Genomic DNA, 143,494 nt, shown 5'->3' with positions numbered 1-143,494 from the left:
AGGCCAAGACTTTAACAGGATTCAAAAAAGAACTGGATAAATTCATGGAGGATAGGTCCATCAATGGCTATTAGCCAGGATGGGCAGGGATGGTGTCCCTAGCCTCTGTTTGCCAGAAGCTAGGAATGAGCGACAGGAGATGGATCACTTGATGATCACCTGTTCTGTTCATTCCCTCTGGGGCACCAGCATTGGGCACTGTTGGAAGACAGGATACTGGACTAGATGGGTCTTTGGTCTGACCCAGTCTGGCCATTCTTATGTTCTTCTGCAACCCCAACATAATAAAACCACCTTGACAAGAGGTGTAGCACTTAGGGTGACCTAGTTAGAATGATGCAGTTGTCAGTGTAGACCAGGAGTGAGCAAACTATGGCCTGCAGGCTGCATCTGGCCTGTCAGACCTTTTATTCTGTCCGTTGAGCTCCATTGCCCTGCTCCGTGTGCCTGGCATTTCCACGTATTCAGGACATACATGATGGGTGTGAGGGCATGCATCTTAATCTAGCTGTACAACCCAAATGCGCTTCATGCACAGAGCCTGGAATGTGCAAGCCCACGTGCCTGCTACTTGTTCACTTAGGTGACTCTGATGTTTTAGTAATGTTAATTTTCCATTGTTGAGGATAAAACAAAGGGTAGATGGCCAGGGAGTGCTCAGTGGCAGTTTTCAAAGTTGTGGGCTGTTGGGACCTACATGGAAGGAGATTTCTGAGAGCAGGGGGTCTGATGAATCTCAATGAATTCCAATAACTGGAGCTGATGTCTGGAAAGGTGCTGATACCAGAGATGCTGGGGGTGTGGCAGGAACCCCTGACTTGAAGTGGCTTTCATCATAGAGAGGGTTTACAGTTTGGTTCAATGTCTCTCAGCACCCCCATTATACATTTTGTTCCATCATCTCTGCTTGCCCCTGCCATGCATTGAAAGGACACCAAAATGGGTGATGCCCTAATAGTGGAGAGGGGAATGACGATCGCTGTGTGGAAGCTGGCAACTCCAGGCTGCTACCAATCAGTCGCAAATCAGTTTGGAATTGGGAAGTCTACTGTGGAGGTTGCAATGATTCAATTTAATCACCTCCTGCTTGTCTGCTTGTTAATCACCTCCCCCAAACTTTAATCACAAAGGACTGTGACTCTGGGTAATTTACATGAAATAGTAGATGGTTTTGCAGCAATGGGATTCCCTGATTATGATGGGAGATAGACTGAACACATATTCCCATTTTGGCCCCAGAACACCTTGCGATGGAGTACATCAACACAAAAGGGTACTTCTCTATGGTATTGCAAGCACTGATGGATTACCAGGGTTGTTTTGTGACAGATTTTTGTTACCAATTTGCCTGAGGCATTAAGTGATTAGGCTGAAGCCACAGGATTCTTTGGGGAGCAGATGACAAAACACAGTAAGTGTTTAAATTTTAAAGTTTTACTGATAAAATAATAAAGTAATAGCGGAGAGTGATGGGTGCTTTTTACGTCACTTAGAGGAAGGAAGAAAGTGTTAGTGCCCCGAGCCCTAACCCACTTTTATATTTATACATTTATTACCTGAGGCTGGCCAGGCCTGGTTGTAACGTAAGAAAAAGAGGGGGAAGGATGGATGGGAGTTTTGTTTTGTGCATCTAGGTTGTTTAGGATTTGCTGCCAAGTGTTGCCCTTTGCAATTTATATGTGCTGATAGTTAGAAGATGTAGTTAGCACATACCGCTTAGCCATGTTATTGGGAGGCGGGAGAGAGCCACTTTTTACACATTGTGATGGACCACCCACTTTTAGATAATACGTGATGCCACATTTTTAGGATTCTAAACTACAATTCCCCTCCCCACCCCCGGCCAAATGGATAATTGAACTTTTTTTTTTTTTTTTTTTACTGTGGCCAATTTTGAATAGTGGTAAAATTAACAAAGGAGGACAAAAGTGTTGGACACCCGAGGATTTTGGTAGATATGTGCCACCATAAATACATTGTATTACATCAACAAATTTTGCAGGCCTGAAGCAGCAAGAGTGGTTTTGCCAATTTTGCTTAGGGTGTTTGGGGGCTTTTGCTATTACTGCCTTGTTTTGTTAACAAAGCAAGAGGGGCCACTCACCAGGTAATTTGCTGTGGCACTACTGTGTTTATTTGGACTATGCACTGTTTTTAAGGCACCCCCCTTTAGCCTTCCACCACATTGTGGCTTGGACCCCTTTGGCCACTGGAGCTAGCAAGAGACTTTGGAGGCCTTTTTTTTTTAATATGATTATTTAGATAATTTTATGGACAGCTGGAAACTCGGATGGTCCAGGAAGATGGCTGGTTTACAACTGAGGCCCCCGACGCTGTGACCAAAGACCTAGGGAGAAGCATATTGTGACAAAGTTCCTCCTCTACCTTGGTGAGTCGTGCACTTATTGGCGGATTTGCTCACCTCACAGATTTACCCTGTGGGTCGGGAAACAGCCCAAAGACCTTCCCCTCTGGTAGAAGCCACAGTCCAGGTCAATTTCTCCTGTGTTTGATCAGGAGTTGGGAGGTTTGGGGGGAACCCGGGCCTGCCCTCTACTCTGGGTTCCAGCCCAGGGCCCTCGGGATTGCAGCTGTCTAGAGTGCCTCCTGGTACAGTTGCGCGACAGCTACAACTCCCTGGGCTACTTCCCCATGGCCTCCTCCAAACACCTTCTTTGTCCTCCCCACTGGACCTTCTCCCTGATGTCTGATAACGCTTGTACTCCTTAGTCCTCCAGCACTATGCCTACTCACAGCTTCTTGTTCTCAGCTCCTCACACACACTTCCTCTCCTCTGGCTCCCCTTTGGCCTGACTGGAGTGAGCCCTTTTATAGTATCAGACAGGCCTTAATTAGAGTCAGATGCTTAACAGCCTCACCTGACTCTTAGCAGGTTAATTGGAGTCAGGTGTTCTTGTTAGGCTGGAGCAGCCCCTGCTCTAGTCACTCAGGGAACAGAAAACTGCTTATCCAGTGGCCAGTAGATCTCTCTTCGACTACTCTGCTGTTCCCAACTGGCCTGGGTCTATCACAATATGTTTTGAGCCGATTGGCGTGTGCCCATTTGAAGCTGGTACACTACCAGGGAGATGCAGTTTACGATGGAGTATGGACCCACCCACTTAGCGTTTAGAGTGTGCGTTACCTTCCCCCGCTTTTGCAACATTACTGTGTTTTTAATTTGCCATTTTTGGATGTTTTTAACGACAAATTTTTTAAGCTTGGCCTTTTTTAAATTTAAAGCGGCCTTTATGGCTTTGTGGGTTTTTACATAGCTCCTCCCTCCACTGGGCAAAGCTGAGACTTTTTGGTTGTGGCAAACAGTAAATGTGATTATTGGTAAACACAGTACTTATATCACATTTAAATTTATTTACTAGAGGGTTGCTAACACTTTTCTTTAAAAAATAATTTTTTTTTAGGAATTAACACATACACATTGACCATTATACCCTACTTTGGTTTTATTATTTAATTTATTTTACACATAGGATTTTAGTGAAATGTTTTTATTACAGGGCTTTGGCTTGCTTTTGGATTTAAAGCCGTTAGCAGTTAGACACTCTGTTTTACAAGGGACACAATCAACTTTCACCAGAGTTTTGATTACTGTTTACTTTTAACTTTTGCTTACATTTTTGTATACATTTGGGGCAGTTCTGTTTTAATAGAACCCCCTTATATTTTTTTTAGCAAATTTGACTACATTGTTTATAGTTAAATGATTTTAATTAGATAGTCTCTTTGCTTGGATTATTTACAGACATTTTTTTTTGAAAAAGGCCCTTTTTTTTTTTTAGAATGGCTGTAAAGAAACCAAGACATTTTTATAACACTTTTCCTTTTTAACACTGTTACCACCAGCTTAATTCCCTCCAGCCTCTGCAGAGTTAATTTTTTAATTTTTAAAAAAATTACTTGCTCATTTTTTAAAATTACACCTTTATTAACTTAGATTTTACCATTTCAAGTACTATTTCAGGGATCTGAATTTCTCATGCCTGTACTTACTGCTTTCTTTACTTTTGCCACTATGCCCTTAAGGCTTTCAACCCGTTTTTCAATATTTTATCTGCTGCCTGCCTGCTTGTCTGGGCCCGATTTTTTTTGCTGCACCGTCCCTTTCCATGGGCACAGGCTTTGTTTTACTACCAATTTAGCAAGGAAGGTGGGCTCCTTAATTAGCCCCCATCCCTCCTGGTCCCTTTCCTCTTCATAATCACCCCCACCGGGTGCTCTTCTTGTAGTTGGGGGTGCCATACGTACGACCTTCTCCCCCCTCACCCGCTGGGCCTCTCCTCGGTCTTAATGAGTGCTGCTATAGGGATGCAACAGGGTTCCACCCAAAACTGAGGATCCTTACAAAGGGAGAAATTAAATCCCTAACACGGGTTACCCAAATCATCCCCAGTAAGGCTTGCCACCTGAACCGAATGCACAGTCAACTGACGTTTTAACTGCTTAATTTTCTTTTTATGGCAAGCACACTGCCGTTGTGGCGTATGCTGAGCATGGAAGGTCAAGTTTTTAACAAGTTCCTGAAGGACTGGTACTTGCTTAGCCAGTGCTTTCAGGCAGGTGCGTTTTGCTTTTTCCACCTGAAAGTCCTGTCTTAAGGCCTGCAACTTGTCCTGGGCGTAGGCCTGGGTTGCTGCCTGGTTAGTATTTTGTGCTTTTAGTTACTCAATTTCCACTAACTGTCAGGTACACACCTTGTCCCTTCTCCCCAACTTCTCTTTTTGTTCTGACAACATTTGATACCACATGGCCACTACAGTTCAAACTAATCCCACAGCTGCCCCTAGGTTTTTGCCCTTTTGCTTTTCATACTCGGCATACAGGTCTAACAAATCCTGCCAAGTCTGCACTTTTTTCTGAATCTCTGCCACCGAACCCCAGGGATTGTATCCCACCTTGGTGAGAACCCTCTCCAGCTGGGAGAGGTTCTCACCCACCTTTGAAAGAAGCAGCAGGGTCCCGTCCCTCTTTGCTGCCTCTCCCATGGCTCGGGCATCAAGTCCACCTGCCTCCCGTGACGCCAGCTGACTAGGCAGCCGGACCATCGTGTTTGCACTCTCTAATGCCCATATGTCCGGCCTTGAACCCCTCGTTGATGCCATCGCCCATGACTGCAGGAGTCCCATGTCTGCAGCTGTACCCTTCTGTTTTTTGAACATGTTGTTACAATCCCTTAGTACAACTCTTAAGATTTTTTAATTACTTGAGTTTTTATGTAGCCCATATCGGCACCAATGTTCACCTCCCTGGGCCAGAGGGAGAAACGCTAAGCCTCCCTCCATATTACTTGGTCCAATGCCGCCAAGGATCCATACACCAAAACCTTTCCTGGGCAGAGCAAAACACCCTATGTTCTTTTCTTCAACTCAGCCATACTACAACTGAGGGAGTGTGCACCAAGGATTATATGGCTGGAGCGAGATTCCCTGAGTCCTCCTGCTACTACTCCAGACTTCTACAACCGGGAGTATACCCACCTGCACCCTATCCCTGCCAGAGGAAACAACTTTTAGATAATGTTTTCACCTCTTAGCTCATAGAGCCGAGAAGCGGAAAAACAAAACAAAACAAAAACCTCTCTCTTGTTCTCAGACCTACCTGGGCACACCTTTAACCATAAAATCCTTAACATGCAATACCAAAAGTGCTGGACAGAGCAAACATGAAATACCAAGGGCAAAGCAGTTGGTGCACTCTGCAGGGCTTCCCCCTTCCGCAGTTCTCCACCAAAACTGTGACAGATTTTTGTTACTAATTTGCCTGAGGCATTAGGTGATCAGGCTGAAGCAGCAGGATTGTTTGGGGAGGAGACATACCAAGTGTTTAAATTTTAAATCTTACTTTATTATTTTATCAATAAACAGCGGAGAGTGATAGGTGCTTTTTACATCACTCAGAGGAAGGAAGAAAGCATTAGTGCCCTGAGCCCTAATCCACTTTCATACTCACACACTCACTACCTGAGGCTGGCAGGCCTGGATGTAACATAAGAAAAAGATGGGGAAGGGTGGATGGGAGTTTTGTTCTGTGCGCACAGGTCGTTCAGGGTTCGCTGTGATCTCCAAAATTACTCCAGCTCTCAGGAGGGTTTTAAGTTGTGGGGTCTCTTGGGGGTGTCTTCTTTGAGACCTTTGTTCCCCTTGCTCTGTGTACCAGTTTAAACCAGCCTTTTGTGGCGTTTTCAGCTTTCCCCAAAACAAACCAGTTTCAGGGCCATGAGACAGTCGTGTTTTTCCCTTGCTGGCCTTCTCTGTTTTGCTTTTTTTGGCGTCCCCTGCATTTTGTTCAACAATTCTCCTTTCTCACGGCTGGTCAGCGGCATGACTTGGCAGGTAGCAAAGTGTATGCAATGGCCTTGGGCTGGAGTCAGCTCCTTATCTTCAGGCTGAGCTTGCTAGCTGCAGTGTTGAGTTACCCCGTTTTCTGCTCTCTTCCTCCTTCCCCTTTGGCCTCTTGCAGCCTACAAAGAAACTTTCCACTTCACACGCACATCTTTGACTCTTCCCAAAATGCCCTGCAATGCTTGCAACAGAGTTAGCAATATACAATATATAATGCATATACAATGCTGATCTGCCTCCCCCAGGAGGCCCCCTGAGGAAGGGGGCCCTTGAGGTGTGACAGTTTCACCAACATCAGTGCAGGCTGATCTAGGAAGGTGCATGAAACATGCATCTTCAGGAACACTGGCCAGTCCAGAAAGCTGCAAACAGGGACTTTCTTTCCAAACCAGAAGATTTCCATTGGCGATATGGAAATGCCAATAGTGAACCTTGGAGACCCAGCCTACTCCTGCTCCTGTGGCTCATGAAGCCTTACACTGGCAACTTTGAAGTCTGCAGCAATGAGTGCTTCAACAACAGGCACAGCAGGTGCAGAATGACTTTGAATGTGTCTTTGGTCGCTTAAAGAGGCACTGACGCTGCCTTTTTGGCAGGTTAGACTTCAGTGAGAAAAATATTCCCATTGTCATAGCACCTGTGTGCTCTACATAACATTTATGATACTAAGAGGGAGAAGTTTCCTTCTGTGCTCCTGCCTGTTTCCTATCTTGACTATCCATTCACAGTTTTTCATTGACAGCTTCTCCCCATGCTTTCTGCTTACAATCCTAAGCACCTGAGAATTGCAGCACCTCCTGGAACATCATTTCCTTACTTTTCTTGTTTTGTATCCTTATCAGATGGAGCTGCTCAGCTGGTGAGCAGGAGGAGACCTCAAGGACACATGTACATATGCTAAAGAAACAAGACACAGAGGCATTATTGTGAGTGAATTCTCACCCTTGATCCAAATGAGCTAAGAACACAATTTTATCACTTTCCCTTGGCTGGCACACGGCACGGTGGGAGCCCCAGGCATGAGGAGTTTGGACCTAGGAGGACGGGTAAGATAACAGAAAGGGGGGGAGTTCAGAGAGTTATCACTACAAGACACTGTTCTGAATACTGGCACTGTTTTCCAGTAGCTTGTTTCACTCATGAGAGTAACTGAGGATGCAAGGGTGACGCTCCTCTGTGCGTGCAGCTGCAGGCCGGATCCATATGCTGCTTGCCTATGTGCTGCTATGATGCCTGCAGAGGTAAGTTTCCTATCATGGGGGAAGAAACAGAGCAGCCCTCCCAAGAAACCTTTGGCAGAGGGAAAAAGAACAGGAGTACTCCTGTGCCACAAGTACTCCTGTTCTTTTTGCAGATACAGACTAACACGGCTTCTACTCTGAAACCTGTCTTTGGCAGAGGATTGCCAAGTACCTTCTTACTAGTCTTCCTATCTTTCCTTTGTTTTGGGATAGTTTGACTGGGTTCAGTTGCCCTAGCCTGCAATAACACAGCCCTTCACCATAAATGGTCAGTGACTCAGCACAGTTAATCAGTGGAGCTTAGTCTACCAAGGGAACTGATGTCCACCATCATAACTAGTGCTAGTGCAGGTGCTTTCTGGAAGTCTCAGCAGACAGGCCAGGCATCCCCTGGACATGGAGTGTGAGAGAACTCTCACCCCCAGAGGCTCTGCCAGACCAGCAATGCCTCAGACTGTGCAGTTGCATGAAGGGACAATGGCCTGGGGCTTGGACAATCTGTTGTATTTTGGTTGCACAAGAAAACTCATCAATTACCCCAAGTATCTAGCTGAGAGTCCATGCAGCGCCTGGCTCTGCCATACCCCTCACAATCAGGAAAATGTTAGGCTTTCTTTCCCTCACCCTCAGGAGATGGAAACCTTGGAGGACAGAGGTTTTACATACAATTTGCTTTTTATGTTACTGATTCTCAGAGAGCAGGAAGAAACAGGCCAGAGCTGAGTGTCACCTGCCAAAGTGAGTGAGTCGGCTCCAAATCTGTCACTCACTGGCACTGCTGGGGATGTTTCTTTAAGAGGACTTTGATCCTTGTACTTTACTCAGCATGTGACAAGGATTCCTGTTATGATAACTTCCCAGCTACTGAGTTACTTTCATTTCTGTAGCTGGTGGGAGCAGCAGAAACGGGCAGCGATTCCATTCAGTTACAAATGCAGCAAATTAATGAACAGGACAGAGTGAAACTCCCTGGCTGTGACTCCTGTGCTGAATGGGTGAAACCACCTCAGCAAAGGGAGGTTTCACAGGAAGCACGAACTCATGGATGCTAGAAAAACTGAGAGCTTTGCAGGACCCTGAAGCTGATTGGAGGAAGTGTCCCTGCAGGACTCAGCAGGTAAGGGATCTTCCAGCACTGGAACTACAGACTAGCTTGATATTTCCTCATCCACACACACACTCAGATGAGCTGTCAGTGCCACAGGGCCCCTCTCCCAGGTTTGTCAGGGGTAAACTGCTGCTCCCATACTTCAAGTGTAAATTTGGCTGCAGAAACACACACACATGATCAGTAAGTGTTTGGTTTTGGTAACACCACAGTGTGTTTAGTCCATTCCAGTCACACAATGAGGCAGAGTCTCTGCCCCACAGAGCTTCTAGCCTGAAGACTGAAAGAAGGTTTTTCCCTTTGCTCGTTCATTGGGCTTTAGCAGAGCCTGGGGCCCTGCAGTAGAGCTCATTTGCTCTTGCTGTTTTGCTGCCTGATGGGAGCTGTAGTTAGTGAATCGCTTCCTTATGTGATGTTATTGGCTGTGTGTGGCTCCTCTTCCTTACCACTGGATGGATTCATAAGAGAACTTAGGTTCCTGTCACTTTAGGTACTGTGGCAAGTCACCTTCTTGGTCTTCCCAGCCTCCGCTGCTTTTAGCCCTGGTGAGACAGGCTTGGGTAATGTGGCCCCCTTGGGACACAGGGGAAGTCTGCTCCTTTTATCCACCAGTCCTTTTTTAGAGCGTTCTTCTCCCTTGTGGGAGAGAGCACTGTCTCTCCTCCTGGTGAGGCTCACTGTCTTGCTGCTTCTAACCTCCGGGCAGCCGGGCTCCTTCTCTCCCATTCCCCCCGGGGAGGATTTAAAAAGGTCTCAGGCAGCCCTTAGTTGGGATCAGCTGATCCTAATTAACCTCAGGTAGCTTCCCTCACAGCTAATTCTAATTGATACCTTGGTAACCCCTTCTCAGCTGAACCTGATTGACCCATAGTTACCCCCCAGTTGATAGGGAGGAGGGGCCTTTTAACCCTCTGAGACTGATTTCTATCCTTCCCTTGCAGCTGTCTGTCCTGAGTTTATCACAGTACCTACAAAAAAATCCAAGAATCGGGACACACTGGGATTCACAAAACCCTGCTCGTCTGCGGACAAACCCTGCAGTGCCTATAATCACTTGGTGCCTAAATGTTTGCAGTAACAGTTTCCAGGTGCTTATTTTTCTGCCTATGAGCATTTTCCCTACTCCAATCCTCCCAAATACTCAGAGGGTCACTCCCTACCCCAACTAAGGGGTAAAGACACCCCCAAGGCTGTGGCCAAGCCGGCTGACATATGTAGGAAGATGGGTTCACGGCCCTCCTCACTCCCTGAAGATGAGTGGGAGAGGGTAGTGGCAGGTTCCCATCTCGGTTTCAACCCTCAGGTATTGGGGTGGCAGGAGGCCCATGAAAATTCCCATGTGCACCCTCATAGCATCATCCAAAAGATAAGACGCAAGGGAGAGTGTGAAACTGCTCTGAACTGTGTTTTGAAAACAGTCTGTTTGGGTATGTCTACACTACCAGATTAGTTCAATTTAAGTTAATTCGAATTTTTGAAATCGATCTTACAAAGTCGAATTTGTGTGTCCACACTAAGGACACTAATTCGACTTTGTGAGTCCACACTAACGAGGCAAGCGTCGACATTGGAAGCGGTGCACTGTGGGAAGCTATCGCACAGTTCCCGCACTCCCCGCTGCCCATTTGAATTCTGGGATTTCCCCCCAATGCATGCTGGGGGGAAAACTGTGTCGACGGTGGTCTTGGGTAACTGTCAGAATTCAATTGTCCCTCCCGCCGACGGGAAATCAGTACGCGCACTTTTTCTGGTCAGTGACAGCGCGGTCGCCACAGCACTCCACTGCGACCATGGAGCCCGCTGCGATCATCGCTGCACTTATGGCCGTTGTCAACTCCTCGCACGTTATCATCCACCTCTTCCACAGTCAGATGCTGAGAAATCAGGCGAGGAGGCTCCGGCAGCACAGTGAGGACATGAAGTCAGAGAGTGGCTCAGACCTCTCACAAAGCACAGTACGCCGCGCCGTGGAGATCATGGTGGCAATGGGTCATGTTCATGCTGTGGAACGGCGATTCTGGGCCCAGGAAACAAGCATGGACTGGTGGGACCGCATAGTGCTGCAGGTCTGGGAGACCGTCGAATCGTGGAAATCAACGAATGGCTACGCAGATGGTGTTGGAGAGAAGGGTTTGGATTCTTTGACCATGGGATGGTCTTCCAAGAAGAAGGATTGCTAGGCAGAGACGGGCTCCTCCTCACGAAGAGAGGGAAGAGCATCTTTGGAAGCAGGCTGGCTAACCTAGTGAGGAGGGCTTTAAACTAAGTTCACCGGGGGAAGGAGACCAAAGCCCGGAGGTAAGTGGGGAAGTGGGATATCGGGAGAAAGCACAAGTAGGTGAGTGCAAGAGGGGAGGGCTCCTGCCCCATACTGGGACAGCAGGACGATCAGTGAGTTATCTTACATGCCTATACACAAATGCAAGAAGCCTGGGGAACAAGCAGGGAGAACTAGAAGTCCTGGCACAGTCAAGGAATTATGATGTAATTGGAATAACAGAGACTTGGTGGGATAACTCACATGACTGGAGTACTGTCATGGATGGATATAAACTGTTCAGGAAGGATAGGCAAGGCAGAAAAGGTGGGGGAGTTGCGTTGTATGTAAGAGAGCAGTATGACTGCTCAGAGCTCCGGTATGAAACTGCAGAAAAACCTGAGAGTCTCTGGATTAAATTTAGAAGTATGAACAACAAGGGTAATGTCGTGGTGGGAGTCTGCTACAGACCACCGGACCAGGAGGATGAGGTGGACGAGGCTTTCTTCCAGCAACTAAGAGAAGTTGCTAGATCACAGGCCCTGGTTCTCATGGGAGACTTTAATCACCATGATATCTGCTGGGAGAGCAATACAGCAGTGCACAGACAATCCAGGAAGTTTCTGGAAAGTGCAGGGGACAATTTCCTGGTGCAAGTGCTGGAGGAACCAGCTAGGGGAAAAGCTCTTCTTGACCTGCTGCTCACAAACAGGGAAGAAATAGTAGAGGAAGCAATAGTGGATGGGAACCTGGGAGGCAGTGACCATGAGATGGTCGAGTTCAGGATCCTGACACAAGGAAGAAAGGAGAGCAGTAGAACAGAGACTCTGGACTTCAGAAAAGCAGACTTCGACTCCCTCAGGAAACTGATGGGCAAGGTCCCCTGGGAGAATAACATGAGGGGGAAAGGAGTCGAGGAAAGCTGGCTGTATTTTAAAGAATCCTTATTGAGGTTGCAAGAACAAACCATCCCGATGTGTAGGAAGAAAAGTAAATATGGCAGGCGACCAGCTTGGCTCAACAGTGAAATCCTTGCTCATCTTAAACACAAAAAAACAGCTTACAAGAAGTGGAAGATTGGACAAATAACCAGGGAGGAATATAAAAGTGTTGCTCAGGCATGCAGGAGTGAAATTAGGAAGGCCAAATCACACTTGGAGTTGCAGCTAGCCGGAGATGTTAGGAATAACAAGAAGGGTTTCTTCAGGTATGTTAGCAACAAGAAGAAAGTCAAGGAAAGTGTGGGCCCCTTGCTGAATGAGGGAGGCAACCTAGTGACAGAGGATGTGGAGAAAGCTAGTGTACTCAATGCTTTTTTTGCCTCTGTCTTCACAGACAAGGTCAACTCCCAGAGAGCTGCACTCTGCAGCACGGTAAGGGGAGGAGGTGACAAGCTCTCAGTGGAGAAAGAAGTAGTTCGGGACTATTTAGAAAAGCTGGACGAGCACAAACCCATGGGGCCGGATGCGCTGCATCCAAGGGTGCTAAAGGAGTTGGCCGATGAGATTGCAGAGCCATTGGCCATTATCTTTGAAAAATCATGGCGATCGGGGGAGGTCCCGGATGACTGGATAAAAGCAAATGTAGTGCCCATCTTTAAAAAAGGGAAGAAGGAAGATCCAGGGAACTACAGGCCAGTCAGTCTCACCTCAGTCCCTGGAAAAATCATGGAGCAGGTCCTCAAGGAATCAATTTTGAACCACTTAAAGGAGGGGAAAGTGATCAGGAACAGTCAGCATGGATTCACCAAGGGCAAGTCATGCCTGACTAACCTAATTGCCTTCTATGATGAGATAACCAGCTCTGTGGATGAGGGAAAAGCAGTGGATGTGCTATTTCTGGACTTTAGCAAAGCTTTTGATACAGTCTCCCACAGTATTCTTGCCAGCAAGTTAAAGAAGTATGGGCTAGATGAATGGACAGTAAGGTGGATAGAAAACTGGCTAGATGGTCGGGCTCAACGGGTAGTGATCAATGGTTCCATGTCTAGTTGGCAGCCGGTATCAAGTGGAGTGCCCCAAGGGTCGGTGCTGGGGCCGGTTTTGTTCAATATCTTCATTAACGATCTGGAGGATGGTGTGGACTGCACCCTCAGCAAGTTTGCAGATGACACTAAACTGGGAGGAGTGGTTGATACGCTGGAGGGTAGGGATAGGATACAGAGGGACCTAGACAAATTAGAGGATTGGGCCAAAAGAAATACGATGAGGTTCAACAAGGACAAGTGCAGAGTCCTGCACTTAGGACGGAAGAATCCCATGCACTGCTACAGACTAGGGACCGAATGGCTGGGCAGCAGTTCTGCAGAAAAGGACCTAGGGGTTATGGTGGATGAAAAGCTGAATATGAGTCAGCAGTGTGCCCTTGTTGCCAAGAAGGCTAATGGTATTTTGAGTTGTATAAGTAGGGGCATTTCCAGCAGATCGAGGGATGTGATCATTCCCCTCTACTCAGCACTGGTGAGGACTCATTTGGAGTACTGTGTCCAGTTTTGGGCCCCACACTACAAGAAGGATGTGGATAAATTGGAGAGAGTCCAGCGGAGGGCAACAAAAATGATTAGGGGGTTGGAGCACATGACTTATGAGGAGAGGCTGAGGGAACTGGGATTGTTTAGCCTGCAGAAGAGAAGAATGAGGGGGGATTTGATAACTGCTTTCAACTACCTGAAAGGGGGTTCCAAGGAGGCTGGATCTAGACTGTTCTCAGTGGTAGAAGATGACAGAACAAGGAGTAATGGTCTCAAGTTGCAGAGGGGGAGGTTTAGGATGGACATTAGGAAAAACTTTTTCACTAGTAGGGTGGTGAGGAACTGGAATGCGTTACCTAGGGAGGTGGTGGAATCTCCTTCCTTTGAGGTCTTTAAGGTCAGGCTTGACAAAGCCCTGGATGGGATGATTTAGTTGGGGTTGGTCCTGCTTTGAGCAGGGGGTTGGACTAGATGACCTCCTGAGGTCCCTTCCAACCCTGAGATTCTATGATTCTATGAATCACAGTGGCTGCGAAACTTCCGCATGCGTAAGGGCACTTTCCTTGAACTGTGTGACTTGCTGTTCCCTGCCCTGAAGCGCAAGGACACCATGATGCGAGCAGCCCTGACTGTGCAGAAGCGAGTGGCCATAGCCCTCTGGAAACTTGCAACGCCAGACAGCTATCGGTCAGTAGCGAACCACTTTGGCGTGGGCAAATCTACCATGTTGGTTGCTGTGATGCAAGTTGCCAACGCAATCGTGGAGCTCCTGCCCTCAAAGGTAGTGACCCTGGGAAACGTCCAGGTCGTCATAGATGGCTTCGCCGCGATGGGATTCCCAAACTGCGGTGGGGCTATAGATGGGACTCACATCCCTATCCTGGGACCGGCCCACCAGGCCAGCCAGTATATAAACCGAAAGGGCTACTTTTCAATGGTGCTGCAAGCACTCGTGGACCATAGGGGACGCTTTACCAACATCAACTTCGGGTATCCGGGCAAGGTTCATGACGCGCGTGTGTTCAGGAACTCTGGTCTGTTTAGACACCTGCAGGAAGGTAGTTTCTTCCCGGACTACAAAATAAATGTTGGGGATGTGCAGATGCCTACAGTGATCCTCGGGGACCCAGCCTACCCGCTAATGCCCTGGCTCATGAAGCCCTATACTGGCGCCTTGGACAGTGACAAGGAGCTCTTCAACTACCGGCTGAGCAAGTGCAGAATGGTGGTGGAGTGTGCTTTTGGACATCTGAAGGGGAGATGGAGGAGCTTACTGACTCGCTCGGATCTCAGCGAAACCAATATCCCCATTGTTATTGCAGCTTGCTGTGTGCTCCACAATCTCTGTGAAAGCAAGGGGGAGACCTTTATGGCGGGATGGGAGGTTGAGGCAAATCGCCTGGCTGCTGATTATGCTCACCCGTACAATTAGAAGAGCCCAGCGGGAAGCGGTGTGCATCCGGGAGCCTTTGAAAGCTAGGTTCTTCAGGTTGCAGGGTAACCTGTGACTGTTCTGTTTGTTTACAGAGAAGCTGAACCTGCCCCTGTTTCACTTACTGTTGACTTTTTTCTATGGTTACATACCCCGTTCACCACGTTTCCCCGCTTCCAACACCCGTGTAAAAATAAAGGTAATGGAGCATTGTTAATTAACAACCTTGTCTTTACTAATGACTTCGCGTTAAAGGGTTGAAACAGGGACGCAGACTGTGGTGGGTAGGGTGTGCAGTGATGTAGAGACCGCTTCTAGACTCCAGGAATGATAGGCTACTGCTCCTACAGCGGTCTCTGGGGGGAAGGACGGTTATAGGTGGATGTGCAGGAAGGGGTGAGGGGTGCAGGGTTTGGGACGGAGTTTGGGTGCAGGCTCTGGGCTGGGGGTGGGGGCGTAGTAAGGGGTGAGGGGTGTGTGGGAAGGGGGAGGAGGTGTAGAGGGATGAGGGCTCTGGCTGGGGCTGAGGGTTTGGGGCATTGTAGAGGCTCAGGGCTACGGTAGAAGGGCAGGGTAAGGGCAGCCTGCCTTGCCATTTGTGGATGGCAGGCGCTAGGACCCTGGGGCAGCAGACAGAGACCCACCTCCAAATATACCTTGAGCAGGGCACCTGCTGCCTATGAACAGAACATTAAAAACACCTCACAGACTGACCAGGGTGCCTAGTGACTGCACTCTGTGTGTGACCTGCTGTTGATCCTGCCCCCATGTCTGTACCCTGGTAATGGTGAATGTCCTATGCAATTACAAATCCCCCCCCCCCCTTCACACAAAGTCTTCTGCAAAGAAACATGATGGAAACAGTAATTAACAGCAAACTACTTTTAATACTCAACAACACAGTTGGGGGATGATACTGGGATTTGGGCTTGGGTGAGCCAGAAAGGGAAGGACTTTTCAAAATTTATGGACTGAGAGCTTTTGGGTAATTGAGCACTCTGCTGGGGTGCAGTGACAGTTTTCACAGCCCCTGGCCCCCTCCTTCTTGTTATTTTGGGTGAGGGGGGTATTGGACTTTGTGGCGGGGGAGGGCGGTTGCAAATACAGTGCAGGGGGGCTCTGTTCTCCTGCCTGCGGTCCTGCAGAACATCGACAAGGTGCCTGAGCATGTCCGTTTGCTCCCTCATTAGTCCAAGCAGCGTTTGAGTCGCCTGCTGGTCCTCCTGACGCCATCTGTCCTCCCGTTCGCTGTGTGAGCGCTGCTGCTGAGTGAGGTTCTCCCTCCACTGGCTCTGCTGGTCCGCCTCGGCTCGGGAGCAGCCCATAAGTTCAGCAAACATCTCGTCCCGTGTCCTTTTCTTGCACCGCCTAATCTGCGCCAGCCTCTGTGAGGGGCATGCTGGAGCAGGTCGGGATACAGTTGCAGCTGTGTGATGGGAAAAAGGGAGTGAATTCCTTACAAAGATACATTTTTTCAAAAAAGAAACATAGTCTACTCAGTGTCTGTGAACAAGACCATGCACAGCACCTATCTCATGCGAACTCACTCAGGGAAAGTTTGATTTTTCTGAATTCGCTTTCATTGCCTGGGGTATTGCACTGCAGATCAGACAAGCGGGGCAGGATAGCAGAATCCATGAAGCAGCCAGGCATGGTAAGCCAAAGACTTTTGGCTGCTTAAAAGTGAATGTATAGCTCTGTCCTCTTGCTGCAGGCAATCCTGAAAGCATAAACTCTGCCCCTGTTCCACCCCCTCGCGGCTGTTCCCTGGGAAAGATCCCTGTATGCTGCCACTCTGCAGCCTCCACCACGTGGCTGTAAAGTGACGCTTCTTGTTATGCAAAGGAACAGTGAAGCACTACCAATACGAATAGTACACAAATTACTCTACTTAAATGCAGGAGTCTGCACGCGAGATCACCCTGAGGAGGGTCACTGAGGCAGACAGAGAGCGCATGCTGCATGAAAGCCAGCACAAACCAGGGGCCTATGCTGCCATGCTCGTGAAGGCAATGGTCCCGGAGTACCAGATGATAGCCTGGCACGGAAAAGTGTGCTACCACGGAGCACCCAATAAGCCAGCTCTCCCCAGGAACCTCCTGTGGAGGCTTTTCGATTACCTCCAAGACAGCTTCCTGGAGATCTCCGAAGAAGATTCCTGTTCCGTCCCCCTATATATAGACCTTCTTTTCACCTAGTTTATATTCCTGTTTTGTTAAAAAATAAATGTTAACATGTTTAAATCACTTACCGACTGATCCTTCTCCTGATTCAGAGTCCGGGTTAACGGCTGGGGAGGGTTGGTAGGGGATCTAAGTGAGGGTGATGAAGAGATCCTGGCTGTCGGCAAAATCAGCGTTGTAAGCGCTGTCGCCTGCCTCGTCCTCCTCAAACCCTTCCTCATCTTCCCCGTCCGCGAACATCGCCGAGGAACTGGCCGTCGACACTATCCCATCGTCAGAGTCCACGGACACTGGTGGGGCAGTTGTGGCAGACCCACTGAGAATGGCATGCAGTGCCTCATAGAAGCAGCATGTCTGGGGCTGGGCTCCGGAGCGTCCGTTTGCCGCTTTGATTTTTTGGTAGCCTTGTCTCAGCTCCTTGACTTTCACGCAGCACTGCATTGCATCCCGGCTGTATCCTCTGAGTGCCATGGCTTTGGAGACCTTCTCGTAGGTCTTTGCATTCCGTTTGTTGGAGTGCAGCTCCAAAAGCACAGACTCATCGCCCCACACAGCAATCAGATCCAAGACTTCCTGGTCAGTCCATGCTGGGGCCCTCTTTCTACTCTGAGATTCCCTGGACTCCTCTGCTGGAGAGCTCTGCATCATTGCCAGTGCTGCTGAGCTCGCCACAACGTCCACACAGGAAATAAGATTCAAAGTGGCCAGATAGGAAAAGGAATTCAAATTTTCCCAGGGCATTTCCTGTGTGGCTGGTCAGAGCATCCGAGCTCGGACTGCTGTCCAGAGCGTCAACAGAGTGGTGCACTGTGGGATAGCTCCTGGAGCTACTAAGGTCGATTTCCGTCCACACATAGCCTAATTCGACATAGCAATGTCGAATTTAGCGCTACTCCCCTCGTCGGGGAGGAGTACAGAATTCGAACTAAAGAGCCCTCTATGTCGAATTAAATGGCTTCCTGGTGTGGACGGGTGCACGGTTAATTCGAATTAATGCTGCTAAATTCGAATTAAAGTCCTAGTGTAGACCAGGCCTTTGAGTAATGAAAGTCTGTGCTCTAAGAATCTTGAAATTGCCTGGTAGAAAAGCTACCAAGTGGATGGGAATTTGGTTTTGTCCTGTATGAAAAACATCTGTGATTTCACCTGATCTTGGAAGGCATCTGAGTCCCAAGGTAGCAGGAGACATGAACACTCCCAGGTCACTGGTTGAAGAGATCTCACTCAGTTTGATGTCAAAGGGGAAAGAGATGTGACAAAGTGGGAATTGTATGTAATATTTTTATGAACTGTCTGTACGACTCTGTACCTATCACCTTGGCGGCACTATCCATTGGGGGAAAGAATTGCTTTTCTCCCTGGGACATGGGAGATGAAGGCATGTATCTCAGACATAGAGCTGCTTGGACTTTCTGGACTAGAATCAACACACTGGAATGGCATAACCTATAGAGACAATGAAAACCACAATGACTAAATGTTAACACCTCGCTGCAGGGGCAGCGGAACATGGGAGCACAACTTGGCTGTGTCTGGAGAGCAAAGAGGAGCGGTGTCAGGGTTAGGTTAGGAAGAGCAGGGTACTCAGACACAGAGCGCTGCTGGAATGGAGAAACAAAGAAGACAGGACAGGCGAGGATGGGCCTGGTGACAGCCTGGCTTCCAACCAGAGGAACTAGCGCCCCCAACTAGCCCCACCAGTGCCCTTGGGGAAGACCCGATTCCCCCTGCCCCATCATCGCCACCAGCACCCCTGGGGGAGACCCAGTTCCCCCTGACCCATCCCCCCCACCAGTGCCCCTGGAGGAGACCGAGTTCCCCTCCCCCATCACGCCCATCAGCACCCCTGGTGGAAGACCCAGTTCCCCCTCCCCCATCATAGAATCATAGAATATCAGGGTTGGAAGGGACCTCAGTAGGTCATCTAGTCCAACCCCCTGCTCAAAGCAGGACCAATTCCCAACTAAATCATCCCAGCCAGGGCTTTGTTAAGCCTGACCTTAAAAACCTCTAAGGAAGGAGATTCCACAACCTCCCTAGGTAACCCATTCCAGTGCTTCACCACTCTCCGAGTGAAAAAGGTTTTCCTATCATCCAACCTAAACCTCCCCCACTGCAACTTGAGACCATTACTCCTTGTTCTGCCATCTGCTAGCACTGAGAACAGTCTAGATCCATCCTCTTTGGGACCCCCTTTCAGGTAATTGAAAGCAGCTATCAAATCCTCCCTCATTCTTCTCTTCTGCAGACTAAACAATCCCAGTCCCCTCAGCCTCTCCTCATAAGTCATGTGCTCCAGACCCCTAATCATTTTTGTTGCCCTCCACTGGACTCTTTCCAATTTTTCACATCCTTCTTGTAGTGTGGGGCCCAAAATTGGACACAGTACTCCAGATGAGGCCTCACCAATGTCGAATAGAGGGGAATGATCATGTCCCTCAATCTGCTGGCAATGCCCTACTTATAGAGCCCAAAATGCCATTAGCCTTCTTGGCAACAAGGGCACACTGTTGACTCATATCCAGCTTCTCGTCCACTGTAACCCCTGTGTCCTTTTCTGCAGAACTGCTGCCTAGCCATTCAGTCCCTAGTCTGTAACAATGAATGGGATTCTTCCATCCTAAGTGCAGGACTCTGCACTTGTCTTTGTTGAACCTCATCAGATTTCTTTTGGCCCAATCCTCTAATATGTCTAGGTCCCTCCCTCCCTCTCTCACCCCCACCAGTGCCCCTGGAGGAGACCCAGTTCCCCCTGAACCATCCTCCAGTTCCCCCTGCACCATCACCACCACCAGCACCCCTGGGAGAGACTCCGTTCCCCCACCGCCATCACCCCCATCAGCACCCCTGGGGGAGACCCAGTTCCCCCTGACCCAGCCCCCCTAGCACCACCCATCCCTCCCAGCACCACTCCCTACCCCATCCTCCCCTGACCAGCACCCATGGGGGAGACTGGACCTTCCCTAGTTCACCCTGCCCCATTCCCCCCACCAGCACCCCTGGTCTAGGAAGGGTCAGGTCCAGCTTGGTCTGGGGAGGGATGTGGGTTGGGTCCAGTTTGGAGTTTTGGCCTGGTCTTTTGGGGGCACAGCTGGTCCTGATCCTAATTTTAAATTTGCCCCAGTTTCATGCAAAAATGTAAATCAAGCCCTGTTAGTTCCTATGAGAAATGTGATGGATGAGATAATGGCTTGGTTCCCTCTTAGAGGGGGCAGCACATGACTGGTGTGTTGGCCAGCTTTGTTAGCTGGTTTTACACACACACACACAGACACACACAGGGGGAGGCTCCAAGCACCCAGCCACTCCACTCCAGAGGATGGCCCAAACAACAGAAGGTGGCATTCAAACAGTTTGATTTTTAGTGTTGCTACAATAAGCAATGTGGCCTTGTCCTTCCCTCCTCCCCCACCCAACCCAGACTACCTTGTCCATTATCTCTTTTTTTTAATTAATAAAGAAAGAATGCATGGTTTCAAAACAATAGTTATTTTATTTTGAAGGGGGGAGGGTGGTTGGCTTACAGGGAATTAAAATCAACAAAGGGGGCGGGTTTGCATCAAGGAGAAACACACACAACTGTCACACTGAAGCCTGGCCAGTCATGAAACTGGTTTTCAAAGCTTCTCTGATGCACAGTGTGCCTTGCTGTGCTCTTCTAATCGCCCTGGTGTCTGGCTGCTCAAAATCGGATGCCAGGCAATTTGCCTCAACCTCCCACCCCGCCATAAACGTCTCCCCCTTACTCTCACAGATATTATGGAACACATCAAGTAGCAATAACAATGGGACTGTTGGTTGCATTGAGGTCTGACCTATTCAGCAAACAGCACCAGGAACCTTTTAAATGTTCAAATGCACATTCTGCCACCATTATGCACTTGCTCAGCCTATAGTTGAACTGCTCCTTACTACTGTCCAGGCTTCATGAGCCATGGAGCAAGGGGTAGGCTGGGATAGGTGCAACCGTACGGTGCTGCCGACTGGGAGAGCAGCCTGAGGCAGAAGCCTCCAGCTGGCATGATATTCCAGGCAGGACTGAATCTCCATGAGACAAAATTTAATGAAGAGAATGACCTGGAGTCTCTGGCTTCCATTCGATGCTCAAAGAGGAGAATAGCCATGTCTGTCCAGGTGCTCCTGATTGACCTCACCGAGGTCTGCCAGGAGCACCCAGGAGATGTATGATGGCTATCAGTCCTACTGCACCATCTGCAACAAAGGCAAGGAGCTGCTACTGTTTAGCAATGCAGTACTGCATCTGCCAGCAGCACCCAGGAGACATATGATGACGGTGAGCTGAGTGGGCTCCAGGCTTGCGATGATATGGCATCTGCACGGGTAACCCAGGAAAAAAGGCATGAAACGATTGTCTGCCGTTGCTTGCACGGGGGGTGATGGGGTGATGACATGTACCCAAAACCACCCGTGACAATGTTTTTGCCCCATCAGGCATTGGGAGCTTAACCTAGAATTCCAATGGGCAGAGGAGACTGCAGGAGACTGCAGGAACTGTGGGATAGCTTCCCACAGTGCACCGCTCTGTAAGTCAATGGTAGCCACGGTACTGAGGATGCACTCTGCCGACTTAATGACTTAGTGTGGACATATGCAATGGACTGTATAAAATCAATTTCTAAAAATTGACTTCTATAAAATTGACCTAATTTTGTAGTGTAGACAATGGGATAGCTCCTGGAGGCCAGTACCATCGATTTGCGTCCGCACTACCCCAAATTTGACCCAACAAGGTCAATTTTAGCGCTACTCCCCTTGTCGGGGAAAAATACAGAAGTCAATTTCAAGAGCCCTTTAGGTCGATGGAACGGGGTTGGTTGTGTGAACGCAGTCCATGCTGCTCCCACAGGGAATGAACAGTCAAAAGTTCCCCAGGGCTTTTCCTACTTGCCTGGCTGAAGAGCACTGGAGTTCAAAGTGCTCACTGGAGTGCTCTGGATCATCACCTGGAGGCCAGTAACTCCAAATTACAATACACAATGTTTACACTCCCCTTATTTAGAGGCATGAATATTGCCTATGGCTTTACTCCACTCATTCAGGTGGAGTACAGGAGTCGTAGGTCAACGGGAGGGACTCGGCACTGTAAACACACTCATTATAAATTTGACCTAATGCTGAATACTTCGACCTAAGCTTGTAGTGTAGACCATCCCTAAGAGTCTTTTTCCTTTTAAAAACTCTCTCCAGCTAAAGTGAAAGGAAACCAGGGATGTTGTTAAATGAAAGACTAATTTAATATTTTATATTTCAAATGTTTTAACTGTTTTTCCTTCTTTTTTGATATTATTAGCAAAAGATTGAAAACATTTATTATGGTGCATTTGCCATGGTGCTAATCAGGCTGAGGTCTCTGTGTACCAAATCCAAGCCCATTTTAACTGTTTAATGTTGAATAGTGACTGGGTCATGTTAACACCTTTGACTCTTTGGGCCCCTATGGGTACGTCCACACAGCAATAAAAGACTCGCAGCAGTAAGTCTCAGAGTCTGGGTCAACAGAAAGTGTAGACACACCCTATATTGCAGCTAAATTTATACAACACTCTTATTCCAGAAGACAATTGCATTGTTCCTGTTTACCCAGTGCACTGCAGAAGTGGGCTAACACACAAACAGGGCATTCTTGCTCTGAAATTAGAGTGTCCACATATGGATTTATTCTGGAATAACCATTAACCTTAGCACAGGTGCAGGTCCAGGGAGCAAGCGCTAGTGCAGACGGGCTGCCAGCTACTGCTGGCATTTTAACCTCCATGATGTTTGACCCTGCTTGGAGCTAGTGCAAACTAGAGCTATGGGGAGAATCCCTTCCCAACTCCAGGCATTGCACACCAGGGTGGGCTAACCCTTGTACCAGTCACTGCACGTCTGATTTTGTTTGTTTCTTCTGTTCCCAGACCCAGCTACGATGACGGGGAAGGTTCCCTCGTTCTCTCCCAGCTCCACATTGAGCTCCGCTCTGCCCGGCTACATCGCTCTCTGCCTCACTCTACAGGTTCACAGGCTGGTGTCAGGTAGGAGCTCCGGCCTCCTTGCTGGGTTTGCTGCCTGTTCTCTCACAGATCTCTGCTGCCCTGCAGCTCCTCACACATACAGAGAGAAGTGACCATGTCACCCGTTCCAGGGTCACCCCCACTGGATACCCCCCATAGCTCAGGGCACACCCAGAATATCTCTCCTCCTAACGCTGCCCGGTGGATTCCTGCCAGCCTGGGTGAAAACTCCCATTGACTTCAGTGGGGCCTGGATTTCTTCCTGGATTTGGTGTTTCCACTTCCCTTATGGTCCTTGCTTTAATCTAGCACCAGCCTCTGCTCTGCCCCTTCTTGCTAGTGTGAGAGTGTCCCCCTCCCCGTCTCTTCCTGCCACCTGGCACATTCACTGACAAAAACCTTCATTGACACAGAGTGAGGGTGAAGGGGCTGTTAAAGGGGATGAAGGGCTTGTAAAATGTGACAAGTGTGGGGCTATTTCAGTGCAGAAGAGGGTCAGTAGCTCCTGTTCAGAGCAGCTCCCCTAAAAACAAGTTTCCCCTTAGCAAGGAGAAGGCATTTGACTCTGTGCTACAGTTGTCATGTGCCCTGATCCCTGAGTAATGTGCTTTATCTGTGCAGGCAGAGTGCGAGTCTGTATAAGGTGTGTGTACTGGATCATCTCCCAGAGAGGGCAGAGTTAAGGTTGCTTTGGCTTGTACCTTAACTTTGCATTTGCTGCTGTTCAGAGCCCTGAGTTTTGCTGAACAGTTTTCTGGAATGACCTCAGATACGGGGAACCTTAACTCTGCATAGGCAAAGATTTTTGTCAGTGTCTTTCCGAGTTTCTTGAACAGAAAGAGGACTCCTTGTAGTAGACATTCAGGGTCATTTAGGCAGTTGTAGTCCTCACTTAGATTTGCAGTTGGTACATGACTGTGGCTAGATAATAACACAAAGCCCTAGCTTTTCTATAGTGCTTTTCATCAGTAGAGCTCAATTAATTTTATTCATTATCCCCATTTTACAGATGGGGAAACTGAGACACAGAGCAGTGAAGAGACTTGCTCAAGATCACTGAACAGGCCAGTGGCAGAGCCAGGAATAGTCACAGTCCAGTGGTCTCTCCACTAGGCCACACAGTTGCTGTGTCATTCCTCAGCACTCCTCGCTCTGCCTGTACATTTTGTTACAGTGCAATGGAGATAATGGGGTTGTGCTTTGAAAGGTTTACAGTGTGTAGTTGTTAACAGAGAAATCTGAGACATGGCCCATGTCCCAGCATCTCGAGAGTTCCCTGGTGCTTACAGTGACTGTAAGTGTGAGAGAAAACTGCTGAGTCTGACTCCTTCATCCTCTGCCCGACCATCCCTCACAACGGGTAGCCCCCCCTTCCTCTCCAACATTCCAGTTCTCCCTCCCTTTCCCTCACCATGAAGCCATTAGTTAGCACTGTGGAACCCTTTAATATGTAAGATGTTGTTCCTTGCTGTCTCCAGATGGGGTGGATGTACCTGCGCTAGCTCTGATCAAGCTGTCCTGCTATAAATGGCAGAGTTGCCACAGTGGCATGAGCAGCCTCCCTGAATATGTACCTAGGGTCCTGGGCAGGATCATACCTGGAGAGCTAGCGCCCCACCCCCCCGCTCACACCACCACAGCTACACTTTCTCATGCTAGCTCAATCAAAGCTAATGGGTGCATGTCTCCGCGGACTGGAAATTACACCTCCAGCTCAAAATGTAGATGTCCCCTCAGTGTTACCAGCTCACAGAACTTTATCACGAGTCTCATGCTATTTGATGGGTTTCTTAAAATCACAGCTCCTGGAGGCCTGTGATTAGCTGAGAATCTCAGCTTTCATTTTGTTTTAAAGTATGTTTCTGTCCATCTTGGTGCAGATAAATACTTGGAAATGTGACCCAAGTCATCTTTAAAGGTTCAGAAATTAGAAAGCAGAGACCAATTTTATGATTTTTAAAAAATCTCTTTATTTTTAAGACAATCTCATAATTTGGGCAGGGGGGACTTTCTCCTGATTGTTGAACAGTTCAAAGTTGGCAATATGCCACTTACATTCCTGTCTGTCTTGGTTCCTCTTCAATTTAATTTTAGTTTTCCCCTGACTCATTTCACAGCACAGTTCACAGTGACTGGACCTGACCGTCCAGTCACCGTGTCCCTAGGTGGAGAGGCCGTCCTACCCTGCCACCTCTCCCCCAGGATGAGCGCTGAGAACATGGAGGTAGGATGGTTACGATCCCAGGACTCTGCAGTGGTGCACGTGTACCGTGATGGGAAGGATCAGTATGGAGAGCAGATGCCAGAATATCAAGGCAGAACTGAGCTCTTGAAAGATGACATCACTGATGGGAAAGTTTCTCTGAGAATACACAATGTCCAACCCTCTGATGATGGGCATTACATGTGTTATTTTCATTCCAGTGTCTCTTATGAAGCTTTATTGGAACTGCAGGTGGCAGGTCAGTGACTTATGGTACTTTGATGTCTTCAACGGGGTAATAAGTGGAGTCAGAGGGGTCATTATGAGATACCACCTGATGTGTCTCATTATAGTGGGGCAGGAGCTCTGGTCTGGTTAAGGTTTATGCTAGCTCACTGTTTAACAGCTGTTTTTTCTAAGGGCTCTAAAATCCAGAAACATACTCTGATTGTCTTGAAATTTGCTGTGACACATTGGAGTCTGGGACAGGGTTAGTGAGCTAAGATTGAGGTCATTAGAGCAAGGAATTAATGAGATACACAAACACCCCTAAAAAGTCAGGAAATATCGGCATGTTGTGGTTATTACAACTTCTTTGTGCACATCTGGGACCAAAGAATAGCTGATCCTCCCCAGGCTGATATCACCAGTTGGGATTGATCTCGGCTTGTGTCTGGTGCCCACTGGGTAACAGTGGTTGATACACAGAGTCCTGTAGCTCAGAACATGGTATAAATGTAACCCTTCTGCCAGGCCAAATTGATAGCAGCAAGGGCTGGGTTCAGTACATCGGGGTCCCTTCCCTATAATGTAATGCAAAACCAGCTCGAGCCCCCACCTAGTGATCTGGGAAAATCTTACACACACCCCTGGGCACCTTGAAGAGGCAATACTTCCCCTCTCGCAAGCACAGAGTCTCGGTGTAGCAGAAAAGGTTTAGTAACATGAAACAACATCAGCATTAAATTGGGAAAACACCTCAACTAGAGTTCATAGACCAAACCATGAGCAAAGACCCACCCCAGGAAATTGGGCCGTGTCCTTTTCCCTGGGCTCTTGAGTCCAGCAACCCCCAAATCACCCCAAGACTCCAAAGTCCAATACCCCAAATGTCCCTAGAGTCCAGCAACCCAAAGATCACCCACAGTCCCAAAAGTCCCACAATCCAAAAGTCTCTGTCCCGGGTCAGTGCAGCCCCAGAGTTCAAGAGTCTATCTGCAGGGTTTCTCTCCTTCCCCCCCTCCCCTGCCTGGGTAGAAAGGGGCACCTTACATCGTCCAGGGCTGACTGCCCTGCCTCTCCATGGGATTCTGCTTCCGCCTTCCCCACAAACTGCTCAGCTCCGCTCCGCTCTGCTTTGCCAGCTGCTCTGCTCCACCAGCCATCCCATGATCCACTCCAGCCATCCCTGCAAACTGCTCAGCTTCACTCACTCCATGGGCACTACAACTGTCCCCACAAACTGCTCCGCTCCACAATATAGCTTCAGGCTCCCCCACTAGTTAGCACAGCACTCAGTGCTCTCAGCTCAGTAATGTTAGCTCTTTAGTGGTTTCAGCTCATAGTAGGGGAGCCCCAGTGCTAGTGCACCATTAGCCCAAAGTGAGTTCAGCTCAGTAACCTGCAACTAGATTCTTAAGAGAAGCTAAAATCAGCTCTGATACTCAACAGAGGTGGTGCAACAGGCTAACATAAGTGCTCCACCTCACCAGATACAAATACATTCCTCCAACCTCCCTCAATTCACTGGCTTTTGGAACCCATATCCCTTGTCTAGCAAGTGCTACTTAGTTGATGGTGACACTCTCTGTCATAGCTTCATAGCTCCTCATTTACATAATCAGGGTGACAACACTTTATTCCTCCTGCCCCAATAACAAAGAAATTGGGGATCCCACAGCTGTGAAAGTAACCATTTTACGCTTCCATGGGCTATGCTAGGTGGGGTGGGTGTGCCTATGCAAACACAATCAGCCTCTGAAATTCTTTTCTACTCTCACCATAATTCACCACCAGATGTCAGGGTAGAGCTCATCCTGACTCTGCTTACATAAGAATGGGAGAATTGAGGAATTCTCCATGCTCCCCAGGACAAGTAAAGGCAGAAGGCCTGACCCCTGAAGATGCCAGATAGACCAGCAAGGGCACATATGTAGCTAGTTCTGTAACCAGGACATGAGGTTTAGGTCAGGTGCAGCAAACACCAGGCTGCTGACAATCCCCATGGCAAGAAGACACCTCTGTGCACAGGGGCAGCTCCAGACCCCAGCATGCCAAGCACGTGCTTGGGGCAGCATGCCGCGGGAGGCACTCTGCTGGTCACTGGGAGGGCGGCAGGCAGCTCCGGTGAACCTCCCGCAGGTGTGCCTGCGGAGGGTCTGCTGGTCCTGCGGCTTCGGTGGAGGATCCGCAGGCGTGCCTGTGGGAGGTCCACTGGAGCCGCGGGACTGGCGACCAGCAGAGCGCCCCCTGCAGCGTGCCACCGTGCTTGGGGCGGCGAAATTGCTAGAGCCGCCCCTGTCTGTGCACTTCTACTGACACAGCCTACAGACCTCAGCACTGAAATGAGACACATACGTAATCCCTCAAGTTACATGTCCCTCCCTCATATTGCAGTGACAGCTCTGCCAGCCTGCTCGAATTAATCCCTCCACAACTCACTACAGCGACTTCGAACACAGTCTCCATCATGCCTGTGTATTATGGAACCACCCTCACTGAACCGTTCCCAGAGCTTATTGCCAGCCCCAGGAGGCAGAGTCCAGGTGGCAGGGCTGGGGCGCTGTGTGCTGTTACTTTTATCTCTTGGGTTTCAGGAGTTTAAGTTTAGCCGCTCTCTGCATTTTGGAAAGGCACCAGGCCCAGTTTGTCCTTCACAGGGGAGTCCTACCTGGCACAGTGCTCCTCCTGGCTCCCATCCTGTGACGTCTCCAGTCTGCTGCTCTATCCTTCCTGGACTTTAGGCAAGTGTTCGGCTACTGTCATTGTGTGAGGGCCTCTCGCTGTAGCCCTTTTGTCCAGATCTACAGACATACGCACCCTGTCCCTCCCTCTCTCCACTCTCCTTCCCCGGAACACCCAGCACTTCCTCTGCCCCAGGACAGGTTTGAAGGGGACGTGCTCTCTAAACCCCAAGGGGGGGGGGTCACAAATATGTTTCTAATTAGCTTTGTAAGTGAAAGTAGTGGAAGAGTTTGGCCTCCCTGCCCATCAGTTGAGCAGTGCTCAGCTCCTTCAAATGGCTTTTCTGATTCAACCCTTTGTCCCTGCTGCACAGTGTGTGGTGAGAGGCGTTGTCTGTGTTCATAAAAGGGAGAACCAGCCCCTTGTCCCTGCTCAGGAACTTCAGCAGCTCCCCACAATTGGTAGAGAATATGAAGAACATGCACATATGCTAGAGCAGTAATAAATGAGAGGCAGAGTTGCCTGGTGGATAGCTCAGTGGACTGAGTGTCAAGGGACGGGGTTCTAGTCCCACCTTAGCTACTGAGCTGTGCGTGAATTTTGGCAAGTCTCTGTGTCTCACACACACTCCATCCCCAGCACTCCCCTCCCCTGCTTCAGCGCAGCTCCCTCCAGTGTCATGAGGCTGGGGAGGCTGGGGCCTCGGGGCTGTGCACCGCCCACCCTCCCCATGCTCCGGGGTCAGGGAGGCTGTGGCTGCCTGTCCTTTCCATACTCTGGAGAGTCTGGGGCCGCATGCCACTCACACGGGGGGTCTGGGGGCCTGCCCCTTCGGTGTGGGGGGCTTGGCTGCCGTGGGGCCTCCGGCGGAAGGGGCAGGGTTAACCCACTGCCCATGTGTACAGCACCCAACACACCTGGGCCCCAGTCTCAGCTGGGGCCCCTAAATCACTATTGTAAGACAAATAATCATAGCCAGTAACTCTGATAAACTTTTACTTAAAACCCTTCCAGCCACTCACTCCATCCACAGCACAATAACTGTTAAAAGTGGGTAACCTGAGCTGCCACAACTGGGTATTACACAGAGTTCATTTTATAACCACAACAAGGTCATTCCCTTGTGTAATGTACACGTAACCCAGCAAACTTTGGTTACAGGAGAGTGAGAGGGTTCAGTCTGGTCTGACAGCAGAACTCCCACCAGTGGATAACAACACACGAGATAAATATGCACATTTGGACAGGAATGGATGCTCCTATCCTGAGTTGCCCCAGTTTGGAATAAAGACACCACAATGGAGTAAAGCTGCCCCAAATTGAAACAATTGTTAGGTTCATAAGGGGACTCCTCACAAATCTAGACACAATCTTATCATTACATCCATACAGCAAACACTTTACAAACAGAACCAACAAAATTAGCATAAACATACAGATTTCTTCAGTACCAAATGGTTCATAGGCCACAAATCCTGCATTTAAAACTTACACTGCTGATTTGGCATTAATGTCACCACACCACCATGAGCTGAAGCAGCAGCAAGCGCCCAGTTCTTCAAATAGGCTGGTATCTGTCTCATTGTGGTTATCTTCTCACTGCAATCAGTAAAAGCAGACCTGTGAGTATCAACACTTAGGGCAGAAATCTTCACCTCCCGTCTGGTGTGGCTGTCGCTCTCTGGGTCCGGCTGAACTAACTGAAGACTTTGGTACCTTTTTTCTTTATATTGGGAGTGGAATTGGCCCCCCACCCTTGGAGATGCCCCTACTAAGCATACTGCAGGGGTTCATAAACTTTTTCCTTTGTTCACCTGTGTTACCTGCACACTCTAGGACACCCCACCCGTACCCAATTCCTAGTGCTCAGGGGGACTCTTCTGTGGGTTTGTGGGGTCTTTTAGCAGTGAAAAAGCCTTACACAGTAATATCCTCACCCTCTATTTATTAACAATTACGGAGCAGAATACGCATACACATGCTAAGCATACAATGCTATGCTCACCAATCCTGATCAGGCAGGCGGACTTTCCCAGTTGGCCAGGCAAGGTCAGTCTTGTCTGGAATCTGGTTGCTGCCCATCACAGTCATGCAGAGGATTTGTAGCAGCTCTGATCTTGGGGTGTGTCTTACAGGCGAGTTCTTTCTTCTTCTTCCAGGTCTTTTCTTATTCTTATTCTGTTCCTTCTGCTGTTCCTTCTTGGACCCCAGGTTACATAGTGAAACTTGAGTCCTGCTTAGCTGTACCTTAACTAATCATTTTACTAAAATATTACAAACTAATTCTTTGACCAGTCTTAACATACTGTGAAACAATTCTTTAACCAATCATACCCCACCACCTTAGTTGATTTAAATCTTGCAAAATTAGTTATGCAACAGACAGAAACAATCAAAGAACTAGACAGAAACCAGACAGATAAACAACAGAGAAGTGGGGACAATAAAGGCAAAACAATAACGAAGTAGAGGTTTCACACCCACAACTATTGATAAGTGATTCCTTGCCAGACAGGAGGCCATCAGGCAAAGTTTTCTTTAAACATCTTAAGAGATTCCTTGCTTATCTGGTGATGGTGGGCACTATTAGGACAGGATCTCCTTCTTAACAGCCCGATATTACATTGTTTTGATGTAATTTAGATGGATTGTGAGGATGGGACTTTCTGCTTCTTGGCTCATGGCTGCTGCTCTCCTAATGTGGCTGCAGGAAAAGTCCCCAGACCTTACACTTGCTAGTCCCCGAGTAGCTGGAAGCAGTGAACTGTTTAAAAGGAACAGACACTGAAGCACGGGGGTTGGGATGGGTACATATAATTTCCACCATAGGCCCTTTAACCTCAGTTCTTGTCTGTGGCTCTTGGGCATTTCCCATGAGTCTGTTGGACCAAAGCCTTGTGAGTCACACTCCTGCTGGGAGAAGACACAGTAGCCTGTGCTCTTCTGGGCAAGAGTCCCATGGGGAAGGCTCCGGACATCCGTCCTTTCTCTGTTTCTCCTGGGAGGTTGTTTTTCTCTCTAGGCTGGTCTGTGTGAAATTTCCCAACTCCCTGAGGGCCTCTCTGCATACACACTGACACTGCTATAGTGAAATCAGTTTGAATTCAGACCTGGTTAAGGTACAAGACTCTTGTTTCGGATTAAGATAATTTTATTTCAGTTTATCTTGTCAATACTAAAAAAGTCCAAGTGTGATCTGGTGTGCGAGGCATGACTTTAACCCAGCATTTCCTTCAGACTGCTGTCCTGGGCAACACAGTATGGTGAGGAGGTGAGCAGCCCTCAGTGGTGAAAAAACAGGTTAAGGGCTATTGACAAAAGCTGGACATGCACAAGTCCAAGAGTCCAGATCTAATGCATCCAAGGGTGCTGAGGTAGTTGGCTGATGTGATTGCAGAGCCATTGGTTATTATATTTGAAAACACATGGTGATTGGGGAAGGTACCGGACAATTGGAAAAAGGCAAATATAGTGCCCATCTTTAAAAAAGGGAAGAAAGAGAACCCAGGGAACTACAGACTAGTCAAACTCACTTCAGTCCCTGGCAAAATCATGGAGCAGGTCCTCAAGGAATCCATTTTGAAGCACTTGGAGGGGAGGAAGGTGATCAGGAACAGTCAACATGGATTCACCGAGGACATATCATAGAATCACAGAATATCAGGGTTGGAAGGGACCTCAAGAGGTCATTTAGTCCAACCCACTCCTCAAAGTAGGACCAATCCCCAACTAAATCACCCCAGCCAGGGCTTTGTCAAGCCTGACCTTAAAAACCTCTAAGGAAGGAGATTCCACCACCTCCCTAGGTAACCCATTTCAGTGCTTCACCATGCTCCTAGTGAAAAAGTTTTTCCTAATATCCAATCTAAACCTCCCCCACTGCAACTTGAGACCATTACCATTATCAACTAGTACCACTGAGAACAGCCTAGCTCCATCCTCTTTGGAACCAAGAATGCTAGAACCTCACTGCTAGCACATACGGGATAGTCTTCTTGTATCAGAGCCCCTAGCCCAAAGTAGATCTAATGCTTAGACCTAGGTATCAGTTATTTCAGCTCTGCAGCATATAACTAAACTCTTAATTAAGTCTAAATTAGCTCTGTTACACACTGGCAAGAGAACAAGGGCCCCCAAGCTACAACTGCCCCCACCCTCTCTTAACTCATTGGGCTTTGGAATCGATGTCCCTTGTCTAGGAAATGCTGTTTAGTTAAGGGTGAGTCCCTCAGTCAAAAAATGCCAAGTACAGTTCTGCTGTCTTTGATTCACTCAACCAGAATAACAACCCTTTATTACTCCTGCCCCAATAACAAAGAGACTGGGGATCCCACAACAGCCAAAGTGACCATTTGGGCAAGCATCATGCTAGGCAGGGTGGGTGTGCCCATGCAAATGAGATCAGTTTAACTAAACTGGAGCAAATTTGTGCAAAGAAAAGCCCTGATGTTAATATTAATTTTACTGTGTATCAAATATGAATCTGGCCAGATTAACTGACCAACCACACTCATGGACTCACACTCAATTATTAGTTTAACAGGAAATGGCTTTTGATAATGGTGTAATAAAACTTTTGGCTCATTACTGGGCACTGTCAGATTACCACAAGTTCATTTATTTTTCTGTAGATTTGGGCTTTGCTCCTGTCATCTCTGTGGTGGGACATCAGGATGGAGGGATCCGAGTGGTGTGTCGATCAGCCGGATGGTTCCCACAGCCCGAGGTGGTGTGGAGAGATCTCCAGGGGCAGCTCTTGCCATCAGCCTCTGAAGAAATATCCCCAGAGGTCAATGGCCTGTTTCAAACAGAGATTGCCATTGTTCTAACAGAAGAGTCCAACCAGAAAGTGTCCTGCTTTGTCAGGAACCCCCGACTCAACCAGGAGAGAGAGTCAGTGATTTACATAGCAGGTCAGTGCCCATCCGTGCCACACATGGATAGACCGAGATGCTGCAGACATGAGTGGAGATTATTTATCATTGTGTCTCCTATTTATTGGCCTGAACCTTCAAGGTGCTGAGCACATCTTGGAAAGTCCTGAACAACCTCAGTTCTCTTTGGCTATGTCTACATTGAAATTAGACACCTGCTGGTGCCCTGTGCCAGTTGACTCAGGCTAACGGGCTAGGGCTAAGGGGCTGTTAAATGACAGTGTAGACATTCAGGCTTGGGCTAGACACCGGGTTCTAGGACCCTGTGAGGTGGGAGGTTCCCAGAGCTCAGGCTTCAGTATGAGTCTGAAGGTCTACACTGCAATTAAACAGCCCCTTTGCCCAAGCCTCCTGAGCCAGAGCCAATTGGCATGGGCCAGCTGTGGGTGCTAATTGCAGTGTAGACGTACCCTTTGACTCCAGCAGGAGCTGAGGGTGTTTAGCACCTTAAAGGCTGGGGCACCATTGGCCAGATTTTCATAACAGCTCAGTACCCAGCAATCATCCTTCTTCTCAGTGTGGGACGGGGAGGGAATTCTCCTTTGTTTTTGTGCTGTACTGAGAACTGTGTTGCAAGCTGTCACTTTAGGAGTTGGGGGTTTCCAGGTCCTGTTAGCAGGCCAGAAGGCTCTGTAGCAAAGCATGTGAGCAGAATCAGGGCTTGTCTACAGGAACAGTTAGTTTGTGGCAAACTGGGGTGTAAATCTGCCTCACACTAGCCTGCCACACACTAACTTCCATGTGGACCCTGCTACATGCACTAACGACTCCATAGTGAACTTTGATCTGCCCCACTTTGAAACAAGAACAGATCAAGGTCCACCAGGGAACTTTTAGTGCAGTGCAGCAGGGTGCACAGAGCCAGTTAGGGCACAGCAGGCTAGTGCAAGGTGGATTTACACCCCAGTCTGCCGTGCACTATCTGTGCCTATAGATGAGCTGACATAAGCAAGGTGGGGTGAGTTGTGCCCCCTGCCTTAGGGAGCAGCCCCTGTTGTTTGGTTGTTGTGGTAATAGAACCTTGTTGTTGCTATGGCAACTGAGTTAGATTACTAGGGGATAGCCCAACCAGTTTTGGCTGGTTTTTGGTTAGTTCAGTGTATGGCAATAAATGGCTGCTCCAAGGTTTACAGCTCTCTGTGTCTCCAGTGATTTCTTCCTAAAACTGTTGTCCCCAAGGATACAACAATGTGGTGATGAGAATGGAATATCTGTGCTGCCCCAGCAACAGAAGGAAGTAGAAGTCAAGGTACAAAAAAAACCCTTTTTGCTGCTGGAAGGGGGTGAGAACTGGCTTGTTTGCACTGACTGTGCAACCTGAAACTAAAACCATGGCTACACTTACGGGGCCACTGGAACCTTCTGAGGAGACTATAGAGCAATGGCACGTATATACTGAGTTTTTTGTTATTGCAAATCACATTACAGAAAAGAAGGTGCTAATGTTCTTAAGTGTTGTAGGGGCTAAAACCTACTCCCTGCTACACAGCTTACTACACCCTGTTAAGCCAGTGATTAAATCTTACAGTGACATTGTGGAAATCCTGGGGTCCCATTTTTCTCCAAAACCACTGGTAATTGCTGAAAGATATAGGTTCCACAAAAGAGACCAAAAAGAAGACGAAACAGTTGTACAATTTGTAGCAACTTTGAAAAAGCTAGCAGAACACTGTGAATATAAGGAGATATTAAAAGATGCCCTATGTGACAGGTTAGTGTGTGGCCTGCACAGTGAACCTATACAGAAGCGCCTATTGACAGAGGCTCAGCTTGCCTTACAGAAGGCTGTTGATGTTGTGGTCTCCATGGAACTGGCAACAAAGGAGGTGCAATACATTTGTGCATCCCCTTGGGTGCATAAGGTGTCACAAGAACCAACCCACAAAACTGCGGAGTCAGGAATGTTACCGCTGTGGTAAGCCAAGTCACCATGAATCAGAATGCTGGTGTAAGGACCTGGTGTGTTGACACTGTGGCAAAAAGGGACACATTCACTGAGTGTGCCTGTAAACAAAAGAAAAAGAGGCCTGCGATCTGGCCGACCAAAAAGGGAAATCTGCATACCCTAGAGCAGACCCAGGATGACCAAGGAGACACCTCATCACAAGAAGAAGAGCCACTCCACATTTTGTCTTTGGCAGTGGGCTTATATGAATACTGGGTAACCCCACTGTTGGATGGCAAACCTATACTCATGGAGCTGGACACCGGTGCAGCCGTCTCGCTGGTCTCCGAGACTGTGTATAAAGAAAAGCTACAGCATCTTCCGCTTAAGGCAACAAAAATTGTTCTGAAGATGTATACGGGAGAAGCTGTGCCCATGTTGGGCACTACTGATGTTAAGGTGGAGCTCAATGGACAGGCTGCTAAATTGCCACTTAATGGGTAGGTCTTGGCTTAGGAAGATCCAGCTGAACTGGCCAGAAGTGCACTGAATGACTAAAGAAGACAACGATCTGACCCCTATACTAAGGAAACATGCTGCTGTTTTTGGAGAGGATCTGGGAAGTATGAAGGGAATCACTGTGACATTGAACATTAAACCTGACAGTCAACCAAAATATCTGAAAGCCAGAACTGTGCCATATGCCATCAGGCCAAAAGTTGAAGCGGACCTAGAGCACCTGGTCAAAAATGGAGTCCTAATACCAGTTACCCATAGCTCATGAGCAACTCCTATCCTTCCAATAGTGAAGAAGGCTCCCTCTGGATTTGTGGTGATTTTAAAGTCACTGTCAACCCAGTGTTGTGTGTGTTAGGGGGCTTATTCCTTCACCCTCTCACTTCCCTGGTCTTTCTCGCATGAACAGAGAGCAACAATACCCGAAGTCCAAAGGCGCAAACAATTTGATGTTTATTGGGGTGAACTTCCAGCAAGCATGATTCCAGTTTCCTTCCTTAGTGTCCCCCTTCCCAGCTCTGACACCACAGAGCCTTGCCTGTGTCCCTGTTCCTGTTCCCATCCCCTGTTCCCATTTTCCCCTTTTAGCAAGACATGATTTTAATTCCCCCATCCCCAGTTCCTGTTCCCATTTACCCCCACCCCCTTCCTGATTGACTGCAGACTATATAGCAAAACCTGAGTTTTGCTTAGCTATACCTTAACCAATCATTTTACTGAAATTTAACTAACCAATCCTAACATATTGTAACATGGTCATTTAACCAATTATATCCCACTGCCTTCATTGGTTTACACCCAACAAAATTAATTATACAGCAGACAGAAACAATTACAGAACCAGACAGAGACCATACAAATAAACTTACAAAACACTACAGAAGTGAGGATTTTACAACTACATCTATACAGACATAAGGGTTTTCCAGCTGTGTCTACTGATAAGTGAGTTCTTGCCAGACAGGATGCTATCTTCTAGGCTCTTCTGTTTCTCTGGAGGTGATAGGAATACAATACAATAGCACCTTATTTCAATGTGACTAGTTTGGAATGTGAGGATGTGACCATACACTTCCCAGCTTATGGCTGCCTAACTACATCTTAGCTGAAGGGCTTAGCCTGTCACAGTAAGAGAAGGCCATTACAGACAGTGATTTTGATTCTTTCTTTTATACCTCTATAACTAGCTAGGTGATAAGAATACACCTAAATTCTTAAAGTATAGGCCTTTGCAGACAGGCCTGAATATCTATATCCTAACTGTGTGCAGAGCAATACCCGCAACAATGACCTCTTCGCAGGCCTGGCTGGGGTACAAAAGTTTAGTATGATTGATCTGAGTCAAGCATATTTACAGATGCACGTCAATGAAAAGTCCCAAGAGCTGTTGACTATTGTGACACATAAGGGGCTTTATCGATACTGTCACCTACCCTTCGGAATAATGTCTGCTCTCTCCCTGTTCCAGAGGGCTATGGACCAGATCTTGTGTGGTTTGCCAGGAGTCCAGTGCTAGCTGGACAACATCTTGTCCACTGGAAGGAATGAGGAGGATCACCTAAAGAATTTAGAGGCTACCCTACAAAGACTGGAAGAGTATGGCCTACGAGTTTGCAAAGAATTATTCAAGCCCTCTGTTGAATATTTGGGACACATCATTGATGCTACGGGTCTTCGTAAGGCCCCTGTAAAAAAGTTAACGCTATTGTGGAGGCTCCCCCTCCTCAAAATGTTAGAATCATAAAATATCAGGGTTGGAAGGGACCTCAGGAGGTCATCTAGTCCAACCCCCTGCTCAAAGCAGGACCAATTCCCAACTAAATCATCCCAGCCAGGGCTTTGCAAAGCCTGACCTTAAAAACCTCTAAGGAAGGGAATTCCACCACTTCCCTAGGTAACCCATTCCAGTAATTCACCATTCTCTGAGTGAAAAAGTTTTTCCTAATATCCAACCTAAACCTCCCCCACTGCAACTTGAGACCATTACTCCTTGTTCTGCCATCAGGTACCACTGAGAACAGTCTAGATCCATACTCTTTGGAACCCCCCTTCAGGTAGTTGAAAGCAGCTATCAAATCCCCCCTCATTCTTCTCTTCTGCAGACTAAACAATCCCAGTTCCCTCAGCATCTCCTCATAAGTCATGTGCTCCAACCCCCTAATCATTTTTGTTGCCCTATGCCAGACTCTTTCCAATTTTTCCACATCCTTCTTGTAGTGTGGGGCCCAAAACTGGACACAGTACTCCAGATGAGGCCTCACCAATGTTGAATAGAGGGGAATGATCATGTTCCTCGATCTGCTGGCAATGCCCCTACTTATAGAGCCCAAAATGCCGTTAGCCTTCTTGGCAACAAGGGCACACTGTTGACTCATATCCAGCTTCTCATCCACTGTAACCCCTAGGTCCTTTTCTGCAGAACTGCTTCCTAGCCATTCAGTCCCTAGTCTGTAACAGTGAATGGGATTCTTCCGTCTTAAGTGCAGGACTCTGCACTTTTCCTTGTTGAACCTCATCAGGTTTCTTTTGGCCCAGTACTCTAATATGTCTAGGTCCCTCTGTATCCTATCCCTACCCTCCAGCGTATCTACCACTCCTCCCAGTTTAGTGTCATCTGCAAACTTGCTGAGAGTGCAGTCCACGCCATCCTTCAGATCATTAATGAAGATATTGAACAAAACCGGTCGCAGGACCAATCCTTGGGGTACTCCACTTGGAACCGGCTGCTGACTAGACATGGAGCCGTTGATCACTACCCGTTGAGCCCGACAATCTAGCCAGCTTTCTATCCACCTTATAGTCCAATCATCCAGCCCATACTTCTTTAACTTGCTGGCAAGAATACTATGCGAGACCGTATCAAAAGCTTTGCTAAAGTCAAGGAATAACACATCCACTGCTTTCCCCTCATACACAGACCCAATTATCTCCTCATAGAAGGCAATTAGGTTAGTCAGGCATGACTTGTCCTTGGTGAATCCATGCTGACTGTTTCTGATCACTTTCCTCTCCTCTAAGTGGTTCAGAATTGATTCCTTGAGGACCTGCTCCATGATTTTTCCAGGGACTGAGGTGAGGCTGACTGGCCTGTAGTTCTCTGGATCCTCCTTCTTCCCTTTTTAAAAGATGGGCACTACAGTAGCCTTTTTCCAGTCATCTGGGACTTCCCGTGTTCGCCATGAGTTTTCAAAGATAATGGCCAATGACTCTGCAATCACATCTTCCAACTCCTTTAGCACCCTCAGATGTAGCGCATCTGGCCCCATGGACTTGTGCTTATCCAGTTTTTCTAAATAGTCTTGAACCATTTCTTTCTCCGCAGAGGGCTGGTCACCTTCTCCCCACACTGTGTTGCCCAGTGCAGCAGTCTGGGAGCTGACCTTGTTTTTGCCTCTGTCTTCACAAACATCATTGAGTACATTAGCTTTTTCCACATCCTCTGTCACTAGGTTGCCTCCCTCATTCAGTAAGGGGCCCACACTTTCCTTGACTTTCTTCTTGTTGCTAACATACCTGAAGAAACTCTTCTTGTTACTCTTAACATCTCTAGCTAGCTGCAACTCCAAGTGTGATTTGGCCTTCCTGATTTCGCTCCTGCATGCCTGAGCAATATTTTTATACTCCTTTCTGGTCATTTGTCCAATCTTCCACTTCTTGTAAGCTTCTTTTTTGCATTTAAGATCAGTAAGGATTTCACTGTTAAGCCAAGCTGGTCACCTGCCACATTTACTATTATTTCTACACATCGGGATGGTTTTTTCCTGCAACCTCAATAAGGATTCTTTAAAATACAGCCAGCTCTTCTGGACTCCTTTCCCCGTCATGTTATTTTCCCAGGGGATCCTGCCTATCAGCTCCCTGAGGGAGTCAAAGTCTGCTTTTCTGAAATCCAGGGTCCGTATTCTGCTGCTCTCCTTTTTTCCTTGTGTCAGGATCCTGAACTCGACCATGTCATTGTCACTGCCTCCCAGGTTCCCATCCACTTTTGCTTCCCCTACTAACTCTTCTCTGTTTGAGAGCAGCAGGTCAAGAAGAGCTCTGCCCCAGGTGGTACCTCCAGCACTTGGCCAGCTTCGCACGTTTCTAGGATTATTGAACTATTATGGAAAGTTCATCTTACAGTTAGCCACTCTGCTAAAACCACTTCATGAACTCCTTGGGCAGAACAAGGCCTGGAAGTGGACTGAAGCCTGTGATGTTGCATTTAACAAAGCTAAGAATGCATTGCTAAATTCTGAAGTTCTGACGCACTTTGATCCATCCTTACCCATACAGTTCGCCTGTGATGCATCCCCTTATGGTGTGGGAGCAGTTGTGTCACACATTTTGTCTTTGGGAGAAGAGAGACCTATTGCTTTTGCTTCACGCACTCTAAGCAAAGCAGAAACTAACTGCCCAAATTGAACGTGAGGCATTGGGAATCATTTTCAGAATTCGGAAGTTTCCTCAGTACCTGTTCAGATGGAAGTTTACTCCTCTCACAGACCATCGACCTCTGACTTCAATTTTTGGACCCCACACAGGCATTCCCCCATTAGCTGCCAGTCATATGCAAAGTTGGGCATGGTTGCTTTCCGCACACACATATGAAATCAAATATCGGAAATCCACTCTGCATGGCAATGCAGATGGTCTCTCAAGACTGCCTTTGCCAGTCAAACATCAAGATATTGCCCAGAAGGAAATATTTTACTTTGAACGGGTAGAGAATACACCCATCACTGCTCCTCAGGTAAAGAAGGCAACTTGAGTTGACCCAGTATTGTCCCAAGTTATGGACCTGGTGATGCATGGAACATCCCGATGAACCTCTCCAGTCTCACCCGACTTTGTTACCTACATGTCCAGGAGGACAGAGTTATCGATCCAATCTGGTTGTTTGTTGTGGAGGAGACGTGTCATTATCCCACCACCGAGATCACAGATGTTAGAACAGCTACATTCCAGTCACTGTGGAATAATGCGCATGAAGAACATTGCACAAAGCTATTTTTGGTGGCCTGGATTGAACAGTGCTATTGAAGAGAAGGCAAGAGCTTGTATTTCATGTCAGGGTGTGAGGAATGCACCCCAGTGGGCACCCCTACACCCATGGGACTAGCCTGAAAACCCATGGAAACTTATTCACATTGACATCGCTGGCCCACTTGAAGGAAGCATGTTCTTGGTGGTGGTAGATGCCCATTCTAAATGGCCAGAAGTCTCTGTAATTCAGTCCACTACTGCAGAGAGTATTATCCAAAAACTACGTGGACTCTTTAGTCGTTTCGGTCTGCCAGAACAACTTGTGAGTGACAACGTGTTAGCCAAATGGGCTCGTTTCCCCCTGGAGCTTAGCCAATCACCCAAAGGAGGCACGGAAGACAAGAAGACGGATACCAGATCCTTTATTGTCAGTCAGCTGAGCGGGTGCTCCCCTCGACTCATGCCAGAGGGAGAGACACATCTTACAAGCACAGAACAGGTCCTTTTATACCCAGTAACAAAACTTAGCATGCTTAAATTCTGCTAGCCTATGCATTGTCTAAATTCCTTTCTAGGGGTAATCAGGATGCATCGGTTCGACTCCCCTTCCTCTAAATTCCTTTCTAGAGGTCAGGATGCATCTGTCCGACTCACTTCCCCTCCCCTAGATATCCTGTATACGTGTATGCGAAAAGCAGCTACGTGCATGGGGAGCAGCTGGGATGATAAGCAAATGGTTAAGCTAAGCAAATATTTGACCTTTGGTCCAACAGGATTCTCCCCCCTTAAAAGCATTTTGAGAGCCCTATGGCCCCCAATCTTCAGTTTTCACCGGCTGGTATAGCGCCGTCATTTGTTGGTATACAACTTGATTAGCCATTCGTCGGATTAATGCAACTAAACAGGGAGCAAAGCAAGCTAGGGTTAATAGGGTTGTAATAAAGAGTACAAAGAAAAGGAAGCCTTCTCGGAGCCATCCCAATTGCGGTAACCAGGACGTAAGCCAGTCCATATTCCACCCTCCCCACGTTTGAACTGGGACATGGGCTAACTTTCTCGTTTCCTTTGTCAGCTGTCTCACCACTTTTCCATTATCATCAATTTGTAAACAGCAATTAGACTCATTCAACTTCCCACAGATGACTCCTTCTTCTGCTAGTAAATAATCAAGGACTATATGGTGCTGATAGATCGCACTTCTCATTTGGGTGGACTGATCGGCCAAAAGATCGAGAGCCATGGCTGTTTGGTTGGTTAATATTTCCAAGACAGCCTGTAGTCTAATTATCCGATTTAGGTTATAAATGGGTTCCCTGGCCCCTGATATTAATTCATTTGGATTCCAAGTGGCCGGTCCATAATGTTGTATAATTCTTTCAGGGGGCCATTCTTGAGCCCCCCATGTTTGGGAGCTTCCAGCGGCCAATGTGGAGTCCATGGACCGCCTCTCCCTAATTAAATCATCATATACTTTAATTCCCAACTTATTTCCCTGTATTTGGGGTAATAGAAAGAACAAGGGCCTTATATATCCAACGTAGCATACTCCTGACCAAATTGGAGGCAATCTTCGATAAGCATATTGCCCACAAATCCAGAAATGGCCTTCCAGGGCCCAAGTTCCCTTTGCAAAGGGGCCATCCCAGGTTTCGGAGCCCAACGGTTGTTCATAATATAAGTAATTACCTGGCCCTAGAGGACCCCCCATAATTGCGGACGGTGAACTGTCAGAATCGCAGTAATCACATTTCCATGCCCCAGCTCCTGCCTTCCAAACACAATTACAGCCCTGTTCCGGCCTATCGGTACTAGACCAAAACTCTCTAAAGAGGGTATGAGTTCCATTAAGGTGTTGCCATACCCATCGGTAGATCTGTGTCGGGTGGTCCCCGAACAACTGTACGCGAGGCAGTGGGGTAAACCCTGGAGACAGAGTCCATTCACATTTACTTTCTCCTACCTGCACTCCCTCCCGTCTCGTCCGATTAAGGCAAAAAATACCCATTCCAGAAGAATAGAGTAGCCAGGGACTACCCTCCTCAGTCCAAACTTTTGTCCCATTATGGACTATACTTAAATTACTAACCCACCATTTGGGGTGCCCAGGGCCACTCATTCAAATCCTCTGGACCTCCACACACCCAACAGTTACTGAGATTAAAGGAATTTGCTACTTTCTCTCCCAGTTGTAAAAACCTATTTTCCCAACCATAATAGTGATGGGAGTACATAAGCAGGAATATCAACAACAGTTTCATCATCTCTTTTTAAACAGTCCCTTTAGTCCATCCAGCTGCTGATATTCCCAAGTGGAGTCTTCACCTGTGCCACCCCGGGCTTCCGGAGCCAGGGCGGACAGAGGGCTGGTGTCTTCCTCCGTTGACTCGATCTCCAGGTTAGGGTTCAGGAACCGTTTTACCCGCGTGTGGTGCGTCCACTTGTCGCTCCCGAGAATTTTAACTGCAGCTTGGCTAATGAGCAAAACAGTGTGTGGGCCGTCCCACCTTGGTGTAAGGGGGTCGCGCTTCCACTTCTTGACAAGGACTTGGTCACCGATCCGGAACAGATGCATGGGCTGGTCCAAGGGAAGGGCCTGAAAAGGCGCCACGTATCGATGCAACTGTAACAGAACAGATTGCAGCCCGGAAACCTGTTTCCATAGAGAGTCATTTCCCATCTCCCAGTTTACATCCTCCCGGAACCCCGGGATAAGTATTCGGGGAGGAAACCCAAAGGGTACGTCTACACTACGGGACTATTCCGAATTTGCATAAACCGGTTTTGTAAAACAGATTTTATAAAATCGAGTGCGCGCGGCCACACTAAGCACATTAATTCGGTGGTGTGCATCCGCGGTCCGAGGCTAGCGTCGATTTCTGGAGCGTTGCACCGTGGGTAGCTATTCCCTAGCTATCCCATAGTTCCCGCAGCCTCCCCCGCCCCTTGCAATTTCCGGGTTGAGATCCCAGTGCCTGATGGGGCAAAAATCATTGTCGCGGGTGGTTCTGGGTAAATGTCGTCAGTCACTCCTTCCTCCGGGAAAGCAACGGCAGATAAGCATTTCGCGGCTTTTTTCCCTGGATTGCCCTGGCAGATGCCATAGCATGGCAATCATGGAGCCTGTTTTGCCTTTTGTGACTGTCACCGTATGTGTGCTAGATGCCGCTGACAGAGGCGATTCAGCAGCGCTACACAGTAGCATGCTTTTGCTTTTGCATGACAGCAGAGATGGTTACCAACCATACTGTACCATCTACCAATCCATAAATTGGTAAAAAGATGATCATGGTTACCAGTCCTTTTGCACTGTGCCATTTGTTGCTGTCATAAGTGCCCCTGGCTGCTCTTAGCCAGGGGCGCAAAAGCCAAAATTGGGAATGACTCCCTGAGTCAATCTCTCCTTTATGGTATCAAAAAACAGAATCAGTCCTGCCTAGAATATGGGCAAGTGTACTAGAGAACCACTGTATCATAGAACCAGAGAGCACAGCTGCTCTGTGTCAGATCCTGCATAAATTATGAGCTGTATGCTATTCACAGGGGGTGCTCCTGCAACAACCCCACCTGTTGATTCCGTTCTTCCCACAGCCTTCCTGGGCTACCATAGCAGTGTCCCCCCACTTGTGTGATGAAGTAATAAAGAATGCAGGAATAAGACACAGTGACTTGTTAGTGATAAATGAGTGGAAGGCAGCCTCCAGCTGCTATGATAGTCCAGACAGGACATTAAGGAGTGTGGAGGAGAGGAGCCCAGCATCCCTCTGCTAGTCCAGGGGCAACTGAATCTTTTCTTTACACATGAAGGGTGGGGGCTGATGAAGCTCAGCCCCCTGTTGCTATGATGAAGACGGTTATCAACCATACTGCACCATCTACCATGAAAAATTAGGTGCACATGACATTGGGGGACCTGACAGATGCTAGTCGGCATGGTTACCAGTCCTTTTGCACTGCACCACGTGCCCAAAATCTCATGATGATGAGGACGGATACCAGTCATATTGCACCATCAGCCACCCATAGCAGGGGAGGTGGGAGCAAGGATGTTGGTGTTGACTGCTGCAGCATTGCGTCCATCTGCAGCATTCAGTAAAGATAGGGTGACATGTTAAATAGTCACGAGAGGATTTTTTCCCTTTTACTTCTGGGGTGGGTGGGGGGGGTGTACATTGCCGAGCTATGCCCTGAACCACCATGGACACTGTTTGTTTGACCCTAGAGGCACTTGGAGCTCAGCCAAGAATGCAAATGCTTTTCGGAGACTGCAGGAACTGTGGGATAGCTTGAGTCCTCCAGTCCATGAGCATCCATTTGATTCTTTGGCTTTCCGTTACGCTTGTCACGCTGCAGTGCGCTGAGTCCCTGCTATGGCATCTGTCTAGAGAATTTTTAAAAATGATTCTGAATTTCATCTTCTATAACGGAGCGCTGATAGAACGGATTTGCCTGCCCTTACTGCGATCACATCCGCATGGTCCATGCTGGAGCTCTTTTTTTATTTTGATTTCGGACTGCATCGCCACCCATGCTGATCGGAGCTCCACGCTGGGCAAACAGGAAATATTCAAAAGTTCACGGGGCTTTTCCTGTCTACCTGACCACTGCATCCGAGTTCAGATTGCGGTCCAGAGCGGTCAGTGGTGCACTGTGGGATAGCTCCCGGAGGCCAATACCGTCGATTTGTGGCCACACTAACCCTAATCCGATATGGCAATTCCGATACTAGCGCTATTCCTCTCGTTAGGGAGGAGTACAGAAACCGGTTTAAAGAGCCCTTTATATCGATATAAAGGGCCTCTTGGTGTGGACGGGTGCAGCATTAAATCGGTTTTATGCTCCTAAAACCGGTTTAAACGCGTAGTGTAGACCAGGCCAAAGACCAGTTCAAAGGGTGAAAGTTTAAGACCCTTACGCGAGGCCCTTCGAATGCAAGTAAGGGCAAGTGGTAGAGCATCAAGCCACTTTAACTAGATTCTGTACATATTTTAGTAGGAGTATCCTTGAGAGTTCTATTCATCCTTTCTACCTGACCCGAACTTTGCGGTCTCCAGGGTGTATGCAATTTCCATTGTATACCGAGGGCCTGGGACACCTGTTGGACCACTTTTGAGGTAAAGTGGCTTCCCTGATCAGACTCGATTACCTCGGGGAGATGGAAACGAGGAAGTATTTCGTGTAACAGGGCCTTGGTGACAGCCCGGGCCTGACAATGCCGGGTGGAGTAACACTCTATCCATCCAGTAAGCTGGTCAACAAATACGAGTAGGTATTTATAGCCCCTGCAAGGGGGCATTTCGGCAAAGTCAACTTGCCACCTTTGAAAAGGGAAAATGGCCCATGGTCAGCTTCCCATTGGGGCAGGAGGGCCACACCCCTTTTGGTTTGTTCGTTGACAAAAGGAATAATTATTAACAATTCTCTGAGCTTCCATGTGCATACCCAGCCCCTTAAGGGATCGGGTGGCCAAATCAACCATTGCTCCCGACCCCAGATGTCCCTCTTTATGTAAGAGCCGGAGGATTTCCTGGAGCACTGGTCTGGGGACAAAAATCTCTCCCCCAGGCAATCTCCACCATCCAGAGGAAACCTGCCGGGCCCCTGCAGCCTGCGCGTAGCATACTTCCTCAGTTGTGTATTGGGGAGGAGGGGTTTTAACTTTGGCATCTTGAACCGCGAGAAGCCATGAGGCCCCTTCTCGGGCGGCCTCCTTCACAGCCTGATCAGCCAGTTGATTATACCTATGCTGTTCGGCCTCAGGGGCCATTCCGTGGGCACGCACATGTATCACGGTGACCTGGAGAGGAAGCATCAGGGCCTTGAGCAGTGTTTTAATGAGGCTCCCATGTGCAATCCTTTGACCTGAGGCTGTAATGAATCCTCTCTCTCTCTCTCTCCACAGGGTCCCGTGAGCATGTACCACCATGTAGGCATAACAACTGTCAGTATATAGGTTAAGAGTTTTCCCGGTTCCCAACCGGAGAGCCTCAATAAGAGCCACTAACTCCGCTGCTTGAGCGGACAGATTGGGGCTGAGTTTAAATTTGTGTACCCCTTTATCCTTAATCACTACTGCCGCTCCAGTAAACCACTTGCCATCTACCACATAACTAGACCCGTCAACATATCCTTCAACATCGGGATTGGGCCAGGGTAAGTTTGAGAGGTCAGGGCGGGGTTTGGTTTCCTGTTGCAAAACTTCAATACAGTCATGAATGGGGCTGGTCTCATGGGAACCCCGAGGATCAGGCTGTAGGGTAGCTGGGTTGAGGGAACTAACTGTCTTAAAGGTTAGATTGGGGGCTAGCAAGAGCCCCACTTCATATCTAGTATGTCGACTGGGATTTAGATGCTTTTCCCCAGCACCTGTTCCCAGTATTTGAGGCACCCCGTGGGGGACCACAACTTCAGTATCTCCACCCAGGGTTAACTTTTCAGCTTCCTGAACAAGGAGGGCGGTTGCTGCAACGGCCCGTAAACAGGCAGGCCACCCTTTGGCGACAGGGTCCAACACCTTTGAATAGTATCCAATGGGCCGCCAGGTCGGTCCTGACCTTTGGCACAGGACTCCAGCTGCCACCCCTCCTCTCTCATGAACGTACAGGGTTAATGGCCTCCAGGGATTTGGGAGGACTAGAGCAGGAGGCTGAACCAAGGCTCTTTTGAGCTCTTGAAATGCTTTTTCCATTTCTTTGGTCCATATCCAATGGAGCAGACCTTCCTTAGTTAGGGATTTATACAATGGTCTGGCTTTTCCCCCGTAGTCAGGGATCCAAAGTCAACAAAAGCCAGTCAGTCCCAGAAAGGCCCTTAATTCTCGGGGGTTCCGGGGCTGAGGGCTATCAAGTATAACCTGGATTCTTTCTTTACCCAAGCTGCGACTCCCCTGGTAGAGGTGATATCCAAGGAAAGTGACCTGCTGCTTAACCAATTGAGCTTTTTCCTTTGAAACTTTATACCCTTGTGCCCCAAGGTAATTAAGGAGCTCTTTATAGTTTGCTCCTTACAGGCTGCCTCTGTCTCAGTACTTAAGAGCAGATCATCACAATACTGGACTATGTTTCATGCAGGTTGGCTAGCCAGGAATGGGGCGAGGTCCCTTTTTAGCTGGCTGCCAAAAATCTCGGGTGCACAGGTAAGTCCTTGTGGGACAACGGTCCAAAGATATTGGGCCTTGTAGTGGGTATCTGGATCCTCCCATTCAAAGGCAAACAGCTTTTGAGACTCTGAATCAAGGGGAATGGAGAAGAAGGCATCTTTTAAATCTATAACCGAGAACCAACTGTGGTTCTTAGGAACTTGGCCTAGGATAGTATGAGGATTCGGGACAATTGGGTAGGGTGCTTCTATTAACTTGTTAATTTGTCTCAGGTCCTGGACCAATCGATACTGTCCATTAGGCTTAGGCACTCCCATTATCGGAGTATTGTATGGGGATGTGCCTTCCCTGAGCCATCCGTACTGCATAAACTTTTGCATCAGTGGTTTCAACCCGATCCGAGTGGTTAACTTAAGGGGGTATTGTCGAATTCGGACCGGGCTGCTTCCCTCCTTAAGGGAAATATGCACTGGTGTAGCATTCCGAGCTCGGGCGACGCCTCCCTCCTCTGCCCAGACCTCAAGGTTAACCCTCAGCAGCTGGCTTCCATCACTCCCCTTGCATTCCGGGGAGAGATTTCTAGCACTTATAAGGGCCATCTGGTAATTAGAGTTTTGCTGTTTAGGAAGCCTAACTTCCATGTTCCCCTTGTCAAACGAGATTTCCGCCTGCAATTTAGTAAGCATGTCTCGTCCAAGCAGTGCTATGGGGCAGGAGGGGCTGTAAACAAACTTATGGGAGATCTGACGATCCCTGACTTTTACTAGGAGAGGAAGACTTTTTTCTAACGCTGTATTTTGTCCCTCAATTCCTTGGACTATGGCACGTCCCCGAGCTCTACCTCGGGGAGCCTTATTAAGGGGAAGCAAGCTAAGGGTGGCCTCAGTATCAATCAGGGCTTCAGTGGGGCGGCCCTCCACTTTAATTTTTACCGTGGGATCCAGGCTGGCGGCTTGTGCCGCCAGGAGGGGCCGCTGGGTCCCCCGGCCCCCCTATGGAGAAGATCCCTGCCCCGATAGTCCCGTACTGCTGTAGAGGATGGGGAGGGGTGGGGTTCTAGCTTTATGTTCCTTTCCCATGGCCTGTCGCTGGGGGCATTCATTTTTCCAGTGTCCCTCTTCCTTACAGATAGTGCATTGGTTCCGACTCAGGCGAGGGCCCCGTCCCTTCCCCGGTGGCCCTGGCCGTCCCTTAACTTTGCCCCCCCCCTTCTTCATTTCCTTCCCTCAGGGCCATGGCTAAAACACGAGCCCCTTTCTTCCGTTCCTCATCGTCCCTTCGATCATAAACCTTCATGGCAATTTCCAAAAGTTCCTCTATGCCTGATGCCCCCTCCAACTTTTGCAACTTTTTCCTAATATTCTCATAGGACTGCCCAATAAAGAGGGGGATTAGTACCCGTTTCCCATTGGTGTCCTCAGGATCTGTATATCTTTTACAAGTATTACAAAGCCGCTCGTAAAAAGCGGCTGGATTTTCATTCTTTTCCTGTCTTATATTATATAGCTTGGCCCAATTTGGGGTTTTTCTAATACAGCGTTTCATCCCCTGTACTATGGCTGTGGCATATTGGCTATGATGAGCCTGGCCTTCGGCATTATGCGCCCAGTCAGGAGGGCTCTCGGGCAACCACGCAGCCACCTCGCCCGGGTTTACTCCTGTTTCAACTAGCCACTCGCGGGCCCTTGAGAGGACTAAACGCCTTTCTTCCGCGGTTAATAGGGTATTAAGAGCTACCCTCATGTCGCCCCAAGTAGGGTTATGGGCCGTAATTAAGGTTTCAAACACTGCTGTTAGTGGGGCGGGATCTTCCGAAAACAGGGGGTTCTGTTGTTTCCAATTATATAAATCACTAGTAGTAAAGGGGACATATATCATAGTGAGCTCACCACCGGGGGCTACAGTCTCCCTTAAGGGCATTTGGAGTATCGAGTTACCCTTGCCTGAGGGGCTCCTAAAAAGGGTGAACTTTGTATCCCCAGGATTATAGTTAGATGTCATGTTCCACTGCGTTCCGGAGTCCTGAGATGTCGAGGGGCCAGTTTTGCTCCTAGTGCGGTCAGACACCGGGGAGCTCTGAGAGGTCAGAGGGGGCTCCCGCTTGGAGGCGTCCTGGTCACTTGATTCATCCCTTAAATTTTCAGCTGAAGCATTATCCTCAGGGGGAGGGGGGCCGTCAATCGAGGCTGCCAGGACCGGGAGGCCAGGATACAAAGGGGGAGGAGGCATAGGATTAGGAGCAGAAGGAATCACAGCCAGCAGACAAGATTTCTTAACAGGGGGACCGGGCTTTTTAAACAGGGGCACGGGCCATTAGGGTTTTAATAGTTCATGATTTACACTTTTGCAACCATGGGGGAGGGTTGGCCATGAGGTCCTGCCAAATATCTATATAGGAATATTGGTCCCAATGTCCATCCCGGGTTACAATACTACGTACAGCTCGTACAATTTCTGGTTTGAGTGTCCCCCTTTCGGGCCATTCCACCCCGAATGTTGTCCATTCAAGAGTACAGAATTTTACAAGGTTGTCTTTACATAATACAATTCCATAATCAGCCTGGCGTCTAAATGCCTTCCAATTATCCAACATACATCCCAAGGGGGTTCCAGAAAAAGTGCTTTGAGAGGATCCCATTAGGCTTTGACCCACTATATCGAGGGAGGGGAAGAAGAGGAGGAGTATCATTCATTCAGGTATCCACTGGGTCACGAGGTTCGGCTGACCCCCCTTGCAATCAAGATATCCTGGTCATCGGGTTTCCCCTCGCAGGAGTCTTGGGGTGGCTGGAGTCAGCTTAAGTCCCAGACCTGGTCAGCGGCATTCACTACTCACACACACACAGGTTTCCTAATTGCTTGCTTGAGCGATTATAATTTTGGTCTCCAACAAAATATTAATAGGAAGAACAAAATTACTACTAGCAAGAACAGGAGCAATCCCTGGGGTTGTTCCAAGTCCCAGTAATTGTCCAAAACGGCCCACGAGCTAGTGGAGTTAGTCATTGGCCATTAACTGTTTCATTCCTTAACAAAGAACACAATGCATTTGATACAACAACAGGACATACACACAATATATCACAATATACCGTTCCGTGCACGTACCGCCTAGAGGGTTCCCATTGTCCAACCTACACTGCAGGGGCGTACCTGTAAGGTATTATATCTCAAACCCGACAGGTAAACGCACTTACCACCTGGAGTGGCCGCGTCCGGCAGTTGGATTCCCCTCTGATTTGACCGTCCTGCTTCCGTGTCCTTCGGAGTTCTCTGCAGAGAGGGCGCAGCCATCCCGGCTGATTGTGGCGACCCGGAGCCCGAGCAAACCAACAGCCCGAGGTGGCCACTCCCCAGAGTCATCCTCGGCCGCTGGTCAGCGCCCTCTACAGGGAGAGAAGTCCCGGCGGAGTCGCCATTTGTTAGCCAAACGGGCTCATTTCCCCCTGGAGCTTACCCAATCACCCCAAGGAGGCACGGAAGACAAGAAGACGGATACCAGATCCTTTATTGTCAGTCAGCTGAGCGGGTGCTCCCCTCAACTCATGCCAGAGGGAGAGGCACATCTTACAAGCACAGAACAGGTCCTTTTATACCCAGTAACAAACAACTTAGCGTGCTTAAATTCTGCTAGCCTATGCATTGTCTAAATGCCTTTCTAGGGGTAATCAGGATGCATCTGTCCGACTCACTCCCCCTCCCCTAGATATCCTGTATACGTGTATGCGGAAAGCAGCTACGTGCATGGGGAGCAGCTGGGATGATAAGCAAATGGTTAAGCTAAGCAAATATTTGACCTTTGGTCCAACAAACGGACCGCAATTCATCTCTCAGGAGTTTCAAAATTTTATGAAGGCAAATGTGATATATACCATCACTTCAGCACCATATCATCCATCCACCAATGGATTAGTTCAGTGGTCCTCAATGCGGTGCCCGTGGGCGCCATGGCATCTTAATGCTCCCACGTCCTGGCCCTCGGGAGAGCACCCGCCCGCATTTCGGCAGGGATGCCTCTCGCTGACGCCACTTGCCGTTGACAAGTGATGTCAGCGAGAGGCGTTGCCCCCGAATTTCGGCGGGGATGCCTCTCGATGATGACACTTGAGAGGCGTCGCCGCCGAAATACTGCCGAAATTCGGCGGGTGCTCCACTGCCACAGTGGTCCTTCGGCTGGCGCCTGCCAGCCAAAAAGGTTGGGGACCACTGGATTAGCTGAAAGATTTGTGCAGACAATGAAACAAGCTTTGAAATCGGTAGGGGGACAATTATCCATTCAAAAGCATCTGGACACCTTCTTACTATTCTCCAGAAACACATCTCATGCTACAACCAAGGCATCCCTGGCCTTTCTAATGATGGGACGACAGCTGCGCATTTGCTTTGATCTGCTGAAAACTTCTGAACCCCAACAAACTGTGCAACGTCAGCAGTAGGATCAAGTCATCAGGAATGCACCCAGAGAAAAAGACCAAACCTTTAGCCCGGGACAGCCAGTTTTGGCTTGGAATTATACCTCTGGAGCTAAATGGGTCCCTGCCACTGTCATCATCACTCAAACAGGGCTTTTTTCCTACACAGTCCAGACTGCAGAGGATCACACCTGGCAGCAACATGTTGATCAGCTGCTGCCAGGTCATACCAGTCCTCAGGACACATCTTCAGTTGAGTTGCCTGACCTCACCACTTCCGTCGAGACACCGAATCAAGAGTCACCTGTTCCTGACTTTTCTCCCTCCATTACTGCCGGCGGCAGAGATACCCCCCTGTCCAGAATGAACTGATACCACATCCTCACCCATTCACCCTATGAACCCTGAGCCCATTGTCAGGCCTGCGCCCAAGACACTTTCGAGTGCAACAACACCAGAAGTCTGCCATAATCCACGTAGAGACAGAAGGTCTCCTCATTGGCTGGATCTTTAGCTAGGGTGAACTCGCAGTTATGGGGCAAAATAATCCCCAGGGTTTAGCCAGGAATGGAGGCAGTCTACTCTCTTTCTCTAGTTTAGTGTTTGTTTTAGTTAGGGGCTGTTCTCATTAAGGGGGGAGGAATATGTTGTGTATTTGGTTGTGGTAATAGAACCTTGTTGTTGCTATGGCAGTGTGTGGCAATAAATGGCGCTCTTAAGGGTTACAGCTATCTGTGTCTCCAGTGATTTCTTCCTATAACTGTTGCCCCCAAGGATACAACAGCCTCCCTCTCCTGTTTTAAGGTTTCTTGTGTGTTAAGGTTCTGGATTCTAAGACATAAAGTTGTGTTACACTGCAACCTTCCAGCAGGAGTATTTATGTCTGTGTCTAACTGCTCTCTCTCTCTGTGTGACCACAATTCTCAGTGAGGGTGGGGGAGGGAATTCTCCTTTGTTCTCAGTGAGAGCTGCTGGGTGCTGAGTATTTATGAAAGTCTGGCTAATTAAGTCCTTTTTCCTAAACAGCAGAAGAGAGCCCTGGATATGGTCTGAGCATTGCTACATAGAATATATCTGAAAATACCTGCAATAAAAGGTTGAGGCCCAAAATTGGCTGAAACAAATTCTTACCTAGGAGCATCTTAATTTTTAGAATAAAAGGTTGTGATTTTATGTATTATCTACCAAATAACTTGGTTAATACTGAATGAATATTTCACTGTAATAGTAAGAAAGTTGTATCTGTAAAGCACTATTCACCTGAGGTGTCAGTGCTGCACTGATGGTTAGTCTATGATATGCCCAGTATTACCTAATTGTTATGTTCACAGCACACACACACACACACAGTTGAAACCACACACAAACACTCATCCCAAAAGGCTGCAATGTAGCACTGCTTTATTTCTGTAACCCTTCTGCCAGGCCGAAACAATAGCAGCAAGGGCCGGGTTCAATACATATGGGTCCCTTCCCTACAATGTAATGCAAAACCAGCTCGAGCCCCCACCCAGTGACCTGGGAAAATCTTACACACACCCCTGGGCGCCTCAAGGAGGCAATACTTCCCCTCTCGCAAGCACAGACTCTTGGTGAAGCAGAAAAGATTTAATTACATGAGGTAAACAACAAGCATTAAATTGGGAAAATACCTCAGCTAGAGTTCATAGATCAAACCGTGAGCAAAGACCCACCCAAGGAAATTGGGCCGTGTCCTTCTCTCTGGTCTCTTGAGTCCAGCAACCCCCCAAATCACCCACAGTCCCAAAAGTCCCACAATCCAAAAGTCTCTGTCCCGGGTCAGGCAGCCCCAGAGTTCGAGAGTCTACCTGCAGAGGTCCCCCTCCCCAGCCTCAGTAGAAAGGGGCCCCAAACCACGTAAGGTGCCAACTGCCCTGCCTCTTCATGGGGTTCTGCTTCCACTAGTCGTCCCCGCAACTGCTCAGCTCCGCTCACTCCGTGGGCTGCTCCACCCATCACACAGCTGCTCCGCTCTACCAGCTGCTCTGGTCCACCAGCTGTCCTGTGAGCCGCTCCAGCCGTCCTCAGAAACCGCTCGCTCCACTCTGCCAGCTGCTCTGCTTCACAGTATAGCTTCAGGCTCCCCCACTGGTTAGCATAGTACTCAGTGCTCTTAGCTCAGCGATTCCAGCTCTTAGTGATTTCAGCTCACAGTAGGGGAGCCCAGTGCCAGTGCACTACTGGTCCAAAGTGAGTTCAGCTCAGTAACCTGTATCTAGATTCTTAAGGGAATCAAAAATTAACTCTGACATTCCACAGTGGAGAGAGGCATAGGCAAAACTGGGGCCTCTGGCTCACACAAGGAGCCTACACCACCAAGTACAGATACCTGTCCCCAGCCTCTCTCAATTCACTGGGTTTTGGAACCCATGTCCCTTGTATAGCAAGTGCTAATTAGTTGATAATGAAACCCTTTATCATAAGACAGTTTTGTAGTTCCTCATTTACTTAATCAGGGTGACAACATTTTATTTCTCCTGCCCTAACAACAAAGAAATTGGGGATCCCACAGCTGTGAAAATAACCATCCCAGACTGCTGTGTGTTATGCTAAGTGGGGTGGGTGTGCTAATGCAAATACCTGGCATTCTTTCCACACTCCCCACAATTTACCATCAGATGTCAGGGTAGAGCTCATCCTGACTCTGCTTACATTTCTAAGAACCCAGAACTCTAACATGCCACAGCCAAATACAGAGAGAGACAAAGCAGGCTGCTCCCTAAGGCAGCGGGGCCGAACCAAACCCACCCTGCTCTAGGCTGGCTCTTTGCAGACTGAACACAGAGGACCCAGATACATGCTCCAAAAAGAGCCCTTTAGCCTGCAAGCAGGACCAGGAATCCCCTCAGGATTTCAAGTGTCAGCTTGTAATTTTTACACAGTTTTCAATATACACCACTAACCGCTTAGCAAAGGGCCCTCTAGTCAGCCATTTCCCCAAGGCCCAGGGAAGAGGACTCTGGAGGAATTTTTACTCTGAATCTATAGGCTCAAGTTTTGTTTTTATTAAAATCCTCCATTAACATATTTTGGGCCAGACTCTCCCGTGAAGCTGAACCCCAATCTGCAGCCTTGGGATCACTTAGAGCAACCTAGGGACTTCTTGAGCTTATGCCAGTGGGGGATAGGTGTAGCATAATGGAGCTGCACCCTACCTCCTCCCTATCCCTAACACACCCCCTCCCATTAATTAACCATGTTCAGTATCCAGGCTAAAGCTTGGGCTTCCATTGGTTTAATAGTAAAGCACAAAGCAGCCACATCTCCCTGTGTATTTCCCTGTGAGAGTCTTGTAAATAGTCACCACTGTCAGTGTCCTGCCTTCATTCTGCACATGTTTGCTCCCTAGTCAATGGCACTTTCTCTTGCAGAGCTGTTTTTCCCACGAGGCAATCCCTGGACGGTGGCTCTGGGGGTGATCCTGCCTCTCCTGGCTGTTCTCATGGCCCTGGCCAATTACTGCTTCTGGAGGCAGCACAGAGTGAAAGGTGATGTAATGAGAGGGGGTGAGGGGAACATGGTGAGAGACAGACAGATTTAAAAACCAAACCAAAAGTAAAGAGACAGGGATTAAGGGGCTTTGATTCAGTGTTCGGAGCAGTTTCAGGCAGTGGGAGCTGGGCTGAGGGTGAAGAGGGAGCTGAAGAAATTATGATCATGTTTGAACCAAGAATTGTCAAGTGGTTTCAGCCCTTCAGACTCACACATGCAATTGGGATCCTGGAGTGAGATCTGAACTGTTCCCTGAGGATCTGCATGGCTCAGTTTGAAACACCCATATGGGGCTCAGTGAGCTGGGCTGAGAGCACCAACATACGGAACTTGGCTGCTTGGAAGAAAAACAGAACGCAAAGTGGAAAAGAGGGGTTTGTTAGGGCCCAACTCTGGCCCCCCGTCTGTGCTTCTGAGTAGGAGCTGTGGATGGGCAAAGCAGCGGCTGTGCAAATGGAAAGGTTAGAACTTATCTACACTAAGGGTACGTCTAGACTACCCGATGTATCGGCGAGTAGCGATCGATTTCTCGGGGATCGATATATCGCGTCTCATCTAGACGCGATATATCGATCCCCGAAAGTGCTCCCGTCGACTCCGGAACTCCACCAGCATGAATGGCGGTAGCTGTTACTTCAGGACACAGGAGCCACGGACGTCGATCCCATGCCGTGAGGACAAGAGGTAAACCGATCTAAGATACTTCGACTTCGGCTACGCTATTCACATAGCTGAAGTTGAGTATCTTAGATCGATCCCCCCCGCTAGTGTAGACCAGCCCTCAGGCAGAGCAAATCTGAGTGTGCAAACCCCCAAGGCAGCTGTGAAAGTCCCACCCAGAAAGTTTTCTCACCAGAAGGGCTGTGAAAATTATGTAGAAATGTACCAGTGTTGGAAGAATTAGGAAGAGGAAATGTCTGTTACAATGATTTCCCAGTGGGGATGGAAGCGGGTAATTGAGAGAAGCAGAAAGGAGCTTTGTACTTGCAAAAGCTGGAACTGGATGCTGCACCTTTAGAACCATCACCTTCAGCACCCGGTGTGAACTGGTTTAGTTAGTAGCAGGGACGGCTCCAGGCACTAGCACGCCAAGTGCATGCCTGGGGCGGCAAGCCATGAGGGATGCTCTGCCGGTCACCACGAGGGCGGCAGGCAGGTTACCTTCGGCGGCATGCCTGCAGAGGGTCCGCTGGTCCCGCGGGCCTCCCGCAGGCAAGCCGCCGAAGGCAGCCTGCCTGCCGTGCTTGGGGCAGCAAAATACCTAGAGCCACCCCTGGTTAGTGGCTTTAGTTAACAGATACATTATGTGGGTTGAGTACACATTTAGGTGACAGGGATACACTTCTTTGAGTTATATGTAAAAGTCATGTATATGCCCAGAGAGAGAGAGAGAATTCTGCTGGGCTCATTTTGAAGCATTAAACACTCAGAACAATTAACTGTCATTGCCTTGTTCCTGGGGCCTTTCAGAAAATTCTCTGCACTAGCTGCCCTGGTGAGCTGTGGCTAGGATGCTGTAATAACACAAACACACTAAGGATTTGCACAGCTGGTCTGAGATGCTGCTCACACTCAGGGCCGGCTCTAGGTTTTTTGCTGCCCCAAGCAAAAAAAAATGTTGGCTGCCCCCTGTCTCAGCTCTGGGCTCCCCCTCGCACTCCCCTGCTGCCCCAGCCCTGGGCTTTCCCTACCACACACACCCGGCCGCTCCAGGCCTGGGCTCCCCTTCTTCCCCCCGACCAGTGCCCCCCACACACACCTCCTGCTGCCCCAGCCCTGGGCTCTCCCCCCCACACCTGCACCCTCCTTCCGCTGCAGCCCTGGGTCACTGGTAACTCGCTCCCAGGGCAGGTCATCCAGCAGGAATTTTGGATGTGCACAAAACAGATAGGATTGGTTCCCATATGGTTACAGAGCTGCAGTAAAGTGGAACAATTTTCAGATTGTATGATTGGAGGATATCTGGATGCATATTATAAGGCTGTCCTCCATAAATGAAGAAAAGTTGAGGTGCCTTTATTATTCTTTTGTTCCACTCTTTCTTTCTATGGGGAATTTGCCAATGCAATATCACTGTCTTTCCTTTAAACAAACAAACAAAAAAGCCAATGGCTATTGAAAATAGCAATTCCAGCCCTAATTACCACTGGGAAGCATTTCTTGCTCAATTTTATCCTACTTTTTCTACAGCAAGTTACAGTGGATCAGTATATTTGATTTGGGAGAAATGAAGTAACAGCTACCCAAACTGAGCTTGAGTGCTCCTGAATTTTGAGGTGTTCAAATCTGGAAGGCAGGTGCTGGGGGCAGGGGGCAGGGCCTGTGGCTCCGTGGGGGAGCACGGCAGCATGTATGCAGCAGCATGTCTGGCACTGCATGGAGCCAGACATGCTGGTCTGAGTAGCATGGTAAGGGGGCGGGGGGGTTGGAGAAGGGGTAGCAGGTTCCAGGGGGGGCAGTCAAGGGACAGGGATCAGGGGGGGTTGGATGGGGCGGAGGTTCAGGGGAGCAGTCAGGGGACAGGCAGTGGTTGGATAGGTAGGCATGGGAGTCCCAGGGGTTTGTCAAGGGACAGGTAGGGGTGGGGTCCTGGGGAAAGTTGGGGTGGTGTCAGGAGGGGCAGTTGGGGACAAGGAGAAGGAGGCTTAGATAGGGGGTGGGGTCCTGGGGGGCAGTTAGGGGCAGGGGTCCCAGGAGGGGGTGATCAGGGGACAGGGAGCGGGGGGGTGGATTGGTTGGGGTTTCTGTCGAAGGGACTGTATGGTGGCAGGGTGAGGCTACCCTCCCTCCCCATGTCCTGTTTTTTGAATGTTAAAATATGGTATCCCTACCATCCACAGTGCAACTCTCCACTCACAGCACGCTGCCGCATGAGGTCCCCCTCCTTCCTTTCCAGTTGGTAGTGGCCAATGGAATGCTGGGAAATATAGTTCTTTCCCTGCTCCAGGGCTGGCTCTATAGGCAGGGAGCTAACCAAGGAACTATGGCTCCCAGAGCCCCCTGTTGGTTCTCAGCTCCCATACTGGATCCCTGTGGGTTGCCGCCCCTGCAAATGGGCTGCCCCATGCAGGTGCTTGCTTTGCTCCTGCCTAGAGCCGCCCCTGCTCACACTGGGCACAAGATGATCTCGCTCAGGCTGTTCTCAGCAGTGACTGACAGACATGACGCTACCTCCATTTCCAGCAGCGTTGGTACCCCAGGGCTGACACATCAAGGGGACGAGCTCCGAGTAGGAAAGAGCTGATCTTAGAGGTGATGCCTGTAGGGGCCCATCCACACACCCCTCCTTGGCTCATGCTGACCTGAGCACCCAGCTAAAGAAAGGTCTCTCCACCCTGTTCTTAGCTGGGACCCTCCCCATCTACCCAGGCCCAGGGGGAGCTGTTCCCATGTATCACTAGGACCAGGGGACAGGCACCTGCCACAGGGTCAGGATTTGGCCTTGAATGTAGCCAATCAGACCCTGTCCCTTTCCCAGACCAGGTCAGTGCCCCTTTCCCATCGCTCACTTCCATCCTCCATCCCCACAGTCAGGAGCTGCGGGGGGGGGGGGGGCCGGGGGAGAAGCTGGGGCTGTTCAGGGGATGGGCCAGAGGGGAGCAGACAAGAAACTGGACAGACCAAAAAAAATAAAATAAAAAAATAAAAAAAAAGAGACCTTCTCCCCCTCAATAGCCAGATTAGACCGGATTGTGGCAGGGCCCAGGCAGGGGGGATGCTGGCTACAGGGATGTTGAGACAGATCTGTCTGTGTGTCCTGTTTGTCAGTCTGTCTGCCTCACTTTCACAGTTACAGCACAATTATGTTAATAGCAGGAACTACGCCTTAAACATGATGGTGAAATCTCACCTCTCACCCTTTTCTCCCTCTAGAAACTCTGCGATCGGATAAGGAGACCGAGAAAGGTCAGTGTTTGGGACCATCACATTAGTTGGCAGTAGAGTTATCCCCATAAACACAACAGGATGAAATCTGGCCAGCCATAATTAATCATTGGATCAATATGAACAATTTACTGAGGGTCCTGGGTGGTGGATGAAGCCCCCCTTTGGGGAAGCTAGCCCCAGCTCTGCCTCTTTCACCCATGCCCTCCTTCTGCAGCCAGATCCCTGAGACCCCCTGTCCCTCCCCCACACCTGGAGGAGCCCCAAGCATCCCCTCCCTCAGATGGAGGATCCCAGGCCTTCTGAAGCCCCGAGCCCTCCCCTCCCACGAGCCCGGAGCTGCCCTGGGTCAGCTGCAGCTGTGCTGTACTTCCCCTTCCCAGATTCCAAGCTGCCTGTGGAAAACCATCTCTCAGGTCCGGAAGACGCTTTTGCTATGCCCCACGCAGGTTCCAGGGTGGCCGAGGAGGCGGAATGTGCTACTCATCTTCCTGGGTTCCTCAGTAATCTCCAGTCCAGGGAAATTACTGATTAACCCAGGAAGCTGAATAGCACATACCACCTCCTCAGCCACCCGGAACCTGCATGGGGCCTAATAAATGAAAAACTTCCCCCCCAAACCCCACAAACAGAGGTCTGGTGGCTGCAGCAGTGGCAGGGGAGGCTGAGCCTCTCCTAGCCTATGATACCTACCGCCCATGCCAAGGGTCATGGCGGATTCTCCAGCACTGGCAGTTTTTAATCAAGATTGCGTGTTTTTCTAAATGATCTGCTGTAGGAATTATTGTGGGGAAACCCACTGGCTTGTGTTATGTAGGGGTCAGACTAGGTGATCACAATGGTCCCTTCTGTCCTTGGAATCTGTGAATTGATGAATCACCTCTTGCCCTTTTCTCTCTCTAGAGACCCTGCTGTCTGAATGGGAGGGAGAGAAAGGTCAGTATCTGTTATATTAGGTCTATCCTCATAAATACGACAGGGGGAAGTCTCACCTCTCCCGCTTTTCTCCCTCTAGAGGCTCTGCAATCTGAGATGGAGAGACAGAAAGGTCAGTGTCTGGGATCAGTGGGATCCGACTGATTTTAAATGTAACCTTAGTTCTGTATTTCCTAAGTTTATAACACTTGGTTTGGGGATAATTACAAGCTCCCTGTAATGTGCTTTACCCTTAAATTACAAGTATGTCCTCTCCACCTTAACCCTCACTAATCATAGAATTGTAGGACGGGAAGGAACCTTGAGAGGTCAATTAGGCCAGTCTCCTGCACTCATGGCAGGACTAAGTATTATCTAGACCAGAGGTGGGCAAACTTTTTGGCCTGAGGGCCACATTGGGGTGTGAAACTGTATGGAGGGCTGGGTAGGGAAGGCTGTGCCTCCCCAAACAGCCTGGCCCCCACACCCTAACCATCCCCTCCCACTTTCCACCCCCTGACCCATCCAACCCCCCCTGCTCCTTGTCTCCTTACCACCCCCTCCCAGGACCCTGTGCCCCAACCCCGATGCCACCCCTATCCAATCCCCCCTGCTCCCTGTCCCCTGACTGTCCCCCAGCCCCTATCCATCCCCCAGCTCCCAAACAGGCCCCCTGGGACTCCCCACCCTATCCAACCCCCCTGTTCCCCAACCTCTGACCACCCCATCCCAGAACCTCCACCTCATCCAACTGCTTCCTGTCCCCTGACTGCTCCCGGGACCCCCTACCCAACCCCCCCCCCTTACCATGCCGCTCAGAGCTGCAGAAGCTCACAGCCCCGCTGCCCATGCCATGGCATGGCTGCAGGGGTGGGGGACAGCAGGGGAGGGGCCAGGGGCTAGCATCCCTGGCTGGGAGCTCAAGGGTTGGGCAGGATGGTCCCACAGACTGGATGTGACCCACAGGCTATAGTTTGCCCACCTCTGATCTAGACCATCTCTGGAAGGTGTTCCTCTAACCTGCTCTCATGATGGAGATTCCACAACCTCCCTCAGCTTTTATCTCAGAATCACATTATGGTCCCAATCTACAAAGAGCCTTAGGCACTGTGACAAAGTTCCTCCTCTACCTTGGTGGCTCCTGCATTTATTAGCAGATTTGCTCACCTCAGTGATCTTCCCCACAGTCTGGGTCAACTTCTCCTGTGTCTGATCAGGAGTTGGGAGGCTTGTAGGGGTCCCTGTGGATTGCAGCTGTCTATAGTGCCTCCTGTAACAGCTGCATGACAGCTACAACTCCCTGGGCTACTTCCCCATGGCCACCTCCTCCAAACACCTTCTTTATGCTCACCACAGAACCTTCCTCCTGGTGTCTGATAACACTTGTACTCCTTAGTCCTCCAACAGCACACCCACACTCTAGTTCCATCCCACCTGACGGGGGTGAGCTTCTTTTTAAATGCAGGTGCCCTGATTAGCCTGCCTTGATTAGCTGCAGGTGTTCTAATCAGCCTGTCTGCCTTAATTGGTTCTAGCAGGTTCCTGATTACTCTACTGCAGCCCCTGCTCTGGTCACTCAGGAAACAGAAACCTCTGTCTCCAGTGGCCAGAAGACCTCCCTTCTGCTACTCTGCTGTAGAGGGTAGGAGGGAGGGGGCTGCTGCTACTGCTCCGGCTGCTCCCCTGGCTGGGCTAGACACCACCACCCACCCCCTTTCTCTGCTATCTGCTTGCTGGCTGGCTAGTAGATTTCCCCCCACCACCTCAATTGCTGCTGTTACTCCACCCACAGCCCCTTGGGGGGGGCTGCTGGCCTGCTCCCCGGAGGAGGGGAGTGAGGGACCCCAGCTCCAGCCCTTGTTGCTGAGGGCTCCACCACCACCATCTTCTGAGGGGGGTCCCTCCTGCCTGGCCACCAGACCACCGCCTGGAGCTGCTGGAGCTGCTGTGTTTGCTGCTGGGGAGCTGCTGGAGCCCCGAGGAGGGAGAGGAGGAGGAGAGAGCTGCCTGCTGCTGGAGGACCTCCTGGAGACTCTGCAGACCGCCGTGGAGGGGGCACTAAAGGACTGAGTATTTTTCAGACTGTGCTCTTGTGGTGGGGGTTTGGACTGTGTCTGTTGGGACGCCGGGGGTGTGGCGTGGAGCCTGCCCCCGGTCCATCCGTGTCCCCCTTCGCCCCCACCACCATCGTTGCCCCCTCCACCGCCCCCGCTGGCTGTTTTCCATCTACCTCGATCTCCTGCCTCTGGGACTGAGCTGCTCACCTGGCTTGCCGCGCCCACCTCCGCCATTTGGGCCTGCAACAGCAGCAGCCACCATTGACTTTTTTGCACAAGTGCCCGTGGGCGCACCCCCCACCCCCACCCCCTTGTCCTGGCCCCCTTTCCTTTGCCACATTTGTCTGCCCCACCCATTTCCTCTGTGGCCCTGACTGTCCTGCCCCAGCCCTGCGGCTAGCCCCGTGGTCCCTCTGCCCCGTTCCTAGCTCAACTTCCCCAGCCCTGTGATCCCCAGCCCTGCTTGGCCCCTCCCCTCGTGCGCCCATGCCCTCCCATGCACTTGTGCCCTTCCCCCATTTGAGTTTGCCCCTGTTCACTGCACCCCCCTATGCTGTTAGCCCCCCTGATCCCCTAGTGCAACTAGAGGAGCCGGAATTCCCCTCTGGGTCGGTGGCCTGCCACCCTCCCGCCCCTGGGTCCTTGCTTGTTCCCCTCGGTCCTTTAGCCTTCCCTTTCTGGCACCCTCCTCCCCTGCCTGCAGCCTAGCGGGGAGGGGCGGTCGCCTCCTTTCCCTCCCCTCCCCTCGCTGTTTGTCCCCCTCCCCGCTCTCGTTATGGCGGGGGACACGGCGGGGGAGACCCCTCGCGATGCTCCCACCGCCCCTCCTCCGGAAACCCCCATGTCCGTTCCCCGAGCCTCTACCTCGACCGCCGCTGCCGGTCTACCTGCCACTGCCCCCGCTGGGGCACCGGCACCGGCATGTATCGGGGAGACATCCGCTGCTGCCACGTCCTTCGCCCCTTCCGATTCGGAGGGGGCCCCCCCAGCCGGTCGGAAAGGTCGGGGTGGGAAGAAGGGTAAGGGCCCAGCTATAAAGACCAGGCCCTCCATGGCGGGGACTACCCCCGCTGCCGTGGTCCCGCTACTGGCCGCGGCATCCCTCCCCGCTGTTCCCTCTACCAGCTCCGCAGGTGTCCCTCCCCCGGCCCCCAGGGCATATGCCCAGGTGGCGGCGGCCCCCCCGCCTGCCGCTACTCCTCCGCCTGCCGCTTCCACTACCATCTTTAGCGGCCGGGGCCCCTTCCCCACCTTGACTAGGAAGCACGGCGTCCGTTGCCTCCTGGTGCCCGCCTCGCCCCACGTGGAGACCTACGTGCGGGCGTTGGCGAGGGTGGTGGGGCCCACGGCCATCGTGGCGGCCTCCAAAATGTACGGGAAGGTGGTCTTCTTCCTGGCGTCGGAGGCCGCCGCCCAGGAAGCGGTAGAGACGGGTCTGGCGGTGGGGGGCGTGTTTGTGCCCCTGGAGCCCTTGGAAGACCTGGGGGTCCGCTTGGTCCTGACCTCCGTCCCTCCCTTCCTGCCCAATGCCGCCCTGCTGCCCGCCCTTTCTGCCCTGGGGCGCCCTATCTCTGTCATCAGCCCTCTCCCGTTGGGCTGCAAGGACCCCGCCCTCCGTCACGTCCTCTCGTTCCGCCGGCAGGTGCAGCTTCAACTGCCGCCGGCGGCGCGTGACGGAGAGGCGCTCGAGGGGTCCTTTGTGGTCCCCTACCAGGGAGCCCGCTACCGGGTGCATTTTTCAACGGGGGAGGCCCGGTGCTACCTCTGCCGGGCGATGGGGCACGTCCGGAGGGACTGCCCCTTGGCCCGGCACGGAGGGGCGTCCGGGACCCCCGAGCCCCGGTATGGCGCCGGCCCCGTCACCGCCGGTGCCCCTAGCTGCCCAGCAACTGACGCTGCCCCTCCTCCTTCTCAGTCCACCGCTGTGGAAGAGGGTGCGGCGGAGATAACGCCGGGCGTGGGAGAGGGCCCGCCCCAGGGAGTCTCCTCCCTCATTCCTGTTGCCCCTCCGTTGCCTCCCCGAGTCCCTAAGCCGCTGCCCTTGCCCCCAGACCTGACCCCTGTTAGCCAGCCCCCGGATGATGCCATGGAGGGCTGGTCTCAGTGCAGGGAAGCGGGCAAGCGGAAGGCTCCGGTCCCATTACATCTTTCGGATTCGGAGGCCCCCCGGAAGAGCAGGAAGGGGGTCTCTGATGACGAGCCTTCCGCCTTGCCCCCCGACGATGCCCGTTTTGTGGTGCCAGCTGGGCGCGACGTGGCAGCACCGGACGGTGACGCTGCCCCTCCTCCAGGGTCCCTTCCTGAGGAAGCCCCCGAGGGAGCCCCCCTTGCCCGCTTGCCATCCGCAGCCTCCGCGAGGGCTGAGGTGGGCGCCGCTTCGGGTGTTGGCGGGGAGGGCCCCGGGGTGGCGGACGGCGATCTTCCCTCCATCTATGAGGAGATCGAGGCCCTGGGTCTGACCCCAGTTACGCAGGGGGCGGATGACCCTTTGCTAGCGGGCCTCGATCTGAGCAACCTCACCTCGGTCCCCCTGTCCCCGGGTTCCCTACCCCTGACTGATGCTTCTGCTCCCACCTCCGAGGGTCCCCTGGGCTCTTCCATCAGCCTGGCTGCTGGTGGCACCTCACTGATGGCCGCCAAGCCCATTGAGATGACGGCCGATGCCCCGCTACCCGGACCCGATTCCCAGGGGGTGTACCTCTTGGGTGTGGGCCAACCGACCCCTGGCCCCACCCTTGTCCCCTCCACCTCCCGTGATGCCATTGCCGCCCCTGGGGATACTCCCCAGGGCACGGCCTTCGTTGTTTTTCCCTGCCCTGACCCATCAGGGGCTGCTGTTCTCCTTCCGCCGCCCCCTGTTGAACTGGGGAGCGGGGCGGGCCGCGTGGCGTCGGCCCATCTGGCGCCATGTCGAGGGTCTGCCCCCTGCCTGCCCGCCTCGGTGGGCCACGGGGCTGTGATGGGGGCCCCGCTGGGGGACGGTCATCGATCCGTTACCCCGCCCCCCCGTGCGCTGCGGGAGGAGCTGCGGGCGTTCCTTGAGGACGTCCGTGGCTCCCGTAACAAAGTCCAACTCGCGCTCCAGCGGTGGGGGGATTTCCATCTAATCCTCCGGGCCGCAAAGGCCCTCATAGGGGAGGGTAAGGGGACCGGGAAACAGGCCGCCGTGACCTACCGGCGGGTCTGCCTCTTCCGTGACTCTCTTCTCACCCACGGGTTTGGTCACGGATTGCTGCGCGGCCCGACGGAGGCCGTGGGCGTGTCTGCTGGCGAGGATCCCCCCCAGCACTCCTTATGACGCCGATCATCTTTGCCACTTTGAACGCCCGGGGCTGTAGGATGGGTCTCCGCAGGAGCCAGGTGCTCTCCTTCCTTCGGGACTGGGGGTACTCTGTGGTTTTCCTGCAGGAGACCCATACGGATCCGGCCGCTGAAGCTAGCTGGCGGCTGGAGTGGGGGGACAGGGTCTACTTTAGCCACCTCTCAGTTCGCTCGGCAGGAGTGGCGACCCTGTTCTCCCCCGACCTACGGCCCGAGGTGCTGGGGGTCGCCGAGGCTGTGCCGGGCCGCCTGCTGCACCTCCGGGTCCGCATGGAGGGGCTTGTGGTTAATCTCGTCAACGTCTACGCCCCGACATTGGGCCTGGAGAGGTTGCGTTTTTACCAGCAGGCATCCACCTTCCTCGGCTCCCTGGATCCTCATGAGTGCCTGGTCCTGGGCGGGGACTTTAACACCACCCTGGAGGAACGGGACCGCTCGGGGACCGAGCAGTGCCCGGCTGCCGCGGACGTCCTCCAGGAGATCGTCGAACGGCACTTCCTGATGGACGTCTGGCGCGACCACCACCCGGACGACGTCTCGACGTTCACCTTCGTCTGGGTGGAGGCCCATCGGTCAGCGCCACTCCTGGCTGGACCGCATTTACCTGTCACGTTTCCACCTTTCACGAGCCCACTCCTCCAGCGTTCGGCCGGCCCCCTTTTCGGATCACCACATTGCCACCGTGACGGCCTCTCTCTGCGCGGAGAGGCCGGGGCCGGCCTATTGGCACTTTAATAATAGTTTGCTGGAGGACGTGGGCTTCGTAGCGTCCTTCCGGGAGTTCTGGCTGGCCTGGCGAGGGCAGAGGCGTGCCTTTCCCTCGGTGCGGCGATGGTGGGACCTGGGGAAGGTGCGCGCCCGGCTCTTCTGCCGCGACTACACCCGGGGCGCCAGCCGACGGAGGGATGCGGCGATAGAGCAGTTGGAACGGGAGGTTTTGGAGCTGGAGAGGCATCTGACCGCCAGCCCCGAGGATCCATCCCTCTGCGGAGCGTGCCAGGAGAAGCGGGAGGAGCTCCGGGCCCTCGAGGATCATCGAGCCCGGGGTGCCTTTGTTCGATCCCGCATCCGCCTCCTTCGGGAGATGGATCGCGGCTCCCGCTTCTTCTACGCCCTGGAGAAAAGGAGGGGGGCCAAAGCACACCTGCCTCCTGGCGGAGGACGGCACCCTCACGGATCCGGCGGAGATCTGCGGGAGGGCCAGGGCCTTCTACGCGGCTCTTTTCTCCCCGGATCCGACCGATCCTAACGCTTGCAAAGTGCTCTGGGACGGACTCCCGACGGTCAGCACGGGCGACCGGGACCGGCTAGAGCTGCCTCTCACTCTGGCCGAGTTCTCGGAAGCCCTCCGTCGCATGCCCACCAATAAATCTCCGGGCATGGACGGGCTGACCGTGGAGTTCTACCGCGTGTTCTGGGACGTCCTCGGCCCAGACCTAGTCACCGTCTGGGCCGAGTCTTTGCGAGCGGGTCCTCCTCTTCGTGCAGGCGAGCCGTGCTCGCCTTATTGCCGAAGAGGGGGGACCTCCGCGATTTACGGAATTGGCGTCCCATCTCGCTCCTCAGCACGGACTACAAAATCGTTGCGAAGTCCATTTTGATTCGGCTAGGGTCCGTGCTGGCGGACGTGGTCCACCCGGACCAGACCTACACCGTCCCGGGCCGCACGATCTTTGATAACTTGTATCTGGTCTGGGACCTTCTGGAAATAGGGTGTAGGGATGGTCTGTCGTTCGCCCTCCTGTCCCTGGATCAGGAGAAGGCGTTCGACAGGGTGGATCACGGGTATCTCCTGGGCACTCTGCAAGCGTTCGGCTTCGGACCCCAGTTTGTGGGTTTTCTCCAGGTGCTGTACGCTTCTGCGGAGTGTCTGGTCAGGCTCAACTGGACCCTGACCGAGCCGGTCAGCTTCGGGCGAGGAGTACGGCAGGGGTGTCCCCTCTTGGGTCAGCTGTATGCTCTGGCGATCGAGCCCTTCCTCTGTCTCCTCCGTCGGAGGCTGACGGGGTTGGTGCTCCGGGAGCCGGAGCTGCGACTGGTCCTGTCGGCGTACGCCGACGATGTGCTCCTCGTGGTCCAGGACCCGGGCGACTTGGCGCGGGTGGAGGCTTGCCAGGCCATTTATTCGGCGGCCTCCTCCGCCCGGGTCAACTGGGTCAAGAGCTCTGGCCTGGTGGTCGGGGACGGGTGGCAGGCGAGCTCCCTCCCACCCGCGCTTCAGGCCATCCGGTGGAGCGCGGGTCCGCTGCTCTATCTTGGCGTTTACCTTTCTGCCACGCATCCGTCTCTGCCGGAGAACTGGCATGGTTTAGAGGGCGGGGTGAGGGCGCGGCTCCGGAAATGGACAGGACTACTCCGGTGCCTCTCTCTCCGGGGGAGGGCACTGGTGCTGAATCAATTAGTCCTGTCCATGCTCTGGTACCGGCTCAACACCCTGGTCCCGGCCCCGGATTTCCTGGCCAACCTCCGGACGGCGGTTCTGGAGTTCTTCTGGCCAGGAATGCACTGGGTCTCTGCAGGGGTCCTTCATCTGCCCCTCAAGGAGGGGGGGCAGGGCCTGAAGTGCCTGCACACTCAGGTCCGTGTCTTCCGCCTCCAGGCCCTGCAGAGACTCCTGTATGGTGCGGGTAGTCCGGCGTGGAGCGACATGACGCCTTCCTCCGCCGCTTCCGAGGGCTCCGATACGACCGGCAGCTCCTTTATCTCGATCCGAGGGGCCTTCCGCGAGACCTCTCCGGGCTGCCGGTCTTCTACCAAGACCTCCTCCGGACCTGGAAGCTCTTTTCGACGACCAGGTCCGTGGCGGCCACCGTGGGGGTTGATCTCCTCGCGGAGCCCCTGCTACACAACCCCCAGCTCCGTGTGCAGGTGGCGGAGTCTCCCGCGGTGCGCCAGAGGCTGGTCTTGGCAGGAGTCACCAGGGTCGGAGACCTCCTGGACTATGACTGGGGAGACTGGCTGGATCCCCTGACGCTCGCTCAGCACATGGGGCTCTCCAGCCCTCGTACTCCCCGGCGCGTACTTCAGGAGGTGAAGGCCGCTTTACTGCCCGCTGCTCGGGCCTACCTCAACCGGGTCCTGCGAGAGGGCACGCCCCGCCCACCTTCCACCCCGGACCCCGTGGACCTTTTTATCGGGCCCCTGCCCCGTGGACCCAATCGACCCCCCTCGCCCTTTCACTGCGAGCCGGCTGCCCGATCTGCAGCCAGTTCTGTTCCAGACCGCGCCAAGAAAACATCTGTACACGCTCGTGCTCCACACGCTTCATTACCTCGCCCTCGCGTCCCGCCCCGATACAAAATGGCGGGACCTCCTGCCACCTCTCGAGGGTGAGGAGCCCCGGTGGGCCAGCCTGTATTCGGCCCTGGTCCCAAGACCCGCCGGGGATGTCAGTTGGCGGCTCCTTCACAGGGCCGTGAGCACGGGCGTGTACTTGGCGCGGTTTACGCTTGTCCCCCGCACCTGCCCCATTTGCGGCGTGAAGGAGACCCTGGCGCACATTTATTTAGAGTGCGCCAGGTTGCAGCCCCTGTTCCGGCTCCTCTTGGCTCTCCTCTTACGTTTTTGGTTGCACTTTTCCCCTCCCCTGTTTATCTATGCACTCCCCATCCGTGGCCCCACGAAGTCGCGGGATCTCCTTGTCAACCTCCTCTTGGCCCTGGCCAAACTAGCCATCTATAAAACCAGGGAGAGGAGGTTGGCCGACGGGATTTCCTGTGACTGTGGGGCCTATTTCTGCTCCTCTGTCCGTTCACGCATCCGGGCAGAGTTCCTCTGGGTGGCGTCCACTGGCTCCCTTGACGCCTTCGAGGAGCAGTGGGCGTTGTCCGGGGTTCTCTGCTCGGTGTCCCCATCAGGTTCCCTTCATTTAGCCCTGTGACCTCACTCCCGATCCTGTTTTTTTCATTCGTTGTCCCCCGTAATTGGTTGGTATCACAGACCTGTGGATCCTCCCCTTAGGCTGGGGGGAGGTCCTTTAGCAGTGGGCGGGCTTTGCCCGCCCACTTCCTGGATGCCAAATAGGACCAGACTCCTGTACCCCACTGGTCTGGGTCTGTCACAGCACCTAAACTCCAGCCACCATTTTAGACACCATGATCCACAACCCCCCGCTTGGCTGACACCTATCCCTGTAGGCACCTAAATTCACTCAAGACATAAATCTCTGTGTAAGTTCTCACACTGTTTAAGCTTCTGCCTCTGGACACGAAGAGTGCACTGCTGCCTCACTTTAGATGTTTGGACACCTATCTTCCACCTGTGTCCGCGGCGACACATAAACTGGGGAGAGGAGCATCTAGCTCACCCGTAGGCCTTGATCCAGTAGACGTGCACAGAGGCCACCCAGAACTGAGGTGAGAGACGGGGAGGAGAAGAACCTTCCTCCTGGGCAGTGCGTGAACCACCCCTCTGCCCCCTGCCCCTCTCCCCGAGCCCCTGCCCGAGCTCTGAGCTCCCCATCGAGGCTGCTGCCCTCCCAGTGCCCCCAGCCCCAGGGGCGGCTCCAGGTTCCAGCATGCCAAGAGCGTGCTTCGGGCGGCATGCTGCGGGGGGCGCTCTGCCGGTTGCCGGGAGGGCGGCAGGCGGCTCCAGTGGACCTTCCGCAGGCGTGCCTGGATGCCTGAGGGGGGTCCACCAAAGCCGCGGGAGCAGCGGACCCTCCGCAGGCACGCCTGCGGGAGGTCCACCGGAGCCCGCTGCCGCCCTCCCGGCAACCGGCAGAGCACCCCCCGTGGCATGCCGCCGTGCTTGGGGCGGCGAAATGTGTAGAGCCGCCCCTGCTTCATCTCTTTGGATAACACCACGAGCCCTCCCCGAGGCAGGGGGCTGTGACAGCTCTCCCTGCCTCCCATCCCGCACACTGGGCTGCCCCGAGCTAGGTACCAGGATCTCTGCCCCTTCTGTGGGCCAGGAATTGTGGTCCTGAGGTGGGGTGTGAGGCCTGAGCTGGCTGCAGGGAGACCAGAGCAGAGTGGGAGGCCTGGGGTCTGAGCCCTGCTCAAGGTGTCTCCTTATGGGAGGGGCCGGGGGGTATTTCCCCTGCCCTGGCTGGGAGAACTGCTCTATGAAGTAGGCCCAAGTCCGGGATTGGGTGAGGGGGAGAAAAAAACTGTCCTGTATTTTTGAAATACAGTGTTGGCCACCCGAACAACATCTCCATCAGCCCAGTCATTCTAGACATTATCTCTGAGTCAGCCCCTCTCTAGGCCCCCACGTCCTGACCTCACCCCAGTCTCCCTGCTCCTGCATGTATAACATGCAGGGCCGGCTCTAGGCACCAGTGCTCCAAGCATGTGCTTGGGGCGGCACTCTCCAAGGGGCAGCACTCCTGTCCTCCCCCCACCTTTTTTTTTTTCTTCTTCCTTGGGGCGCAAAAAGCCGGGAGCCGGCCCTGAACCAAGATAAGAACATAAGAAAGGCCGTACCGGGTCAGACCAAAGGTCCATCTAGCCCAGTATCTGTCTAACGACAGTGGCCAATGCCAGGTGCCCCAGAGGGAGTGAACCTAACAGGCAATGATCAAGTGATCTCTCTCCTGCCATCCATCTCTATCCTCTGATGAACAGAGGCTAGGGACACCATTCTTACCCATCCTGGCTAATAGCCATGACTTAGCCACCATGAATTTATCCAGTCCCCTTTTAAACATTGTTATAGTCCTAGCCTTCACAACCTCCTCAGGTAAGGAGTTCCACAAGTTGACTGTGCGCTGCATGAAGAAGAACTTCCTTTTATTTGTTTTAAACCTGCTGCCTATTAATTTCATTTGGTGACCCCTAGTTCTTGTATTATGGGAATAAGTAAATAACTTTTCCTTATCCACTTTCTCAACATCACTCACGATTTTATATACCTCTATCATGTTCCCCCTTAGTCTTCTCTTTTCCAAGCTGAAGAGTCCTAGCCTCTTTAATCTTTCCTCGTATGGGACCCTCTCTAAACCCCTAATCATTTTAGTTGCCCTTTTCTGAACCTTTTCTAGTGCTAGAATATCTTTTTTGAGGTGAGGAGACCACATCTGTACACAGTATTCGAGATGTGGGCGTACCATGGATTTATATAAGGGCAATAATATATTCTCAGTCTTATTCTCTATCCCCTTTTTAATGATTCCTAACGTCCTGTTTGCTTTTTTGACTGCCTCTGCACACTGTGTGGACATCTTCAGAGAACTATCCACGATGACGCCAAGATCTTTTTCCTGACTCGTTGTAGCTAAATTAGCCCCCATCATGTTGTATGTATAGTTGGGGCTATTTTTTCCAGTGTGCATTACTTTACATTTATCCACATTCAATTTCATTTGCCATTTTGTTGCCCAATCACTTAGTTTTGTGAGATCTTTTTGAAGTTCTTCACAATCTGCTTTGGTCTTAACTATCTTGAGAAGTTTAGTATCATCTGCAAACTTTGCCACCTCACTGTTTACCCCTTTCTCCAGATCATTTATGAATAAATTGAATAGGATTGGTCCGAGGACTGACCCTTGGGGAACACCACTAGTTACCCCTCTCCATTCTGAGAATTTACCATTAATTCCTACTGGAGCACTAAAAATGGGGTTGCAGGGGATGGAGGGGGGTGAGATTTGTAGTAAAGTGAAATAAAAATAGGAGAAACTGTTTGATCCCCACTGAAAGTGTAAACGGGGATTGCTGTGGTGAATGAGGAGGTCACGTTTTGTGGGGTGGAGCCCAGAGCTGGGGCAGCAGGAGGTGTGGGTGGGGGGGGGAAGAGAGAGCTCAGGGCTGGGGTGGCAGGGGTGGGGAGGGCACTGGTGGCGTGGGGAGAGCCCAGGGCTGGGGGGCAGCCAAAATTTTTTTTGCTTGGGGCAGCAAAAAAACCTAGAGCCGGCCCTGATAACACGTCACAGATCCAGCCTCTTGTGTCTGTCCCAACAGCCCAGGCTCTCGTTCACCCCATCATCTCACACCTCCACTGCTGTGATCTCCTCCTGCCCGGCCTCGATGCCAGCCGCTTTGTCCCCTCAGCTGCACCCAAAGCCCGGCTGCTGGGCTCAGCCCTCAGGCTCGTCTCTCCTGCCACATCCACCACTTAGTTCCACTGAGGCCCCTCCAGCACCGCTCCAGCACAAGCTCCTTTGGGCCTTTGCCTTTAGGCCCCTCAATGCAACATTTAGTCCCACCCTGTCTGAGCGATTGGCACCGCTTTCCCTCTTCCAGCGATAGCTGGATCCAGGGGTGGGCATGCAGAGCCGGTTCCAGGGGTGGGCGCGCAGGGCCATCGTCCTCGGCACCACTTCCAGGGGGAGCTTTATTGCTGCTGGGCTTTTTATTTTATTTTTTCTCCTGGCAGCCTAGGTAGGGTGACCAGATAGTAAATGTGAAGAATCAGGACACTTTTTTTTGTGCGGGGTCAGGGGGGATAGTTGCATTTATAAGACAAAGCCCTAATATTGGGGTGTCTGGTCACCCGCCTGTCTGCTTCTCCCTTAAACACCTCAGTGTTTTCTCCCACTCCCAATCCATGTACAGAAAAACATCCCTTCAGTATTTGTAAAGCTGCCCCTTCTCTCGTCAATCCCTCCTCCAAACCCAGCCGTGCTGCACCCCCTGGAATCTCTCCTGGCTGGGCATGTGGTCAGCCAGGCCCTGAGTGTGTGTGTACAGGACCTAGCACCATGGGGCCTGGCACACTGTGTGCAGGACCTAGCTCAGAGAAGCCTGGCCCTGAGTGAGTGTGTGTGTGTGTACAGATCCTAGCACAGTGGGGCCCGCCCATGAATGTGTGCACAGCACCTAGCCCTGAGTGTGTGTGTGCAGGACCTAGCACAATCAGCCTTGGCCCTCAGTGTGTTGTACCGGTCCTAGCACCATGGGGCCTGGAACCGTGTATGTGTACAGGATGTAGCCCAGTGGGTCCCAGCCCTGAGTGTGTGCATACAGGACCTACCACAGTGGGGCCTGGCCCTGAGTGCAACCTCTGGATGCTACTGGAATGCAAATAATGTGCAGTGGGGCAGGAGACTGGAGTTATGGCCTAGGGTTGGGCTTAAAGGTGTGTGTCTGTGTCTGTGCGGAGGACGGGGGATGAAGAGGGGCAGGTGGGTGTGGGGTTACAGGGAACAGCGTGGCATGGCCAGAGACGAGTAATGACATAGAGCCAGGAAGCCCTGCTCTCTGGGCCAGGTTTACCTGTGCAGTATCTGAGGTTGATAACGCAGTAGATAAAACAGATGGGGCAGGACAGCTTCAGTCCATTCGCTCATAAGAAGCTGGCTCCTGGGCTGTGCTTTGCTTAGTGCCTTATGGGCAAATCTTTCAAAACATTTGTATCACTCGTGAGGGAGACGTCTCTTTTAGCTTGACTGTTGCCCATTAAGTTTTGAGAATCAACATTAACTCCCGATGTCTTTGACTTTCCAGCGGAATACGAGGCAGCGAAAGGTGAGGGCATTTTTACTAGTTGTGATTATGCTTTAAATTGGAAAAGGAACACTCAGAGCTGTGTGTGCAAAGACGTGTTAGTATAAAACATTAATGTGTTACAGAGACCGGTAACATACACAACAAGGGGAAATCCAGATATTATCCAGACATAATGGATGGGAAATTTGTGGCATTGAAATATGAATATTAACAGTTTTATTTTTCATAACATCAACCCTTGGAAATACCCTTAAAAAGCAAACAAACAAACAAACGTCACTTACTGAAAGTTGAGAGACCCTGGAATGAGGACAATGATTCTTTTATACCAATAGGGCCCAGCCCGGTGAGCTCCCATACCCCTAGGTCTCTTTGGAGCAGGCTTGGGCCCTGTTGGCCTCCACACACAGCAGCTGTAGGATCGGGCACATGGGTCTGATCCCACTGAACTCAGCAGGAGTTGTAGGCGCTCGGCACCCCTTGGGGTCACCCAGCATCACTCAGAGGATGGAGACACTCATGAGAGAAGAGTTCTTTGAGCAGCAGTCCCAGGTTCTCTGCTTGGCCAGGACCTGCCTGGGGTGTGGGCAGTGAGGGAGCTGGTTATGGCTCCCTGGTTCTTGGCTGCCCCAGGGGTTGCTCTAATTCGCTCCAGCTGGCTGTGGTCCCTGAGAACTGGTGATGTTCCCTGCCCTGCCCCAGCACACACACCCCAGCCTCGACACTCCCCCTACACCAGGATGGTGGGGGGAGGCAGTTGACACAGGAGCCAGCTATGCTGCTTTATCCCATCTGGGCTCTCCCTGTGGCAGGGGAATTCTCTGATGTCCAGGGCCTGGTTCCAGCCAGTCTGCACCATCCCTGCACATAGTTACCGGAGCAGGGCAAAGAACTGGGCCCTTTATCTGCCCTCCTGACTCACATGAGTGATCCCCACAGGTGCGGCCCTATTGATTTCTGGGGAGAGGGCTTGCAGGATCAGATACAATAAAGGAAAAATCATATCTATTGATTAGGATCCCAGTCCTGCTGTCCTTACTCAGGCAAAATTTCCACTGAAGCCAATGTAATGCAGGGTGAGAACTGGGCACTTTTGTTACTGAGAATCTCTCCTGTTGATTCATTTATGTTCTTTTTTCCCTTTTCTCTCCTCTCGTTCCCATGGACCCTCTGCCAGAACTGGGTAAGTTGTTTCTGGTTGTGTGGTTTGTTTTTCCCAGTATGTGACTTGCTGAGTCTGCATTTCGTTTGTGTAAATTGTCATTTCTGATTATTTCAGGACTCGCCAGAGCCCAAGGATACGCAGGTAACTAACGCTGATACTGCTGCAGTCACTGTCAGACCCATTCCTCTGGGATACTCAGTCGCTGCTCACTGTTCTTACAGCTCTCTCAGTATCTAAGGGGTCGGGCAAAATGTCATTGTCTGCGTGGAACTTTGAGGAGCTTGGTTATTCACAGTCCCCCAGGGTACCTGCTGTGGGGCAGGGGCGAGCTGGTGCAAACAGATAATTGGTTAACTGCTCGCTGTTGCTATTTTATAGCCTCTAGTTACTCCATTGTTTGTTTCAATCCTGGCCATTTTTTGGCAGAAACCTCCAGCCAATAAGCTTATCCAGCCCTGCTGGATGTAGTGGCAGAGTGGGTGGAGGGCAGAGGGGCAGCTGGTGGCTCTAGAAGGGTTGCTGGGGTGAGGAACAAGGAATTTAAATCTCTCCCCACAATTAGGGCTTCTCAGTGTGGGGAATTCATAGGGAAGAGCCCAGAATTGCTAGTGTGGAATATTCTGCACTTGCATCTTCCAATGTGGATTAACCCAAAGCAGACAGGGGCACTCTTAGCATGGAGTAGAGTGTCTGCACAGGCAGTCAGTGCTGATTAGCTGTTCTGCACTAGCTACTCACGGCTTTTCCCCATGTAGACAAGTCCTTAAATTTACTTCCAAGCAGAGGTGAAAGTGAGCCGGGGTGCCCTGGTGCAGTGCAGTGCACTGGTAAGAGATTGGCCGGCTGGGGGCGGGACTCTGGATGCTGCCGGCAGGATAACACTGGGCGGTGATGGGCATGGGCGGCGATGGGCATGGGCGGCCCATCCCTCCCCTTCTACCCTCCTCCCCCACAGGAGCCCAAACCACCCCCCATGACCCCCAGCGCCAGACAACCAGGGGCAGAGGGGAGAGGCCCCAGCCCGAGCCAGCACATACACTCCCTAGGTGGTGCTGCCCCAAGCTCCCGCCCTGACCTCCCTCCCCAAGGGGCAATTGCCATAGGACAGTACCTGTAAGAAATTTAAGTTACTTTCATACCTGCTTCCAAGGGAAAGAGGAGAAGCCTCCCATCAGCCCCCTCCCAGGGGCCACAAGCCCTGACTCCCCCCTGCTGTGGCAAAGCTGGGCCTAGATCTGCTGGTCCCTGGGTCAGCACTTTACCCACAAGATCATCTGTTCACTACCTCGATAACAGACAGGACACTGGACTGGCCAGGGAGGGGCAGTGACAGGGGAGGGCTTGGGGAGCAGAGCCCCGTAAGGCCAGGGGACTGTCACAGAGCTTGGGTCTCATGTGCTATCGTCGGACATGGACCTTGCACATATGCACTGTGTTAGTGCCCAGTGCCTGGGTGTGTGAATTAAAGCAGCACAGGAGTGTGGGGGCGGGGCAGTCAGAGCTGGGAAGCAGGTGAGAGCAGGGGGTTCTGAGGCAGGAAGGAGGAGGAGGTGGTTGGATGCTGCTCAGCAGCAGGGAGTTTGTTTGGGGTGTAGGGGGAGCTGGTGGGAGAAGGGAACAAAGGGAGAAGGAGGGTGAGTGGGGCTGGTAGTAGGGGAGGAGCAGGAGATGTCAGGTGAGGGGTGGGCAGGGGAGAGCCTGAGGGGTTGGGGACAAGGAGTGGAACCAGTGAAGGGGACTGCAGTGGGTGTGAGGGGGCCTGTAGCCCAATCTAGAGATTCTATATTGATTATACTGATTACTTACGAATTTGTAGTTGTCACTTTGTGGGTTGACCGGTTTTTCTCCCAAGATCAGGAGCAAAGTCACAGACACCCCAGCTCAGGAAGGGAGACAGAGATGCTATACAACGTCCATCGGCACATTCTTATATTTAGATAATTATTTGCAGAAGAGCCTAAAACGTGAGCCATTGTTGTTTATGTGCGGGGCCAGAGTGAGGAGGAGGAGGAGTTGCTGGCAGCGATCAGGTCAGACTGGCCGGGCAAGGCTACAGTCAGGAAAGTCAAATGCTCCTTCTGGGTTATTTCAGACTCTCACCACTGCCAGCCCTGCTTCTCTTTTCGCCCTTGCTGCCCCCAGCCCAGCACAGTCTATGGGCACAGGGCCCTGGGCAGGGCTGGGCTCTCTGGGCCATTCCACACCCTTGGCCCCCGAGCCTGTCAGGATCCTGAGCCAGTCAGCTCAGTGCCTCATTCTAGGGGATCACCAGCCCCTGGGGAGCCTCCTGCCCCCACATCCCCGCAGCTGCCCTGTCCTGGGCAGGCCAGGCCCGGGGTCTCGAGCAGGGCCATTGGTTCTGGTACTGCACTCGTTGCCAAAACTCCCAGCCCTTGACCCAGCCGGGCCTGTTGTCCCAGCGCTGACCCCTCCCCTGCGGGTGGAGACGCTGCTGCTCTCAATGGCTGAGCCCCTCTCTCTGCCGCTGCCTCTGCTGCTGCGCTCGCAGGCTCAGCCCGTGCCAGGGCCAATGCGGCGCTGCTGGGGCTGCTCTTTCCCTTGGCACCTGGATTCTCTGTGTCTGGGGCAAATGGTGGGTGAGTGGGCAGGGATCTCCTCAGAAACACACCCCCTGTGCTGCATCCAGAGGGCGGATACCAGCCAGAGCTGGGCAGCAAAGTGCCACTGTTCTGGGATTAACCCTTTCCTTCCACCCACCCCAGCAGCCCCAGCCGGTCAGTGCCACTCGACTGCCTGCACTCTGACCCCAGGGACCCTGGTCCAGCAGCTCAGGGGAGTTGCTGGGTGAATGTGTGGGGCAGAGTAACCAGGGCTCCCTGCACCCTAGGGTCCCCGTGTGCAATGGGGAAGGCCCCATGCTGTCACACAGCCCTTAGGGGCTGAGCAGTGAGTGTTGTTATTGATATAGCGCCCACGAGTGAGCCAGGCGCTGCAGAGACAGAACAAGGGGCTGCCAGCCCCAAGGGGTTCCTGGTCTGAGTGCGGACAAGGCCCCTCAAGGGCAGCAAAAAACACTGAGATGGTGCAAGGATCCCAGTGCACCCTTGGGCCTGTCTGGCTGGGTCTGACAGAGTATTGTAGTGACCTTGCTGGCTCCGTGCTGGGCCCTGGGTCACCCTAAGTTCAATATCCAGCCATCAGGGGACTCAGTAGCCCCAAGGCACAGAATCATAGAATATCAGGGTTGGAAGGGACCTCAGGAGGTCATCTAGTCCAACCCCCTGCTCAAAGCATGACCAATCCCCAACTAAATCATCCCAGCCAGGGCTTTGTTAAGCCTGACCTTAAAAACCTCTAAGGAAGGAGATTCCACCACCTCCCTAGGTAACTCATTCCAGTGCTTCACCACCCTCCTAGTGAAATAGTGTTTCCTAATATCCAACCTAAACATCCCCTACTGAAACTTGAGAACATTACTCCTCGTTCTGTATCTGCCACCACTGAGAACAGTCTAGATCCATCCTCTTTGGAACCCCCTTTCAGGTAGTTGAAAGTAGCTATCAAATCTCCCCTCATTCTTATGCAGACTAAACAATCCCAGTTCCCTCAGCCTCTCCTCATTAGTCATGTGCTCCATCCCCCTAATCATTTTTGTTGCCCTCCACTGGACTCTTTCCAGTTTTTCCACATCCTTCTTGTAGTGAGACACAGTACTCCAGATGAGGCCTCACCAATATCAAATATAGGGGAATTATCACATCCCTCGATCTGCTGGCAATGCTCCTACTTATACAGCCCAAAATGCTTTAGCCTTCTTGGCAACAAGGGCACACTGTTGACTCATATCCAGCTTCTCGTCCACTGTAACCCCTAGGTCCTTTTCTGCAGAACTGCTGCCTAGCCACTTGGTCCCTAGTCTGTAGCAGTGCATGGGATTCTTCCATCTTAAGTGCCGGACTCTGCACTTGTCCTTGTTGAACCTCATCAGATTTATTTTGGCCCAATCCTCTAATTTGTCTAGGTCCCTCTGTATCCTATCCCTACCCTCCAGCGTGTCTACCACTCCTCCCAGTTTAGTGTCATCTGCAAACTTGCTGAGGGTGCAGTCCATACCATCCTGCAGATCATTAATGAAGATATTGAACAAAACCGGCCTCTGGACCGACCCTTGGGGCACTCCACTTGATACCAGCTGCCAACTAGACATGGAGCCATTGAGCAGGGGCAGCCAGAGGGCAAGGGCAGCAGGCTCAGAGATAGCCGCAGGCCGCAGGCAAGAGAGAACAGCCTGGGAGCTGGGATGCGGAGGCCAGGAGTCAGGTGAGAGGCACCACCCTGTGCTCAGTGCTCAGTTGCTCCAGGTTCTCACTCAGGGACGCAGGCTCCATTGGGCCCAAGCAGACAGACTGGAGAGAGCGAGGCTCTGTCTGCCTGAGGAACGGGCAGCAATTCTGTTAAATGGGGGCCAGTTGTGCAAACTCATCATGGGGTGGTACCCCCAAGTTCCCCCTCAGCTGGCTCTGGGTGGCCCTGCAACTGCCCTGCCTCTGTTTACTCTCTTCAGCCCTCCTTAAACTGCTCCCCATAGTCCGAAAGGGGTGAGACCTTCTGGGGTCCACACCAAGTCCAAGTAAACCCCAAAATAAAATCTTTTCCTTCACTCTGCTCCAGCCTCTGGCTCTAATTCAAGGGCCTCACTCTCCTCGCGTCAGGAGCCCCCAGCCCCCGATCCTGGAGCTGGGCTCAGTTCAGACTGTACCTTTGTTCCCTGCAGCCCTCACCTGCAGGGCTCTGTCCTCATACAGCTGCTGTTCTATCAATGTCATATCTGGCAGCTCCTCCCCCTCAGAGGAGTTCTTCTCTCTAGGCGCACCCCTTCCAGGCTCCTTGCTTTGTGAGCTCTCCTGGGATCCCCTCTCCTCAGCAGCTTCCTGTTTCTGGGATCCCTCCAGCTGAGCCCTGGTAACTCTTTATCAGGCTCATTAGCTGTTTAGCTGCCAACCAGCCACCTAGGGATTTAGTTACTTCCAGGTGGGGCTGGGTCGGCTGGTTCTCCCTTACAGGAGCCTGTCACAGGTAGGCGGGTCCCTGATTCCCCTTAAAGGGCCGACCCCCATGACCTCCCTTATCTCTTTCCACAAGGCCTCTGGGCTCTCCTGCTTTGTATGTGTCTCAGAGCTGAGCTTAGGTCTACCTAAAAGCAGGCTTGACCATGGCTAACACTTGGTTATGTTCTGCAGCCAGGGGCACTTCCTGCCCTTCTGCCACAAGGAAACCTACAAGGTCCTTGGCCATATTTTTATTCTTGTCACTGAATTGTGAAAAAAAAATGAAGAGACCAGGAGTTGTGTTCTCTACATTCCTGTGTAGCTCATGTGATGGGCAAAATCCCCCATAGTCTTCAGCATGGCCTAGTTCAGAACAACTTGTACTCTGTGAGTCAGGCCCTCTGGCCATAGCAGAAGTAGGCAATAGCACCAGGCTTCCACCATTGCTGTCATGCTGCTGTAACAGATATGGGCTGGCTACAGAGCCAGATACACACCAGATGAGCTCATCACAAGGCCCTTTAATGCTTTGCCAGGTATGGCTGAGGTTAGCATAAATAAGGTGTGTTACACACAGCCCCACCTAGCTACAAGGTCCCTCCAACAGCTGCCTCCCAGGACACACTCACACACGTGCCTTTGGAGTTAAGTTTGTCTTTCATTCAGATCGTTCCTGATTAGCATCTCTAATTATTACTGAGCACAGCTTTTTTCCCTGCAGCCTTCAGTAAATGAGTTATGGGAGCATATTTCAGATCCTCTTCTGTCCACATGGCTGGTGTAACGTTATCAGCTGGGAAAGTGCCTTTCTGCTCCTCCCCTTTTCCTGTAGGACGGACTTCGGCTTAGCTCAGCTCTGGTTTGGGCTTTGTGTTGCTCTTTCAGGTCTCTGTGGGGAGAGGTCCCCAGTCTCTTCCTTTTCTATTTCAACTTCCTCTTGGAGGTGTGTTTTATGGTGGCTTTTCCCTCCAGCTCAGTTGCAGACACCCTCTGTTTCAAGTTTGCTGGGTTTCTTCCTTCTAACCGGTGTGGCAGGCTCCTGTGTCCCAGCAAACCCTGCTCTAGGTTTCCAGCTGCACCACTCATGTCCTGCAGCCTTTTCTGGGCCCCTCCTTCACAAGGCCTAGGGCTTGTTCAAGCCCTTTCAGTTTTGGCTCCTGGGTAACTTTCCTCTTGCATGGCTCATTTCCTACCATGGCTGCCTGCAGCTTGGCTGCCTTGAGACTGTTGTTCCCCAGCTCCCTGATGCTTTGCTCCTCCAATGGCTGAACTATTCTGGTCTCCAGGTGCTGATTCTCCTCTAGGGCCAGGGCTCCTTGACCAGGGGTATTGGCAATTCCAACTGCCACTTCCTCCCTGTGGGGTGGTGCCTGGTGCTTGGTGCATTCTGTTATATCCTTGGGGCAGCCGGTGTAGGAAGCAATCACTTGAGGCCAGAGAGCAGGCAGCTAACCAAAACCTCCATTTTATTTACAGATATACAGAGAGCTCACTCAGCCGGTTGAAAACGGTTGAGCTAACCCATAATAATCTAACTCAGTTGCCATAGCAACAAAAACCATGACAACCAAATACACAACATATTCCTCCCCCCCAATAAGAACATCCCCTAAATAAAACACACACTAGACTAGAGAAGGAGGGTAGACTGCCTCCATTCCCGGCTAAACCCTGGGGATTATTTTGCCCCATAACCGTGGGTTCGCCCTAGCTAAAGATCCAGCCGATGAGGAGGCCTTCTGTCTCTAGGTGGATTACGGCGAACTTCTGGTGTTATTGCACCCAAAGCACTAGGGGCTCAGGGTCCAGCACGAACAGGTGAGGAGGTGGTATCAGCTCGTGCTGGGCAAAGGGGTATCTCAGCCGCCGGCAGTAATGGAGGAGAACAGTCAGAAACAGGTGACTCGTGATTCGGTCCCTCACTAGAAGAGGTGAAGTCAGACCCCTCAACTGCAGATGGGTCCTGAGGACTGGCATGACCTGGCAACAGCTGATCTACATGTCGCCGCCAGGTAAGATTCTCTGCAGTCCGGACTGTGTAGGAAACAGGTCCTGTTTGAGTGATGACTGTGGCCGGAACCCATTTAGCTCTGGAAGTATAATTCCGAGCCAAAACTGGCTGTCCCGGGCTAAAGGTTCGGTCTTTTGCTCTGGGTGCCCGTCTGATGACTTGATATTGCTGCTGATGTTGCACAATTTGTCGGGGTTCAGAAGGTTTCAGCAGATCAAAGCAAGTGCGCAGCTGTCGTCCCATCATTAGAAAGGCCGGAGATGCGTGGGTCGTAGCATGAGGTGTGTTTCTGTAGGAAAGTAAAAAGGTATCCAGACGCTTTTGAATGGAGTGTTGTCCCCTTGCTGATTTCAAAGCGTTTTTCATTGTCTGCACAAATCTTTCAGCTAATCCGTTGGTGGACGGATGATATGGTGCTGACGTGATGTGGTGTATCCCATTTGCCTTCATAAAATTTTGAAACTCCTGAGAAACGAACTGCGGTCCGTTGTCGCTCACAAGTTGTTCTGGCAGACCAAAACGACTAAAGAGTCCTCGTAATTTTTGGATAGTACTCTCTGCAGAAGTGGACTGCATTATAGAGACTTCTGGCCATTTAGAATGGGCATCTATTGCCACCAAGAACATGCTTCCTTCAAGGGGGCCAGCAAATTCAACGTGAATACGTTGCCACGGGTTTTCAGGCCAGTCCCATGGGTGTAGGGGTGCCCACTGGGGTGCATTCCTCACACCCTGACATGACATACAAGCTTTTGCCTTCTCTTCAATAGCGCTGTCCAGTCCAGGCCACCAAAAATAGCTTCGTGCAATTTCCTTCATGCGCACTATTCCACAGTGACCGGAATGTAGCTGTTCTAACATCTGTGATCTCAGTGGTGGTGGAATAATGACACGTCTCCCCCACAACAAACAACCAGATTGGACCGATAACTCTGTCCGCTTGGACATGTAGGGAACAAGGTCGGATGAGACCGGAGAGGTTTGTCGAGATTTTCCATGCATCACCAGGTCCATAACGTGGGACAATACTGGGTCAACGCGAGTTGCCTTCTTTATCTGAGTAGCAGTGATGGGTGTATTCTCTACCTGTTTAAAGTAGAAGATTTCCTTTTGGGCACTATCTTGGTGTTTGACCGGCAAAGGCAACCTTGAGAGGCCATCTGCATTGCCGTGCAGAGTGGATTTCCGATATTTGATTTCATATGTGTGTGCTGAAAGTAACAATGCCCAACGTTGCATACGACTAGCAGCTAATGGGGGAATGCCTGTGTAGGGTCCAAAAATTGATGTCAGAGGTCGATGGTCTGTGAGATGAGTAAATTTTCGCCCAAACAGGTACTGATGAAACTTCCGAATTCCAAAAACAATTCCTAATGCCTCACGTTCGATTTGGGCGTAGTTAGTTTCTGCTTTGCTTAGAGTGCGTGAAGCAAAAGCAATAGGTCTCTCTTCTCCTGAAGGCATAATATGTGACACGACTGCTCCCACTCCATAAGGGGAGGCATCGCAGGCCAATTGCAGTGGTAAGGATGGATCAAAGTGCGTTAGAACTTCAGAATTTAGCAATGCATCCTTAGCTTTGTTAAACGCAACATCACAGGTTTCCGTCCACTTCCAGGCCTTGTTCTGCCCAAGGAGCTCATGAAGTGGTTTTAGCAGTGTGGCTAACTGTGAGATGAACTTTCCATAATAATTCAGGAGTCCTAGAAACGAGCGCAGCTGGCTTACATTTTGAGGTGGGGAGCCTCACAATAGCTTTAACTTTTGCAGGGGCCTTATGAAGACCTGCAGAATCAATGATGTGTCCCAAATATTCAACAGAGGGCTTGAAGAATTCACACTTGTCTTTGCGAACTCGTAGGCCATACTCTTCCAGTCTTTGTAGAGTAGCCTCTAAATTCTTTAAATGATCCTCTTCATTTCTTCCAGTGACCAGGATATCATCCAGATAGCACTGAACTCCTGACAAGCCACACAAGATCTGGTCCATAGCCCTCTGGAACAGGGCGGGAGCAGATGTTATTCCGAAGGGTAGGCGACAGTATCGATAAAGCCCCTTATGAGTCACAATAGTCAACAGCTCTTGGGACTTTTCATCGACGTGCATCTGTAAATATGCTTGACTCAGATCAATCTTACTGAACTTTTGTCCCCCAGCCAGGCCTGCGAAGAGGTCATCGATGCGGGGAAGCGGGTATTGCTCTGCACACAACACTGGGTTGACAGTGACTTTAAAATCACCGCAAATCCGGAGAGAGCCATCTTTCTTCACGATTGGAACGATAGGAGTGGCCCATGAGCTATGGGTAACTGGTATTAGGACTCCATTGGTGACCAGGCGCTCCAGGTCTGCTTCAACTTTTGGCCTGATGGCATATGGCACAGTTCGGGCTTTCAGATATTTTGGTGGACTGTCAGGTTTAATGTTCAATGTCACAGTGATTCCCTTCATACTTCCCAAATCATCTCCAAAAACAGCAGCATGTTTCCTTAGAATAGGGGTTAGACTGGTTTCTTCTTTAGTCATCCGGTGCACTTCTGCCCAGTTCAGTTGAATCTTCCCAAGCCAAGACCTACGCATTAAGGCTGGGTAGTCACCTCTCACCACAAACAGTGGCAATTTAGCTGCCTGTCCATTGAGCTCCACCTTAACATCAATAGTGCCCAACATGGGCACAGCTTCACCTGTATATGTCTTCAGAACAGTTTTTGTTGCCTTAAGCGGAAGATGCTATAGCTTTTCCTTATACACAGTCTCAGGAACCAGCGAGACAGCTGCACCGGTGTCTAGTTCCATGCGTATAGGTTTGCCCTCCAATAAAGGGGTTACCCAGTATTCATGTGAGCCCGCTGCCAAAGACAAAACATGCAGTGGCACTTCCTCTTGTGAGGAGGTGTCACCTTGATCATCCTGGGTCTGCTCTAGGGTATGCAAGGTTCCTCTTTTTGTCGGCCAGACCACAGGCCTCTTTTTCTTTTGTTTACAGGCATACTCAATGTGTCCCTTTTTGCCACAGTGTCGACACACCAGGTCCTTACACCAGCATTCTGATGCCTGGTGACCCAGCTTACCACAGCGGTAACATTCTTGACTCTGCACCGTTTTGTGGGTCAGTTCTTGTGACACTTTTTGTACCCTAGGGGATGCACCGATGTATTGTGCCTCCCTTGTAGCCAGTTCCATGGAGACAGCAATATCAACAGCCTTCTGTAATGTAAGCTGAGCCTCTGTCAGTAGGCGCTTCCGTATAGCTTCACTGCAGAGGCCACACACTAACCTGTCACGCAGGGCATCATTTAACATCTCTTTAAATTCACAGTGTTCTGCTAGCTTTTTTAAAATGGCTACAAATTGTACAACTGTTTCCTCTTCCTTTTGGTCTCTTTTGTGGAACCTATATCTTTCAGCAGTTACCAGTGGTTTTGGGGAGAAATGAGACCCCAGGATTTCCACATTGTCACTGTAAGATTTAGTCTCAGGCTTAACAGGGTGCAGTAAGCTGCGTAGCAGAGAGTAGGTTTTAGCCCCTACAACAGTTAAGAATATTGGCACCTTCTTCGCTTCTGTAAAGTCATTTGCAATACCAAAAAGCTCAAAACGCTCAGTTTGCCACTGCTCTGTATTCTCATCAAAAGGCTCCAGGGGCCTGGTCAGAGTAGCCATGATTTTTAGTTTCACTTTCACAGTCAGTGCAAACAAGCAGCTTTTTTTGTTTGTTTGTTCTTTACCTTGACTTCTACTTCCTTCTGTTACTGGAGCAGCACCAGGATCCCACCCTCGTCGCCAGTGTTATATCCTTGGGGCAGCCGGTGTAGGAAGCAATCACTTGAGGCCAGAGAGCAGGCAGCTAACCAAAACCTCCATTTTATTTACAGATATACAGAGAGCTCACTCAGCCGGTTGAAACCGGTTGAGCTAACCCATAATAATCTAACTCAGTTGCCATAGCAACAAAAACCATGACAACCAAATACACAACACATTCAGCAGCTGTGAGTTTCTCCTGCATTTGAATAATCTCATCAGTCCTTCACTTACGCAGGTGCTGAAGCTTTATCTCCAATGGCTGGGCCTCTTGGGAGCTAGAGCAGAATTTCTTCTGCCGAAAGCCCTGTTCCTTTTTCAGGGCCTTGACCTGTTTGCTCTTTGTAGCCTCAACCTGGTGGCTTCTCTCCTGCTCTGTGAGTAGCTCCTTCTGCCTGTCCTCTGGTCATTGGGTTTGCTCCTGTTGCTTGGCCAGTTTCAGTAAGAAAACCTGCACCTGGGCCTGCAAATTACAGAGCTGTTCAATAGCCCCGTCAGAGCTCTTGTCACACTCCTCTCCTGGGACCACCAGAAATGCTGAATCACATTTAGCTTCTGCCCCAGCTCCCCTGGCCCAGAGAGCCGGCTGTCCCCTAGAGCTGCTGGTTGGATCATTTTCCAAGGGAGTCCTTTCAGGTTCTTGGGGGAAGCTACTCAAACGCCCCCAGTTCCCAAGCTTTGAATCTGGGAGTGAGGCTAAGGTATCCCTGGTAAGCGGAGGGATGTTTGAAACCCATGGCTGGCCTCTCCCTCTGACGCTTATACTCCAAGGCCTGCTTTCTTAGCAACCCATTTTACCAGTACTAGAAATTCTCACTGCCCCATAACAACAGCCCCTCTGCCCCAAATCCAAAGTTCTTGTAGAGCAGCATCTTTTTATGTGTCCCTTTTCCCTGTAGTCAAAACAAATTAACCCTGGGTGGGGGGGTTCACTCTTTCCAGCCCAAAATGGGGTTCCCACAGTCCTGGGCCTGACCTCCCCAGGGCAGGGTGTCTTTAACAATCTGGGACTTCCCTGTTCCCCAAGTGTTCTAGGAAACCAGGCCAGTCTCCCCATCCTTGCTCCTGGAGGCAGCCCCATCATATGTGCCCGTCCTGCCCACAGTCAGTGCACAGCATTGGACGAGCCCTGTCTGCGGTGGGTCAGGGTGACTTTTTCCAGTCACTAGCCCTCCTCAGTGCGTCGCTGTGGGTGCCTGGGCACTTCCAGCAATGGGAGCTGGAACACCCCTGGCTGTTGCTGGCCCTCCAGACACCAGCTTGGGAGAGTGAATGTCCCTCCGGCGTGGAAGGTGTCTGTGCCGTGCTGCTCTGTCAGCCCCCCTGGGTGAGTCTCGGAGCCGGGGGAGACAGACGTCAGCTTGTGGGGTTTGTGCTGCAGCAGTAAACACAGCTGTGTAGATGTTGTGTTTGGGGCTGGAGCCTGGGTTTGAAGCCCCCACTTACTCCCTGGGCTTCAGAGCCCCAGCTTCAGCCTGAGCCAGAAGGTCTGTACGGCTCTTTCTAGCGCCATAGCAGGAGCCCCACAAACCTCAGTCTGTTCTCCCGGCTCTGAGACTTGCTACCACGGGCTGTGTAGATGAACCCAAAGTGTCTCCAGAGTCTGGGTGTGAAAGTTCCCAGCGTGTCTGACCCAGGGCCGGTTAATGAGAGCGAGGGGGGTGGCTGGCGCAGTTGTTAGATGGAGACACCTGAGCCCTGGGGCTCTGAGACGGTCTCGGTGACCATTATCCTCTCTGGGAGCTTCCCTTCTAGTCTTTAGTGGGCCCTCAGCTGGGAGCCCCAGGTTCAATTCCCCCCCTGTATTATGTGGGGCAGAAATTGGAATGGGGGTCTCCCCCCTCAGGTGAGGGCTGGAACTGCTGGGCTCTGGGTGTCTGATGTGGGGCTCCCTCAATCTCTCCTGCTGAAGACGCCCCCTGTGTCTAAACACTGCCATGGGCACTGAGCCAGAGCGTGGGAGTGAGAATGACTCTGACTCTGCAGCCCAGTGGGTCGGGTTCCGCCTGGGAGTCCAGAGTCCAGCTCCCCTGCCTCAGTGACCCTGTAATTATTGATCCATAACCCCAGTGAGGGGAGGGGTTACGGCCCCTGGCACAGCAGTGCTTCAGCCATGTTGGTGCCCCCGTGCAAACCCCTCGTGCAGACGCGCTGCGCAGGTGTGAGCTGGGATTGGCCCCGGTGCAGCTTCTCCCAGATGGAGGGGGCAGGAAGTGGGGAGATGCCCCCACCTCCTCCACTGCCCCAACCTCATTAATAATGGCTCCTGTTCCCCGCATTACCCAGTTACACCTCCAAGCATCCCCCCATGCCCATCCCCCCCACTGTTCTGCCCCCACCCAGGAGCCAAGCCCAGATCCACTTCCCATGGCCTGGGGGAGGGGCTGGGCCGGACGAGGGAAGGGACCGGCTGTGGGGTTTGCCTGGCTGGAAGGTGGTGCCCGTGGGGCCGGCCGGCATGGAGACTCCCAGCTCCACCCCTGGGGCAGGGCTGCCTGGCCAGTGTATGTGGGGATGGCACCAGCCTGCTCTTAGTAACAAACCAACCACACATGGCTCCAAAGCAACAGAGATGCAGGCCTCCCCCTTCACCCCTCTCTGCCCCCTGGCACCTGCCAATCTGTTCATTGCCCTCCGGCCCCTAGCTCCTGCCTCTCCCTTCCCTCAATATCTGTGCCCACCTGGCCCGTGCTTCTATCCTCCCTGGCTCCACTTTGCCCCACCCCTCCCTTCACCCCTTTCTGCTCCCATGGTCCCCTCTCCACCCACTTTGTCACATGCCCCCTGCCCTGTCACATGCCCCTGCCCCCCTGCAGCCCACCCTCTTCCTGCCCTCCTGGACTGGCACTTGCCCCCTCTTCCAAACACTCTTTGCACATGGTGCCCACCCATCACTTCACTCCCCCACTCCCTGGCCTCTGCTCTCCCCTTTCCCCCTGCTCATGAACCCCAGCTCTCCCCTCACCCCCATCTGCCCCTAGTGCCCACCCCAGCTTTCACCCTCCTCTGTTGTCCTGGCTCCTGCTCTTCTCACTCCAGTGATGAGCTGCCAAAATCTTAATAACCGGTTCCCTATAAAAGTTCTGATTTAAGTGGGGGAGGGGCCGCAGCAGGGCCTGGGGCAAATTGCCCCACTTGCCTCCCCGGCAGCCCTAGAGCTTGCAGCCCCCTCCCCCATTACCTTGCCGGCAGCTCAAAGCAGCAGGACGACTCAGGAGCTCAGCTGAGCTGCCCAGCTGCTGGCCACGCTGCAGCTCTTAGGAGTGGGGAAAGTGGGGGAGGGCCCAGGGGAGACATCCTCATGGGGCCAGGGGCCCCTGCAGTGCCCAGGCTAATTGACCCACTTTTCCCCTCCCCTCCGGCCAGCCCTGGAACTTGCAGCAGGCCCCCTACACACCTTGCCGGGCCTCTCAAAAAGCGGCAGCAGGATGACTCCGGAGCTCAGCTGAGCTGCCCAGCTGGTGCCGGCGGCTGGCCACACTGCAGCTGGGGGGAAGCGGGGGAAGGGCCGGGGGAGCCTCAGCCTCCCCAGCTGGGAATCCTGGGAGCAACAGGATGGTCTGGCCACGGACCGGAGTTCTTTGCCTACCCCCTGGCCCTTTAACAACCGGTTCTCCACGGAGGTCTAATTTTAGCAACCAGTTCTTGGGAACCTGCTCCAGCTCACCACTGTCACTCCCCTCAGCACTCCTGGAGCATGCTCCTCTCTGCATCCTCTCTGCCCCCCTGGCACCCGCCCCTTCCCTCATCCCCCTGTGCCCAGCTCTCCTCTAGCCCCACTCTGACCCTCTGGCTCCTGCCCCTTCCCAAGCCCGTCTCCTAAAACCTTCTACCCACCTCCCCTGCCTCCTCACCCCTCTCTGCCCCCTGGTGTTCATCCCTCCCCGCTCAGCCCTCCTTGTGTCTGCCCCTCTGCTCACCCCCTCAATCCCCCTGTCACCTGCCCCTCCCCTTGCCCTCTTCCTCCCTGGTGTCCACCCACACACACACACCACCCTCTGCCCCCATCACCATGACTCCATTCCCTGCCTCCCTGGTGCCTACCCCTGCTTTCACACCATCCTGCTCCTAGCACCCACTGCTCCCCTCCCCCTTCCCTCCTTTTGCCTGCCATGTCCTTTCCCCCTTCTGTCGCCCAGCACCTGCCCCTCTGGCACCCGCCTCTTACCTTGCCCCCTGCGCCCCCAATGCCTCCTCTTGCCCCTTGTTGGCCACAGTGCCTGCCCCTTTCCATGCCGCACCACTGTCCCCCTGGCAGCTGCCCCTCCTCCTGCCCCATAGCTGCCTGCCCATCTGCTTGTCCCCTCTACCCCCTGACTTGCACCCCTCTCCTCATGCCCCTCTAGCCCCCCGGCACCCAGCCCTTCCCTTGCCCTCCCACCCCGTGATGACCACCCTTCCCTCAATCTTCATTTGCCCCGGTGCCTGCCCCATCTCATGCCACCCCAGTGCCCACCTCTCCCCCACTCTGTCCTGTCAGTGCCTGTCCCTGACCCCATCCCACCCCACACCCGCAGGCACAAGCCCTGTCCCTCGCCCCCCCCCCGGTGCCTGCCTCTGCCCTGGTCCCCCCTCCCCCTGCCACCAGCCCCTGAGTTCGTCCTCCCAGGGCCAGCTCCAGGCACCAGCCTACCAAGCACGTGCTTGGGGCAGCACCTTGGGAGAGGGCGGCGATCGGGGTTTGGTTTTGTTGTTTTTGGAGGCGCTGCAGGGGGGCGGGGACTTGGGCGGCACGACGCTGCGCTCGGGGGGGGCGGAGACTTGGGCGGCGCGACGCGGTGCTCGGGGGGGCGGGGACTTGGGCGGCACTCTTTTTTTTGCTTGGGGCAGCAGAAATGTGAGCGCCGGCCCTGCTTCCTCCACCCCTCCTGTTGCCCCCTCTGCCTCCCTGACATCTGCATCCCTCCCCCCCCCTCTAATGTCCTGGTACCAGACCCTTTGTTCACTTCTCTGCCCCCCCCCGAGGCCCATCTCTACCCTCGCCCCCATCTGCCTCCATGGTGCAAACCCCTTCCCTTGACCCACTTTGGGCCCCCTGGTGTCAGACCTTCCTTCCCCCAATCTCTGCCCCCCAGGGCCCACCCCTCCCCTCATCCTCCCTCTGTCCCCAGGTGCCCACATCTCCACACCCCTGTGCCCCCCTAGGGCCCCCCCCTCTTCACACCCCACAGTCAACCCCGTGTGCACCTGTTCTTTTCCCCCACTCTGCCCCTGGTGCCCACCCCTCTCCTGTCTCCCCTCCTTACATCTGCCCCTGCATCCCTCCTGGTGACTAGCCCTTCCCCCACCCCACCAGCACCCACCCCTACCATCATGCCCCTCTCCCACTTGATGTCAGCCCCTTCTCTCTGTCCTCTGTTTCCCCCTGGGGTCTGCCCCATGCATTGCTCCCCCCCATGGCCCTCTGGCCCCTGCCCTACCCCTCACCCCTCTTCCTCCCCTTGAAACCTGCACCTTCTCCCCTCCTTTCCCCTGGTGCCAGCCCCTCCTTCTACCCCCCTCTGCCTTCCCAGTACCTGCCCCACTCCTCCTCCCCACCCCATTGAAGCTCCCCCCATTCCTTCACATCCCTGGTGCCCGCCCCTTCCCTTGCTTCTCTGTGCCCCTAGGGTCTGTCCCCTTCTTCTGCACTGGCACCCACCCCTCCCTTCCCCCAGACCGTCCTCCTGATGCCCACCACTTCCCTTGTCCCCCCTTGCACTTGTGTCTGCCCCTCCCCTCTCTCCACCCTTCGCCCCCTGCAACTCCTTCTAATCTGCCCCCTTCACCCTCCCCTGCCCTCCTGGTGCCGGCTCCTCGTGCCTCCCATTGCCCTTGTGTCTGCCCCCTCTGCCCCTCCCCACTGGCCCATCACCTGCCCCACCCCTTTCCTCTCCCAGCATCAAGCTGTCCTCCCCATCCCTCTGCTGCCCTCCTCCCTTCCCCACTTACACCTTCCCACCCCTTCCCCCGGCATCTGCCATTTCCTCACAGGCAGATGGGCCCTGACTCCCCTCAGGAAACATCCCCCCCGCACCCGCACAGTGATTAACAGGAACGAAGGTTAATTTCCCTTTGATCCCAGTGACCAGCCCCTGCCCCCGGCCCTGACTCTGTGACTCTCTCCCCAGTGGACGTGACTCTGGATCCAGACACGGCTCAACCCGACCTCATCCTGTCTGAGGATCGGAAACTCGTGAGATACGGAGACAAACGCCAGGATCTGCCCGACAACCCTGAGAGATTTGATAAATATCCTGTTGTCCTGGGCGCTGAGGGGTTCACGGGTGGGAGGCGTTACTGGGAGGTGGAGGTGGGAGACAAGACTAGATGGACTCTGGGGGTTTGTAGGGAATCTGTGAGCAGGAAGGGGAAGGTCACATATGCCCCTGGGAATGGAATCTGGGTCGTGCGGCTGTGGGATGGGGAATACGAGGCCTGTACCTCCCCCCCGACCCCGCTCCCCATGAGCGTCAGGCTCAGCAGGGTGGGGATTTTCCTGGACTATGAGGCGGGCGAGGTCTCGTTTTACAATGTGACTGACAGGTCCCATCTCTTCACTTTCACTGACACCTTCTCTGGGACGCTCCACCCTTATTTCAGTGCTGGTTACAAAGCTGGGGGTACAAACGCGGCTCCCCTGATCATCTGCCTGGTCCCAGCTCAGGCAGGAGGGAATCTCGGTCCCGGACAGTGACCCCGCGGCACAGACTGGCCCCTCACAGCCCTGATGCTCTGCCCGCCCCCTGGTGGTGAAGGCCGGTTACTGCAGGGAACTGGATTTTTTTTTTTTGTGCTGACCAGCTGCTGCCAGTTTCCCTTTTCAGCTGGAGTAGAAACCCAGACACCTGGTAACCCCAGCCCAGGCTGGGTGAATGGGACCCACTTGCTGGAAGGAGCCAGAAAGCTTCCCCCCCCCACCCCTGCTCCCCCTGTGTTTGCTGCACCACTGGTAAGAAAAACTGCCTGACAGCTAGTGGGTTTTGCTGCCGTCACCTTTCCCCGTCCCCTGCTCAGGGGTAGCAGATGGTGACGGACGGGGATCATTCACTTCTGTCAGAATATTCTACCCCTGTGAAATCTCAATGCAAAATATGAAAAAAAGATTATAATAAATTAGAAACTGTTGTTATTGTAAACAAACATTTTCATTTACATTTCAACAGTATTTCAGAAACAAGCATCTAAACATATTTTTAGAAATGAAATTATTTACATTTATTTTTTGATTTTCCCCTCAAATCTAAATTGAGGTTTAACTTCTCTACATAGCATCATTTGTATTTCAACTGTGTTACTTCATGAAATCCAAAATATTTCTCTTATCAAAATAATTATTAAAAACTGTCAGACTCGGTTGTTCAGTTACAATGTACATGTGTCATAAACATCACAACTACACATGTGCAGCTGCTCTCTGGCTCTCTTTATTGTCTTGACTGGTTCTCTCTGGAAGGCAGGGCACGTACACTCGCCTCCTGCACTACACCTTTGAAAATTAATAGGTGAAAAAATGATAGAATTAATTAAGCAATATATTTAAGTTAACTCACACAAGATTATAAAATAGTCTTTGAACTTTTGTCAGCATTAATTCATGTGATTTTTAACTTTCTAGCTACATATAATCGGTAATCAAGACATGACCCTTCCTTTCTTGTTCTCACATCACTTAACAAAACATGGCCCCGAACCTCAAATGCTATCTTCCTGTAGATAGAAATCTCTTCTACAATATTCTCTTTTTTAGTTTATTTTTCTTTAGAAATATTATTTGCAGGCAATGTACTGTCAGTGTCCACTGTTGATTTCAATGTACTGCTGGGCTCTTCATGTTCTTGGTTCTAAGGACGTAACAAATGTATTTTTGTAAAAAAATAGAGAAGGGGGTGTATTCCTTTACTGAATCATCACAAATTAACTTAATTGTAATAAAGATGCTGGCACTTAATGGCCCATAACATGAAATTTGGTGAAGCTTTATTGGGAAACCTTTCTTCTCAGCCATAAATCAATTGAAAGGGTGATATTTTTGTTGTCATGTGAGGTTTAGAGTACAAAGAAAATAAAGTTGCTCCAGGAAATTTATCACAGTTCCTCTGGGTTCTCTGTCCACCACCTTCCTGGATGCTGTGTACAAATAGTGACTGATTGGTCTAATTCCTTGAAATTAGCAATTGAACCTCATTTCCTGAAGAGCTAGCTGAGCAGAGTATGAGGGGAAGCACATCGCATGGCATTGCTAGGACTACTTTTTGTTTTCAATGTGATGTCTTATGAACATTTTCAATGTAATAATTCAGTTTTAAAAATTCATTTATGCCCTAAACTTACCTTGATTATTTGAAAATAAATACCCTAAAGTTATCTTGTGATGGATTCATTTGTGTTTTTATCCAGTCTGCTGCTGTCTAGGTGGCATGGGGCTGCTGAAGCCAGGGCCAGCTCTAGGCACTAGTAAACCAAGCACGTGCTTGGGCGGCACATTTTCAGGGGCGGCATTCCAGCCAGCCTTTTTCTTTTTTCCTCCGCTTGGGGTTGCAAAAGCCTAGAGCCAGCCCTGGCAGCAGCAGCGCGTCCTGTGCAGGAGGCACCCTGGGGCTGCTGTGGTTCATGTCGGGGAGCAGCGCCTGCACCTTGTGACCAGGCAGGCTCCGAGCGTGGGACACTTGGGCTGGGGGCCACCCCACAGGGCACACAGAGCTGCCTGCAGGTGCCGCAGGGCAGCCACTCCCCAGTGCCACAGCCAGGGCTGGGCGAAGTGGCCCGAGCTGCCCAGGGGCTGCAGCAGGGTGGCCAGGAGCAGCAGCAGCAGCGGGGACATAGAGAGGACCGGTACCCGGGATGCTGCCATGCGGGACCCGCGTCCCATTCTCCGGGGCTCCACTCCCTCTGGGGCTGCCCTGCCCTGGCTCTTCAGCCCCCTGCCGAGGCGGTTCCCCCGGCTCTGCCCTCCCGGGTCCCGGCCGATCCTGGAGGCGAGAGCCCCAGCTGGAGGGTTTGACGTTATGAGTGTAATATAATATTTCATTGAAAGGTGACAGGGTCAGCAAGAGTTAATTAACTCACCTCACAGACTGACCTAACCCATGGGTGAACCTTAAGGGCTGGTTAGGAAGATATGTAAATGAATAGAGCTTTGAAATGCAAGTCTGAATTGTTAGAGGTAGAAGGGTAGATGTTTACTCAGGTCTTGTGATGTAATCAAACAAGTCTTGTCTATTGCTATAGTTTTAATTCAAAGATCAAAAAAGGAATATTAACATTTATGATGATACTTGAGTGAAATAGTATTATTGTCTATGTGTCTCTTTGAAGGTTGTGGTAACCTGTACCTGAACTGTTTAATGGATAAATTACCCTGTACTAATTGCCAGGATGTTTGGAAGGAGAGTTAAGCCTATTGTTTTCTCAGGCCGAAAGGCTGCTGGAAGTGTATAAGAACCCTGGGACATGATCCTGCTTCATCTCAGATCTGCTTTGGGTTTCAAGATGGGGAAACCTTAAGCCACAAGGTTTGAGATTCCCCAGTCATTGACTGGAGCCATCCTGAATATGGAAATTGGACAGTAACCTATGGACTATTTCTAAAAGGACTTTTGGCAACTACAAGCTCACCTCTACTATGCATCTGAACCTCGAGAACTGAATTCAAGTCTGTACGTATATTGATCTTTTAACCAACACTCACTCTCTCTTTTCTTTTTAAATAAATTTTAGCTTAGTTAATAAGAATTGGCTATAGCATTTATTTTGGGTAAGGTCTAAGTTATAATTGGACCTGGGTATGTGGCTGATCCTTTGGGATTGGAAGAACCTTTTCTGTTATATGATGAGGTAAGATTTTCAGTAATCATCATCATATCTGACAGGTGTGTCTGGATGGAGGCCTGAGGCTGGGTACTTTAAGGGAACTGTGTCGTTTGGACTTCTAAGTAACCAGTGAGGTGCTATAGAAGCTGCTTTGTGCTGGTTGGTAAATCTAAGTATTGGAATAACCACCAGCATTTGGGGTTTATCTGCCCCGTTTTGTTTGCAGTTCACCCTGATTGAGTGACCTCAGATGGCTCCCACGGGCAGCACCATCATAGAGGGACCCTGGGCTTAGATGCAGCCTGGGAGCCCTGCTGCTTACCCTGACCCTGCCAGCACCGGACTGGCTGGAGGCAAGGAGGGAGCGGGCGGAGTCAGCACTGGTGGTGGGGAGCCCAGGGCTGGGGCGGCAGGGGGTGCAGGTGAGGGAGGGCACTGGTGGTGGGAGGGGTGAGAGCCCAGGTGTGCAGGGGTAAGCCCAGGGTTGAGGTGGGGGGCAGCCAAAATTTTTTTTGCTTGGGGCGGCAAAAAACCTAGAGCCAGCCCTGGCTGAAGCTATCTGTTTTTTCTGGTTTTTAACACGGGAAGTGTTAATCTAAAAATAGATAATTTTTCCTAAAATTTCCTCCAGAAATATCTGCGTTCCTTTCCCTATTTCCCATTGAATTATATGTAATTTCTGTGATTTCTTACCCAATCATATTGCATTATTACATGGGAAAATATGTTCGCAAATAGTAAAAACTATGTTGTATGTTAACATATCTGACAAGACATAAAAGTGTGTTGTCATTAAGAGATAGAAATTTAAAAATGAACATTGCCAGCTAACTATGAATGCTCCTGCATCAGTTCCTGCAACCCCTGGCTGGCAGACCTCTGTGTGAATTAAGCAGCCTCCGGTCTGCCGGGGACCCTCCACCAAATGTCTTTATTACCATTTATCGTGCATCACAAGATAGCAGCAGTTACGTGAAGGCCCCTTCCTGCTCCCTGGTTCAGCCTTTCATACTACTGCTTTCTTCTCAGCGCTGAGCTAGTGACCTCATCAGGCTCCCTACAGGTGCAAGTGATCCCCTCTGCCCTTCCAAACCCAAACTGCTCAGTCCCTCCTACTCTAACTGCACCCAGTGCCCTGGGTGTGCTCAGTGACCAGGGTGCTGGCTTCCAAAGGGCTCAGTTTGTAGCTGCTAAAAGCCCCTGTCACACTGCCATGATTGTGTAGGTGACCATGTAGTGAAAATAACACCAAATGTAAACTGTTACCTCATTATTATATTCAGAACCCAGATCTGCCAGTATCTGCTCTGGACAGCCACGGTGATATATAATTTTACATGTCCTCTTTCCACCTCGCATGCCGTCAAGTTGGAGCGCATTAAATTAGTCCCAGGCACTATAACTCTCGAGGTGTCCACACTGGCAAGGCACATAGAGTGCCTCGACTCCACGGCTGGAGCGTTCCTAGTAATCCACCTCGACGAGAGGTGTACAGCTTTCTGCGCCCAGGCTAAAGCGCCACAGTGCCAGTGTGGACACCCTTCTCTATTGCTGTGCTCTCATCAGCCTCCGGGACATGTCCCACAATGCCTGTTCTAGCCACTCTGGTCATCAGTTTGAACTCTACTGCCCTGGCCTCAGGTGACCCACTGTCAGACCCGCCCTTTAAATTCTCTGGGAATTTGGAAAGTCCCCTTCCTATTTGCTCAGCAAGGCATGGAGCGCTCTCTGCGCATCTTTCCAGGTGACCATGCCTCCACGCGCCAGGCGATCCTCAGCATGGAGCAATGTCGAGATGCTAGACCTCATCAGTGTTTGGGGGGAGGAAGCTGTCCAGTCCCAGCTGCTCTCCAGCCATAGGAATTACGATACTTATGGACAGATTTAAGAGCCATAACCGAAAGGGGCCATGACCAGGACGCAGTGCAGGGTGAAAGTGAAGGAGCTGTGCAATGCATATCACAAGGTGCGGGAAGCAAACCACTGCTCCAGTACTGCCCCCATGACATGCTGGTTCTACAAAGAGCTGGACGCGATACATGGGGGCGACCCCACTGTGACATTGCACTCCATATGTTTATGGAAATATGCTTATGAATGTGAATATAGTAACTCCTCGCTTAACACTGTAGTTATGTTCCTGAAAAATGTCACTTTAAGCAAAACAGTGTTAAGTGAATCCAATTTCCCCATAAGAATTAATGTAAATAGGGGGAGTTAGGTTCCAGGGACATTTTTTTCACAGAGAAAAAATCTATATATTATATAAATATATATACACTGTGGCAAATTGCTGGCACTATTATGATAGGTCTCATGCTTTCTCTTCTTTGTGGGGGGTTCAGGGCACCATTTCTTGCCCCTGAATTGGAATATTAATTGCCCCACTAGTGTCTTTGAGGAGGGGAGTGGCGAGGAAGGGACCTGGGCCCGCCCTCTACTCCAGGTCCCAGCCCAGGGGCCCTGAGGATAGTGGTGAACCACTTGAACTGGCAGTTCCTTCCCCTGGGCTACTTCCCTCTCCTGCCCTTCAGCTTGTGGGGGGGCTTCCTGCCCTCCCTCTGCACAAGCCAGGTGCCCCTTACCTAGGGTCTTGGACTTCTTAGCCCACCACAGCACTTCTCCAAACTGTCCTCTGCTTCTCTTCAACCTGTTCTCTGCTCCAGCACCAATCCTTTCTGCTCCAACTCCTACACTGTCTGATTGAAGCAGGGATTTTTTATCATGTGACTGACTGCAGGTGCACTAATTGGCTTCAGGTGCACTAGTTAATCTATAGCAAACTTTCTTCCCCTGACAGGGAATAAGGCTCCCTTGTAACACTCTCCTGCTGCCCTCTGGCCATGCTGTATCACAACACACAGTATAAGTTTTAAACAAACAATTTAATACTGTACACAGTGATGATGATTGTGAAGCTTGGCTGAGGTGGTGAAGTCAGAAGGTGGAAGAGAGTGGGATATTTCCCACGGAATGCCTTACTGCTAAATGATTAACTAGCTTTTGGCTGAGCCCTCACTTTACAAGGCAGCAGGAATGGATGGAAGGGAGACAGCAAGCATGGCAGACAGAGGCAAAGACACACACCCTGTGTGTATTGGCGAGAGAGAGAGAGCGCGCTGCGCACTGCCCCTTTAAGTAAGCTGACCCCACATTGTCTTTTTAAGTGGATCTGGAAGTTGAGACAGCAGCTGCTGCTGCCCCAAGCTCTCTCTGTCTGTGTCCCCAGCCTGCTCTATATGGAGAAGGGGTAAGTGGGTGCAGGAGCAGGGGAGAGGGCTACACCCTGACATTAGCCCCCCGCAACACACACAGCAAGCAGAAGGCTCCTGGGAGCAACTCCAAGTCAAAGGGCAGGAGCAGCACAGGGCAGTTGGGGGAGGGACAGCTGAACTGTTGGCAACTACTAGCCTGCTGGGCAGCTGCTGCACAGGGAACTTAGGGGAGTGGGGAGCTGATAGGAGGAGCTGATGGGGGGCTGACGGTCCACCCTGGTTCCAAGCCCCCCCCCACCAGCTAGCTGCAACAGGCTGCTCTTCTGCAAGCAGTGGACAAAGCAGGCGGCTGCCAAACAACGTTAGAAGGGAGCATTGCATTGCAGAACTTTAAACGAGCATATTGCCTAACTGATCAGCAACATAAGAACGAAACAACGTTAACTGGGATGACTTTGAGTAGTTACTGTATGACATAACTGGAATATGCTTTATGCTAAGTATGCCATGTAACATATCTCTGAAAAGGTTATGATCTACTGAATATATTCATCCTATTTGTATGCATGTATCATTTTCATATCTAAAGTTATGAGCGTTGGCTCTAGTCTAGTATGTTAAGTATTTGCTGTGGGAAACACATAAGGGAGGGTGAGCCAACCTATTGTGAAGACTATTCAAGTAAATTGGAAATAGGTGACTAACAATGGACAGTGGGAGACACCAATCCACATGTGCTAAGCTAACATGTAAACAATGGCATGGGCCTGCAGAAAGCTGAATCATTCATGGACATGTGACTTGCCCATGTGGCTCCAAATTCCATCTAGCTGCTGTAATCTTGCAAAGGGGTTTTCTCCCACAAGGCAGAGAATATAAAAGGCCCCTGGAAACCCTCCATTTTGTCTTCAACTGGCTCAAGATTGCTGGACCCAGGCCATAAACTACAGCTTTGGTCTGAAAAGGATTGGGCCCAGGCTAGGAAAGAATCCTGTCTGTGCAGTATGCTTTTATTGGAATAGCTTTGAGAGTGAGATATTGCTTTTAATCAGTTTCTTAATGTATTAGGCTTAGACTTGCATTTTGTTTTATTTTACTTTTGTGACCTTCCTTGCTCTGTCTGCTATTACTTGAAACCACTTGAATCTTGCTTCTTACATGTAATAAAATCACTTTTGTTTATTAATAAACCCAGCGTAAGTGATTAATACCTGGTGGAGCAAACAGCTGTGCATGTCTCTCTATCAGTGTTATAGAGAGTGGACAATTTATGAATTTGCCCTGTATAAGCTTTATACAGAGTAGACCAGATTTATTTGGGGTTTGGATTCCACTGGGAGCTGGGTATCTGGGGGCTGAGGCAGGTAACTTGCTGAGCTGTTTTCAGTGAAGCCTGCAGCTTTTGGAGCTTAGCGCAGACCCTGGGTCTGTGTTGGGCAGGCTAGCATGTCTGGCTCAACTAGATGGGGTTCTGGGGGGCCCAGGCTGGCAGGGAAAATGGGCTCAGGGGTGATTTCAGCAAACCAGGTGACAGTCCCAAGGGGATCTCTGTGACCCATCCTGTCACACCCACCTCCACTCCAAGGAGCACCGTGGACACTTCACAGGCCATGCCAGCCCAGAGTGCAAGGAGCCAGGAGGAGGAAATAGGGAGCGAGGGTTCTGAGGAGGAGGGGAGCCCAGAGACAGAGGATGACTTGGCATCCATAGATGCATGCATCCAGGAGCTGTTTTCAAGCCCAGAGGAAGCTAGCCAGTCAGAGCAGGTGGAACTTGGGGAATCGCAAAGATCAGAGGAGGCACCTGGTAAGCGCCTTTGATTTTGGGAAGCAAGTTGCTGGGAGCGGGTTGGTGGAGCGAGGACAGTTGCAGAAAGCAGGATTGGGTCTGTGTGGTGCCTAGAAGCGGAACAGGGCATTGATGCATCTCTCACATCTTGGCAGTCGGCCTCACAGATCTCATCAAAGGTCTCATGCAGATACCAGGCAATCCGATTCTGTAGGTTCCTCGGCAATGCTGCTTTGTTCATTGTCCCATTAAGAGTAACATTCCCGTGCCATTCTGCCATAAGAAGTGGCGAGACCATTGCTGCACAAAGAGAAGCCACATAAGGGCAAGGGGAGAATCCGCAGACTTGCAAAAAACCCTGACTTGCTTCCCTGCTCACCCTCAGCAGCGAGATATCTTGAATGATGAACACAGCCTGTGGAAAATGTGTGGATAGTGTTGAGTATAAGGCCCCCCTGCAGTGTTAGCTCTCCCCATTACACACGGTCCCTGAGCAATGAGTTCCCCTGGCCCCTGAGGTTACTCTCCATTTTGGGGGTCTTGTGGCTTATGTGCTCTTGCCTTGGGACAGACAGTTGTGATAGGTATGTGAGTTGTGTTTGTGTTTAAGTCCAGCTGTATCATTGCTCTGTCTAGTGTTAACAATGGTGCCTCTGTAAAATGTTGCATTTTGCCTTCACAGAGGCAGCCTTGGCATCCCAGTCATCCCCGTTATCGCCGGCTGAACAGCTGTGCAGACTCAGGAAGCAGCCTCGACAAAGTAAAGAGGACCTGCTGCATAACTGAGAACAGAAAAATGCAGGAGTGATGTGACAGCAAGATGAGGGAATGGAAGGAGAACACAGAGCAGCTCCTAAACATTGAGTGGCTAGCGGACTCAATGCAGGTGCTTGTAGAACTGTATATGGAGTAGTTTCATGCCTGCCCTCCCTGTAGCCTGTGTCCCAAAACTCTTTCCCTTGCACTCCATGTCACCGCCAACACAGTAGATCATAATCTTTCTAATGGTATGTTACATGGGGCATTTAGAATAAAGCATATTTCAGTTATGTTATATTCATGTTCATAAGCATATTTTCATAAAGTATATGGAGTGCAATATCACAATCGCATTAAGTGAAAGCAAGCATAGCCCAGGAAAGCAACAAGCACTGCTAGTCAGTGCACCATATGGAGCACTAGATACCTACTAACATTACTATCACTGCACTCCTGTGCATGGCACCAAACATTACTGGCTTTCAGCATTGAATTGCTGCTTCAGAGCATCTCGAATACTCATGACCCCACGCTGTGGCCCTCTAATGGCCCTGGACTCTGGCTGCTCAAATTCAGCCTCCAGCCAATGAGACTCAGCACTCCGGAGTTCGGAGTGAAACTTTCACCTTTCCCTTCACAAATATTATGCAGGGTACATCATGCGGCTATAACCATAGGGATGTGGTCATCGGCCAGGTCCAGCTTCCCATACAGACATCGCCAGCAGGCCTTTAAACTGCCAAAGGCACACTCAGCAGTCATTCTGCACCAGCTCAAACTGTTGTTGAACTGCTCCTTGCTGCTCTCAAGGCTTCATAAGCCACAGCATCAAGGGGTAGGCAGGATCTCCCAGGATCACAATGATTATTTTGTCTTCCCCTATGGTGATTTTCTGGTCTGGGAAGAATGTCCCCGCTTGCAGTTTCCTGAACAGGCCTGAGTTCCGAAAGATACGTGCATCATGCACCTTTCTGGACCAGCATTAATGGCCATGAAATGCCCATGGTGATCCACAAGCGCCTGGAGAACCATTGAGAAATACCCCTTCCAATTAATGTACTCGGAGGCTAGGTGGTCTGGTGCCAGAACTGGAGAATGCGCCCCATCTATCGTCCCTCCGCAGTTAGGGAAACCTATTCGTGCAAAGCCAGCCACAATGTCATGCACATTGCCCAGAGCAATGTTTTTTTCTGAGCAGGATGCAATTAATGGCCATCAACATGAGTCCAACATGAGTCCATCAACATGAACATGAACAGATCACTCTGAACTGGTTAGTGACCGATCAGTAGCTGTCTGGAGTAGCCAGCTTCCACAGTGCGATCGCCACACACTTCTCCACCAGCAAAGCAGCTCTCATTCTCGTGTCCCTTGCACCGCTCAGGGACACGAGAATGGGGAACTCAGCACACAGTTCTCATCTGAAAGTTCTGCAGCCACTGCTCATCATCCCAGACGTATATCACGATGTGATCCCACCACTCGGTGCTTGTTTTCCGAGCCCAAAAGTGGTGTTCCATGGTGGTCAGCACATCCGTGAATGCCACAGGCAATCTTGTGTCATAGCTAGTCCACGTGGCGATATTATCGTCGGATTCCTCATCTGTAGTTTAAGAAGTAACTGGACTGCCATTTGTGATGTGTTAGTGAGACCCATCAGCACATTCCTCAACAGTTCAGGATCCAGTCCTGCAGACAGAGAGCACAGTACAAAAACCATTGAAAGATGGCACCAAGTGCAGATGGAGACAAAGGGGCTGCTGGGATGCGAAGAGATGCATGATGGAGCATTGGGACAGGACCCAGGATGCCCCGCGATCCCCCCCTCCACCTTCCCACAAGCCTCAGCAGCAGAAGAGGATGAGGTGCCCTGTGAGATAGCTGTCCAGAGTGCACACATGTAAGCAGAGTCAGGATGAGATCTACCCTGACATCTGGTGGTACATTATGAGGAGTGGGCAAAGGAATTTTAGGAATGTGCATTTGCATTAGTAAACCCACTCCACTTAGCATAACACACGGCAGCATGGGATTGTTATTTTCACACTGTGGAATCCCCAATTTCTTTGTTATTGGGGCAGGAAGGAAAAAAAAGTGCTGTTACCTTAATTATGTGAATGAGGAACTATGAGACTGCTTTATGACAGAAATGACTCAACCTACATTAAATAGTACTTGCTAGACAAGGGACATGGATTCCAAAACCCAGTGAATTGAGAGAGGCTGGGGACAGGTTGTGACGTTATTGATATAAATGGGGACCATATAGAACATGGGTTGCAACCAAGGTCCTGTAGTGGCACCAAATCCTAAGTAAAGGGGGTCATATAAGGTGTCTAAGACCAGGTTCTGGGTTGCTGGTTATGATTATGCTGTCTGTATGTCTGTGTATTATTTTGTAGTTGAAGTTATAAGTATTGGCTCTGTAATGTCTGTAATTTTGTATTATGCTCTGCCTCTGGGAAGTGTCCCAGACAAAGCTGATGTTAGCCCGGCATAGCTGGCTTGATGGCCCATTAAAGGGCCATCAGCTACACAATTGACCCATGGAGAGAAGGCAGACACGCCTTGTGACTCAGCAAAGTATGCAGGGACTGGCCCATGTGACTCCAGACTCCATTTTTTTTTTTGCTGTAAGTTTCCACCGTGAGGACAAAGGGATTCTTACACCTGGAAAAGTCTATATAAGGCTAATGCCTCATCTCCATCTTGTCTTCAATCCTGCTTCTGACCTCTGGAGGAACTTTGCTACAAACTGAAGCTCTACACCAGGGACTGAGGACCCATCCCAGCGGGGGATGCATTCCAGAGACTTAAACTGAACCTGCAGTTTACTCCATCACTGCTGCAAGCCTGAACTAAGAACTTTGCCATTACTGTATGTAATTGATTCCATTTAACCAATTCTACCTCTCATCTCTACCTTTTTCCCTTTGTAAATAAACCTTTAGATTTTAGATTCTAAAGGATTGGCAACAGCGTGATTTGTGGGTAAGATCTGATGTGTATATTGACCTGGGTCTGGGGCTTGGTCCTTTGGGATTGAGAGAACCTTTTTCTTTTATTGGGGTGTTGGTTTTCATAACCATTTATCCCCAGGACGAGTGCACTGGTGGTGATACTGGGAGACTGGAGTGTCTAAGGAAATTGCTTGTGTGACTTGTGGTTAGCCAGTGGGGTGAGACCAAAGTCCTTTTGTCTGGCTGGTTTGGTTTGCCTTAGAGGTGGAAAAACCCCAGCCTAGGGCTGTAACTGCCCTGTTTGAGCAATTGGTCCTGATTTGGCACTCTCAGTTGGGTCCCGCCAGAATCGCTCCGTCACACAGGTATCTGTACTTGGAGGTGCAGACTCCTTGTGTGAGCCAGAGGCCCCAGTATTGCCTATGCCTCTCTCCACTGTGGAATGTCAGAGTTAATTTTGATTCCCTTAAGAATCCAGGTACAGGTTACTGAGCTGAACTCACTTTGGACCAGTAGTGCACTGGCACTAGGCTCCCCTACTGTGAGCTGAAATCACTAAAAGCTGAAATCACTAAGAGCTGGAATCGCTGGGCTAAGAGCACTGAGTACTGTGCTAACCAGTGGGGGAGCCTGAAGCTATACTGTGGAGCAGAGCAGCTGGCAGAGTGGAGCGAGCAGTTTCCGAGGACGGCTGTAGCGGCTCACAGGACAGCTGGTGGACCAGAGCAGCTGGTAGAGCGGAGCAGCTGTGGGACGGGTGGAGCAGCCCACGGAGCGAGCAGAGCTGAGCAGTTGCGGGGACGACTAGTGGAAGCAGAACCCCATGAAGAGGCAGGGCAGTTGGCCCCAAACCACGTAAGGTGCCCCTTTCTACCGAGGCTGGGGAGGGGGACCTCTGCAGGTAGACTCTCGAACTCTGGGGCTGCCTGACCCGGGAGAGAGACTTTTGGATTGTGGGACTTTTGGGACTGTGGGTGATTTGGGGGGTTGCTGGACTCAAGAGACCAGAGCGAAGGACACGGCCCAATTTCCTTGGGTGGGTCTTTGCTCACGGTTTGATCTATGAACTCTAGCTGAGGTATTTTCCCAATTTAATGCTTGTTGTTTACCTCATGTAATTAAATCTTTTCTGCTACACCAAGAGTCTGTGCTTGCGAGAGGGGAAGTATTGCCTCCTTGAGGCGCCCAGGGGTGTGTGTAAGATTTTCCCAGGTCACTGGGTGGGGGCTCGAGCTGGTTTTGCATTACATTGTAGGGAAGGGACCCATATGTATTGAACCCGGCCCTTGCTGCTATTGTTTCGGCCTGGCAGAAGGGTTACACACACAAGTGCCGCAAGTGTGGCCACACCATTGCCCTGGCAGCTGACAGTGTGAACACACAGCAGTGCTTTCCCTGGAGCGCTCTCTGAGGGGTGGTTTAACTTCCAGCGCTTTACATCTGCATGTGTAGACATGGCCTCACTGGCTTAAGCTACACCAAAATGAACCACTCGGTACCATGATAAGCGCTTTGATGTGCGAGTGTGGTCACGTTTGAGCGCTGGGAGAGAGCTCTCTCAGTGCTCCGGGTAATCCACTTCCACAAGGGGAATCGCTCAGAGCCTGTCCCCACTAGACAGTGCTCAAACTTGCTGCGCTCGGGAGGAGTTGATTTTTCACAGCCCTGAGCCAGCAAATTAGAGCGCTTTAACTTGCCAGTGTAGACATGGCCTGAAATTTTGTTTAAACCAATTTAGTTAAACCAGAGCAAACCCCTCTGTGGATGCTCCTCTTATTTCATTTTAAATACATCTTATGGAGGTTTATATTAACCTGATTCCTAATTGACTTGAGATGAACTGAAATAAGCCTTGTTCAAACTGAAATAAGAGTGTCCACACGGCCTTTCGCACAGGTTTAACTAAATGAATTTAAAAACTTATTTAAGGCTCATCTCTGCAGCCTGTGACCCATTTCTCCAAATGATAACCCAGTCCAGCCTCCCAGCTGCCCCTCCCAGCTGCTGCCTCCCCCCAACTCATCAAAGGAGCTTCCTGTTCTGTCCTGCTCTCTGCCCCAGCATCGCCCACGGCTCCCTGCCTCCCATGTTAATGGCAGGGCAGGGCAGGGGGTTAAGTGCAGATTTTCAGCCACTCTGGGCACTGCCTGTGTGGAGCAGGGACCCAGTCACACACAGACCAGCCCCCCTTGGGTGGGGAGTGACCCCTCATCCTGCTGCATCTGAGGCTAAAACCAGATCAGGTCTGGCCAAGTGTCCCACTAGCAGCTGGGAGACCCTGTTTTGCAGCTGGGGGAGGCTGCTGGCTCTGATCAGGGCCAGCGCTACCTTTTTTGCCGCCCCAAGTGAAAAACAAAACAAAAACAGGCCGACGAACTGCTGTTTCCTGCATAATCGGAATACCACCCCTTAGAATGTGCCGCCCCAGGCACCTGCTTCCTTGGCTGGTGCCTGGAGCCAGCCCTGGCTCTGATAGTCGCCACCAACAGGTCAATTTTAAAGTGTGTAGAGGGGGAAACAATTTGATTCTGAGACGTGAGAGGGAAGGTTGGTCACTGGGAAGTTTGACCCCCTTTCCCTGCAGCCCCCCAACATGAAGAATGACTCAGGGCAACAGCTTCCCTCCAAAAAAGGCGATGCTGCTGCACTTAAAACAGGAGGGGCAGAATCCCAATCGGAGAGAATTTTCTGTCAGTAACTGAGGCCTGGTCTACACTACGCGTTTAAACCGGTTTTAGGAGCGTTAATCCGATTTAATACCACACCCGTCCACACTAAGAGGCCCTTTATATAGATATAAAGGGCTCTTTAAACCGGTTTCTGTACTCCTCCCTAACGAGAGGAGTAGTGCTAATATCGGTATCACCATATCGGATTAGGGTTAGTGTGGCCGCAAATCAACGGTATTGGCCTCCGGGCGGTATCCCACAGTGCACCACTGACCACTCTGGACAGCAATCTGAACTCGATGCAGTGGCCAGGTAGATAGGAAAAGCCCCGCGAACTTTTGAATATCATTTCCTGTTTGCCCAGCGTGGAGCTCCGATCAGCACGGGTGGCGATGCAGTCCGAAATCCAAATCCAAAAAGAGCTCCAGCATGGACTGTACGGATGTGATCACTGTATGGGCAGACAAATCTGTTCTATCAGAGCTCCGTTACAGAAGATGAAATTCCAAAGCATTTTTAAAAAATCTCCAGATAGATGCCATAGCAGGGACTCAGTGCACTGCTGCGTGATGAGCGTAATGGAAAGCCAAAGAATCAAATGGACGCTCATGGAGGCAGGGGGGAATGAGGACTCAAGCTATCCCACAGTTCCTGCAGTCTCCGAAAAGCATTTGCATTCTTGGCTGAGCTCCAAATGCCTGTAGGGTCAAACATATTGTCTGCAGTGGTTCAGGGCATAGCTCGTCAATTTACGCCCCCCCTCCACCCCCAGAAGTAAAAGGGAAAAAAATCGTCTCTTGACTCTTTTAAATTTCACCCTATGTCTACTGAATGCTGCTGGTAGACGCAATGCTGCGGCACTCAATTGCAGTATCCTTTTTCCCCCTCAGTGGGGGCAGATGGTGCAATATGGCTGATATCCATCATCATCATCATCATCATCAGTCTTGTGGCAGATGTTGTAGTAAAAAAGGACTGGTATCTGTCCTCATTATCAGCCCCTGGCCTCTGGTGAGGTCAGCTGGGGGTGCCTGGGTAAAAAACTCCTGATCATTCCCAGTAGATGGTGCAGTACGGCTGGTAACCATCTTCATCATAGCAACAGGGGGCTGAGATCCATCAGCCCCTGCCCTTCATGTGTAAAGAAAAGATTCTGTTCTGCCTGGACTATCATAGCAGCGGGATGCTGGGCTCCTCTCCCCCACACTGCTTAATGTCCTGTCTGGACTATCATAGCAGCTGGAGACTGCCTTCCCCTCATATCTCACTAACAAGTCGCTGTTTGTTATTCCTGCATTCTTTATTACTTCATCACACAGATGGGGGGACACTGCAACAGTAGCCCAGGAAGGCTGGGGGAGAAGGGAATCAACAGGTGGGGTTGTTGCAGGGGCACCCCCTCTGAATGGCATAGAGCTCATCATTTCTGCAGGATCTGACACAGAGCAGCTGTGCTCTTTGGTTTTCTGATACACTGGTTCTCTAATACCCTTGCCTCATATTCTAGGCAGGACTGATTCTATTTTTAGATACCATAAAGAAGGAATTCCCCATTTTTGTCTTTTGCGCCCCCAGCCAGTCTCAGCCAGGGGCACCTATGACAGCAGCAGATAGTGCAGTACAAAAGGACTGGTAATCATCATCTCATTGCTAATTTACAATGGTATGGTAGATGGTACAGTATGACTGATAACCATCTCTGCTATCGTGCAAAAGCAAATGAATGCTGCTGTGTAGCACTGCTGAATCGCCTCTATCAGCGGGCATCTACTACACATATGGTGACAGTGACAAGAGGCAAAACAGGCTCCATGGTTGCCATGATATGGCGTCTGCCAGGGCAATCCAGGGAAAAAGGGCGCGAAATGATTGTGTGCCGTTGCTTCCCCGGAGGAAGAAATGACTGACGACATTTACCCAGAACCACCCATGACAATGATTTTTGCCCCATCAGGCACTGGGATCTCAACCCAGAATTCCAAGGGGCGGGGGAGACTGCGGGAACTATGGGATAGCTACGGAATAGCTACCCACAGTGCAACGCTCCAGAAATCGACACTAGCCTCGGACCGTGGACGCACACCACTGATTTAATGTGCTTAGTGTGGTCGCGTGCACTCGATTTTATACAATCTGTTTTACTAAACCAGTTTATGTAAATTTGGGATAATCCCGTAGTGTAGACGTACCCCGTTAATTACATGGGAAAGAGCAAACCCGGAGCAGATTTTATATCAACATTCAATTATTAAAGAGGAAAGGGTGGGGGGGTTCACTGATGTAAAGGGGGAAACAATCTGATGCTCAGACATGAGGAGAAAGCTGGTCCTTTTAGCCCCCCTCCCCTGCACTAGGGTAATGACTCAGGGCAACAGTTTCCCTCCAAAACAGGAAGTGGCAGCAGACAGAGACTGGGGAGCCCAGAGCCGGAGAGGATTTTACATCAATGTTTGAGAATTAGACAGAAAGTGACACAATCTGAGGAGATTTTACATCAGTCACCAGTAACGAGAGAGACGGGGCCGAGCTGCAGGGGATTTTACATCTAATTTGGGAATTCAGTGGGAAATGGGGGAAGTCTGTGGAGATTTGATCAATATGGGGTTATCAGAGAGAAAAGGGTGAAATCCAAGGGAACTTTTCATCCACACTCAGTCACTAACCGGGACATGCTGGGTCCCCAGGCCCTGCCATTGACGCAGGCAGCCGGGAGCCCTGGGCAATGCTGCGATACCAGGGCAGGGGAGGCTGTAACCCCCTTACCACAAGGGGGACTGTGACGCTTACTGGGGCCTGGCCAGGGCTGAAGTTTGCATCCTAGGTTTTTACTGCCCCCTGCCAGGTGACCCTCCCTGAAGCAGGGAGGAGGCTAGAAGGAGGGAGCTGAAGCAGCAGCTCTGCTGAGCACTGAGGGTTCCTGACCCCAGAGCCCAGGTGCCAGAGAGGAGCCATCCCCTCCCTCGAGTGACAGCCGTCAGGGAAGAGAGAGGGCGGCATGAGCCAGAGAGCAGGGACCCTCCAGCTCCCCTCACTGAGTGGCTGTTTTCTCACTGTTCCCAGGCCTCAGCTGGGAAACTCTCTGGAGCTGAAGAGGGGAGAACAATGGAGTGGGAGGCTGAGCCCCTGTGAGCATCTCTCAGGGCACAGGGGAGGCCTGACAAGATCCCGGAGCTTTTCCATCCTGGAAAAAGTACAATTCTGTCATTTGTCTGTTTCCCTTTAGCAGCATCCAGGGAGCAGAGCCTGGTCTTCCCTGCTGCTTCTGTGGGCCTTCATGTGCATCAGGAGTTTTCTTAGACTATAATTGGAGATGGAGGGGCTGAATCTGGAACAAGCAGATCTTTTCCCCCAGGTGTTTTGCAGTAGAATAAGTGTCATAAAAACAAACAAATAAAAAAATCTGTTTAAACTGACAGAATGAAACTAACTCCCCTTCTCATTTAAAAGTATATAGGCACATAAGGATGCACATAGATGCCTTGTGGGATTTTTCAAAAGTGTCTGGGTGCCTAACTCCCAATAATTTCATCTGTATCAACAGGCACCTATAATGGAGGGACCTTAGCACTGTAGAAACTCCAGCAGTCTGGAGCAGAATTGAGATAATCCCTGCCTCAGTTTCCCTTAGTTGGTTCAGTCTTTGTCTGTAACTCCAGTCCTCCAGATGGTTTACTTCTCTCTTCACTTTCAAGTCTGAAAGGAGTCTGGCCCCACCCACAGTGCTGCCAGCCCCGTTAGTGGGACTTTTGTCCCAGGGGTTTGGGCCTTTGTATCAGGGCCTCTCCTAACCCCTTTTCTGCTGTTTCCCCCTTTACAGGTTTCTTCCCTTCTTTCTTCAACAGGGCAGAAATAAAGTAAGTTACAGCAGAAACACAAAGTCCAGTATTCCTGTTCCTGTTGCCACCCCTGTTCAGGGATCTCAGCAGTCTCTATCCCCAGCCCCGTCCATCCCTTGGTGGTGGGGGGACCCAGGCCCACCCTCTCCTGTGGGTCCTAGACCAGGGAGCCTGAGAGATGCAGTCAAGGACTGTGTTTAAATCACCTCCTGTCTCAGGACCTGGTAAGCTTCTCTGATCCCTTCTGGCAGAGAAATGCTTTCCCTCCAGGCCTCCCCTTCCCTGGGTCTCCCTGTAGCTCCCCTGGGCAGTTCCTGAGCAGAGCTGAGACCTGGGTGAGGGCAGCGGCTTCATGATGTTCACACAGCTGAGATCCCTCCTGCTGGCTAGGGAAACCCGATTTCCCAATTTTATAGAGACAGTCCCTATTTTTGGGTCTTTTTCTTATATAGGATCCTATCACCCCCCACCCCCTGTCCCAATTTTTTGCATTTGCTGTCTGGTCACCCTACTGTTGGCGCATTGACAACAAGGGGGCAGATTCCCAGGGGCAGCGAGATCTCAAGCTCCCGGGGTCCTTTGTGCAGAGTCACTTTCCTGCCTGGCCCTGGCCCTTTCCCCCAGGTCTCTCTCATCATCTAGGGCAGGGGTCAGCAACCTTTTAGAAGTGGTGTGCCAAGTCTTCATTTATTCACTCTAATTTAAGGTTTCACTTGCCAGTAAATACATTTTAACATTTTTAGAAGGTCTCTTTCTATAAGTCTATAATATATAACTAAACTATTGTTGTATGTAAAGTAAATAAGGGTTTTCAAATGTTTAAGAAGCTTTATTTAAAATTAAATTAAAATGCAGAGCCCCCTGGACCAGTGTCCAGGACCCGGGCAGTGTGAGTGCCACTGAAAATCAGCTCGCATGCTACCCTCCGCACATGTGCCACAGGTTGCCTACCCCTGATCTAGGGCTTCCAGCTCACGAGTTGGTGTCAGCAGAGCCTAGAGGTACCCTAGGGACAGGACCCCCTGTAATGATGCTGGTTCTGGCGGGACCCAACTGAGAGTGCCAATTCAGGACAAATTGCTTAAAGCGGGGCAGTTACAGCCCAAGGCTGGGGTTTTCCCACCTCTAAGGCAAACCAAACCAGCCAGAGAGGACTTTGGTTTCACCCCACTGGCTAACCATGAATCACACAAGCGATTCCCTTAGACACTCCAGTTTCCCAGAGTCACCACCAGTGCCCCTCGTTATGGAGACAAATGGTTCTGAAAACCAACACCCCAGGAAAAGAAAAAAGGTTCTCTCGATCCCAAAGGACCAAGCCCCAGACCCAGCTCAATATACAAATCAGATCTTACCCGCAAATCACACTGTTGTCAATCCTTTAGAATCTAAAATCTAAAGGTTTATTCATAACAGGAAAAAGAGATGAGAGCTAGAATTGGTTAAATGGAATCAATTACATACAGTAATGGCAAAGTTCTTAGTTCAGGCTTGTAGCAGTGATGGAGTAAACTGCAGGTTCAAATCAAGTCTCTGGAGTACATCCCCAGCTGGGATGGGTCATTAGTCCTTTGTGTTGAGCTTCCGTTTGTAGCAAAGTCCCTCCAGAGATAAGAAGCAGGATTGAAGGCAAGATGGAGATGAGGCATCAGCCTTTTATAGTCTTTTCCAGGTGTAAGAACACCTCTTTGTTCTTACTGTGGAAAATTACAGCAAAATGGAGTCTGGAGTCACATGGGCAAGTCCCTGCATACTTTGCTGAGTCACAAGGTGTATCTGCCTTCTCTCAATGGGTCAGTTGTATAGCTGATGGTCCTTAATGGGCCATCAAGCAGGATAGGCAGAGCTGACACCAACTTGTCTGGGTGTCACCCAGAAGCATAGCACAAGTTTGAAATACAGACAGTATAGAGCCAATATTCATAACTTTAACTACAAAAATTATACACACATATAAACAGCAAACCATAACCTTGTCTTAGACATCTTATTTGACTCCCTTTATACAAGATTTGGTGCCACTACAGGACCTTGTTCGCAATAATGATCTCTCCGGTCCCAGATTATGTCAATAACATCACACTCGCCCCCCACTCCTCAGCTGGGCACAGAAGGGGCTTTAATGAAGGTCTCTCCTCAGAGGTGAAAGTAAGCTGGTATGGCGTACTGGCAAGAGCTGGTCTGCCGTGCCGGACTGGACCGGCTTCCCCAGTGGTGATTTAAAGGGCCCCAGGGCTCCACGCAGCAGCCGGAACCTCCAGCCCTTTAAATCCCCGCCGGAGCCCGGAGCTCTGGCAGCCAGGCTCGGGCAGGGATTTAAAGGGCTTCGTGCTCCTGCCACTGCGGGAGCCTCGAGCCCTTTAAATTCCCACCCGAGTCTGGCTGCTGGAACCCCAGCGGTGGCAGGACTCCCGCGATGCTTTAAAGGGCCCAGGGCTCCGGCTGCTGAGGGGAGCCCTGGGCCCTTTAAATCACCACTGGAGCCCTGCCGCCCTGGGGTGGCAGCAGCAGGGCTCCGTGGTGATTTAAAGGGCCTGGAGCTCTGCGGCGGCCAGAATCCCAGGCCTTTAATTTGCCCCTGAGCCTCGGGGCTCCCAGCCACCTCTGCAGCTGGTAGCTCCAGAGTGATTTAAAGGTCCTGGGGCTCCCAGCCACAGCTGGAGCCCCAGGGCCTTTAAATATTGAAATACCCGACCTGTTCTGGTTGAGGCCACGCCTCTCCTGGTTGAGGCCACGCCCAGCTCAGGACTCCGGAGTACCAGTACTAGGGGCTGCAAGGGTGGCCAGCACATCCGTTGGCCCACGCCGCCTCCCGCAGCCCCCATTGGCCTTGAGTGGCAAACCGCAGCCAGTGGGAGCCGCAATTGGCTGAACCTGCAGATACAGCAGGTAAACAAACCGGCCTGGCCTGCCAGGGGCTTTCCCTGAACAAGCAGCTGCCCTAGTTTGAGAACCACTGCTTTAAGTTACTTTCACCCCTGTCTCTCCTTGGCACAGACCCCACTGGGGAGCAGAAGTAGCTGCTCAGCCTGGGATCTCAAATCACAATGGAGGTGGCAGCGTCTTGTAACAGGCTTTACTCAGACCCAGGGGCTGCAGGGTTTCTAATTCCTGTTCTTTATTCTCCCCACTTCTCCCAGCACCAGCCACAAGAGCTCTCAGCTGCTTCATCCCCTTCCCCTCCATCCCAACCACAGCTGCCACCTCACTGGGACAGGGACTTTCGGAACCAGCCCCCAGCTGCACAGATTGTTTGGGGGAAGAGCTGGTGTTAACCCTTTGCTAGCCCTGGCTCTGTCTCCCTGGCCCATGGCCTGTGGCACTGGGGGAGGCTCACTGCAGCTCAGCACAGGAGCTGCTAGGAACAGCAGGAAGGAAACACCCCAGTTCCAGCCAAACAGGCTCCTCTGACCTCAGGAAAGTGAAACTAACCCACAGAGGCTGGTTCCCGGTTCGAATGGGCCATGGCTGCCGGGGACCTGGCCGGGAGCTTTCAGGACAAAGTGACGTGCTCCGTCTGCTGGAGTATTTCACAGACCCGGTGACTATTGAATGTGGGCACAACTACTGCCAGGCCTGCATCAGCCAGTGCTGGGGGGAGTCGGAGCCAAACTTCTTCTGCCCCCAGTGCAGAGAAACTGCCCTGCAGCGAAACCTGCAGCCCAACAGGCAGCTGGGGAACGTGGTGGAGTTAGTGAAATGCCTGGGGCTGTGGCGGGGTCAGAGCCCGAGGGGCAGCGCGTCTTTGAGAGGCACCAGGAGGCTCTGAAACCAGGAGCGGATTTACCATTAAACATAGGGGGCCCTGGCACGGGGGCCCCCTACCAAAGGGGGCCCCAGGGCCAGGCATTCGGGCAGCTTAGCCCCAGCACCCCCCTGCGGAGGGGTGCTCCATGTGGCAGGGACTGGGCAGGGGAGCAGGGAGGGAGGCTCACCTGCAGCCTCAGGGGAGCCAGCGGGAGCAGTGGGTGGAGGACTCAGGGGGAGCAGGGGGCGGCCATGCAGCAGGCCGGAGAGAAGCGGCACTTTGCAGGGGAAACTGCCCCTTCTCTCCAGCCTCCGGCTGCCCCCTGCTCCTGCTGAGTCCTCCACCTGTGCTCAGAATTCCCTACTGCGGGTGCACTGAGCATGCTCCCCCGAACTGAGCATGTGCAGAAACATCTGCTGTTGCAGCTGCCCTACCTCTAGTCAGACTTTGTGGCCTGCTCTTTTGAGGGGTTAAAAAGGGGCAAAGGGGGCAAATCACACTGGAGGGAGGGATCAGGGTCTGAGCAGGGGGCAGAAATTTACTGGCCGGTGGGATCAAGCTACTGTAGGTAGAAGGGGGGCTGGAGGGGAAAAATTGGGATGGGGGGTGGTAGCCCATGGGGGAAGACGCTGCCAGACCCTGTGGGGGGACAAAACCCCTGTCCAGGGAGGGGGAGAGGGGGGAACAGTGACCCCCTGGGTTGAGCCACCTGCTGTTCTTGCAGATCTGGGGGCGGGGGGGCGGGGAGAGGCTTTTAGTTCTCCTCACAGGACGCTGCATGTCAGCCCCAGAGCAGAGGGCAGGTTCCTAGACTGTCAATGCTTAGACACTGCAGCTCCTCTCTATCTTATATAAGTGCTGAGGTGCTACTTTACCGTTACAGGCAGGAGACTGAATGCCAACAGGAGGAGGAGGAGGAGGAGGGTGGTGGTGGTCGGGGACTCTCTCCTCAGGGGGACTGAGTCATCTATCTGCAGCCCTGACCGGGAAAACCGAGAGGTGTGCTGCTTGCCAGGGGCTAGGATTCACAATGTGACGGAGAGACTGCCGAGACTCATCAAGCCCTCGGATCGCTACCCCTTCCTGCTTCTCCACGTGGGCACCAATGATACTGCCAAGAATGACCTTGAGCGCATCACTGCAGACTATGTGGCTCTGGGAAGAAGGATAAAGGAGTTTGAGGCGCAAGTGGTGTTCTCGTCTATCCTCCCTGTGGCAGGAAAAGGCAAGGGTAGAGACCTTCGAATCGTGGAAATCAACGAATGGCTACGCAGATGGTGTCGGAGAGAAGGGTTTGGATTCTTTGACCATGGGATGGTCTTCCAAGAAGAAGGAGTGCTAGGCAGAGACGGGCTCCACCTCACGAAGAGAGGGAAGAGCATCTTTGCAAGCAGGCTGGCTAACCTACTTAGGAGGGCTTTAAACTAGGTTCACCGGGGGAAGGAGACCGAAGCCCCGAGGTAAGTGGGGAAGTGGGATATCGGGAGAAAGCACAAGTAGGGGAGTGCAAGAGGGGAGGGCTCCTGCCCCATACTGGGACACCAGGACGATCAGTGAGTAATCTTACATGCCTATACACAAATGCAAGAAGCCTGGGGAACAAGCAGGGAGAACTAGAAGTCCTGGCACAGTCAAGGAATTATGATGTAATTGGAATAACAGAGACTTGGTGGGATAACTCACATGACTGGAGTACTGTCATGGATGGATATAAACTGTTCAGGAAGGATAGGCAGGACAGAAAAGGGAGGGGAGTTGTGTTGTATGTAAGAGAGCAGTATGACTGCTCAGAGCTCCAGTATGAAACTGCAGAAAAACCTGAGAGTCTCTGGATTAAATTTAGAAGTATGAACAACAAGAGTAATGTCGTGGTGGGAGTCTGCTACAGACCACCAGACCAGGGGGATGAGATGAATGAGGCTTTCTTCCAGCAACTAACAGAAGTTGCTAGATCACAGGCCCTGGTTCTCATGGGTGACTTTAATCACCCCGATATCTGCTGGGAGATCAATACAGCAGTGCACAGACAATCCAGGAAGTTTCTGGAAAGTGTAGGGGACAATTTCCTGGTGCAAGTGCTGGAGGAACCAACTAGGGGAAAAGCTCTTCTTGACCTGCTGCTCACAAACAGGGAAGAAATAGTAGAGGAAGCAATAGTGAATGGGAACCTGAGAGGCAATGACCATGAGATGGTTGAGTTCAGGATCCTGACACAAGGAAGAAAGGAGAGCAGTAGAACAGAGACCCTGGACTTCAGAAAAGCAGACTTCGACTCCCTCAGGGAACTGATGGGCAAAGTACCCTGGGAGAATAACATGATGGGGAAAGGAGTCGAGGAAAGCTGGCTGTATTTTAAAGAATCCTTATTGAGGTTGCAGGAACAAACCATCCCGATGTGTAGGAAGAAAAGCAAATATGGCAGGCGACCAGCTTGGCTTAACAGTGAAATCCTTGCTCATCTTAAACACAAAAAAACAGCTTACAAGAAGTGGAAGATTGGACAAATAACCAGGGAGGAGTATAAAAGTATTGCTCAGGCATGCAGGAGTGAAATTAGGAAGGCCAAATCACACTTGGAATTGCAGCTAGCCGGAGATGTTAGGAGTAACAAGAAGGGTTTCTTCAGGTATGTTAGCAACAAGAAGAAAGTCAAGGAAAGTGTGGGCCCCTTGCTGAATGAGGGAGGGAACCTAGTGACAGAGGATGTGGAGAAAGCTAGTGTACTCAATGCTTTTTTTGCCTCTGTCTTCACAGACAAGGTCAGCTCCCAGACAGCTGCACTCTGCAGCACGGTATGGGAAGGAGGTGACCAGCTCTCTGTGTGGAAAGAAGTAGTTTGGGACTATTTAGAAAAGCTGGACGAGCACAAGTCCATGGGGCCAGATGCACTGCATCCGAGGGTGCTAAAGGAGTTGGCCGATGAGATTGCAGAGCCATTGGCCATTATCTTTGAAAAATCATGGCGATCAGGGGAGGTCCTGGATGACTGGAAAAAAGCTAATGTAGTGCCCATCTTTAAAAAAGGGAAGAAGGAAGATCCAGGGAACTACAGGCCAGTCAGTCTCACCTCAGTCCCTGGAAAAATCATGGAACGGGTCCTCAAGGAATCAATTCTGAACCACTTAAAGGAGGGGAAAGTGATCAGGAACAGTCAGCATGGATTCACCAATGGCAAGTCATGCCTGACTAACCTAATTGCCTTCTATGATGAGATAACCGGCTCTGTGGATGAGGGGAAAGCAGTGGATGTGCTATTTCTGGACTTTAGCAAAGCTTTTGACACAGTCTCCCACAGTATTCTTGCCAGCAAGTTAAAGAAGTATGGGCTGGATGAATGGACGGTAAGGTGGATAGAAAACTGGCTAGATGGTCGGGCTCAGCGGGTAGTGATCAATGGTTCCATGTCTAGTTGGCAGCCAGTATCAAGTGGAGTGCCCCAAGGGTCGGTGCTGGGGCCGGTTTAGTTCAATATCTTCATTAACGATCTGGATGATGGTGTGGACTGCACCCTTAGCAAGTTTGCAGATGACACTAAACTGGGAGGAGTGGTTGATACACTGGAGGGTAGGGATAGGATACAGAGGGACCTAGACAAATTAGAGGATTGGGCCAAAAGAAATATGATGAGGTTCAACAAGGACAAGTGCAGAGTCCTGCACTTAGGACGGAAGAATCCCATGCACTGCTACAGACTAGGGACCGAATGGCTGGGCAGCAGTTCTGCAGAAAAGGACCTAGGGGTTACAGTGGACGAAAAGCTGAATATGAGTCAACAGTGTGCCCTTGTTGCCAAGAAGGCTAATGGCATTTTGGGTTGTATAAGTAGGGGCATTTCCAGCAGATCGAGGGATGTGATCATTCCCCTCTATTCAGCACTGGTGAGGCCTCATTTGGAGCACTGTGTCCAGTTTTGGGCCCCACACTACAAGAAGGATGTGGATAAATTGGAGAGAGTCCAGCGGAGGGCAACAAAAATGGTTAGGGGGCTGGAGCACATGACTTATGAGGAGAGGCTGAGGGAACTGGGATTGTTTAGTCTGCAGAAGAGAAGAATGAGGGGGGATTTGATAGCTGCTTTCAACTACCTGAAAGGGGGTTCCAAAGAGGATGGATCTAGACTGTTCTCAGTGGTAGAAGATGACAGAACAAGGAGTAATGGTCTCAAGTTGCAGAGGGGGAGGTTTAGGTTGGACATTAGGAAAAACTTTTTCACTAGTAGGGTGGTGAAGAACTGGAATGGGTTACCTAGGGAGGTGGTGGAATCTCCTTCCTTAGAGGTTTTTAAGGTCAGGCTTGACAAAGCCCTGGCTGGGATGATTTAGTTGGGTTTGGTCCTGCTTTGAGCAGGGGGTTGGACTAGATGACCTCCTGAGGTCCCTTCCAACCCTGAGATTCTATGATTCTATGATTGTGCATACACTCCCTCCCTCAAACTCTGCCTTACACATTTTGGGTATTTAAAAGAGTTTTCTATCAGTTTCTGTGTGTATATGAAGTCACTGCTTCTCCTTTCTCTTATATAAGTGCTGAGGTGCTAAACTCCCGCCCAGAGTCCACACAGCCGCACCCCCTCCTGCTCCAGGTCGGAGTCTGCATCCCCCCGTACCCAAACTCTGTCCCAAAGCCTGCACCCCAAACATGGCTGGATTAACCTTTTGTGGGCCTGGTGCTAAACATATTTGTGGACCCCCTTGGGGGCAATGGGGACATGGGGTGGGGGACCAGAGTCCTCAGAGTGAGGGGCTGGCCGGGCGCAATGAGAGATGGGTCATGGCATTGCAGGGACAGCTCCACTCAGCCCAATACAAGGGCACTGTTTACAAACCAGGAGCTGCCAGATGAAACTGGCAGCTGCTGGACGCACACTGGACTGCCTGGCCCTGGGCTGCCATTGTGCTTCTTCCCCTTTGGGGCAGGCCCATGCCGCCCCATGCTACCCCCTGCCCAGGACCCCTCTGACCCCCTATGCCCAGTGCCACACCACTCAGAAAGCCCCACAAACCCCTATGCCCAGTGCCCTCCCACAGACCACTATGCCCAGCACCCCCCCACCCAGAACCTTCCCCACAGATCCTCTCACTGCCCAGTGCCCCCCACAACCCCACTGCCACAACTGCACAGTGCCCTGCACAGACCCCACCCACTTCGCAGCACCCTGACACACACAGATCTCCCCTACTGCACAGCCTCCCAACACACACAGAACTCCCCACTCCTCACTGCCCAGTGTCTCCCAAAGCCCCCCTCTCCTCAGCACCCCCAAAACATGCAAACCTTCCTCACTGCTGTGTACCTCCCACTCCCTCGATGCCCAGCACACACCCCCAGACTCCCTAGAGACCTGCTCTCCCACGCCCTGCCCCCCGGCCACAGTAGCCGGCCCTGATGGGAGGTGACTGTGTGTGCCAGGCTGAGCCAGCAGCGCAGCCAGAGCTGGTCCTGGGGCAGGATAACTCCGGCCCCCTTGGGAGTGGTGCAATCAGCCAGGCTGGAGCAGGAGCAGGGCCTGTCCGGGCCAGGCTCCCTCAAGACCCACATGCCTGGCACGACCCAGGTGAGCTCCCCCCCCCCCCCCCCGCACTGTCTCCTGTGACTGGCTGAGACTGGCCTGGCCTCTGCACCAGTCCCAGATGGCTCTGCTTTTGGGGAGGCAGGTGGGGCCCCACAGGTCCCAGGCAACAGAGACAGCTCAGAGCTGGAGCAGTGCTGGGGAGCAGGGCAGATCCCTTGGACGTGTTGGTGGCACCAGGCATGGCCCAGTGTTAACAGAAGGGTGGAAAAATGACAGTGCCAATGAAGGCTCCCTGTATTAGGCCTCTGCTTGTCCGAACCGCGTCCATGTTTAGACTTTAATTAACTCCACAGGCTAGATGGAAAGAATGGAATGTGTGGCAACTAGTTATCAGTACCAGGAGGCAATTATACAGCCTGCTTGCACCTGGCTAAAGGGAGTGAAACAGAATGACCGGTCAAGAAAAGTTACTAACGAGATAATATGTTTTTTGCCAAGTATGATCTAACCTGTTTAGAGTAATTGCTGCTTCATAATGTATTTGCTGTATGGGAACTGAAAAGGAGGGAGAAGAGGGGGGGGAGGGGGGAGCTGGGCATTGGGGGTAATAGACATGCTTAGCTAAGATCATGTATAAAGACAGAGAGCTGCTTGTATGAGGTGTGCTTGATCTGAGGTGTGTACCTCCAAGCATCCTGCGCTTTGAGATCTCAAATAAACCTTTTTTTGCTTCTCCACCCTGGTGTGTCTAATTGGAGCGAGGCACTCCGGGCAACGAATCACTGTTTGCTGTAGCCTCAGGCCTTGTGCCGGCAACAGACGTGACTCCCGAGATCCCACCCAGCCCACCCACACCCATTGGCCCTGTGGCCAGCAGCCCTGCTGAGCCCGCATGGTGGCCCCCAGCTGCTGGGTGATGAGCCCCCTACAGGTGAGTGGAACCTGCTGGCTGAGAGCTGCTCACACAGCAAGGCCTGGGTGCTGGACTGCCCCGGGCGAGGGACCAGACCCTGCTGTGTGGATGGGTTAGAGGGGTCTGTAATGGGCCCCTTCCCAGCGTGGGCCTGGTGCCATGGCACCTTGGCACCATTGTAAACCTGGCACTGACCCCAAGCCCCCTCCCACAGTTAAACTCCCTTGGACCTTTTCTGGATGCCACCAAAAAATATACAAACCTGCTGCCCCTGGTGCTACTTTACTGCTACAGGAGACTTGATGCAGTGAAATAATTTACCTACATTCCCTCAAACTCTGCATCACACTTTTTGAATATTTAAAAGAGTCTCTTATCACTATATGTCTAGGGTTTTCTATCATAGCAGTTCACAAATTTGTCTTATCTGCTGCTGTGATTCCCTGAATTGCTCTTTCTTCCTTGTAATCCATTTTAATTGTAGTTTTGCTCCTTTAAAAATGTTATTTCTATTACTCTGAACACTTAGCTATTCCGTCTGTGTTTCTATTACAGCACTTGCTATGGTTTTTGTACTTTGATTTGTAATTTTTAATTCTACCTTTTTTTTCTTTTTATAGCACAAGTTTATTTTGTTGGCCCTAACCCCCACCTCCCATCTTTGCTCGGTTTTGTCCTGGTAGAGCTTTGGCCAGTTTACCCTCATCCATGCCCCAGCTCCAACCACTTCTAGTCCAGGGTGCTTGACTGAGTTGTCTGATTCATAGATTATCAGGGTTGGAAGGGACCTCAGAAGATCTAGTCCAACCTGCTGCTCAAAGCAGGACCAATCCCCGGACAAATTTTTACCCTAGTTCCCCAAATGGCCCCTTAAGGATTAAACTCACAACCCTGGGTTTAGCAGGCCAATGCTCAAACCACTGAGCTATCTCTCCCCCTCCAAGAGGCTGTACAAGGCAGAGCCAGGCTCCCCTTCCCAAGCAGTCCAGGCACTATATTTCCCTTTCAGGTACTAACAGGGTTCAAACCCATGATCTTAAGTTTACAAGACCAACATCTTACCACTTGGCCACCACACCTAATGGGTTCTACACTTCTAGCTTGCTGGGCTGATGACAAAGCACAGCCCTCTACAATAATTACTGGCTCAGAGCCTCTCTTGTTTTCTTGACTGATGTCAAGGTATGAGTTTCTGTGAGGTCACTGACTTGCCACATCTAGATGGTGACTGTGAGACCTGTGGCTCAGCAACTCTAGCATGCAGATCTGATGTCAACACGCAGACCTTTGTGAAGTTTAAAAGCAAAGTGGCCATAGCTTGCTGCACTGGGTTAAAGATATAAGCCTTGTTGATGGTCCAGTGCTTCAGCTCTTTGAGGTAGCTGGTCTGATGTCAAGGCAGGAGGAGTCTTGCTGACTTCGGGCCTGTAGCTTGTTGGTCTGACATCAGGGAACAGGGTTCTGTGAGCTCTTGGGCTGAGGGTCTCCAATTGGCTGGGTAAATTTCAAGGTTCGGGTTTCTTTCAGGCATCCGAGTCAGCTCAAGAGCTGTAGATAGCGGTGATGTCAATACATGGGCCTCTGTGCAGTGGCAGATTAACAAATTTGGTGCCCCTAGACCCTCAAAAAATTGCCGCCTCGCCCCCCTGCCAGCTCACTTCTGCTCCCCCACGGTAAGCCTGGGAGGGAGCGGGGAGAAGGAGAGTTGTGGCGTGCTCGGGGGATGGCAGTGGTGGAGTGGAGGTGATCTGGGGCAGGAAGCAGTTCCCTGCCCCCGCACCAAGAGTCACTTCCTGTGCCCCCCGGCCCCAGCTCATCTTTGCTCCGACTCCTCCGATCGTGCCGCTACTCACTTCTCCCTCCCTCCCAGTGCTTTCGTGCAGCACACCTGGGAGGGATGGGGGAGAAGGGGAGTTGTGGCACACTCGAGAGATGGCAGCGGAGGTGAGCTGGGGCGGGGAGTGGTTCCTGGCCCTCCCAGGTTACTCCCTGCACCCGCAGGCCCCAGCTCACCCCTGCTCTGCCTCCTCCAAGCACACTGCTACTCGCTTCTCCCTCCCTCCCAGCGCTTTCGTGCAGCAAGCCTGGGAGGGAGGTGGAAGGAGGGAAGCGCAGTGCGCTTGGGGGAGGAGTCAGGCCGGGGATTTGGGGAAGAGGCGGAGTTGGGGAGGGGTCACGAGCAAATTTGCCGCCCCTGCAAATTTGCCGCCCTAGGCCTAGGCCTTGTTGGCCTAGGCGATAATACGCCGCTGCCTCTGTGATGTCACTATCTCAGGAGTTTTAGCATCCTGGTCTGATGTTACAGTTCAGGCCTCTGTGATGTCTGTGGCTCAAAAAGTCTCACTTGCTTAGATGACACAAATGCACAGACTTTGACAGTGTTGCTGAGCTAGCAACTCAGAACCTTGCTGGATTGTTGGGCAAATGCAGTTTTGTGTGTGGTTACTGGCTCAGCACCACACCTCCATGATATCATGGTATTTCCTTCATCATCAAGATCTCAAAAGAGGGTTTCTGTGATGGAATACAGTTGCTTTAAGGCCACCCTGGGACAGACTTTATCTACTGCACCAGCCTCTTGATGCCACTCTGGTAGAAAAAGGGGGCTGTAATAGCCCCCTGGAGAGTTCTCCCAGTGCAGGGGTTGCCATGGGGGTTAATTGGGATGGAAATGGGAGTGGAGAGCACTCTGTTTTTTCTGGGCTGCAGAGCAGCCTACAGGCAGTCATATAACGGTCTTGTAAGGTTGTTTGCTATCCTAGAACTAGGGTGGCACTACAGTGACTTGAAGCCAATTTTACCTTCCTGCCCCCTTTTTGCTGGGGCTCCAGTTTCTGTGCCTTTCAGTGGCAGGCAAAGACATTTGTGGAGTGTAACAGTTTTTCCCTCATTGCACTGAAGATGAGTGCTGTGTGGGTGTACTAGGCAACACTAATTAAAATACAGTCTCGCCTTGAAATGTAATTTTGTTCCTCCTCTTTGCTAGCCTATGCTAGGCTAATATTTGTCTTTATACTGTTTTCCAGGATTTTAAGTGGAATTACAGTAGCTGAAGGTTACTGAATATTAGGAAAAAATTGTAATTCTGTTCATATTTGAAAGTATCTATTTCACATTCCAAAACAAAGTTGGTGTGTGTAAAATATTCCTGGTAAACATTCACTGTTTTTTCATAGGTAACTTTAGATGTGGGTTTCACATATAGACCACAAAATTATGATTGAATATTTAGTAGGAAATTTTACTTGATGCTAAGAGGGCCATCATGACTTTGCCTGCTGGTACTTGGTTTTTGTTTGGTATTATACAGTTGGAAATCATATATCTTAACTGCTTGAAGAAATGGAAGGATTTATCTATACTTTCACTATTTATATGAAAGTTTTAAAAATTACATGAATTTCTCTCACTAATATCAGCAATAATATTGCCATTCCACCCATTCAGAGAGATGAATGAAAGTTAAAGAACTTGTCTACACGTCTGTAGTTCTAAAATTCCACTTGTAGTGTAGAAAAAGATTGTCCATTTTACAGAAATTCAAAGCTTCACCCTGCAGTAAAAAAGTGGCATTTTTGTAAAGCCAGTATAATTGGTTTGGGTTGTTAATTGGGCTCCATTCAAACATGCTTTCAATCTTAGTTGTGTGTTAATTACGTTTTTATTGTTTGTGAGCCTCTGAAATGTTTTCAAGCTCATTCATAAAACCAATGCAGCAGTTTTCTTCTAATTGAAGAAATAGGGGGTGTGTAATATGTAACCGATGCATCTAGCAGTGAGCGTCTGTGAGCAGGTGCCTTTCTTAACCTACTATAAAACAAAATTCTTACAATGCATAGTATCAAAAGCTTGCCCATTTCCTCTCACTTGGCCGTATGTTTTAGTGAATTTCTTTGTTAATAAAATTCAGCTCAAGAATTCTCGCTAGGCTTGGCTATTCCGGGAGTGCCTACATCAGGAATGCTCAGCCCAGGAAAAGATGCCTTTTCTGACAGCCACTCTCCTCTTCCTTACATTTACTTCAGTAATAAGCCACTTGCCTCAGTGAGGAAACTAAGCTCGCTTAACCCTTTTCCAGCAGGATCATCTTCTGACAGTGTCCTCCATTCTCAAGCCAGCCTGCTGAGCAGGTTCACAATCTGGGAGTTCAACAAAGAAGACCTTTTTTCTAGATAGCCAAAGAAAGGGCATTGGCATATTTTCTTACAAGGCCAAACCACTTATTAGATGATACTGTCCTCAAAGTGCTGAAGAAATTCAGAGAATGGGGCTAAGATCTATTATAACAGCTCTGGTGGCCTTATGCATATCTACAGATCTTCTCTCTATTCCTCTGCTTTAACTCAAGTTCCTTTGCTTTAAAGTTTAATTTTTGATACTAAGATAAGATTTGTGCTAACAGCTTAACAGTTTGGTTCATGAAAATGAAACTTTTTAAAGAAATGTTGACTCCCTGGATACGTGATTTAAGAATTTATCTCCCTTCATTCCCTCCTCCAGTTTTATTGTGAACTTAGGGTGTGTGGGTTGATCTGGAAGTCTTTCATCATGCTAAGACTTGTCCTCATGACCATTTGAGACCATTATTGGTGAATGGTGGATATAGTCTCTTGTGCTTCTTCAGCATGGTTGGTAAGATCAAACCTAGAGTCCAGCAGCTGCTGACAATGCAAAATATCAATATGGTTCCTAAGTATTTGGCCTGTGAGCTATGATTTTCCTTGCATTTCTGTCCTATAAGGTAATATTTCTAGTGCTGTAAGCCTGGTTTTTAGAGATGCTGAGCAAAGGGAGTGGTGGATGCACAAACCCTCTGAAAAACAGGCTCCTAATGACTGACAGGGTTCAGCAAGACTACTTACATGAATAAATAATCCTCAGCATGAGTGAGCATTTCAGAATTGTGAGCTGAGCAAGGATCTACGTGCAGGTGGAGAGTTTTTGCCTCGGCTTGCTTTAAGCCATGAGGATACATTTTCAGCCTCATAACTATATACATGAAAATTATAACCTATAACATTACTATAACATTACTGTAACAATAATGAATATAACACCACTATAACAACAATGCTCAGTGCATCATGAGCCTTCTGAAGACACCTGACATGACAAATTTTGCATTGGATACCACACAATCTTATTATAAGGATGAACATGGGGATGTAGGGTGCTCCCACAAGGTGCATAACGTCACAGCAGGTCTTGAAAAACTTTTCAGAAACCTACTATCCAGGAGAGAGAGGGTATGTTTACACTGCAGTTAAACATCTGTGGCTGGTCTGTGCCAGCTGACTTGGGCTTGAGCTAAGAGGCTCTTTAATTGTGGTGTAGATGTTTGGGCTCAGGCTGCAGCCCGAGCTCTGGGACCCTTTCACCTTGCAGAGTCTAGAACCCAGGCTCCTGCCCAAGCCCAAATGCCTGCACCACAGTTAAACAGCCCTTAGCCTGAGTCAGGTGACACAGGCCAGCTCCCAGTTTTTAACTTTAGTGTAGACATACCCAGAGAGGTCAGTGACCTCACTGAGAGGTCCAGCAGAAATGCTCTGGTGATAAGCCCAGCCTCCTGCCTTTCCCAGCTGGATGTTGGGATTTCTGTCAAGGTGTTGTCTCTGGGCCTTGACCAGTGGGGAGGGAGGAGGTGTGATAGTTCTCAGGATAGCCAGGCCCCATCTACACTGGCAAGTTGATGCGCAGTAAAGCAGCTTTGAGCACTGTAAATCCCAAGGTGTACACTGCCAAGCCACTTAGGCCTGGTCTACACTAGGACTTTAATTCAAATTTATCACCGTTAATTTGAACTAACCGCTCAACCGTCCACACCAGGAAGCCATTTAATTCGAACTAGAGGGCTCTTTAGTTCGAATTTGGTACTCCACCCCGGCAGGTGGAGTAACGCTAAATTCGACATGGCTAGCTCGAATTAGGCTTGGTGTGGATGCTAATCGAACTTAGTAGCTCCGGGAGCTATCCCACAGTGCACCACTCTGTTGACGCTCTGGACAGCATTCCGAGCTTGGATTCTCTGCCCAGCCACACAAGAAATGACCCGCGAAAATTTGAATTCATTTTCCTGTCTGGGCGGTTTGAATCTGACGTTCTGGTTGCACATCAGGGCGAGCTCCGCAGCACCTGCAACGATGCAGAGCTCTCCAGCAGAGGAGTCCGGGCAATCCCAGAATAGAAAGAGGTCCCCAGCATGGACTGACAGGGAAGTCCAGGATCTGATCGCTGTGTGGGGCGAGGAGTCTGTGCTCTCGGAGCTGCGCTCCAACAAGCAGAACGCGAAGACCTTCGAGAAGGTCTCTAAAGCCATGAAAGAGAAAGGATACAGCCGGGATGCGATGCAGTGCCGCGTGAAAGTGAAGGACCTAAGACAAGGGTATCAAAAAGTCAGAGCGGCAAACGGACGCTCCGGAGCCCAGCCCCAGACATGCCGCTTCTACGAGGCACTGCATGCCATTCTCGGTGGGTCTGCCACCACTGTCCCACCAGTGACGGTGGACTCCGAGGACGGAATAGTGTACCGGGACAGTTCCTCCTCCATGTTCGCCGATGGGGAAGATGAGGAAGGGTCTTTTGAGGACGGCGCAGGCGACATCGAACCCACTCCCGCTTTCCCTGACAGCCAGGATCTCTTCATCACCCTCACAGAGATCCCCTACCAACCGTCCCCGCCCGTTAACCCGGACTCGGAATCAGGGGAAGGATCAGGCGGTAAGTGCTACAAACAGGGAAACATTTATTTTTTTAAGAAACAGGGATATATATAAAAAATAGAAATACTATATAAAAATTTTTAAATATGAAACTATACAAACAGCAGGTCTACACATATTGCAATGGAGCTATAGTCCTCTGGGGACAGTTCAAAAAAGCTCTCAGAGAGCAGCTGGAAAAGCCTCAGCAGGAGGTTCCTTGGTAGAGGTGCCTTGTTGGGTGCTCCGTTGAAGCACACTCTTCCGCGCCAGGCCATCCTCAGGTAAAGGGGGACCATCGCCTCGACGAGCATGGCAGCGTATGGTCCTGGTCTGTGCAGGGCTTCTGTTAGCATCCGCTCTCTCTGAGTCCGCCTGACACGCCTCAGGGTGATGTCGTTGTGGAAGTGCTGCATCTAATTAGTGGAATTAGTGTACTGTTACTATTGTGAATGGTAGACTTTTACTTTGCATAAGAATGACCCTCGCTTAACAGAGTTTTACTTTGCATAAGAATGACCCTCGCTTAACAGACTTTTACTTTGCATAAGAATGACCCTCGCTTAACAGCCACGTGTTGGAGGCCACAGAGGAAAAGCATACAGTGATCTTTCCCGTGCACTGGCGGGAGGGGCCGCAAAACGGTCATCTTTTCTGCTTTGCACATTGCCTCCAGCAGGAGAGCACAGCTAAGCACTAACTGATAAGCACTCTGTACTGTAAGGCTTACCAGGACTTTGTGCAAGAGGGATGCAGCTGTCTCTCCTCGCTTGTGCGCTATCCAGTGCAATGGCGCCGCCAATCAGAGCGTATTCCGAAATCTCGGACTAGTTCTGAGATCTCCTGAGACTTGGTTCCCTCTTTGGTCTTCTTTACTGAAACTGACTAGACTGTGTTTACTGTTGGCAAACATGTATTTGTTCAAGGAAATCACCTACTTTTTCGCATCACACAGCTTCGGCTCCTTCCCGGACTGCCCCGGCATCCCCCTCGCAGAGGCTGGCTCAGATTAGACGCCGAAAGAAAAAGACTAGGGACGACATGTTCCAGGAACTGATGGCCAGCTCCAGAGCGGAGGCGGCAGAGCAGAGACAGTCGAGGGAGAGCCTGTGTCAGCAGCATCGCACACACCTGGAACGGGAGGATAGGTGGCGGCAGGAAGACCAGCAGGCGACTCAAACGCTGCTTGGTCTAATGAGGGAGCAAACGGACACGCTCCGGCGCCTTGTAGATGTTCTGCAAGACCGCAGGCAGGAGGAGAGAGCCCCCCTGCAGTGCATCTGCAACCGCCCTCCAACGCCAGGAAGTCCTGTCCCCCCCTCACCCAAAGTTACAAGAAGGAGGGGCGGTAGGGGCCGTGAGAACTGTCCCTGCACCTCAGCACACCGATAATGTTTGAGACAACTCTCGCGCTGTAAATTTGTACAAGCTCTTTCCTTACAGCATCAACCAGTCCCAACTCCAAGTTCAAACCCCCCACTGTGTACTACATTATTAAAAGCGGTTTGGTGTTACTGACTGTTTCCCTCACGTTTCTGGTGTCAGAAGACTTTCTGTTGTTGTGGGGGGGGGGAAACTGTAATTTCAGTGCATAGCCCACAGTGCCATGCTACAGACTTGGCTGCAGGGTCAACTGCAGGGCACACACAGACTGCAGTCACTAGGCACCAGGGACAGTCTGTGTGGTGTATGCTGCCCCGGGTCTTTCCTTGATGTGTATGCTTGTGCAGGGTCCTGGTGCCTGCCATCCCCGAATGTAAAGGCAGGCTTCCCTTCACATGCACTTGGACCGTAGTCACGATCCTCCCCGGTGCCCTGAGCCCCAAAAAGAGACCTCATCCAGGGGCAGATACTCACCCTTCCCCCACACCCCTCACCCCTTCCAACGGCCAAACCCACAGCCGTCATGTTATCCCCTATCCAAAGACGGCACCCCTCGCCCCTTCCTGCAAACCCCCCATCAGTGCACACCTTACCCAGCACAGAATGCTTCCATGTTTCAACCAAGAAACAGAAATGCAAAGTCAACGAAAGATTTATTATTAATTACTAAAACATGTCCTTAGTTTTAAAACGTCCTTCGGAAGTGGGGGAAACTTGGTTTATGATCAGGCTCTCTTAAAATCAAGTGGACAGTCACAGGTTACCCTGCTCTGCGAGGAAACTCGCTTTCAAAGCCTCCCTGATGCATATCGCTTCCCGCTGGGATATTCTCTCAGCACGGGTGTCTGGCTGATCGTAAACAGCAGCCAGGCGATTTGCCTCAACCTCCCAAGCGGCCAAAAAGGTCCCGCCCTTGCTCTCACAGAGATTGTGGAGCACACAGCAAGCAGCAATCACTACGGGATATTCTTTTCGCTGATGTCCGAGCGAGTCAGTAAGGTCCGCCATCTCCTTGAGACGTCCGGAAGCACACTCCACCACCATTCTGCACTTGCTCAGCCGGTAGTTGAAGAGTTCCTTTTCACTGTCCAAGGCGCCTGTATAGGGCTTCATGAGCCAGGGCATTAGCGGGTAGGCCGGGTCCCGAGGATCACTGTAGGCATCTGCACATCCCCAACCGTTATTTTGTGGTCCGGGAAGAAAGTACCTGCCTGGAGGCGTCTAAACAGACCAGAGTTCCTGAACACACGCGCGTCAGGAACCTTGCCCGCCCACCCGACGCGTGGATGTTGGTAAAACGTCCCCTATGGTCCACCACAGCTTGCAGCACCATTGAAAAGTAGCCCTTTCGGTTAATGTACTCGCTGGCCTGGTGGGCTGGTGCCAGGATAGGGATGTGAGTCCCATCTATAGCCCCACCGCAGTTTGGGAATCCCATCGCGGCGAAGCCATCTATGCTGACCTGGACATTTCCGAGTCACTACCTTTGAGAGCAGTTGCTCAACGATTGCGTGGGCTACTTGAATCACAGCAACCCCACGGTAGATTTGCCCACGCCAAAGTGGTTCGCTACTGACCGGTAGCTGTCTGGCGTGGCAAGTTTCCAGAGGGCTATGGCCACTCGCTTCTGCACACTCAGGGCTGCTCACATCCTTGTGTCCTGGCGCTTCAGGGCAGGGGACAGCAAGTCACAGAGTTCAAGGAAAGTGCCCTTACGCATCCTGAAGTTTCGCAGCCACTCTGTGTCATCCCAGACCTGCAGCACTATGTGGTCCCACCAGTCTGTGCTTGTTTCCCGGGCCCAGAATCGCCGTTCCACACCATGAACGTGACCCATTGCCACCATGATCTCCACTGCCCGGCGTACCCTGGTTTCTGAGAGGTCTGTGCCACTCTCCTCACCGCGCTGCCGGAGCCTCCTCGCCCGGTTTCTCAGCAGCTGACTGTGGAAGAGGTGGACGATAAGGTGCGAGGAGTTAACAATGGCAATAAGTGCAGCGATGATCGCAGTGGGCTCCATGCTCGCAGTGCTGTGGCGTCCGCGCTGTAACCGACCAGAGAAGGGCGTGAACAGATTTCCCGCCGGCGCTTTCAGGGAGGGAGGGCGTTTGTGAGTGACGGTTGAATGATGACAGTTACCCAAAACCACCCTCGACACATTTTTCCCCCCAGCATGCATTGGGGGGAAATCCCACAATTCCAATGGGCAGCGGGGAGTGCGGGAACTGTGGGATAGCTTCCCACAGTGCACCGCTTCCAAAGTCGAAGCTGGCCCCGTGAATGTGGACTCAGAAGTTCGAATTTGTGTATTTAGTATGGATACACAAATTCGACTTATTAAGGTCGAATCCACAAATTCGACTTAAGTAGATTCGAAATAGTCCTGTAGTGTAGACAAGGCCTTACTGTGCAAAAATTGCGCAGATGCAGCGCTCTAAAAGACACACCCCAATGAGAGGCGTACAGCTTTCTGCGCTGTGGCTACAGCACTGCGGTGTCAGTGTAGACATCATGGTGATTACAGTTACGATTGGCCTCTGGGAAGTGTCCCACAATGCCTGTTCTCACTTCTCTGGCCATCGGTTTGAACTCTACTGCCCTGCCCTCAGGTGACCAACCGTCAGCCCACCCCATACATTCCTTTGCAAATTTGAAAGTCCCCTTCCTGTTTGCTCGGTGGCCTCGGTGCACCTTTCCAGGTGACCATGCCTGCTTCATGCACCAGGAGATCCCTCACTTGGAGCAATGCCGAGCTGCTGGACCTCATCGGCATTTGGGGAGCGGAGGTTGTGCAGTCACAGCTACGCTCCAGCTGTCGAAATTATGATACCTATGGACAGATTTCTAGATGTATGATAGGAAAGGGCCATGACTGGGGCACATTACAGTGTAGGGTAAAAGTGAAGGAGCTGCGGAACGCCTACCACAAAACGCGGGAGGCAAGCCGCCGCTCCGGTGCTGCGCCCATGAGCTGCTGGCTCTACAAAGAGCTGGACGTGGTACTCGGTGGTGACCTCACCTCCACTGCGAAGTCCCCTGTGAATACTTCATTGCCAGTCGAGAGTGGACCAAGCCAGGAGGAGGCAATCTTGGATGAAGAGGGCGAACCAGAAGCAGAGGATGACTCGAAGGCCAGAGATGCATGCAGTCAGGAGCTCTTTTCTACCCCGGAGGAGCCTAGCCAGTCACAGCAGTCGGATATTGGTGAAGCACAAACAGGAGAGGAGGCTCTGATTTTGGGAATTGCTGAAGCGAGTTGTTTGGGGCAGGAGGGTTGCAGAAATCAGGCTTGTCTCCCACCTCATGCCTAGTTTGAGCAGCGGAACAGGCTATTGATACACTCCCTCACTTCACGGGAATCTCCCTCAGAGATCTCCAGGAAACTCTCGTGGAGATACTGGGCAATCTGCTCCTGCAGGTTTCTGCTCGGCACAGCAGCTTTGTTTCTTGACCCATTAACGGTAACTTTCCTGCGCCACTGTGCCGTCATGGGCGGGGGGCGGGAGGAACCATTGCTGCACACAGGCTAGCTGCATAGGGGCCAGGGTGGAAGCCGCAGGCTTGGAGAAGACCCTCCCTTGATTCCCTGCTCACCCTCAGCAGCGAGATATCTTCCATAATGAACACAGGAATGATTATCAGGCCCCCCCTACAGTGCTGGCTCTGCCCAAGAGCCACATGCCCAGTGTACAGCAGGGTCTGGGAACAGTGATTTACCTGCCTCTGCGACTACTCACCATTGAGGGTCTTGTAGCTTATGTGTGCTTGCCTGGGGTCAGCCAGTTAGTGACAGGTGTGTGAATACTGGCTGTGTTTTCAAGCACTGAATCAGTGTTGTCTGTGTTTCAAACAATACTGCTTCTGTAAAATGTTGCATTTAAACGTCACAGAGCTGACCTTGGGAGCATAGCCTCCCTCTTTGTTATCAGCGGCAGAACGGTTGCAAAGAATTAGAAAGCGACCAAGAAGAACTCAGCAGGACTTTGTGCGTGAGGTTATGATGCACTCTGCCGCCGAGATAAAGGAATTGAAGGAGTGGTGGGACAGCGAAAAGAGGGAACGAAGGGAGAACGGGGCACACCAGAAAGAAGCCACAGAGCGGCTCTTAACAATTATGGAGCACCAACAGACACGCTCCCAGGTGATACTAGCCCTTCAAACCGAGCAGCTCCGTGCCCGCCCTCCCCTGCAGCCGCTGCCACAAAACCCTTTCCCATGTGCCTCTGCCCGCCCGCCGCACACACCACTAACACACTGTTATCAACCTCCTGGCTCCACTCTCTACCGGCAGCATTCCACTCCTCCCTCCTCGCAGTCCAGCAGTGTGGACTCCCAATACCCACTGCACTCAACACCCATCCCTCTGCAGTTTGGCCCTGCTGAAGTACAGCACGCGCTACATCATACTCCAAAGGAGAAGGTTGGGTATGATCCCTGGACAGACACAAATCTGTAGCCGTCCCAGGGACCCTCCTCATCTTGAGACCTTCCATTCCCCCATTCCTTCCATTCCCCCCCCCCCCCGCTGATGAATTTTTTCATTTGACTCTCTCCTCTGGTTGTTGTCTTTCAGTAAAAGAATTGTGTTTGTTTGAAAGCAATCTTTCTTCTATTAAGTGAATGCAAAAAGAGCACTGCAAAGCAACATACAATTAAGTTAAGGTCCTTTCTTGCATCATGTTCACCAATCACCTCCTAGCATTACAAGCACTGCAATCCTGAGCATAGCAACAAATATAAGAGGCTTTCAGCTTCAAATTGCTGTGTCAAGGAATCCCTGAGCTTTATGGTCCTGCACTGTGCCCCCCTAATAGCCCTGGTCTCTGGCTGTTCAAACTCGGCCTCTAGGCACTGAGCCTCTGCAGTCCAGCCCTGGTAGAGGGGATTTTGGGGGATGTCATTTTTATGCCACAGGAGTGACATTATCCCCTTGGGAGTCAGTCGGAGCACAGCTGCTCATTCCATGCATCAGGCTCAGGCTGCAGATGAGTAACGTGAGGAACCCCAATGGGCCACATACAGATAGGCAGCACCGGTCACTTTGTGATCTGCTCCCACTCTCCCACCGTATTATCAGAGCATCATTCTGCTTTGTGTGAGATGAAGGAACATAAATCCACACCATGTAGAGGTCAAGCATAGGAGTTTATTACACACAGAGCTGGCAGAGTGTCACCTTGCTTATTAGGCTCAGAGACATTGTCAGTCAATTGATTACAATGGAATATATGGATTTTCCATGGGCGGGGGAAAGTGACGGGGTAGACAGTTTCACACCCTGGGGTGGGTCTAGCCGCAAGACAAGATAGCACATTAGCCAATGGTTAACAGGTTACATAATGTCTCCACCCATGGTCTCAAGTTAGCAAGTTAACATTTAATTAATATTTTGATAAAATGTTATTAGTATCAAATATATATGTTGAATTCTGATTTGGGGTCCATAGGAATGAAGTAGTGCCTCTGATTGTCCAGCAGATATATTCCTAGGGGTTAAAACAAAGAAACAGGGAAAGTATATGACAATAAAGATTGTCTCCTTTGTGTTTTAAGGCAGGCATTGGTCCCTGGGAAAGGGAGGTGGGAGGAGGCCATATCTTATACTGACATGTGCCAACCTTTCATAAACTCAAGTTTGGATCTGTGGGAAGAACGTCTCCCTACAGAAGAAACTAACACAATAGGAACAGGGATTCTTTGTTCGATTTGCAACTCTGAATAAGACACAATTATTCAGTTCTCAGCACTAACACCTGGCTTATTTTTGCTTGTTTGCTGACTAGTCTTATTTTAGCAAAACAAGATTATCTGTTTACTCCAGCTTTCTCTTAGCTGATGACTATTTGCTAGGCCTCTGGTCTCTTGACCAAACTCAGGATTTTGGGCCTGGAAAAGAGCTGTCACAATCCATATATCAGGTTGTTATATAAAATGCACATTGATTTTAACCCATTAAGAAGGATGACAGAGGATCATCAACTGATGGGGGGGAGGGATAGCTTAGTAGTTTGGGCATTGGCCTGCTAAACCCAGGGTTGTGAGTTCAATACTTGAGAAGGCCACTTAAGAATCTGGGGCAAAAATTGGTCCTGCTAGTGAAGGCAAGGGGCTGGACTCAATGACCTTTCAAGGTCCATTCTAGAAGATTGGTATATCTCCAATTATTTAACCCCTCATGCAGATTACTGTATGACCCTGGCACTAGGATCTGTGGAGAAGGGGCCTGTCACTGACTGTTTTGTGTGCGTGAGGCCAAAATCAGAATGAAGATCAATATCTTAAAATCCAGCCTTCCCTTTGTGCCTTGGCAGAGCTCTGTGACAGTATGTTAATCACTTTTACAAGATTATGATAAATTTTGAACATGTCTTGTGAGGCATCATTTGAAAACTCATATTTCACTGATTATTATTGTCCTGGTAAAATATGTGTGGCAGCATTGTATGTAAAGTTATAAGATTTCCCTGTATGATGTTACTAAGGTGTATTCCAAATCTGGGGAAGCAATTCAAACCAGTTCCTCAGAGACAAAGGCAAACTGATACTTCAGCCAGGTGTCAACAAAATCAGATGGACTATCACCTGGTGAAGCAGCCATTCTTTGGCAGGAAGAAGGGTCTGAGCAAGAAATTTACATCTTAGTTGGAGATTCCTGTGTAAACAGACTAGCTGTCATCTGAATCCCAGCTGGGGATGATTCTCAAAGAGGAAGAAAAGATATAAAAATGAGCAAGACAGGACACAAATAACCTCTGTCCCCACGTCTCTACTCGCAGCATCAACAACGTCTGAAAGACAAACAAAGCATCACTGAACTGGGGGAGTGGTCCTGGCTGAAGGTCCATCCAGACTGCTATGAGCATGTGGTGAGAACCATCAAGTTCACTTAGTTTGTTAAGTTCGGTGTTAGTTTGCACTTTACCTTTTCTTTCTTTGTAACCAATTCTGGCTTTTACACCTCATACTTAAAATCTTTCTGTCTGTAGTTAATAAACATGTATTATCATGTTTTTTAATATCTCCCCTTGTAAGAACACCTGAAACTATCTGAAACTGGGCCATGATTCTGGAAATGGGTGAGAGGGAAAACCCAGAGTCTAGCTGGTGTCGTGCAACTGTTTGCTTATTTCCAATAAAACATCCTGTGCCTTTGTGCCTTCTTCATTACAGTCATCATTAAAAATCTTGATTGGCCACCCTGATGGATTCCCATACAGCCCTATTAGCTCTTTGTTCAGCTGTGTCACTTTCATGGGCTCCAGGATGCTGTTTGGCCTGTTCATTCCCAGGAAGGCGAAGGAGAATTTCTTGTTATTGTCTGTGCGCTCACAGCAAATGGCTGTCCAGATGTGGCTGGGCACCACCACCATCTCTGCATCTCGGTTGATGTTCCTTTGTTTGTCATCCTTCTTAATGGGGATTTTATATTTTTCATTGGGCACTGCTCCAGTCTCAAGAAAGGGTTTCCCTTTCTGATTTTTCTCACTGTTTGTTAACTGCATCTTGAGATTTTGTTCTAGCTCATACCAATTGACCCTATTGAAGCAGGGTCTGTGGGGACTACACTGGTGAGTGTGAAGGTGGCTATTTGGCCTTGACCACACTGGAAGGAGTTTGGGTTCAGGTATCCCCGGTCATAGTGTGTTCTCTCATAATCTTCATTGATGGCTTGCTTTTCTTTCAGTTTTTCTTTGATGGATTGGTTTTCTTTCTGGTTTTTCTGTTTCAGGTCTCAAAGCAGTTTTACTTCCATCTCCATGTTTGCCTCTGACAAACCAACCAGCTGGAAATAGAGGCGGCCAGAGTCCTTACATTCAACTTACATCAAAAGATCCATGACACACTGAGCAGCAGGGAATCAAGGGCAGAACCAGTCTCCATCTCTTGACTCTCTGTATTTTCATCACCCTTCTCTGAATCTCCCTCTTTTCCTGCTTTATCTGTTTGATTTACAGTGCCCAGCAAATGATTTAATGCACTAGCCAGTTCTCCCACCAGGAGGAGCATTCTTACCTCCACTCTCCGTGTGTTTCCTGGCCCAGATCACGGTATTATGGCACTTGCACAAACAGGACTAACATAAAACTAAAGCAGTGAATTCGGTATGAGAGAGGTAACTTATAAATGTAGTGCCCTGTGGTGCACACTATTGATACTGCATCCATAAAGAGGGGGAAAGGGTTGCTGGGGTCTCTATGGGGCAGAGTTACAGTTGTTTGGGTGCCTGAACTATGGATTGCCAGAGTTTTGAATGTCTGAGTTTCTTGTGCAGCAAGTTCAACCTTAACTCTGAATTTCTTAGCTTTGTAATGGTTGTTTTTTTTTACTAACTAAAACATTCTCATAAAGATTTTTATCCTTCAGTTACTCATTTGATCTCAACTTCCCCTTTATGAACTTGTGGGGTTTATTTGATTGTTTGACTGAGAAGAACAGTAGAAAGAGAAGAGCATTACACACCCCATACATATCTCACAACATCCAACCAATAAGCAAAACTACACATTGACCTAATTTTTGCAATTTATATTTATTAAAATATCTCCCAATGGTATATAAATCTTCACTACCTGCTTTATAAAGTTAATGAGCTCTGACATTGTATAATGCTGAGACAAGGTGCATGAGGTAATATCTTTTACTGGACTATCCTCTGCTAGGGAAAGAAGAGCTGAAAAAGAGCTCTGTGTAAGCTCGAGAGCTTGTCTCTCTCACCAACAGAAGTTGATCTAATAAAAGAGATTACTTCACCCACCTTGTCTCCCTAATATCCTGGGACAAACATGGCTACACAACACTGCAAACTACTCTATAATGCTGTCCGTTATTTTCCCTAGGAGATGTTCATCTAGGACAAAAACAATGAGGAGTCCTGTGGCACCTTAAAGACTAACAAATTTATTTGGGCATAAGCTTTCATGGGCTGGAACCCACTTCATGCATCTGACAAAGTGGGCTCCATCCTACGAAAGCTTATGCCCAAATAAATGTGTTAGTCTTTAAGGTGCCACAGGACTCCTCATTGTTTTGGCTGAAACAGACTAACATGGCTACCCCTCTGAAATTTGTCACCTGGGAAAGTTGTGGCCTTTTCCAGCCTGTGACAGATGTACCCCTGCGTTCACACCCTACACACTATTGTAATAATCTTTGCACAAAAGACGTGTCTTCAAAGGCATCATTTTAAAACTCGTAAGTTGCTGGTCAATATTGTCCTGATAAAATATGTGTGGCAACATTGTGTGAGAAGTTATAAGATTCCCCTGTATGGTGCTATTAATACATGTTCCAAACCACAGCCCTGCCCAAAGAGAAGCTGGCAAACAGGTCTATTCTAAACAAAGGAATTACACATAGGCACCCTGTCTCCTGAATCTCAGCTGGAAATGTTTCTCAAAGGGGGGACAGGACTATCAAAAGAGGGAAACATCCCGAAACACCCCCTCTCTCTGCCCATTGTAATCACCAAACTGTAAACCCTGTATATGATGGAAACCATTTCAAGCCATGGGGTGTGGCAGCACACGCAGTGCTCCTCGGTCCAGCAGCTATGGCATGCTGGGGAGAAAAGATTTGAACTTGGGTCTTTCCCCATTTGTGTAGAGAACCTTAGTGTCTGGCCTATGGGACAGGTCTCTCGGTGTTTCCTGCTGAAGCTGTTCCACTGTGTATGAAAACTGAAATAGTCCTTAGGCCAGGCAGAGAGTGAGACTGACTCTAGTTCAGTGGTTAGAGCATCATGTGGGAAACCCAATATGCCGTCCCCGTGCTCCAATGCAGGGTGAATTATTTGTACATCGTGGAAGAGCTTCAACAGGAGAGACTGAGGGAGACCCAAATCAGAGTGACCAGGCATCTCAGCCCTTTCTTGGGAGGGAGGATACCCAACTTCAAGTCCCTTCTCCACATCAGGAAGAGGGTAGAAGTGAACCAGGCTCTCCTACATACCAGGGAGTGCTCTAATCACTGGATTAAAGGTTGCGGGGGGGGGGGAGGTCACCCTCTTTTCTGTTTTTTTGTGAGAAAAATCTAACTCCATGAAAGGGGGCACAGCTGTGAATCTCGTGTGAGGGGAAATGCCTCCCTCCAGCCCAGACTCAGGCCTCTAAATCCCTCTGAGGGGCAGGGCTTAGGAAACCCCCTTTCCTCGGCATTTCCTATTGGCTAATTTAGACACCTTCCTCCTCAGCATGTGGCTTTTGTGGATCCCATTGTCAGGCACCCATCTGTCCCCATGCAGTGCACATGGAGCCTGCACACCTCACTTGGGGCTGTCGTGGGTTCCATTAGGCTTCAGGCTGCCTATGCACAAAGTATTGCAATGCTGAGTCCAAGTGCCCTTTGTCCGCCTCCCAGGCGCTGTGGAAGGCCTCACTCAGGGCTGGATTCAGGCAGAGGAGCTCTATGCCCATGTGTGGGCTCTGATTCCTTGGGATCATGGCACAATCTCAGCTTGCATTTAAAAAAAAGAATAAGTCTCTAGCTCTTGTGGTTGTACAGAAAAGCTTGAAAATGTGACTCAAATGGGATTGACACAGTGATGCCTGCCTGAGTCTGCAGAGAGCCTGAATATAGCTGTGAACAGGGGAGCTGTCCCATACAGTGCAAGGGGAGTTAAGTCCCAGCCCCTCTGCTCTGGGGTCCTTGCATACCCCTCCCAGCAGGGGGCTCTGTGTGTGCCAAGAGGGCAGAGCACGGTGGGCCTGGCCCCCCACCAAAACAGAGACATCCTGGCTTCCGGGAAAATACTTGGGGCACTCAGCCACCACCCCCACCTCTCTGAGTTCAAAGGGATATCCTGAGAGGGGCCCTGCTGCTGCTCAGGGAGGGAAGAAGGGAGCTCCAGGGCCCTATACCTAAGGGATGGGTCTCTGTGCCACCCCCACTCCAGGTGGCAGAGCCATCAAGAGCTCCATGTTGTGGTGCCTAAATGAGACCCAGAGAGATTCAGACAGGAGAAAGACTGACTTGTGGCTCCACCTTCCATGTTTCTGAGGCATCTATGAAATTTCCTTCATCTATAGTGTAAGCTGACCAGACCTGGATTTGGCTGTTCTCGCTGTAAAATGATGTTCCTCCATATTTCTTGCAAATGTTAGCTCTGTTTGTAGTGTCAAACCCTTGGGGCTCAATTCCTCTGTAGAAATAGCGTCTGCATTTACTGAAAGTGGGGACCAGTTCAGCCAGCACCAGCCCAACCCAGAGTGAGGCAAAGCCCAGCAGTGCGAGGGGCCACATGGCTCACAGTGTCAGAGCCAGTCCCTTTGCAGCTGCTACTTATCTCGTTCCTTGGAGAGCCACCTCCAGTACCCATCTCAAGCTGAGGAATCTGTGGGCTTCCTGCCCAGGCCTTCCCAGGGGCTGGGCTGGGCCAGGCTATGCAGACACAGTCCTGAGCTGGCGCAATACAGGGCTTGATAAAGGCTGTGCAAATATTCAGTTCAGTTGAAGGTCCCACAAACTGGGGGAAAAGACTGATTTGAGTCAAGCCTAAATGAAAATGTTTCAATTTTTTCTGGTGAAACTAAATGTTGCAAAATGTTTTTTATTTCATATTGAACAAAATGTTTCATTTCAATTTCATGGTTTTTAAAATATATTTAAAAAGTTGTTTTAAATAGAACATTGACAGGAAATCCAAAACAAAACGTCTTTCCAAAACAAAAAGTCGAAACAATTAGTTGAGTACAAATTTCAAAAGAAACTGTTCTGACATTTCCCAACAATTGTTTTCTTTTTTCCTTTTTTTTTTTTTTTTTTTTTACTGAAACAATTAGACGACAGCAGCTCAGAATCAGAAATCGTTTTGGTTGACCTGGATCTGCATTTTTGGAGGAAAAAAAGGTTTTGCATCACAATCTTCCCAGCACAAACCTTCCAGGAGCTGAAGGCCGTGCAGGGAGCAAGCAGCTCATTCGCTCTCTGCAGCTGTAGGTTCTCTGCAATGGCTGACTCCTTTGGTTGGACGTGTGTTCAGTGGAGCCCAGATCCCCCAGTATTATGCGCTCACCCACCCCTGGACCAAATGTTACAATGACTGTGCAAAACCACTAGAGCTGCAACAAACCAGAGTCCTGTGCCCAGACAGTTCCCCACAGCCATTTAAGGAGTAATCATTCGCTACCCCCACCACTGACCTACACCGATCACCCAGCAGTGAGTGCTATATACATCCACACAGACATACTCAGCCCAGCCGGACAAACACCCTGGGGGTACATCAGCACAATGATAAAACCCCTGTGGTCCTGAGGGCTTGTCTACACTGGCAAGTCACAGCACACTAACTTGCTTGCTCAGGAATGTGAAAAATCACACACACACCCCTGAGCGCTGTAATGCACCAGTGAAGACAGGCTCAGAGCACTGGGAGCTGCTCTTGGAGCTAATCCCCATGTGGAGGTGCATTACATAGAGTGCTGGGAGAGCTCTCTCCCAAGTGCTCGCGGGTGACCACACAGGCAGATCAAAGCGCTGCCACCGGAGCACTCCCGCGGCAGCGCTTTGAGGTTTGTGGTGTAGACTTAGCCTGAGTCTCAGAGCCTTGGTCAACTGACGCTGGCCGTGGGCTTCGGCTGCAAGGCTAGAAACAGCCGGGTAGATGTCGGGCTTTGGCTGGAGCCCAGGCTCTGAGCCCTCCCCCCTCACCAGGTTTCAGAGCCTGGGTTCCAGCCTCATCCTAAATGTCTAAACGGCTATTTTTTGTCCCCAAAGTTCGAGTCAGTTGACCAAGGCTCTGAGACTCAATGCTGCGGGGTTTTTGCTTTTTGCTTTGTAGACGTACCCTGAGAATGAACACACGGTCACCTGAACAAGAGACTCCCAAACAGTCCTAAGCTACTCACCAGGAGAACCACGCACCCCATCAACAGAGATCATGACACACAGGCAGCCCCCTACCTACACCACAGTTCCTAGTGGGCTGCACCGTCCAAGCCAGCCCAGTTCTATGCATGTGGCATGAGAATGATGTTCTGGGAATATGGCCTTTTAGAGAGACACCCACCCACATAGCTCATGGCCCCAAGAGGCCCTGCTGTCCTTTGGCATCTGGAACACAGTTATTCAGGAATTGTCCAAAGTCCTGCATAGTTGGGTTTATTAAAGTTGCAGGATCATTATAAAGACAGCATCACATGGGCTGAGTCTGCCAGTCGGTGCTAAGCTAGATGGTGGGCCTGTGACTTTGAAATTGGAACTGAGACTCAGCAAACTCAACTCACACAGGGCAAACAAGATCACCACTAGATGGGATGGGAACTGCTGTCTCTCTCTGCTGCGTTGGGCTGGATTCCAGCTGGTTACCCAGAGGTGCAACCTTTGTAATGCTTTAGCTGCACCCTGAGATATTTCATCCCCCAGGAGGTTCTAATGGAAGTGGGGGATTAACAGATATAATTTCCCTCCTGATACAATTAGAACTTTAGCAATGGCCTCATGCTTCTCCCACAAACACATACCATGCTGCACGCTGTATCTGGGCAAACAGGTCAGGGCTGGTGTTGCTGGGGCTGTGATAAAGGATTTGGATTGTACATTGAGGAGGTTAATATGCTGTGTGTGTGGATCTGTGACCATGCAGAGACTGGCTCTATCTGAGCAAACACACTGTGGGGATTGGCAGGGGGTATCAGAATGGCTGAGTGGCTAAGGCAGTAGCTACAATGTTCTGTTTTCCCTTGGCCTGGGTGTTCTGGTCCCTGCCATGTTCCTGTATCCAGGGCCAGCTCCAGGCACCAGTGTAGCAAGCAGGTGCCCAGGGTAGCCAATGAAGAGGGGTGGCAGGTCCGCCTCTTTGGCAGTGGGCCCCTCACTCCTTCTGGGAGGAAGGACCTGCCACCAAATTGCTGCCGTAGAATGAAGCAGTGGTAGAGCTGCCAGTGATCGCTGCTTTTTTTTTTTTTTTTGCTGCTTGGGGCGGCAAAAACACTAGAGCCAGCCCTGCCTGTATCAGATCGGGTACAAAGCTGCTTTATATATACCAGATGTGTTCATCATAAGATCCTTTAATGTTCTGCCAGGTCTGGCTGAGGTGTGTTTAAACAAGGTATCAGAGTGATAGCCATGTTAGTCTGTATCAGCAGAAAGAACAGATGTCCTTGTGGCACCTTAGAGACTTACAAATTTATTTGAGCATAAGCTAAAGCCCACTTCATCAGATACATGTAGTG

The 143,494-nt window shown here is 50.9% G+C and overlaps 1 protein-coding gene across 1 annotated transcript; it reads left to right on the top strand.

The window, feature by feature from the left end:
* Window positions 1-22,976: 22,976 nt before the first annotated feature.
* Window positions 22,977-92,726, top strand: LOC120383106 (butyrophilin subfamily 2 member A1-like). The gene is made up of 11 exons (XM_039500732.1): window positions 22,977-23,085; window positions 25,182-25,526; window positions 32,803-33,084; window positions 55,372-55,488; window positions 59,366-59,398; window positions 60,281-60,313; window positions 60,393-60,425; window positions 74,058-74,078; window positions 75,238-75,243; window positions 75,340-75,366; window positions 92,161-92,726. Exons 1-11 carry the CDS (start codon window positions 22,980-22,982, stop codon window positions 92,724-92,726), a joined length of 1,569 nt encoding a protein of 522 aa, XP_039356666.1. The 5' UTR covers window positions 22,977-22,979.
* Window positions 92,727-143,494: the final 50,768 nt, after the last annotated feature.

This window comes from Mauremys reevesii, linkage group 15 (assembly GCF_016161935.1).
Source record: "Mauremys reevesii isolate NIE-2019 linkage group 15, ASM1616193v1, whole genome shotgun sequence".
NCBI classification, from domain to species: Eukaryota; Metazoa; Chordata; order Testudines; family Geoemydidae; genus Mauremys; species Mauremys reevesii.
Note: the sequence above shows the minus strand (reverse complement) of the source record. Positions and strands in the feature narration are given on the sequence as shown.

Excerpts from the sequence above, each read along its gene's own strand:
- LOC120383106 (XM_039500732.1), top strand. The coding sequence starts at position 22,980 with ATGACGGGGAAGGTTCCCTCGTTCTCTCCCAGCTCCACATTGAGCTCC. Across the intron at positions 33,085-55,371 it reads GTCAGTGATTTACATAGCAG|AGCTGTTTTTCCCACGAGGC; the intron begins GTCAGTGCCCAT and ends TTTCTCTTGCAG. Across the intron at positions 60,314-60,392 it reads TGAATGGGAGGGAGAGAAAG|AGGCTCTGCAATCTGAGATG; the intron begins GTCAGTATCTGT and ends TTCTCCCTCTAG.